General features: G+C 43.6%; 1 protein-coding gene across 1 annotated transcript; it reads right to left on the bottom strand.

Moving 5' to 3' along the window:
• Positions 1–38,149: 38,149 nt before the first annotated feature.
• SLC13A2 (solute carrier family 13 member 2) lies at positions 38,150–109,085 on the bottom strand. Its single transcript, XM_040338502.1, has 12 exons — positions 108,857–109,085; positions 81,501–81,629; positions 78,377–78,513; positions 73,524–73,849; positions 70,925–71,114; positions 68,210–68,332; positions 60,371–60,592; positions 55,638–55,738; positions 49,882–50,003; positions 49,087–49,248; positions 42,485–42,622; positions 38,150–38,798 (listed from the first exon to the last, which is right to left on the bottom strand). The coding sequence occupies exons 1-12, from the start codon at positions 108,956–108,958 to the stop codon at positions 38,670–38,672; spliced, it is 1,881 nt and encodes a 626-aa protein (XP_040194436.1). The 5' UTR covers positions 108,959–109,085; the 3' UTR covers positions 38,150–38,669.
• Between the last annotated feature and the right edge of the window lie 35,094 nt (positions 109,086–144,179).

Raw genomic sequence — 144,179 nt, 5'->3', positions numbered from 1 at the left:
CATGCGCCGCTGCAATCAGCGGCGCATTGCGAGGGGAATATCTCCTAAACCATACAGGTTTAGGAACTGACCCTAAAAGTAGATCTATACTGGGTGACACTTAAACCCTGCATTTAAAGTGATTGTAAAGTCTTGTTTTTTTTCTATAAAAATAACAAACATGTTATACTTACCTGCTTTGTTGCAGTGGATTTGCACAGAGCAACTCAGATCATCCTCTTCTCGGGTGCCTCTTCTGTGCTCCTGGCCCCTCCCTCCTCTTGAGTGCCCTGATAGCAAGCAGCTTGCTATGGGGGCACCCAAGGTGAGCTACAGCTCTGTATGTCCATTTAGACATGGAGCTGCGGTTCGCCCCCACCTCCTCTCTCCCCTGATTGGCTAACTGACTTTGACTAACAGCAGTGGGGGCCAATGGTGCCCCCTCTCTCAGCCAGTCAGCAGGTAGAGTCCCGGATGGCCAAGAGACTTGTGGACGTCGCTGGACAGAGAGGGAGCTCTGGCAAGTATTGGGGGGCCAAGGGGGGCTGCTGCATACAGAAGGCTTTTTATCTTATTGCAAAGAATGAATTCATATAACAAAAATGTTTTGACTTTACAACCTCTTTAAGCACAAGTTTGCGTAAAACTGGCTTTTTACTGTTAGGCCTCGTACACACGACAGAGATTCTCGGCAGAATTCGCCGAGAAACTCGGTCAAAACCCGGATTCTGCCGAGAATCTCTGTCGTCTGTACAGTTTTGGCTCGATGGAGCCGCCGAGGAACTCGACGAGAAAATAGAGAACATGTTCTCTATTTTCTCGTTGTCCTCGTTCTTCTATGGGAGAAGCCGGCCCGCCGAGCTCCTCGGCGGCTTCATCCCAAAACTCGACGAGGAACTCGACGTGCCAAGCACGTCGAGTTCCTCTGTCGTGTGTACGGGGCCTCAGAAGTGTTGCCCTTTGTGTAGGGTTCCCCATTGCACAGAAAGTACTGGTATATCAGTGCAGCAACTTAGCATATTGTGCTTGATGATGAGAATTGTATTTCACTGCTCATCCTCTAAAGCCATGTATACACGATCGGTTTGTCCGATGAAAACAGACCGATGGACGGTTTTAATCGGACAAACCGATCGTGTGTGGGCCCCATAGGTTTAAATAGAACATGTTTTAAATTCTTCCTATGGATAAAAACCCGATAGAAAAATCCGATCGTCTGTGTGGAACTCCATCGGACAAAAATCCACGCATGCTCAGAATCAAGTCGACGCATGCTCGGAAGCATTAAACTTTTTTTCGGCTCGTTGTAGTGTTGTACGTCACCCCGTTTTGGCACGATCGGATTTTTGACTGATGGTGTGTAGGCAAGACTGATGAAAGTCAGCTTCATCAGATATCTGATGAAAAAATCCATCGGATTAGATTCCATCAGATATCCGATCATGTGTACAGGGCTTAAGACTAAGTAATATATTGTAAGGAGCAGCAATTATGAGAAAAGGGGGTCTTTTTTTTTTACATTTTTTGACATCCTTCAAATTGGGAGCATCTGTTTCTTTTTCAAATTCATTTGAAAAAAATCTGTCTTGAGACCCGGTTCACACTGGGGCGACTCGTCAGGCGACACAGCTGCCTGACAAGTCGCGTCCCATTGTAGTCAATAGAACCGTTCTAATAGGAGTGACGCAAGTCGCTCCGACTTAGAAAAAGGTTCTTGTACTACTTCGGGGGCAACTCGGGGCGATTTGCATTGACTTCTAAACAGAAGTCATTTTGCAAGTCGCCTTAGAAGTCGTCTTCAGGTCGCCTGGCCGAGTCGCCCCCCGAAGTCGTGCCGCCCCAGTGTGAACCGGCTCTTATTGTACATGCATATATATACTTTGTATTTTGTATAATATTTTACCACACTGAAGAATGAGATATTTGTTTTACTTTAATTAATTTACTTGTATAAGATACACTTGTGAGTTTGTTAGAAACGATGGACAAAGTCCAGACTGAGGGCCAGATCCACAGACGAAGTACGCCGGCGTATCTACTGATACGCCGGCGTACTTTCAAATTTCCCGCTTCGTATCTTTAGTTTGAATCCTCAAACCAAGATACGACAGCATCTGGGTAAGATCCGACAGGCGTACGGCTACGTACGCCTTCGGATCTTAGATGCAATACTTTGGCGCCCACTGGGTGGAGTTTGCGTCGTTTTCCACATCGGGTATGCAAATTTGCGATTTACGACGAACCACGAACGTACGCGCGGCCGTCGCATTTTCTTTGTAGTCGGCTTTATCTGGCGTATAGTTAAAGCTGGTATTTTGCGGCGTATAGATAGACTTCCCATGTTAAGTATGGCCGTCGTTCCCGCGTCGAAATTTTAATTTTTTTTATTTTTTGCGTAAGTCGTCCGTGAATAGGGATGGACGTAACTCACGTCTAAGTTAAAAAAATGACGTCCTAACGGGAAATTTCGCGACGGGGACGCGCTTCATTTAAATGAAACCCGCCCCCAACCCGCCCAATTTGAAATCCGCCGCCAGAAATACACTACGCCGCCGTAACTTACGGCGCAAACTCGCTGAGGATTCGAATATACGCCAGGTAAGGTACGGCGGCGTAGTGTATCTCTGATACGCTCCGCCTAACTAAATGTATGTGGATCTGTCCCTGAGTGTTTTGCTATTTTACATTTCTATCTGCACACCATACCATTATTTTTCATGGAATATCAGTTTTGGAAGCAATACAGTGTGCTATTTGAAGGTATGATGATCATCTCTATTTAGTATTAGTATTAGTATGATACATATTACACCGGAAAGGGTGCTCATAGCTGAATCAGCAGATAAGTTTTGGAAGTAGGTGGATAATTCAGCAGCTGGAATCACAGGTGGGTTGCAATTTTCTCAGGAGTGTGCTGAGACGTCATCAATACATGTATACAGAATGTTTAATTGCTGAACTATTTTAAATTACTATTGTATTTAGCATAGGAATTAATATAGGATGTGCACGTCCTTAAAGAATTATGTGACACAGGATGCTGAGAACAAATGTGAGGAGTTGTTGGGTTGATCTGGTATAGAACAGTTCAATAGAATGGTGGCTTGATTACATGTATATAGTAGTAATCACAAGATTGCATTTTCTTCACAGGAATCTGTAATCACACAACCTTTGGTGCATTAATGAAAACCCCTATGACCTTTCTCCTTTACATAGGACAATTTCTTGTGTAAAGCTCAAACCTGGAGGGGCTACTGGAAATAACCCTGGTCTCCCTTACCTGTCCAGAGGCTGTCAGGCCCAGATACCAGTTCCAGATGACACCATGGCACCCAAACCAATAACTGTCCTTTCACACAGGCTTTCCTATCTGGTTTACCAGTCAGTTTGTTAGGCGGACCTGATTGAAAGCATTATGCAGCTCTATGGCCAGGCTGATGTAAACAGACTTATGTCTGTTTACACCCGTCTTCCTCCGACTCGGTCAAGGTCTGTGATGGATCAGAGGTAGCCTGATGTAAGCAGACACAAGTTGATTTACATCTGGCTGCCTATAGAGCTATCATATGCTTGCCTGTGCCTGCTGTGTAATTGCGGACACAAGCTAAATGGGCATGGATATAAAAAACTGACACCTGTCCTGTTCAGTTCACATTCAGCAGGAGAACTGTTCACAGGAGAGAAGTGATGGCACCATGGGAAAATTTTAGAACTTGCTTTAAAATCGAACCGATGGACCACTGTCCGATAGGTCCAAACCGATGGTTAGTACACAAAAGCATCGGTTCAAAACCCGCGCATGCTCAGAATCAAGTCGACGCATGCTTGGAAGCATTGAACATTTTTTCAGCATGTCGTGTGTTTTACGTCACCACGTTCTGACCCAATCGGTTTTTGAACTGATGGTGTGTACGCACATCAGACCATCAGACCACTTCAGCGGTGAACCCATGAAAACGGTCCGTCGGACCATTCTCATCGGTTTGGATCGACCGTGTGTACGCGGCCTGAGTTTGCACTTAGTAAAGCACTGTGTATATATAAAAAAAATACATACAGTATATATATATATTAGGGCTGTTACTGATCAAAATATTTCTGTTCGATTAATCGTTTTTTTTAAAATCGATTAATCGACTAATTTCGATTAATTATAACGCACATACAGATCCAACTACTTTTAGCTGATCTCTTTGCAGGCTGATTCCCAGTGCAGCTACCAACCACTTCAAAAATGGATAGCGGGATACACAAAACACACAAAGGCAGAGCTCGATGGGAATAGCATTAAAACTTGTATAGTCTTCAAGTAGGTAACCAAATAAATATTGCACTGGAGATAAAATCGATGTAGCTACATAAACTGTAAAAATGGTGTGAGTAATATCAAACGGTACCAAAAGCAGTCATAAAAACATGTAGCTAAGTATGATACTGGTATAAAAATGTGTACAACGATACCACTGCTGAATCCAGATGAGAAGAGGTTTACATCAGTCCGTTGGCATGTAGATGTCCCGTGAAGGGAACTATCACAACTCCCAGTGGATGGCTGTAGAATCCCTGGTTGATAGAGGGAAGTGATAGAGGGAAGTGTAACAGCCCTTGCGTGTGGCAGATAGTGAGGCCTGCCGGCATGCAGATATGAAGGCACAGCAAAGGAGCCCTTCAGATGGACACGGCAAGCCCCGCCAGTGTCCGTGACGTTACTGGATCTCCGACGGAACTCCCTGAAGGCCCAGAAGCCGGCAGAGAGGTGAGTACCAATCAAAAGGATTTTAATCGATCAAAAATATTTTGATCAATCAAAAAAATTAAAGATTAATCGATTAATTAAAAGTTAATTTGCACAGCCCTAATATATATATATATCGTTTTATTCCTTTTTATATTATTTTATGCATCCTATTGCTGTTTCTCTCCTCTCGCCTTTTTTAGCCAATTTCAGTCTACTTTTTAAAATACTGTTTCAAGTTACATTTGCACATGTTAAAGTTTACAATGCATTTTAGTGATTAGGTTTAGATCTTTTTTAAATTAAACATTTATTTTGCTCATGCATAGTTCACTTCAAAGCCCCCATCCTTAGCAGCACATAATCGCCTTTCCATTATATTGCAAAGGAAAGGCAAGTTGCACAAATCATAGCTTATGCAGGCATAATCCTAATGGGACAGTGAGGGTGCTTGGTAGTTACCTTAGTACAGTCACATGGCGTGAGTCACATGTCCCCCCCCCTTCTCAGATGTATTAGGTATTTTTAAACCCTGCACTTAAAGTGATTGTAAAGTCTTTTTTTTTCTATAAAAAATAACACACATGTTATACTTACCTGCTCTGTTGCAGTGGATTTGCACAGAGAAGCCCAGATCCCCCTCTTCTCGGGTGCCTCTTCTGGGCTCCTGGCCCCTCCCTCCTCTTGAGTGCCCCACAGCAAGCAGCTTTCTATGGGGGCACCCAAGGTGAGCTGCAGCTCCGTGTGTCCATTTAGACATGGAGCTGCAGTTCGCCCTGTCTCTCCCCTGATTGGCTGAGGCCCCGTACAGACGACCGAACATGTCTGCTGAAACTGGTCCGCGGACCAGTTTCAGCAGACATGTTCGGTCGTGTGTAGGCCCGAGCGGACAGGATTTCAGCAAACATTTGCCCGCCGGGCCTTTTCCCAGCAGGCAAATATTTCTGGACTTGTTTTAATACAGCCCGCTGGAATCCTGCCCGCTCGGACATGTTCGGTCGTCTGTACAGACCTACCGTACATGTCCGAGCGCCCGCCATCCCTCGCATGCGTCGAATGACTTTGACGCATGCGTGGAAGCATTTAACTGGCAGGGCCGCCCACGACGATGACGCGGTGACGACGCGGACACGCCCCGCGTATTGTTTACGCGTGGATTTCTGTACGATGGTTAGTACAGCCATCGTACAGAAATCCCCGGGCAGACATGTACGGTGAAAACGGTCCGGCGGACCGGTTTCATCGTACATGTTTGCCCGTGTGTACGCGGCATTACTGTCTTTGATTAACAGCAGTGGGGGCCAATGGTGCCCCCTCTCTCAGCCAATCAGGAGGTAGAGTCCCGGATGGCCAAGCGACTTGTGGACATCGCTGGACAGGGAGGGAGCTCTGGTAAGTATTGCGGGGCCGAGGGGGGCTGCTGCATACAGAAGGCTTTTTATCTTTTTGCAAAGAATTAATTCATATAAAAAACTTTTAACTTTACAACCCCTTTAAGCATAAGTTTGCTTAAAATTAAAAATGGCTTTCTACTGTTAGAAGTGTTGCCCTTTGTGTAGGGTTCCCCATTATACAGAAAGTACTGGTATATCAGTGTAGCAATTCTGCTTGATGATGAATGGGTACATTTAACATCCTCTAGTTTATTTTCTGTTTGGGTAATTACATTTATTCAATTTCTAGAATGTGATTCCTTAAATAAGTATTATATAGCTAATGTGCCAACCTTTGGATATTTGAATCGTTCCAAATTAGTATTTTTTTTATATTAGTAAAAATGAGGCTTAAAAAGGCGAGGTTCTTTTAAGTGAATAATTCCTATCCTGTGTCTCTTTAAGGACATGCACATCCTATATTAATTCCTATGCTAAATACAATAGTTATTTAAAATAGTTCAGCAATTAAACATTCTGTATACATGTATTGATGTCAAAAGCCCGCCGGGAAAACCGAGGGGAAAACTGAGAACCTACTCGGATGCTTTTCCCCGTGTACACATGGCCGGTTTTCCCGACATGAAAACTGCCACGACAGCTTTGGTCGGAAAAACCATCCGTGTGTATGCTCCCTTGCAGTGTTTCCCATAGGAAAACTGCCAAGCAAAAAAACGCAGGCGGGAAAAAAGAGAACAAGTTCTAATTTTTTTGCTCGCAGTTTTCCTGTCGGAAAAACTGCTATGTAGCATACACACGGTTACGGACGGTTTTCCCCACCAAATGCAAACATGGAAGACAGTTTTCCTTTCTGGAAAAAACGATTGTGTGTATGAGGCATGAGAAACGATGGACAAAGTCCAGACTGAGAGTTTTGCTATTTTTCATTTCTATCTGCACACCATACCATTATTTTTCATGGAATATCAGTTTTGGAAGCAATGCAGTGTGCTATTTGAAGGTATGATAATCATCTCTATTTAGTATTAGTATGATACATATTACACCGGAAAGGGTGCTCATAGCTGAATCAGCAGATACGTTTTGGAAGTAGGTGGATAATTCAGCAGCTGGAATCACAGGTGGGTTGCAATTTTCTCAGGAGTGTGCTGAGACGTCATTAATACATGTATACAGAATGTTTAATTGCTGAACTATTTTAAATTACTATTGTATTTAGCATAGGAATTAATATTGGACGTGCATGTCCTTAAAGAGATATGTGACACAGGATATGAATTATTCACTTAAAAGAACCTCACCTTTTTAAGCCTCATTTTTACTAATATAAAAAAATACTCATTTGGAACGATTCAAATATCCAAAGGTTGGCACACTAGCTATATAATACTTATTTAAGGTACCACATTCTAGAAATGGAATAAATGTAATTACCCAAACAGAAAATAAACTAGAGGATGTTAAATGTACACATTCAAAACACACTATATAAGCATTTTTATTTGTTCTATTAAAAATAGTCAGGATAAAATGTGCATTCCTATATATAGGACTTGGTAATGAGGTATTTACTAACAAATCTGTATATTACTTAAAGCAGGGGTTCACCCGGACATACAACTTTTTACCCTTAGATTCCTGCTCATTTTGTCTAGGGGAATCGGCTATTTTTTTTTAAATCAAAGCTGTACTTACCTTTTTAGAGAGCGATCTTCTCCGCCGCTTCCGGGTATGGGCTGCGGGACTGGGCGTTCCTATTTTGATTGACAGTCTTCCGACAGCCTTCCGACGGTCGCATCCATCGCGTCACGATTTTCCGAAAGTAGCCGAACGTCGGTGCGCAGGCGCAGTATAGCGCCGCACCGACGTTCGGCTTCTTTCAGCTACTCGTGACGCGATGGATGCGACCGTCGGAAGCCTGTCGGTAGACTGTCAATCAAAATAGGAACGCCCACTCCCGAAGACCCATACCCGGAAGCGGCGGAGAAGATCGCTCTCTAAAACGGTAAGTACAGCTTCGATTTTAAAAATACTAGCCGATTCCCCTAGACAAAATGAGCATTAATCTAAGGTTAAAAGTTATTTTTAGGGTGAACTCCCTCTTTAAGGTGGGAGTAAACTCCCTTGGTTGATTTTTACCCATACGTGACAAAAAGCGAGATCTGCAAAATACTCAACATGCCTCTCAGCAAATGGCTTGGGGTGTCTACTTTCCAAAATGTGGTCATTTGCGGAGGGGGTTTGTACTAACTTGTCATTTTATGACCTCCGAAACTGTGATAGGCAGAGAGGAGAGAAATCCAAAGTTTACGCCCTTAGAAATCCAATGGGCTCAACATGCCTCTCGGCAAATTCCTTGGGCTGTTTACTTTCCAAAAAGTGGTAATTTGAAAGGGTTTTGAACTTCCTGCCATTTTAGCATTTTTTTTTTATATACATACCTGAAGTGCCTGTTGCTAGGCAGATCGTTCTAATCTGCCACTTCCTGATCCGCGGTCCGTCTTCTTTCTTCTGTTCCTCGGCTGCCTCCTGTGGAATGGTGGAGCGGTGTCTTCTGGGACCTTGTGTGTGTCCCAGGAGACATCATCCATTCACGTTGCGCCGCGCGGCTCACGCATGCGCAGTAGGGAATCGGGCGGTGAAGCCACAAGGCTTCACTTCCTGATTCCCTCACCGAGGATGGCGTTTGGGTTTGCTCGGCTTCGGCTGCCGTCATCGAGGAAACCCTGGATAGGTAAGTCTCCTTATTAAAAGTCAGCTGCAGCTACAGTGTTAGTAGCTGCTGACTTTTTTTTTTTTTCTAACCGGACCTCCGCTTTTAGAAGTGAGATAGGCAGTTATAAACTAAAAACTGCGTAAATTCCAGTAAATGTACCCTAGTTTGTAGATGCTAAAACTTTTGCAGATAAAAGTGTGTATAGGGGCACTCTGAGTAACAGACCAAGCAGATATCAGTCTATGTAGATATAGAAAAGGGTCTTCATACACTTCCGGCAGCACTTGAAGAGAAAAGCAGACTCTAGAAGTAAAATAGAAAGAAAAAAAGGCTCCTCTAAGTGCAGATGTAAAACTTTATATTTCCCAAAAGGGTTAAAAACACTTACAAAAGGGTGGATGGGTAGGAGCACATCATATTATTAATATGGCAGGTGGTCCAGCAATCTGGAAGTCCCAAGGAGTCTCAGGGATGTCCGAAGGTGGAAATCTATGACAGCATGTTCTGAAGTGGCCAGCAGATGGAAGCCACAACTCTCTAGATACTGGGGAGACAGCTTAGCTTAGCTGAAGTGACGTCAGCGAAAAGGAACCAGCAACCAGCGTGGACTGCGAGCCGGAAGTGATGTCATTAACATGCGACACGTTTTAGAACAGCTAAATGGTTCTTTCTTCAAGCAATGACTAAGGGTTACTAGAAGCAAAGCTTCTTATGGTCTGTGGGGGGCTTTGGGGGCCGGGACTATGGGCGGACATGAGCAGGACAGAGGGAAGCACTAAGCTTGTAAAATGACATAATGAATGTAGCGCTCTGGGGTTTAGTCAGGGAGCTACTCACCAAATTCCTTGTCAGGAGAAGCTAGCATAATTAATTTGTTAGAGATCCATTGATTTCTCCCTAAGTTTGGCATTGTTGTACCTTTCTCTTCTACCACTAGCTGGCCGGGCACTTGGTGGTAATAGATATGAGAAGGGCAACCAAATGTCAGGTTTTGGGTATCTGGGTGTCCAGACCAATGGGCAGGGGTTTTCTTTAAAGGGGATATAAACCCTTGTGTTTTTTCACCTTAATGCATCCTATGCAATAAGGTGAAAAAACACCTTGCAATGTTCCGGCCTGCCCGAGCCCCCGTTTTACTGACCTTAACCCCCGAATTTCCGTGGGCGCGATGCCACGTCGCTCTCTCCACGGCTTCTCGGCTCTTCATTGGATAGATTAATAGCAGCGCAGCCATTGGCTCCCACTGCTTTAAATAAAATCCAATGATGCGGCCGCCGGGGTGCGGGGCCGAGTCATACACTTGGCGTCTATGGACTTCAAGGCCAAAGATGGGGCCTATCTTGGGGGCATTTGGCTGCCAGGCTGTGTGAGGGCCTATCCAGAAGTAAGAAAGCAGTGCAGGGTTGGGACTACGGCTTGCAATGCAACCAAAAATGGCGGTTCTGCCGGCCAGAGAACCTGTCAGTGGTAGGAGGTACAATGAAAGCTGTCACCACAAAGGGACCAATCACCTTTACCAGGGACCACATTGAGTAATTGAAGCAAGTACCAGAACCAAATTCTCACCGAAGGGCACAGTGGATAATCGGGAAACTTCAGGCGGTGATCAAGTCAGAGACCCAACCAAAAGAGGTGACGCTTGCAGAGCAGCCTTGTGTGCCAAGCTAGGGACCGAGCCGGTCAACAGGGGTGAAGCTTGAAGGTATCCGAAGTGCCAATCTAGGGACCCAGCGGGGAAGCGTGGGTGACGCTTGAGGGAGATACCACCGCAAAGGCCTTGAGTAGTTTACGGGATTCAGTGTCAGTGAATCAGAGGGTCCAGTTAGAGACCAGGAGCTCAAGGGGCTGAAGATCTACAAGTAGAAGTTGTAGTAAAGCTGAGAGAACTGTTACGTTTAAATAAGCAACTGTTAAAGGACCGTTACCATGGGAAACCGGAATCCTGCACATGCAGAAGTGGCGCCATGCTGGGGCCTTTCCCTGTACGGCTGTTCTCCTGCCGAAGTCTCTGAGTCTGAGCTTTCTTTTGATGGTATTTGATCACCTCTGTGCTTTCTTATTTTTTGCACTATAAACAAAAAAAGAAAAGAGAAAGCCCTAGGGCTAACACTGCGCTAACAAATTAATAAGTGAAATGAATAATGGTGAATATTGAATTAAATTTTTTTTTTAACATTAGATTGATGCTCATTTTGTCAAGGGGAATCGGGTGTTTTTTTTAAAAATCGAAGCAGTACTTACCGTTTTAGAGATAGATCTTCTCCGCCGCTTCCGGGTATGGTCTTCGGGACTGGGCGTTCCTATTTGATTGACAGGCTTCCGACGGTCGCATACATCGCGTCACGAGTAGCCGAAAGAAGCTGAACGTAGGTGCGGCTCTATACGGCGCCTGCGCACCGACGTTCGGCTACTTTCGGAAAATCGTGACGCGATGTATGCGACCGTCGGAAGCCTGACGGAAGCCTGTCAATCAAATAGGAACGCCCAGTCCCGCAGCCCAAGCGGTGGAGAAGATCTCTCTCTAAAACGGTAAGTACTGCTTCGATTTAAAAAAAAACACCCGATTCCCCTTGACATAACGAGCCTCAATCTAATGTTAAAAATTTACTTTTTGGGTGAACCTCCACTTTAATAAACAATGCAGCTTGCACTAAAGTTCAGCACAAAAAAATTAAAATACAATAAAAAATACAATGGGGTGCAGCCCTATATAGTGAACAAGTATTTACATATAAATATATGAAAAAAGAGATGTAAATAAAGTACTTAACTCAGATTAAAATGAATTAACACAACATCTTGTGAGTAGGTGGGTGAATGACAAATGAATAGATTGATAATAAAAATCCTAAAGAAACCAAAGAAAAAGAAAAAAGGTTTAACCTAAAAAGTAAAAAATGTTTTAAAGAACAAAGACTAATGCAGAGTCCCATCCAGATTAAAATAGAAAGTCCATAAAGGGTTATCTTCAAAAATAAATCGAGATAATTCCAGAAATACAGTATGTGCCACCAATCTTCCCAAAATAAGAAGTGTCTTGAAACACCCAATAGTGTGGTAGCCTGCTTACTGAACAGCCGTGACTGCAAATCACAGTCTCACCAAGCTCAGAGATTAATGTCTCCCCAGGACAAATCAAAGGCAGCAGCAAATGATCCAAGGGTGCTCAAAAATAAAGAACAAAAACGTCCATAGTGCAGTGTGTTCGTTCAATTAATTTAATAAAATAATTTTTTTATTTTGTATTTTTTATAAACAAAAAAAGGCAGACAATTTTGTCTATAAAACAAAATTAAAAAAAATCTAATTTCTTCATCAGTTTAGGCCAATATGTATTCAGCTACATATTTTTGATAAAAAATCCCAATAAGTGTATATTGATTGGTTTGCGCAAAACTTATAGCATCCACAAACTATAGATAGATTTAGGGACTTTTTATATATTTTTAGTAATGACATCGATTAGAGATTTTTAGTGACACTGCGACATTGCCGCAGACAAATTGGACACTAAGGGGTTAATTTTCTAAAGGCAAATGAACTGTTTACTTTGTAAAGTGCAATGGCACTCTGCAAGAGTAGTTGCTCCAGAGCTTTGTAAATGAGTGGGGGGGGCTCTATTGACTTCCATCATCCAATCATGTTTTTTTTATTTTCCTTGCAGGTGATTGGGTATTCTTTGCAAAGTAAAACTTTACCTCATTTACTAAGCTCTGGAGCAACTACACTTGCAGAGTGCAACTGCTCTTTGCAAAGTGCACTGTTTATTTGCCTATTGGGGACCAGTGACACCAATACAGTGATCAGTGCTCAAAAAAAGCACTGTCAAATTATAAATGACACTGGAAGGGAAGAGGTTAACACCAGGGGCGATCAAAGGGTTAAGTGTGTCCCTGGGAGGTGCTTACTAACTGTGTGGGGGATGGATACACTGGAGGAAAAGAGAGATCCATGTTTAAGCTTAGCTGAAACACAAGATCTCTCCTTTGCTCCTTGACAGATCAGTGGTCTGCCTTGTTTATATAGGCAGGCCACTGCTCCATTTCTCAACTGTACGATCTGCGGGTCGCAACAGCCACTGTGGCCGCTGGACCTGCTGATTCGTTCCTGTGTCCAATTACAGCTGAAGAGGTGCTTCGGCGGCACCCGTGTGCCTCCTACACAGCGTGCACAAAATCACGTACAGGTATGTGATTTTGTGCAGTCAGGCTTCCCTGCCGCAGTATATATACGGTGGGCGGTCGGGAATCGGTTAATTTCTAAGGCTATCTTATTTGGTGGTGGGTTAGTACAAAACACTGGCCTCTACAATTACAGACTCCAGACCTCGAATAGCTGCCATTTACAACTATGATGAATGAACAGACAAAAACTAAGAAGAAATAAATAATCCTTGGTAAACTTGACACGCATATCCACTTTTCCACAAAAATCGATGATGATTTTCATTTATTCACGTCAATGGAAGGGTTTTGTCAATATACAGTATTTGACAAAAATTTCAACTGCCCAATTGTGAGCAACCGAAATTAGGTTGATTGGATCATATAAGTGCACAGCCTGATTATCACAATTTTTTTGGTGTTATTCAAACATATCTAGACATATATATTGGTCTTCTGGTTGTTTAAAACAAGCTTTTTTACCTTATTGTGCAAGATAGGTGTAGGCTAACATTTATCCCAACTTGGGCCTTCACTGCCTTACATGGCGATATAGTCTGAAGGACACTTTTTGAAAAAGTTTGTAAAGATATGTGGGAGTTAAATTGCAGTCAGGTTTAAAACCCTAAGAACAATGGCTTGAATCAAGTAACCGTCATAATGACTTAGAACAGGTAACAACTAATCATTTCCCTGATTAACAGGAAATGTCAAACACTTTCATGTACTTTTAGGTAACCTAACCCATAGAAGTTGAAGATGATACAGCACTTTGGTTCTCACTTAATACTTTTATTTAGCCAACTCTTGACTCAAAACAGCTGTTGGTAGAGTGATAGGGATAGATTCGATTTATTCAGTAAGAAGTGTTAAATGTACTTTTCGGGTAAAACTCACAATTAAAGGGGTTGTAAAGGTAGAATTTAATAAGAATTCCAGCGAAAGGCACGAGACAAATATTAACAATGACAATATTCTATACACGCTTCCTTAAGAAATAATGTTACCTCCTAATGAGATGTTTCATCTAACTAATGATACTGACACTCTTTAGAATATGGAACCTGGCCAGCTTATACTGCTATCCTAAAGAGAGAGCAGATCTAGAAATGATAATATAGTGGCCTTTTTTATCAGTAATTACAATAAAGTCTATGTTGCAGATCTGATATTCTTCACCGGTACGTAGGAGCTTGTTAACTGTAATCTGATTAGGTGTAGTAGGAACCAATAGGTTTCTTGAGGTGAGGAAAGCTAAAGATGTCTAAGCACAGTGTTCAAAAAATTTAGCAGATACAAAGAAAGGACAGGTAAAGGTTGGACGATAGCCCTTTCATTAACGACCAGACCAATATGATGTCTTCCGGACAGTAACTCATGTAGCGACACTCGTGCTGTGGATCTGCCGTCTCAATCTCCTGATGTGAAGCTTGATACAATGACTGGCAGACGACTGGAGTGGTGCTGGAAGGATGTCCGATGGCAAACGGCAGAGCTAGGCCCCTCAGGTATAGGTTGGGAGGTGGTACTTCGCGTGGTAGACCGCGACCACTCTCTCCAGGCACAGAGAGGCCCCTCAGACCCGGGAGGAAGAGAGCTCCGGTTCTATTATAGCTACTCCCAACAATCTCCTTAATGGCAGCAAAGATCCCTGGGATATGTAGTCCTGGCACATAATAGTGCAAAGCAACTATCTGACTGGAGGACTATTCATCTCACAATCCTTTTGTTTGGCACACAAATATGATGTCACCTGATACACTGATCACTAGAGGGACAGGCGATGCTTTGAGATACTGGAAGGTACGGTGCTTTATGATTGTAGTCCGTATTGCTACACTTAAGTCTAATGACACTGAAATAATTTATGCTACAATTCAAGTTGATCACAGCTTACTACAGAGTCATAGGCTTGATTTCATTGTGAGACTCAATGTACGTGGTCAACACACAGCTTGTACATACTGGTGTACTGGTATAAGCTTCTTCTGATTTAAATCAATCAATTCAATACTATTCACTATTCAATGCTATTCAAGTCAATTCACATAGGGGGGGCTGGGATCTAGGGGTCCCCTTTGTTAAAGGGGCTTCCAGATTCCGATAGGCCCCCCACCCGCAGACCCCCACAACCACCGGGCAAGGGTTGCGGGGATGAGGCCCTTGTCCCCATCAACATGGGGACATCCTCCCCATGTTGAGGGCATGTGGCCTGGTACAGTTCAAGAGGGGGGGGGGCGCTCTCTCGTCTGCCAGGTTGCATGCTCGGATAAGGGTCTGGTATGGATTTTTGGGGGGGAACCCCACACCTTTTTTTTATTTTGGCTCTGTGTTCCCCTTCCCCTGGATTTTGAGGGGGACCCCTACGCCATTTTTTTTATTTGGTGCAGGGTTTCCCTTAATATCCATACCAGACCTGAAGTGCCTGATATGGAATTTTGAGGGACCACCACGCATTTTTTTTAAATTTTGGTTCGGGGGGTTCCCATTAATATTCATACCAGACCCAAAGGGCCTGGTAATGGACTGGGGGGGGGGACCCATGCCGTTTTTTTTTCAATTACTTTTATCTGTATTTCCGGGACCCGACAAATCATTATAGCCGCGAGTAGTTTTAAATTACTTTTTTTTCTTTAGAAATGTTTTTTTGTGCAGGGACTGTTATAAACACAGGAAACTTGCGCTACTTGGACACCCCCCAGGTATGAAATTTAAAGGAATATTTCACTTTTATTGTTTAACTTTAAGCATTATAAAAATCACTGTACCTGAAAAAACACTTTTCATGACAATAACTTGCATATTAACCTTTAAAATTAGCACTTTGATTTCTCCCATAGACTTTTAAAGGGTGTTGCGTAGCTTTTGAATTTGCAGCGAACACCCCAAATTGTTCGCTATTCAGTGAAAGGGCGAACAGCCAATGTTCGAGTCTAACTCATGTTCGACCCGAAAATAAAGCTCATCCCTACTCATCAACCACAGAGCTAAGTGCAGCATTAACCAAGGTGTGGGGACAGTGTAGTGTGTTAGTTTTCCTTTTCATTTTTCCTGACAAGATGAACTTACACTTTAGCACTATACGTGATTATTGGAGACCATAAGTCACACGTTTAGAAAAATACACTGCTAATAAGATCATCCACCTTTAATTTTACTCCTTTTATTCATAGGTTTACTTACCAACCTACCAACCAACCAAATATTGCTGGCAGAGGGAGATTTTATTGGACTTTGAGGGAAATCCTCTTTCATCCACGCTGAGCTCTCAGCCTTTATTCTTGACAGGGAGTAAATCTTTGATGGACTCATTCTCTCATGTTTATTTGTTAAAGAATGAAGTGTAATTGCAGTAATGACCCGTCTGTCTGAATTTACTAGACAGGCGTGGTTCTAAAATGGAAACTCTCTGAAAACCTAAATGAGACATTTCTCCTTGTCAGAATGCACCTATCAAGAGCATTCTATAAACTCCTATCTTTAAAGTCATAAAAATAAGTTTAAAAATAAAATACATTGGGTTTGTACCTCAATGGTACCAGAACACCAGTTGGTGGTTAGCATAATTTAACATTGGCCAACCCTGAACTGTAGCTCACCTAAACACAAGTTAAAAATGGCTTTCAGGAATGGAAATTTTTATGAAAAAATGTTTGCCATGTAAATAATTACCTTGTAGCCTTGTATTAAAAAATAGCATCCCACCATGCTCCATGCTATTGTTAGTAAAGTTCTGCTGTAAAATGAATGTCTGGGCAAAAAAAAAAATGTAATACCTGCACATTGTTCCATCTGTTGTCTCTTTACAAAACCATGCAAATACAGAAAAATACCTGCCAATCCTGCCAGAAAAAGGTCAAGCGCCTGAAGTAAGCAGAGGAGAATTCACGCAGACCTAAAAAATTCCACCTGGGGACTTAAACGCAACATATGCGATGCTGTCAGATCACTTCAAGGATTCATTGGATTTCTGAATGTATCTGCACATGTAGCATTTTTTAAATTAAAAAACATGGGAAATGTACATGGTAGTTATGGTAGTTAACTTCCCTGTGTTGTTTGTTTGCCTTACTTTGTAATGATGGGCACACGTGTTGTGGCTGCAGTTTGTAGCGCAGGGCTCAAGTCCTGCGGGAACGCGTGGGAACGGAGTTCCTGCACTTATTTCACAGCAGGAACTCAGTTCCCTTTGCAGGACTAGAGCAGCCGAGAGCAGCCAAGCCGGACGAGTCCATCCTTCACTAAGCGGCGATGCCCAGCTCGAGTCACTGTCAGGGGCAGGCGAACCTTAGTAATCCTTTATGTTACTGGCCGCTTATCGTATATGGATTCATCAGGTAGTGTGCGGGTATTCCGTCACTTCCTCGATGTCACAATGTCTCCTGGGAGCTTTTGTCATTGTTCCCAGGAGACATTGCGGAGGTCTGCCACGAGTTATCGCGGGATTTAGAAAGAACTTGCAGTTTATTTATTATGCATATGAGCGTATCATTTTTTTTTTTTTGGTGGCGGACTGGATCTTGGGTGGGAGTTCCCACACTTTTTTCCCCAGGATTTGACCCCTGTTGTAGCGTGATAACTAATCGATCACTCTACGTCCATGTATTCATTAAAAGAGAAGTAAGGGATTTTTTTTTATACAGTATCATACTTTCGTAGGTGGATGCAGTATCGGTCCGATTCTGCATCTGTCCTCCAGTGCCTCTGCACTGAGAACCAGGCGATCGAACATCGCCGATGGCTTGGTTCTCACAGCTCCCCGAGCAGAGAGCTGTAGACTGTCAATCAGCAGCTCTCCATTTTTCTCCCTCCTTGCTCACTGGAGTGCTGAGCTGTGGACGGGTGGGGAGCAGCAGGCTGAGGCTCTGAGCGGTTCACTGAGAGGCTGAGACGGGTGTCAGTCCAGGCACCTGGCGGATACAGAATTCCATTGTCGCAATGACACGGTGCCTGAACTGATTTCTGTGATGTCAGCAGAGAGCGGACGTCACAAAATGGGTCACAGGAGTGAAAAACAAATTGCACTCCTGTGATCCATAGGAGAAGCCCAGCCAAACAAGCTTTGGCAGGACTTCTCCTTTAACCTAGCTTATCCTTGTTCACTAAAGGGATAGACAACTTATTGTTTAAGGTCAAAACCCATGCCTTGCCATTTCTCTGTGCTGCATCGCTGTGGGAGTGCTAATGTGATGAATACATCTCTTTTATGTCATTGCTTTGCCTTCATGTGTCTGTGTCAGATTTAATTATTAGCTTTCACCTACACAGCACTAGAAAGAAAGAACCAGGGATTGTAGGATATATACGGTAGTTTATTCACAGGAAGTGCCAGTTCTTAGACTACAGAAGTCATGCATTATTATTTTTTTGCACAGAAATGCATTTTAGGTAAGAATGAGAGCATGCTTTACGTTCACCAGTTTGCTCCTACTGTAACTCCTTCATGACCAGTGGTCATTAATACTTTAATGCATAGGTGAAATTTAGCAGTCAGTCAGTTTTCATCCCTTAGGCCCCGTACACACACGACCGGATCTGTCCGCTGGGATTTATCCGTGGATCAGTTCCAGCAGATAGATCCGGTCGTGTGTACGGCCTAGCGGACATTTTCCAGTGGATAAAAATCCAGCCGACGGATTTTCAGCGGATAAAAATGTCTTAGGCCTAGTACACACGAGAGGATTTATCCGCGGATACGGTCCTCTCCCATAGTGGGCCTACGGTAGTGGCCCACTATGGGAGAGGCCCCCAGTGTGCCACCCTACGGCAGTGGCCCCCTATGGGAGAGGCTCCCAGTGTGCCACCCTACGGCAGAGCCTCCCAGTGTGCCACCCTACGGCAGAGCACCCCCAGTGTGCCACCTTCCATCATTGTCCCCTTACACACACATTTGCACCTTAGTGCTTGGTATGGAAGGCAGCTGTCAGGAAAAGGCTTTTAATGAGAAAAAATCCACTTGTTGCCGCCTCTGAACTGCACAAGTGAGTCATAGAGCCAGCGGAATAGTGAACTGCTGTGGTTGGCCTCAGATTGGGCAGTGGGGCATGTGAATAAAGGCCATGCTTGATGTGTGCCATGATATCACTGCACAGGTGTGCACCCAGCCCTGCCCTTCTGCCTGATCTGAGGTCGAGCTCTGCAGTGCACCAATCGGATGGCTCCAAATGGCAACAAGTGCATTTTTCACGGGCATGGGATTGTTAGATCGACTTCTGTTGAGCAGCAGTGGGCACACATGAAACATTCTGTATACATACACACACACACATGCACAATATACATACACATAGAGACACACAGTATACATACACACGCATACAGTATATACACACCCACACCATACACACTATATATACACACACAAACTATACATTATATACACACACACTATACATTATATACACACACACTATACATTATATACACACACACATATACATTATACACACACACACACACACACACACACACATTAGATACACACACACACACACTATACATTATACACACACACACACCCACACACTATACATTATATACACCCACACACTATACATTATATACACACCCACACACATTATATACACCCACACACTATACATTATATACACACACACACACACACACACACACACATTATATACATTATATATACACACACATTATATACACACACACACACAAAGTATATACACACACATTATATACACACACACACACAAAGTATATACACACACATTATATACACACACTAAACATTATACACACACACACACTAAACATTATATACACACACACTATACATTATATACACACACACACACACACACTATACATTATATACACACACTCTATACATTATATACACACACTATACATTATATACACACACACTATACATTATATATACACACACACACTATACATTATATACACACACTATACATTATATACACACACACTATACATTATATACACACACACACACTATACATTATATACACAAACACACACACTATATATATATATATATATATATATATATATATATATATATATATATATATATATATATATACATACATACATACATACATACATACTGTACATACATACATCAGCGTTTTTCATCCAAAAATCAGCCTGATTGAACACACTGCTGCCCCTATCTCCTGACATGCTGGGACTTGTAGTGCCCCAGCAGCTGACAGACACATGAGTTGGTAATACAGGAGAGGAGGGGGACTGTGCCTGTATAGTGGTGGGCAGGTAATGAGTAGGGAGATGTAGTTGTTAGAGATTGGGGGAGACATTCAGGACATGTCCTTTCTCCAGCAGTAGTGCACTTATCACACACAAAATCGATCTTATAGCCTCAGAGACAGGAGGAGGTAACACATCCTCTCCCTCTCTGCTCTCCAGGGGAATCCAAAAACAAGAATCCATTTTGAAAAGCCCAGCCAGCTTACCTTATCAGGCAGCAGTCCGTCCCACACTGCAGGCTGTGTCCCCGCCTCCCTCTTCTCTCCTCCAGCAGTCGGCATCTCCTGCTTCTGTGTCAAAAAAGCCGCGCTGGAGAAGGGGGCTTGTACAGCGTGTTTCTATTGGCTGAGGGGGCAGTGCAGAGGCGGGGCAACTATAAACTCTAGATTTTTACATCAAAATAATGTCGGTCTCAGGCCCCGTACACATGGCCGAGGAACTCGACGTGCCAAACACGTCGAGTTCCTCGTCGAGTTCTGGGATGAAGCCGCCGAGGAGCTCGGCGGGCCGCCTTCTCCCATAGAACAACGAGAAAATAGAGAACATGTTCTCTATTTTCTCGACGAGTTCCTCGGCGGCTCCATCGAGCCAAAAGTGTACAGACGACAGAGTTTCTCGGCAGAATCCGGGTTTTGACCGAGTTTCTCTGTGAATTCTGCCGAGAAACTCTGTCGTGTGTACGGGGCCTCAGACATTTCAAGAACAGATGTAAAAATATACCGATTCTGAATACCGTTCCTAGTTTTACTGAGGCTGGCCACCCAGATGGGGCCCCCTAGTGGCATGCCCGAATGACCGAATGGTCAGTCCGCCCCTGGCCGCCTGACGAGTCGCGTCCCATTCTATGCAATAGAACCGTTCTAATAGGAGCGACGCAATTCGCTCCGACTTAGAAAAAAGTTCTTGTACGAGTTCGGGGGCGGCTCGGGGCGATCTGCATTGACTTTTATACAGAGGTAATTTTGCAGGTCGTCTCTGAAGTCCTCTTCAGGACGCCTTGCGGAGTCGCCCCCGAAGTCGTGCCGCCTAAGTGTGAACTGGCTCTGACAGTTGCAGCCTACAGGTTTGTTTGTAAACAAAGCTAATGGGATCACCATGACTGGCTGTCATAGTAATCACGTGCTGGCAGCCTTGTTGATTTGTCATTGATCATTATAATTAACAGCGCTGTCAGGTCCTGGTTCTAAAATGAAGTGTTCCCCCAGCATGTGGAACCATGCCTATAAATACATTTATCAACAGATTGTGGTTAGTATAATGTTAATCTTGCACTGGAAAATCACAGTTGAAAAAAGAAAGTCTGAATCTGATTAATTGATGTGGGGAACATGGAACTAGTTAGGGGTCTCAAACTGGTATTCTTCCCATTATTCACCATTGCATAGAGCACTTTTTCAAATTACCACCAAAGTAAGGAGCATTTTTCCCATTGATCTCCATTGTATACAGTAGAGCACTTTTTCAAATTAACACCAATGTAAGGAGCATCTTTCCATTGGCTGCCAATGTAAGAAGTATACAGTACTTGCCACTGCCCCTCCAATGTAAGGGGTATTTTTCCCACTGGTCACTAATGTATACAGGATTCTTCCCACTGACCCTCAAGGTATACAGGATTTTTCCCACTGAGTACACCAACTTTCCAGTGTAATGAAGTCCTTCTTCCATTGACCAGCAATATAAGAGTGTTTTTCTTCCAATAATCACCCAAATTTTACCAAGTATGTGCCTAACTGTACCTTAAGGTCGGCTAATTCGGAAACTTTGGTGATCCCTAAATTTCGAAAGAAAAAATGCGGAGAGAGGACGAGTGCGGTCCAGGGAGCACAGTTTTGGAACTCCCTGCCTCTAAAATTAAGGCTTGAGAATGATCTTTTTAAGTTCAGGAAGCTTCTAAAAACTGAGCTTTTCAGTCAAGCCTATGGAATTACATAGGTTTTTATAGTTCTTTGATCTGCTAACCATTTTAAATTTTGATCTGTTCCGCTGCCTGTGTGTTTTTTGTTTGTTGCTGTATTGTTGTTCTCGGCGCATCGAGGCCTACGGGTAACTGACTGCGTTTTGTACCATTTTGTACTTTTAAGAATTGTAATAAATAAATAAAATAGGTGAAACTTATTGGACTGATAGCCAATCTAAGAGGGTCCTTCCTCACTGACCACCGATGTAAGGGACACTACAATTTTTCACTTTTTTCTTGCAGTTATTAGTTTGATTTCCAATTATCACTGAAAATAATTGTCATATAAAGTGGATGTAAAACACGTAAAGCAGTGGTCATCAACTTCTGTCCTCAGGGCCAACTAACAGGTCAGGTTTGCAAGATAACTGAAATACATCACAGGTGATATAATTTGCTGCTCAGTGATTGCAGTATTCTAGTCTGCATCTCCCCAAGGTAATACATGAAATCTGGCCTGTTAGGCCTTGTACACACAATAGGTTAACCAGAGGACAGCGGTCTGAACCGTCTGACCGTTGTCCTAGGTTAACCTATGAGGCTGACTGATGGTCCGTCGTGCGTACACACCATCAGTTAAAAAAACGATCATGTCAGAACGCGGTGACGTAAAACACAACGACGTGCTGAAAAAAACGAAGTTCAATGCTTCCAAGCATGCGTCGACTTGATTCTGAGCATGCGCGGGTTTTTAACCGATGGTTTTCCATACTAACCATCGGTTTTCACCTATCGGTTACTAATCCATAGGTTACATTTTAATACAAGTTGTCATTTTTTTAACCTAAGGTTAAATAACCTATGGGGCCTACACACGATCGGTTTGGAATGATGAAAACGGTCCTTCAGACCGCTGTTCTCTGGTTAACCTATAGTGTGTACAAGGCCTTAGTGGGTCCCGAGGACAGAGTTGATGACCACTGACATAAAGTATACCACATTCATTAGTCTTTAATTTATTGTGATATTTAAACTTTCTATACATGCAAAGGTAGAGAGCTGTAGCTGCAGTAAATAGGCCTCAAGCACACTGGACATTTTTACAGCTGCTGTTTTTTGGCTTCAGGTGTTATTTTTTTCTGCAGCCCGTAAACTCTCCAGCGTGATATCCTATGTGTCCAAGCAGCATTTTCTTTGGCAGGGGCGTTTGCTGGCTGGAAAAAAAATCCAGAACTGTGTTTGAAGAGGAGTTTTTCAGCTGTAAAAATGTGCCAGAATGTGGTTATCTGGTGTTTATGAGCGTTTTTGAGCCTCAAGCATTTGTGGGAGAATAGCTTTGCTAAAAAAAAAAAAAACACTGAAAAATTAGTTTTTAACACAGCATTCTACAGGTAACGCTACTGGTGTTTTTATAACGTTCAGTAAGCATGAGGCCTTATTAGCAGGAGATCTCTAAAACCTAAACGTTATTTCCAATGGTTCCTTCTTGGTAAAATGTCGAGAAAGGCTGCTGTAGAGGGTCCTGGGACAATAATCATTTTGAGACTAATGGTCTGTACACACGATCCGATTATCGTACGGTCGCTTCATACGTGGTATTTTTCATCCGATATATCCGGATCGTGTGTACGGGCCATAGGTAAAGCCTCGTACGCACGTTTCTGCTTTTTACCGCCGGGAAACCCGAGGGGAAAACCGAGAACCTTCTCTGTAACTTTTTCCCCCTACACACGACCGGGTTTTCCGACAGGAAAACTGCCATGAGAGCTTTGGTCGGGAATCCCAGCCGTGTGTATGTTCTATCACAGTGTTTCCCATAGGAAAACTGCTGGGTTAAAAAACGCTGGGAATCCCGGCGGGAAAAAAGAGAGCTGGTTCTCTTCCGCCAGTTTTTCTGTCAGGAAAACTGCGATGGAGCATACACGCGCCCGGTTTTCCCGGCCAAAAGCTCTCATGGCAGTTTTCCCGATGAGAAAACCGGTCGTGTGTACGAGGCTTAATATTTTATACTTAGCAGTTCACCTGCCACTGCTTAGAAGTCTCTTGGTAGGTCCCCTGTACTGTTCAGTGCCTACAATTTCTATTTAATTTGCAACACCCAAGTTTTTCAATATGTAGAGAAACTTTGGGCTGTGAGTTGATCTGCACTGTACAAGGAAATAAGACGTGTTTGCAGAAAGGTTAAACAAATCATCTTATGACAAACTAATAACTTCAGTATATAGGGTGATTTAGGCATTTAAAGCACAGGGGACAAGGATTACGAGTCAGACTGAAACTACGGTAAAGTCATAACATTTATTGTTGAAAGTGATTATTTCTATGGGATGTATGTGCTGGGACAATCGTAGTAATCACCGTGCTCTAAGCTTCAATTAAGCAACATCATAAGATATTATGAAATAATGTAAAGTGGTAATTAATTCAGCCTAATTTTTCATTTTTGCCATATCAATTTAAAACATATCAATCTGGAACTACCGGCTGCTTGGGCATGTATCTGCATTGTCACATCACCACCTAGTGGCGGTATCAAGACAGTATTTCAAACTGAGGATTTGTATGTTTGGCTGATGTATGCTCAATTATCATAGAAATTATCTACTAAAAATGACAGTTCAGTAAAGGCAGACAGTGAAAAAGAGCAGCTAAAAAAATGACAGGACAATACACTTAAACAATATACTCTAAAAATGCAAAAGCATAGGTAGACAATGGAGGCGGAAATAACAACTAAATCAAATATTAACCTATTCTGTTCAAGTTTTCTAAGTTATTCGTGTTACATTTTAGAGTTTGTTGTGTTAATTTATTCAGGATAATTAATTTAACACCATAACACCATAAACCATAACACCACAAGCCTATGTGATATACACTTCAACAACCAAATTTAGGTAAAACTCCCACTAAAGATATTTTTTGTTGGAGGTGAGAAGGGTTGCAAACCTTTTCAGGTCTTTATTGTGATTTGTGCCCCAACAGGGAGTTTCCCCTAATTTTTTGTCCCAGTGATGGTGGTAACTGAGACGGGAGATCTCTCCATTGGGGACATATTTATTGAGTATTACAAACATATGGGGTCTATTTATTAAGCAGTGAATGTGACTTTCACCAAACATTTACTGGTGGTAAATCAGTAACTGACAATTAAAGCGTATCTATGTGGAAGATTCATCTGCAGTGAATGACTGGCCAATGTCAGATTCACTGCTTTATAAATATACCCCTTAATTATTCAAGTGAGAAATAGTCATATCAATGTATATTCCCACCATAGGTGTGCACAGCCTATTGCATTAGGGTGTGCACTCCAAAAATCAAACACACATGTGTGTGTGTGTGTGTGTGTGTGTGTATGTGCATGTGTATCTATACTGACAGTGTCAGTAGAGCAATAGACGGTGTCAGTAGGTCAGAGATTGGTCAGTAGGGCAGTGGACAGTGTCAGTAGTTTTTTTTTTTTTTTTTTACTATTTTAATTATTATTATTTTTTACTATTTTTTTTAGAAGCCCCGTTAGGCGGCATGGAAAAATATCAAGGGGGGGGGGGAATCTGCACCACACACGCCTATGGTTCCCGCTGAAAAAAAAACTTCTGTTATTTAGGACTACATTGGCCCACAATTTTTTTGGGAATCTGGCAGAGTTAAATCACTCCCTTTTTTAGCCTAACTGGTAAGTGTGCTGGAAATTTGTGTCTGTCTATGATGTGCATTGCCCTTTTATGTGCACCTTACTGCAAAGGCTAGTTATAAATTGGGGTGGTTGCCCTATTTTTGTATAGTTTAAAGAGGTTGTAAAGGCAAACGTTTTTTTTTTTTTTAATCTTAATGCATTCTATGCATTAAGATAAAAAGCCTTCTGTTTGCAGCAGCCCCCTTAATATCCAAAAAGCTTAATGGGGAACTGGAGAAAGTGCAGAGAAGGGCAACCAAACTGATAAGAGGCATTGAGGAGCTCAGCTATGAGGAAAGATTACATCACTCTTGAGAAGAAGAGGGCTAAACTGCAGCTTTGTGTCTGAATGGCTTGGCTTGGGTGCCCCCATAGCAAGTTGCTTTCTGTGGGGGCTTTTAACAGGAGGGAGGGGCCAGGAGCACAGAAGAGGCACCTGATAAGAGGAGGATCTGGGCTGCTCTGTGGAAATCCACTGCAACAGAGCAGCGGGTAAGTATAACATGTTTGTTATTTTAATAGAAAAAAAAAGAGACTTTACAATCACTTTAAATCACTCTCTGACTTGTCAGATGACACCAGGATAGATATTCTCTACCCCACAAGACGTCAGGCCCACAGCAAGCACCCAGCTGTAGTGGACAATATTCTAAAGGAAATAGCAGGGAAATAGCAGGGAAAAAGCATTTCAGATGACATCCCCACTTAAAGCATACCTCCCAAATTTTTGGAATTCGGCGAGGCCATCCTGAGATTTTAACTAAAACCTGAATCCAGGCTGAATCCAGGAGCCCAGTGCCCGAGCAAGTTCCAGCACTTGGCTCCACTTATTAGCCTGGAAGGGGAGAAACGCAATTTTTTTCCCCTTTTCTGTGTTTCCCCTGCAGCTGTCCTTGTCACTGGCAGCTACAGAAGGAATGCTGAAAGAAAAATAAAGGGATCTACAAACCCCTTCCTGCGCACCCTGGAAATTACTAAACAATGTAATACAATACAATGTGAACGTGAAGCAGCGGGTAGTAAAGCTCAAAGGCTTCAAATATATAAAGAAAACAACTGTGATTCCATACCACGCTAAACAATAAAAATGTGTTACAAAAATGATGTGTTTCAAAAATAACACAAACAGGTAAGTAAATGGTTAAATAGTCCAATAATCCACCACCAAGTGCCAATATATTTGCTAGTTTATCAAACGTGATGATGAAAAACAGTGGTGTTTCCAAAGAAAAGTGTGTCTCCTTTTACCAGCTACTAGTTAAGTATCCTACTCACCAGACACAATTGAATTGACACCCATGACAGGTAGTCAAAAACAGCAAACGGCCAAGGATCCAAAGACAGCAGCTCAAGGCAAATATGTTGCCACAAATGGATATGGTATGTTAACAGTTATATAAAGGCCAGGCACTCCTGGCCTTTAGTTATACTTTAATACTGTACTCTGTGGCACTACTAACCCCTGAACTCTGTCTAACTTAGTACTGACCTCTGAACTCTGCAGTACATGATGCAGAGGTCAGAAGTGATTCAGAGGTCAATAGTAAGTTAATCAGGGGTCAGTAGTAAGCAATGGAGCGTTGAGGGGTCTATAGTAAATAATGGAGAAATCAGAGGTCAGTAGTTAGTATTGGAGAGTTCAAGGATCAGTAGTAAGTAATGGAGAGCTCAGAGGTCAGTAGAAAGTAACGGAGGGTTCAGAGGTCGGTAGTAAGTGAGGCAGAGTTTAGAGGTCAGTAGTAAATAATTGAGCGTTCAGCTGTAGGTCTCTAACTCCCTGAAGCGTGCTTTTTTCTCAAGTTCTAAAGTTGAAAGGTATGTTTAATTAAAGTGCTTCTAAAGTCTATCCTACCCTCCTGTCTCTATAGGTTTACCTGGCTCCATGTCACCGCTCTCTCGATGTTTTTGGTTCCGGCGCCGCTCCCTTCACTTCCTTATTTTTACAGGAGTACCTGTACACAGAAAAGCCAAAGGCTCCTGCTTCCATCAGTAAATACCTGTGAGGAGGGAGTGGAGGCAGGGCTTACCAGCACTGTGTGTTTCTATGGATGCACACAGCTCAGCTTGGGATAGCACACACACGGGTGCCTTCTTAGCACCTGACTGGCTGCAGGAGGCACCAGGAGGCAAAAATAATGCAGCTCTGTACTCACTAATACATGCATATTTTTTTTATTAAAAGCATTATTAGTACTTGTATTTAATTTGGTATCAGCCTCAGTCTGTTGTACAGCAGGGGCAACACAAGTTGGACAGTAGTACAAAGACATATATTCCTACTTTTTAAAATGGGAACAAAGAGCAAAAGTATGTTGCTCCTCGTTCCCACTACCCCCTACCACGCCCCTTAAAGGAAAATTATACCAAAAAATTATTAGTTAAACCCACAAGTGCTCCCCCCCCCTCACACTACTATTCCTTTATACTGTCTTTGGAAATGTATAAATGCAGCATTTTAGAAATTGGATGAAAGGTTTAGCACTGGGAAACACTTTTTGAAATATAAAAAGTGCATTTTTTACACAACTTTATAGATCAGATCGAAATGAGGAGGAAAGAGGGACAGAGGGACTTTGTTACAAATCAGGGACAGTTGGGAGGTATAACTAAGAGCATGTTGCTAGAAGGACTGTACTATGTGGACTGTACAATGTGAAATCTCAGGACTGGGTGGACAGATTTCCAAACTTTTCATGGGTAAAACAGCTCCTATATTTGTATTTAATCTGTGCATTTAGCTGTTTTCCCAGAGTTTGTATTTAACATAAAGCTGAACAAAGTCTATCATGGCAGCAATCAATTAAATGAGTAATGGCCACACACCAAATCCAGAATTAGTCTATTTGTAGGCAGAGCCTAAGGCCTATGGTACACAATTAGGGAGAGACCACACACACAGTCTTTGATGTTGTAATTTATCCATGGGCATTGGTATTAAACAACATAGCAATTGGTATAGGGCACTATGGCAATCAGCATTTTTACAGTATCACCAGGCTTGGGCCTGTATTCCCTGAACACAGCTTTCACTAGAGAGGTGCTGGCTTGTTGTGTTATGGGATAGGATATGCAGCTCAGGAAAGCCCCACTTTGCTGGCCAGGATACTGGAATGTTCTTTGTGCACAGGTATTGCCGTTGAGCTGGTCCTACTTGCCAGTGAACTGTTGCTGCGCTTTGCACCCTCCCCATCAAGCAAGGTTTCTGTCCCTGTTCTGCCACTCGCTTCAGGCATGCCCTAATTTACATTTACTACACCAAGATGGCTGCCAAAGGTCACCTGAAGTTGCAGTGCTCAATCATACCTTTCAGATGCCGATGGAGTCTCTGAGGGAACATTTCCCTCTAAAGTCTCCACTCCATCTGTATAGTGGCACAGTACCACCCACTGGACGAAGGAAAACCTGCCTATTTATTATACAAAATGGTGCAAACACATCTCTGCCTAAAGCTGACCATACATATGTAGCACCACCCCCGAAAGAAGCCGCCTGGTAATTTTGGGTTCTCTGATCTCCGCCTAATCTCCAAGAATGAAAGGGAAGGGGGTGCCTGTCATAGGCCCTCCTTTCTAGATGGGATCACTGCAGCAGCATTAGGTAGTAAGTAGTTTTTAATTTAGTGGAGCTGCAATATAGGAGATCAGCTGGCGGGGGTCAGGCAGCGGTCAGGGGTTATACAGGAGTCAGGAAAATAGGTCAGCTGTGGTAAGTTAGTAGTTAACTGAGGCAGGGCTGATAGTTTCAGGTGTGTCAGGTAATTTCAGGTGGGCTTGGGAGGTAGCCAGTTATTGGGCCAGAGAGGTCAGGTGATGTCAGGAAGATTCTGGAACCCAGCCAGAAGCCTATTTAAGGGTCCAGTCTGGCCTGGGTCAGTGCTAGCCTGATACCGGAACAACAGGAGAAGCTCCCCGCCCTACCCCCCCTTTTTTCTTTTCCCGTCGCGGCCGGTTCACGTGGTGGCTCACTCTGGGAATAGTTTCTCGAAGGGGAGATTTGAGTCAAGTTGGATGGTAATGATGGATCAGCCTGAGTCTCAAGTGGCTGGGCTGGGTATGGTTGGTATTAAAGTTGGTTTTTAAAAGTTAAAGTGCTAAATAAAGTTTAATCAACAGTTTTAATTAAACCAGTGGACCAGGCCGTGGCCAATATATTCAAAAAAAAAGAAAAAAAAGAAAGGAAAAGATATATAATGTTTGTACTATTCAGGATGGTCATATATGTTGTGTAATATATGGACTAATTAACGTATTAATAAACAATTTATATAATGGTTCTGGGTCATGTGGTCTTTATTCTCTCTATGCATGTTTGGGTTGTTCCTTGGTCGAGCTTGGTGCATGTGATCCCATTACCTCAGCCCCTCTGGCACACCTGGTTAACCACTTGCCGCCCGCCAATGACAGATTGACGTCGGCAAAGTGGTTGTAGAATCCTGACTGGACGTCATATGACGTCCTCAGGAATCTGAGCCGCTGCGCGCCCCCGGGGGCGCGCATCGCGGCGATCGTTGTTGCAGGGTGTCAGTCTGACACCCCGCAACACCGATCTCGGTAAAGAGTCTCTCACGGAGACTCATTACCACGTGATCAGCCGTGTCCAACCACGGCTGATCACGATGTAAACAGGAAGAGCCGTTGATGGCTCTTCCTCACTCGCGTCTGACAGACGCGAGTAGAGGAGAGCCGATCGGCGGCTCTCCTGACAGGGGGGGTTCGCGCTGATTGTTTATCAGCGCAGCCCCCCCTCGGATCGCCACACTGGACCACCAGGGAAGCCCAAACTGGACCAGGGAAGGGCAAAAAAAAAGGGGAAAAAAAAAGTCTTGGCAAAAAAAAAAAGCATTAAAAAAAAAAAAGATGCAAATGGGCACTGATTGGCACACATGGGTAAATCAGTGCCACCCCACAGTGTCCATAAGTGCCACCCCACAGTGTCCATCAGTGCCACCCCACAGTGTCCATCAGTGCCACCCCACAGTGCCCATCCATGCCCAGTGCCCATCTGTTCTTCCCATAAGTATCCATCAGTGCCGCCCATGAGTGCCCATCTGTGCCGCCTATGAGTGCCCAGTGCCGCCCATGAGTACCCATCAGTGCCGCCCATGAGTGCCCATCAGTGCCGCCTATGTGTGCCCATCAGTGCCGCCTATGTGTGCCCATCAGTGCCGCATACCAGCGCCGCCAATCAGTGCCACCTCATCTGTGCCCGTCAGTACTACCTCATCGATGTCCATCAGTGCCATCTCATCGGTGCCCATCAGTGCCGCCATATCAGTGCCCGTAATTGAAAGAGAAAACTTACTTATTTACAAAAAAATTAACAGAAAAAAATAAAAACTTAATTTTTTTTCAAAATTTTCAGTCTTTTTTTAGTTGTTGCGCAAAAAAATAAATCGCAGAGGTGATCAAATACCACCAAAAGAAAGCTCTATTTGTGGGCAAAAAAGGACGCCAATTTTGTTTGGGTACAGTGTAGCATGACCGCGCAATTGCCATTCAAAGTGCGACAGTGCTGAAAGCTGAAAATTGTCTTGGGCGGGAAGGTGCGTAAGTGCTCTGTATGGAAGTGGTTAAATAAGATTACTGCAAACACATTTAGGGACATAAGAGGAAAATACCGTTATCCTGGCTGTGGTTCATCACCAAAAAAAAAAAAAACGACACACACCTGGTAGTGATAAACAAGTTGAATATATTATCATGGTTTAAAACATGTGGAAACTCTCAGCACTATTAAACCTTGCCACATGGAATCAATACAATATAAACTACAACCTTCAATAGTAGCAATTGTAAGTATAGAAAAGACAGTAAACGATATGCACATAGCATAGTGCTGAGAGGGAGGGGAGAAGGTTTGTCAGCTTCTCAGCTCCTTCTGTGCCACAAACACCATTAACCACTTGACCACTGGGCACGTAAACCCCCTTAATAACCAGACCAATTTTCAGCTTTCGGTGCTCTCACAATTTGAATGACAATTACTCAGTCAAACAACACTGTACCCAAATGAAATTTTCGTCCTTTTTTTCACACAAATAGAGCTTTCTTTTGGTGGTATTTAATCACCGTTGGGTTTTTTATTTTTTGCGCTATAAGAGAAAAAAGACTGAAAATTCTGTAAAAAAAAAAAAAAATTCTTTGTTTCTGTTATAAAATTTGGCAAATTTAGTATTTTTTCTTCATTCTTTTGCTTAAATGTGAAAGATGAAGTTACGCCGAGTAAATAGATACCCAACATGTCACCCTTCAAAATTGCACACGCTTGTGGAATGGCGCCAAACTTTGCTACTTAAAAATCCCCATAGACGACGTTGCAGGGTATTGTGGAGTATTGTGGGGTATTGCAGAGTATTGTGGGGTATTGTAGAGTATTGTGGGGTATTGTAGAGTATTGTGTGGTATTGCAGGGTATTGCGGAGTATTGCGGGGTATTGTGGGGTATTGTGGGGTATTGCGGAGTATTGCGGGGTATTGTGGGGTATTGCAGAGTATTGCGGGGTATTGCGGAGTATTGCGGGGTATTGCGGGGCATTGCGGAGTATTGCGGGGCATTGCGGAGTATTGCGGGGCATTGCGGAGTATTGCGGGGCATTGCAGAGTATTTTGGGGCATTGCAGAGTATTTTGGGGCATTGCAGAGTATGGGGGCATAATTGCAGAGTATGGGGGCATAATTGCAGAGTATGGGGGCATAATTGCAGAGTATGGGGGCATAATTGCAGAGTATGGGGGCATTGCAGAGTATTGCACAGGGAGGGATGGCTGGATCTGTGACTGCATGTGTCACAGATCCAGCCCGCAGCAGCAGCAGCAGCTGCTGCTGCTTCCGCTCTCTCCCCTCTCCTCTCTCACACTGTACCGTTCGGTACAGAGAGGAGAGGGAGGAACCGGCGTCATCACATGACGCCGGTTTCTTTACTAGTGATCGCTCCGTCATTGGACGGAGCGATCACGTGGTAAATCGCCGCTATCAGCGGCGATTTACCGTGATCCGTGATCAGCCGGGTCCGGAGGACCCGGCGGTCACGGAGACTCCCATGTGCGCGCCCCACAGGGCGCGCGGGAGCGCGATTCTGGGAGGACGTACATTGACGCCCTCCCAGAGTTAAGCAACCGCCTTGTAGACGTATTTCGTCTATAGGGCGGTTGCTAACTGGTTAAGAGGTGAGCAACACAAAAAAGAAATGTGTTAAACAGGTACAGTAAGCACAGTTCTGTTACAGGTCCTGAGGTGAAGAGTACTAGTGTCCTATGCTAGCAAACATTGGGGCCCTTTGTTTTAAGAGTCGGTTTAATCAAGCAAAATTGAGACAGTAATCATCTAGGATATTCGGTTAGGTAGTGGTTTGTAAGAACAAACTGGTTAAAGGTGGCAGCTCCAAACAAGCATCCTCCGACGCTAGAAAAGGGAATAGATGTCTGCATGCAGTGTCTGTACTGGGTTAAGATGTTTGGGTTTAGACTCGCTTACCAATCCTCTGTGTGATGACACAACGGAGATTCAAAATGCTGGTTCAGGCTCCTGGCAATGTTGTAAGGCACCGGATCACCTCCTGACGGTCAATCGGGATGGCTGGTAGCTAAACTGGCAAGATGACCAGACAGCAGCTGACTGGAGACATGGATAGGTATTGCGATCACTGAAGTGGTGTGGGTCATCTCCGCTGGGCAGCACTGGGTTACTGAGCAGAGTCCCTGGGCTGAACAGTCGCGAACCGTGTGGTTGTCACTGTTCCTGGCTCCTCTCAGCCATCCTCTCTCCTCAGTCTCTTCTCAGCACTCTCTGAGACCTGTTCCACTACATGCTGCTGTCTTCCATGAATGTTCCTGGTTGGGCTTCCCTCCGCCGGGTTTGTTGTAAACTGTTTTACTTTGACTTCAAAACAAGTTCTTTCAATTGCATCTGGACCGAATGTTATTGCTGCCACACCATGCTGCACCCATCCACAGTGGCAGTCGGCAGGATATGTCACTTCTCGCAGCAGGTGCAGAAGTAGGAGTATCATTAGACTTGGCCTTGGCCTTGGAGGAGAGACTAGAGAATGTTGCGTGCTTGTACCAGGTTCCCGTCCGGCTGTTCGCATAGCTAGACTGATTTTACAGTTGTAGGTTTAGTAAAACTTTAGCACATTCGCCAAACTCTGCTCGAACCCAGGTGTTAGCAGCTCAATACTAGTCAGGAATGTATTTGTGCAGACATGTAAAGTAAAGCAGCCTTTACATACAGTACAGACCAAAAGTTTGGACACACCTTCTCATTCAAAGGCCCCATACACACGAGAGAATTTATCCGCGGATACGGTCCAGCGGACCGTTTCCACGGATAAATCCTCTCAAAGATTTCCGCAGATTTCTATGCGATGGAGTGTACACACCATCGCATTGAAATCCGCGCGGAAATCCTCTGGCGATGACGTGTCGCGCCGTCGCCGCGATTATGACGTGGCGACGGGCGCGACGCTGTCATATAAGGAATTCCACACATGCGTCAAATCATTACGACGCGTGCGGGGAATCCCTTTGGACGGATGGATCCGGTAAGTCTGTACAGACGAGCGGATCCATCCGTTGGGATGGATTCCAGCAGATGGATTTGTTGTGCATGTCAGCAAATATCCGATCTGCTGGAATCCATCCCAGAGGAGATTTCTCCGCGGAAACAGATCCGCTGGCGTGTACACACCATAGGATCTATCCGCAGAAACCCATTTGCTGGGATTTATCTGCGGATGGATTCTATCGTGTGTATGGGGCCAAAGAGTTTTCTTTATTTTCATGACTATGAAAATTGTAGATTCACACTGAAGGCATCAAAACTATAAATGAACACATGTGGAATTATACATAACAAAAAAGTGTGAAACAACTGAAAATATATTTCATATTCTAGGTTCTTCAAAGTAGCCACCTTTTGCTTTGATTACTGCTTGGCACACTCTTGGCATTCTCTTGATGAGCTTCAAGAGGTAGTCACCTGGCGCAGCACCCCATCACTCTCCTTCTTGGTCAAATAGCCCTTACACAGCCTGGAGGTGTGTTTGGGGTCATTGTCCTGTTGAAAAATAAATGATGGTCCAACTAAACGCAAACCGGATGGAATAGCATGCCGCTGCAAGATGCTGTGGTAGCCATGCTGGTTCAGTATGCCTTCAATTTTGAATAAATCCCCAACAGTGTCACCAGCAAAGCACCCCTACACCATCACACCTCCTTCTCCATGCTTCACGGTGGGAACCAGGTATGTAGAGTCCATCCGTTCACCTTTTCTGCGTCGCACAAAGACACGGGGGTTGGAACCAAAGATCTCAAGTTTGGACTCATCAGACCAAAGCACAGATTTCCACTGGTCTAATGTCCATTCCTTGTGTTCTTTAGCCCAAACAAGTCTCTTCTGCTTGTTGCCTTTCTTTAGCAGTGGTTTCCTAGCAGATATTCTACCATGAAGGCCTGATTCACACAGTCTCCTCTTACCAGTTCTAGAGATGTGTCTGCTGCAAAAGGTGGCTACTTTGAAGAACCTAGAATATGAAATATATTTTCAGTTGTTTCACACTTTTTTGTTATGTATAATTCCACATGTGTTACTTCATAGTTTTTATGCCTTCAGTGTGAATCTACAATTTTCATAGTCCTGAAAATAAAGAAAACTCTTTGAATGAGAAGGTGTGTCCAAACTTTTGGTCTGTACTGTACGTTCTTTTTTTTGTTTGTTTAACCGCTTGACGACCAGACGCCGTCATTATACTGTGGCAGGTTGGCACGGCTGCGCAAACCGCCATAAGTGTACGTCGGCCACTTTAAGAGCTCTAGAGGGTGCCGGAGCCAATGCGCGTGCCCGGCTGCCGCGATGTTTACTGGTGACCCACAATCGCTCCTCAGAGAGCCAGAACAGGGATCTGTCAAATAAACAGACAGATCCCCATTCTTTCAGGGAAGTAGAGAGAGAGCTGCTGTTCCTAGTGATCAGGAACAATGATCTCTCTACTCCCAGTCAGTCCACTTCCCCCACAGTTAGAAACACCTCCCTAGGGAACACTTAACCCCTTGATCACCCCCTCGTGTTAACCCCTTCCCTGCCAGTGACATTTATACAGTAATCAGTGACTATTTTTAGCTCTGATCGCTGTATAAATGTCAATGGTCCCAAAAAAGTGTCAAAAATGTCCGATCTGTCTGCCGCAAAGTCGCAGTCCCACTAAAAATGGATGATCATCACCATTACTTGTAAAAAAATATATATATAAAAAAAATGCCATAAATATATCCCCTATTTTGTAGACGCTATAACTTTTGTGCAAACCAATCAATATACGCTTATTGCATTTTTTTACCAAAAATATGTAGAAGAATACATATTGGCCTAAACTGATAAAGACATTTTTTTTTTTTGGATATTTATCGTAACAAAAAGTAAAAAAAAATGTTTTTTTTTTTTTTTAAATTGCCACTCTCTTTTTTTGTTAAAAATAAAAACCGCAGATGTGATCAAATACCACCAAAGAAAGCTCTATTTGTGGGGAAAAAGGAAATCAATTTATTTAGGTTACAACGTTGCACGACCGCGCAATTGTCAGTTAAAGTGACGCAGTGCAATATCGCAAAAAATAGCCTGGTCAGGAAGTGGGTAAACCTTTCCGCGGCTGAAGTGGTTAACCTGCAGGTTGAATGTAAAAAACTGACTTGATTACCCCATTGACACACTTGATGTGGATGGGGGGTATCCTCCCTATTGTATTCTGAAATCAGGGAGACTTGCCCGCCATCAGAATACACTGTTCAGCACTGCCAGCTATAGCCCACGGCACTGATCGAGTAGAGAAAAACCTGACAGGGTGGTTGTAATGAAGTCAATGTGATTGACTTCTGTACAACCTCAGTGCCCACACATGGATCGAAATTTGGCTGGTCCCTGCTGGACTGAATGAATTTTGATCCATGTACAGTATGGCCATCCGGCTTTAAAGCCACTAAAAGATAACTTATCCAATTGCAGTACTTACATAGAACATACTATACTCCACAGAATTTATTTCACATGCCTAAACGTGGCACCCCTATAGGTCATAAGTCCAAAAAACAGACAGGAGGGGACTTCCTACACATGATTTGGACCTATGATAGGGTTAGGCCTTTTTTGTCGGAAGTTACTGCATTTCTTTCTGGTAGTTTTGATCTCCCTAACGCGTGCAGTCATAAATGGTGTTTGCTGGGCATTTTTGAAAACGTATGCCATGTACACACGACCGTTTTTCATGACGAGAAAAATGCAATTTTTTTAATTGGTCGTGAAAAACGGCCGTGTGTATGCTCCACAGCATTTTTATCGATGAGAAAAATGCCCGTTACAAATTTAGAACCTGCTCTATTTTTTCTCTATTTTTTGCTCTATTTTTTCTCATCGTTTTTCACGTTGTTCTATTTTTCACGTTGTGAAAAATGATCGTGTGTACGTTTTAACAAGGGGAAAAAACACGCATGCTCAGAAGCGAGTTATGAGACGGGAGCGCTCATTCTGGTAAAACTAGCGTTTGTAATGGAGATAGCACATTCGTCACGCTGTAACAGACTGAAAAGCACGAAGACTGAAAAGCGCAAATCGTCTCTCACCAAACTTTTACTAACACGCGGTAACACAAAATCAGCAAAAGCAGCCCAAAGGGTGGCGCCATTCGAATAGAACTTCCCCTTTATAGTGCCGTTGTACGTGTTGTCGTACGTGTTGTACAGGTTTGTTATTTTCTTCTATTATGCTTCCTGATTTATGTATCTTGTATCCTTGGAATTTTGTGAAAGCTGACATTGCTTCTGTTCACATTGCTATCTCCATGTTAGAATTCATGATATGTGAATGTCCTTTTATGTTTAATAAAACCAAGCTGTCCCAAAATCGTGCCTCACATGCCCCACGGGCTGCGTTCCGGGGCGATCTGTCACCCACCGTGTCCCCCGGACATGACCGATGACAGATCACTGTACCAGCTCGCTGCCAGTACCATGTGATCTATGTGGCCAACCACAGCAGATCACATGACAGTTGTACTCAATAAAAGGCATCGTTACATGTCTTTCGTTGTGTACTATTGTGATGAGCTCTGTGATTGGTCTCGGTCATCACATGGTACAGACAGGGCCAATCACAGCTCTTCACAATAGTAAACACTGAATGGGTAGTTTTCATTTAGAAAAAATCTCCCCAGAGTAGTAAAAAAAGTGTACGGTATTGAAGTGGTTAAAAAAGCTACTGAAAGGGAACTTTATATGAGCAGGAGTACATGCTACATTCCTCTGATTTAATAATGCAAAGTGAATGCCCAAATAAGTTAAGAAATATATTAATTTATTGTTACCATGACTGTTGTTACAATATGTTGCTCTGAAGATAGTAACATTTTATACATGTGTACACAAACATGTTATACATAGATACCCTGTACTGTGTTTACTGATGCCTGAGATGTATTGCTCATGTTGTAAGTAAATCATTAACATTTATATAGTTCTGAATAAACAGAAAAATGTCTGCAGACCAATAAAGTAAACAGATAGTTAAGCGGTTTTAATCATGTGATATTTTAAGATGCATTCCCAGGCATCAAAGTTCTTAGTAAGTGGGCAAGCCCCTTCACCTTTTTTTTTTCTTTTTTTTTTAAATTGCAGGTTTTCTTATTGGGACATCCTGAAATCCTGGCATGCTGTACTTGATGATACGCAGACTGTTTCATCAGTGCATTATTTGGGGTTGTGCATGTAATATGTCCTTGTTCTTGTAAATAGCTGCCATTTTTAAGCTGCCAGATCACTATATACAGTACTTGTCCACATAATATCAAAGGCCGTCAGGGTTTTATGGTGGATTTTGCCCAGGAAGGGAAGGTTTGTAGGTTGAACATGTAATATCCCCAGGTGTTAATGGACAATGTGATAACAAGCACTCCTATAATATTCAGTAAAAATCCTGCTTTTGCCTATGACAAGAAAAAAAAAAAATCACATGTTACACAATGAACTTGCATGTTTTTGTTGTACAACTATTAGTTAAAAAATGTATATCTTACAGTAAGTGAAATCATTAACACTTGGTATAGTATTCATTCAAACAACTTAGTATTATGCTTGTCAGGCTTTTAGGGTTATTTTACATTAAAGCGGTTCTCCACCCTAAAGTGAAGTCACGCTGATCGGAACCCTCCCCCCCTCCGGTGTCACAATTGACACCTTTTAGGGGGAGGGGGGTGCAGATACCTGTCTAAAGACAGGTATTTGCACCCACTTCCGGCCCGGCATTCACAGGCAAAAGACGGGCATTGCGTCACATCCCGTCGCCCCCCCCCCCCCCGTTGTGTGCTGGGAACACTCGGCTCCCAGCACACAGTGGGAGCCAATCGGCGGGCGTGGCGCGACTCGCGCATGCGCCGTAGGGAACCGGGCAGTGAAGCCGCAGCGCTTCACTTCCTGGTTCCCTCAGCGTGGATGGAGGGGGGAGCAGCAGGGTGACGAGCGATCGCTCGTGCTCTGCTGCGGATGGCGCTGGACTCCAGGACAGGTAAGTGTCCTATTATTAAAAGTCAGCAGCTGCAGTATTTGTAGCTGCTGGCTTGTAATATGTTTTTTTGGTGGAACATCCGCTTTAATGACCAGTGGCTGAGCCTTTGTTTTATCATCCCACCCTGACCCCCACCCCCCTCCCACCGGAATTTCTGCGTGCTGTAATGATCACAGGCTGCAAACCATGGATGATCAAGGTGAAGAAATGTCATCGGCACACTAAGGATTCCTCTAAAGCAATGATGGCAAACTTTGGCATCCCAAATGTTTTGGAACTACATTTCCCATGATGCTCAGTTATACCGCAGAGTACATAAGCATCATGGGAACTGTAGTTCCAAAACATCTGGGGTGCCAAGTTTCGCCGTCACTGCTCTAAAGGGTCCAAAGCTTTATTATCATGGTCAACGTTTCGGAGCCACGCAGACAAGTTAGCTGTACACATGCCTCAGCCACAATGCTTTGCTTTTTGGCTGTGGCATTTTTAACTCAGGCTTCAGAGTTTGACAGGCAGCACCGTCTGGGATGAATAGGGCTGCACCACAGCCGCAAGCAAAATGCTTGGTTTGCTGTTTTGGCACAGTCTTGCATTGTAATGTTGCCATTCAGAAAAACAAAACCAAAAAAAAAAAAGGCATTAGTGCCACCTCTTAAATTCCTGACAGCAGTTGCTATACCATCCTCTGAAAAGCGATAGACTGTGGATCACTTTTTACAGAGGTAAGAATTGCTGCCAGTGTAAAAAGAAGCCCGTAACTCCTGGCTCCTCCTCTTCTTGAGTGCCCCGAAGGAGAGCCACTTTCTCTGGGGGCACTCGTGCGGGTGCGTTCCTGTGTCCAGCTACTGCGTCCATCGACACAGTCAGCAGGACTCGCCCCCGCCCCCCGGCTCACACATCGTTGGATTTGATTAACAGCAGCGGGAGCCAATGGCTCAATCTATCCAATGAGGCCTCAAGACACCGGGGAGAGCTGGTGTGCTTGTCCCCATCGTTGGAAAGACTGTGTTTAGATAAGTAAAAGGCATAGGCCCGGATTCACGTAGCACTTACGCCGACGTATCTCAAGATACGCCGCGTAAGTGCACATATGCGCCGTCGTATCTATGCGCCTTACTCTGAAAGCAAGATACGCCTGTAAATAGGCTTCATCCGACCGACGTAAGTTTCCTATGCCGTCGTATCGTGGGTGCATATTTACGCTGGCCGCAAGGGGCGCTCCCATTGATTTAGGATTTCAATATGCAAATGAGTGAGATACGCCGATTCATGAACGTACTTGCTTCGTTTTTTACGTCGTACATAGTACGTGAATAGGGCTAGTCGTAGGTTACGTTCAAGTCGTAGGCAGCGTTTCGACGTAACTTAGGCAGTTGTTTTGACGTGATTCTGAGCATGCGCACTGGGAAGCTTCCATGGGACGGCGCATGTGCCGTTCGTTATTCTATCTTGATGGCGCTCGGCCCATCATTTACATGGGGTCACGTCTCATTAGCATGGCTCACGCCCACTGCCACTTACGACGAGTTAGGCCGAGGGAACCAGCGTAGATTAGGGAGCAAGTGCTTTGTGAATACTGTGCTCGCCGCTCTGCGCTACGTCGGCGTAGCGTATATTCGATACGCTACGCCGGCATAACTATGTGCCAAGGTATGTGAATCCGGGCCATAGAATTCATTAAGGTGAAAAACCCTAAGGCCCCGTACAGACGACCGAACGTGTCTGCTGAAACAGGTCCGCGGACCAGTTTCAGCAGACATGTTCGGTCGTCTGTACAGCCGAGTGGACAGGATTCCAGCGTACATTTGCCCACCGGGCCTTTTTCCAGCGGGCAAATATTTCCAAACTTGTTTAGAAACAGCCCGCTGGAATCCTGTCCGTCGGACATGTTCGGTCGTCTGTACAGACCTACCATACATGTCCGAGCGGCCGCCATCGCTCGCATGCGTCGAATGACTTCGACGCATGCGTGGAAGCATTGAACTGGCAGGGCCGCGCACGTCGCCGCGTCATCGTCGCGGCGACGGCGCGGCCTCGTCGCCGCATATCGAGTACGCTGGGATTTCTGTATGATGGTGTGTACAGCCATCATACAGAAATCCCCGGGCAGACATGTATGCTGAAAACGGTCCGGCGGACCGTTTTCATCGTACATGTTTGCCCGTGTGTACAAGGCCTGAGAGTTTACAACCCCTTTAAAGTGTGCCTGTAGACACAGGTTTTTAAACTTGCCTCGCCGTGTCTTCCGGTATTGCGGCTCTAGCGCTATGAGTGGCTGGAGCCGCGATGTCGTCACTCCCGCGCATGCGCACGGGAGACTTCTTTCCGGCAAGGTCTGGCGGCTGCCAGGCCTTAAGCCGAAAATCACCTGTGCGCATGCGCCTCTGCATTCAGCGGCTCATTGCGAGGGGAATATCTCCTAAACCGTAAAGGTTTAGGAGATATGTTTTTTAGCTACAGGTAAGCCTTGTTATAGGCTTACCTGTAACTAAAAGTTAAAATAATCCCTATACAACCACTTTAAAGGATCTGACAGATAGTACAGTATACCTTCAGAGGTCTCGTGGTGTCCATGCCGCGACAGGTCAGGGCTGTTTTGGCTGCAAAAGTGTCTGTTTTGGTGGAAAGAGGGGGACCAAATCAATATTAGGTGATCACCATAATGATATGGCTGATTGTTGCATATCAGTGTATGGTAGTCCTGTACAGCCTGAGATTAAAAAGTTATATTTGTATCTCAGACATTTCTTCAACCTCCCTGTTTGCCTTTAACTTTTTGACATCTTTCTGGCTTGATAGACTATCCCCAAGTTCTAGATAAGGCTGGCAATAAAATGACAGTAATTGCTGGGGATTTCTTTCCTGTATAGAAAAATTTAATCATTTCACTATTCCCTCTGTTGTTTGCACCTCCATCATCAGTTCAGAGAAGTAGCAGAAGAGGTTCTGGAAGGTGGTGTGGGTTTTGGATACAGCCACAGGGAAGAAAGTTTTGCAGGTACGCATGCACAATTTTACTGAGCTATTCTACAGGAGTTGCATGAAAAAAAGAATTCTGCTCTAACTGTATAGCATTGTAGAACTGAAGGACATGTTGGTCATACGTACCATATCCACAACCTTGAGCTGCCCATATGCAAAGGCTATAGCATTTGGAGGTGTGGCCACTGGTAGCATAAAGGCTAAAGAGGCAGAGAGTGTGCATGGAAGCATTATGTATAATGGATTCAGTTCTATTGCTTTTGCCTAAAAAAAAAAACAGAAAAGAATAAAGAATATTAGAGCCCAGAATTCACTTTACACCAGTTTACAGTCATTCTCATGATTTCTGATTGGTTAGCTGATATATATGTAGCACTACCCCCAGAGGAGCTGCTGGTTGTTTCGGGTGGCGCGATTACCTCATGGCTCTCTGAATTGCTAGGGGTGGATCATGCGTATTGCATTTGGTAGAAGTAAAGGAATGTCCAGAACAGGTGCTCTTTGCTGTGCTTTTTATTACCCAGCCGGGTAAAAACAATAAAACTTGTGGTGAGGAAAGTAAAGTTGAAGGAAGAAAGGAGAATAGCAGATTCAGGCGTAATAATAGGGAAACGGTTCTGCTCCCAAGCGTAACACTTCTTTGCGCCACTCCTGCCTGAGTGGGTTTAGTGTACCCGGACAGGCCTCTCTCACTGACCTGGCAGCCGGAGTATCACTCGGACAATTGTAGGATAAAGTCTCTGCCACAGACCCTCCTTGGTGAACTTGAGCTTGAGGAAAAGTCTCTGCCACAGACCCTCCTTGGTGAACCTCAGAGAGACGCCTTTGCCGCAGACCCTCTCTGACTTGTAGTTATGTATGCAATCCTCCTTAGATAAATTACGCCTGGATTTCCTTCAACTTGTCGCCCAGGTACTGACTGACAGGTGATCAATCCTTCAGTGTCCGGCTACCTTGATCCCCGGCCGTTTGTCAAGGCCCTTTTTGATCGCCAGCTTCTCAATGGCGCTCCTCAGACGGACTCCCCACCGAACAGAAATACAGCTTGGGATCCTCAAAGGCACTCACTGGGTCCCCGTCGCTGCTCAGTTGCCCCGGGCCAACATGGTACCGGAACCAGGAACACTGCAAGGCATGCATGCCCCGGCCAGGTAGGCCATAATGCCAGGGCGCCGTGATGTGGTCACCCTAAAGGTGGGTGCCACACTCAAAGAAGAAGACCCAGAACCAATGGCGTCTGCCTCATAAATACCCTTCCCCAGCATGCACAGCGAGGCCAAACCCTCCTGATTGGCTGCTGGGAAAGAGCACCCAAACCTGGACTCCACTGCCGCCACCTGCAGCACCGGGGTTGGAAGAACACCCCAATACAACAGAATAGCCTACAGCACAGCACAGCTGAGACAGAGACCCTGTTTTACACTCAACAATTTGGATCAGAGTTTAACTACACTCAGATCTCCCTCTAAATTTAACTAGCACTGGTACTATAAAGTACGCAGGCGCTACACATATATATATATTTTTTACATATACACACTCTTATCAATAAATGTAAACAAACATTTTAAAATGTATTAAAACATGGACAATGTCAGTAGAGGAGTGGATGATGTCAGTCAGTAAAGCAGTGAACGTGTCAATAAGGGGCAGAAGTTGGTGTCAGTAGAGCAGTGGATGGTGTCAGTAGCAGGGGGAATCTGTTATCACTTTATTAGGTACACCTGTTCATTTGCTTGGTAACACAAATTGCTAATCAGCCAATAATATGGCAGCAACTCAATGCAGTTAGGCATCCAGATGTGGTGAAGACTTGCTGAAGTTCAAACCGAGCATTAGAATGGAGAAGAAAAGAGATTGAAGTGACTCTGAACGTGGCATGGTTGTTGGTGCCAAATGGACTGGTCTAATGCCGCGTACACACGGTCGTTTTTTGTGATGAAAAAAAAAAGACATTTTTAAAAACGTCATTTAAAATGACTGTGTGTGGGGAAAACGTTGTTTTATGTCTTTTGAAAAACGACCAAAAAAAAATTTGAGCGTGCTTCAATTTTTTATGTCGTTTTTCAAAACGTCGTTTTTTGTGTCATAAAAAATCACAGTGTGTAGCTAAAACGATGTTTAAAACGACGTTTTTAAACCCGCGCATGCTCAGAATCAAGTTATGACGCGAGCTTGAATGGAACAGAGTGCCGCCGTACGTGCTGAACGTAACCACGCTTTGCTAGAGCTCTTTGAAAAAACGATGTTGTGTATGCTACGTCGTTTTTTTAAATGAAGTTTGAAAAACTTCGTTTTTTTTCATGAGAAAAAAATGACGTTTTTTTTCATCACAAAAAACGAACGTGTGTCAGGGTTTAGTTCCTCTTTTAGAGAATCTATTTTCTGAACATGTTAAACTGCACTAAGGGCCCATTTACACTAGGAATTGTATGTGAATCTCACAGGAATGCTATGCCTATTGATTTTGAATGGACTGAAATCACACCGCAAAATAACTAGCGAATGCACTACTTTTTGAAACGTACGGCAACCACTTTGCATGGTACTATTGTACTATGTGATCAGGTGTGGGCAAACACACTCCGTTTTTGGGTGTCAATAACTTTTCACTGGTCTCTGCAGCAGATCGCAAGGCCAGTGCGATTGGAATATGGTGCAAGAAGCCGCACGGGTACATGGCTTTCCCGCACTGCATTCTAGTGTGAACAGGCCCTAAGGGTGAATAAAGAAGCATTCTCTTTCCTTGAAAAATTGCTGATGTAAGCCTGATTATATCAGGAAAGTAAAGATTTTAAATAATATAAAAGTTGTACTTTGGACATCTGGAAGCTGGAAAGGCTTTTACTGCTTTAGTTTATGATCAACTTTTAAGCTTCAAAAAAAATAAAAAATTATCTTTATGTTCTGTACCCATTATCTGCATAAGATGGGCAGTTGGATTTCTCACTATATTGTTGCTACATACCCAATTTTGTTGTCCCCTTTATCAGAAAGCTTGTTGAGAGGAGTCATAAGACTCTGTTCCTGAAACCAACACGCTCATCCATGTCTTTATGGACCTTGTTTGTGCACTGGTGCGCAGTCCTGTTGGAACAGGAAGGAGTCATCCCCAAACAGTTGCCACAAAGTTGAAAGCATGAAATTGGCTACATAGAAGCTATGGCCTATATCAGACAGGTTGGTCTGATCTGGGAGGAACTAGGGGCTGGAAATAGCTGTTCAGGTTCTTTACTGTAAGGCCCCGTACACATGTCCGAGGAACTCGACGGGCAAAACACATCGTTTTGCTCGTCGAGTTCCTTGTGAAGCCGCCGATGATCTCGGCGAGCCAGGTTTCCCCATTGACTAACGAGGAAATACATGTTCTCTATTTGGCTCGACGAGTTCCTCGTCGGCTTCCTCGGCCAAAAGTGTACACACGGCCGGGTTTCTCGGCAGAATACGGCTCCGATTGAGTTTCTGGCTGAATTCTGCCGAGAAACTCGGTCGTGTGTACGGGGCCTAAGAGCGGCAAGGATGTGAAATTGCCTTCCACAGGCGGCGTTTTCAAGGGGAGGCATCCATAGTTTAAAAAAAAAATTGGATAAGCACCTGAACGGCAACATACAGGTATATACAATGTAATTATGACATATAATCATACAATTTTTTTTATCATTCTGGTTTTTCATCCATCCTCTCCCCTAGAGCCTTGCATGCATCTCGTGGGTCTACCCCATCCCCGGCGGTATGCTGTGGCTTTCTGTCCACTGTGCGCCCCCCTGGCCCTTCTGGAGCTTCTGTGGGGGGAATGGGGTTATCCCCGCCTCAACCCTGGGCAAGACAACTTTTTACAGAGCCACTATCCCATTCCTTCATGGGCAATCGCTTGGCCTTTATATACATTCATATGGGATTCGTCATCATAGGTAATGTACTAGTCCCTAGTTCACTTTTACAGAGTTTACGGAACATCTTCTTAGTACTTATTTATTTATTTATCCATTCCTTTTCATTATGTTCTGTAGCCAATGTATATGCATCCCTCTCCTGATGAGTGGCTATAACTGCCACGAAACGTGTCGAGACACATGAGTCTTCTGATTCAAGGATGCCAAGCTTAGCTCTCTTTTATGCACTTTACTGTATGATTTCATTTTGTATGATGATTATACTTTATTGGATCTGTATATGTATCTAATTTACTTTTCAATTGTTCTTTTTCTGTATCAACTATGTTTATTAAGTATGTCAACTTGATCATGTTTATTTTTATTTTATTATTATGTTTCTTTTTGAAACCATGTGTCATGCATTGATACATGACACAATCTATGTTACAAAGGGTAGTATGTGTAATCATGGATCCTAAATTGATCAAATGTTAATAATCAGACTTCATTATCAAAGGGTCTTGTGCTGCCCCGCATAGGGAAACACAACACATGACCCCGAAAAATTTGGCATCATTTCATTCATTATGTTACATACACATGCTTCATCTAAAGTTTTATTTACCATTTTTTTTCCATTTTACCACTGACATATAATCACACACATAGGTTGGACTTGATGGACTTGTGTCTTTTTTTCAACCTTGCCTACTATGTAACTATGTATAAGTGATTCTGCGTGGGAGGGCTGCCCTGTAGCAGTAAATCTGCTATAGGATGGTCCTTAACTTGTTATCTACACTATGGAAGACACATTTTTGGAAAATACTACTGCATACATTATTTTGAGGTAAATAAAAGGAAACTGCACTTAGGCAGGTTGCAGTCTGTACTCCCCACTTCAGTTGCCACTCAACTGAAGCTGAAATGCAAAAGGGAAAGGACGTTCTGCAGAACTTTGTTTGCTCTTTGACTTCCTGCAGTCACAAGGAGACTGTCATGAAGATCCTGCCAGAAACAGGTGACTCAGACTTTGCGGTTCCCGATTGCGGCTGCGACCGTGCATGCGTGTGCGTGCACGGGTGCACACCTCTGTTGGAGCCAGGCGGGTTATTTAAGCCAGCCTCTCACACCATCCCCGCTGTCTGCTCTACAGCGTTGTGTATCTGAAACCTGATCTGAGACTTAACCTGTGAAAGACCCCGGCTTACCTGTGACTATTCCAGCCATCCGACTGCACCTGATCCTTGGCCTGTTCTGACTACCCTTCTGTCTGCACCTCTGTACCTCGCCGCCCACCCGATAACCGACCCGGCCTGTCTGACCATCCAGTCTGCTCCAGTCTGCTGAACGGTTCCAGCCTGTTCCTAGTTCCAGTCCAGCTGAATGGTTCCAGTCTGTTCCTAGTTCCGGTCCAGCTGAATGGTTCCAGTCTGTTCCTAGTTCCGGTCCAGCTGAATGGTTCCAGTCTGTTCCTAGTTCCGGTCCAGCTGAATGGTTCCAGTCTGTTCCTAGTTGCGGTCCAGCTGAATGGTTCCAGTCTGTTCCTAGTTCCAATCCAGTCTGCTAAGCTGATCCAGTCTGCTGAGCCTATCCAGTCTGCTAAGCTGATTCAGTCTGCTGAGGCTATCCAGTCTGCTGAGCCTATCCAGTCTGCTAAGCTGATTCAGCCTGCTGAGCCTGTCCAGTCTGCTAAGCTGATCCAGTCTGCTGAGCCTATCCAGTCTGCTAAGCTGATCCAATCTGCTGAGCCGATCCAGTCTGCTAAGCTGATCCAGTTCCGGTATACCAATTCCTGCAAGGAAGCTTCTGCTGGACTGATCCACTTCCTCTTTCTGTTGATCCTGCCAGGCACCCGTGCCACTCCTTACTCCTGTGCCTACTGTTACCCTATCAGGGGGCCACGAGTGGGAGCCGTAAGGGAGGCCATCCTCTGCAATTCGGGCTCACAACCATCAGGTACGTGACAGAGACAGTTGTCCACTTGAATGTTGTCCCCACAAGACTTCAGCAGACATCTTGGGTCATGTAGAGTTTATTTAAGGCTCCAGCTTCCAGATTTGGTGCGCTTTGTGGCTAGTGTAGAGACAGGTTCCCTGTCAGTCCTTGGAGATAGTGAGAGGTTCAGGAGAAGGAAAGACAGTGCAGGGTTTATTCTTACCTCGCTTCAGGAAGGCCTCCTCATTGTAGACACTGTCGATATCTTCCAAGTCTACAGACCCAGTTATAGTTCAGAAGTGGCTCCAGGCGTGCGTGCCTACCCGCCAGGCCTTGTTGGGTTTTGCTGGACCTTTACTCCTGTGCCTACTGTTACCCTATCAGGGGGCCACAAGTGGGAGCCGTAAGGGAGGCCATCCTCTGCAATTCAGGCTCACAACTATCAGGTACGTGACAGAGACAGTTGTCCGCTTTAATGTTGTCTCCACAAGACTTTGGCAGACATCTTGGGTCATGCAGAGTCTATTTAAAACTCCAGCTCCCAGATTTGGTGCGCTTTGTGGCTAGTGTAGAGACAGGTTCCCTGTCAGTCCTTGGAGATAGTGAGAGGTTCAGGAGGAGGAAAGACAATGCAGGGTTTATTCTTACCTCGCTTCAGGAAGGCCTCCTCATTGTAGACACTGTCGACATTTTCCAAGTCTTCAGACCCAGTTATAGTTCAGAAGTGGCTCCAGGCGGGCGTGCCTACCCGCCAGGCCTTGTTGGGTTTTGCTGGACCTTTCTATAATATAACACTATTGCCTATCTTGGACTCTGTGTGTTTATTTCCCACCACACCGCACCACACCTTGCTCACATGCATGTCCCAATGATGGAACATATGTTGGTCATTTAATATTTGACTTTGTTTCTTACCATGGATGCCAGGATCGGTAGGAACAGTGTAGTTGTCGCTACATTACTGGTACATTCTGTGAATGTAGCAATCAGCAGACACAAGACTAGAGCAATAGCAGCTGGGGGAATACTCTGCAGTGGCGTGAGCTTTTCTCCAAGCCAGGTCGACAACCCAGAATCCTAGATGAGAAAAAACAAATGGGCTAGTGACTCTTTATTACAACATATTAAAATTTAACAACAAGATAGTAGTATTAAGTTACGTTTTAGTTTACAATAAGAGTAGCCCATCTCTGTCTCATTATAAGCATGTTTGATATGAAGCTAGGTGAGTCTATTATCTGGAAGTATAGAATATTACCTATGTGGCATGAAATCATAGAGCTTTTACTAAAACTCCCCAAGAAAGGCATTTCATATTTTTTTTATACGTATTTTACTGCCAAGTTCATGACTGGGTAAGTGACAGAACAGACTCTCTATTCCAAAGTATTTTTTTCTATGATATATTAACAATTTTTGTGTGGTAATAGGTAAACTAACACTTTAAAACAACACTATGGGGTTGATTTACTAAAGGCAAACCCACTTTGCACTACGTGCACTTGGAAGTTCACTTGCATATGCAGCCGCTTTAGATCTGAGGGGAAGATCTGAAAAAAGGGCGGAAGCTCTGCTGATTTTATCATCCAATCATGTGCAAGCAAAAATGCTGTTTATTTTCTTTGCATGTCCCCCTCAGATCTACAGTGACTGCACTTCCAAGTAGTGCAAAGTGGATTTTCCTTTAGTAAATCAACCCGTATATCTTACCTCACTGCCCTTAGCTAAAGCAAAGCCTCCTCCCAGCAGGATGACGATGTTCCAGGGCATCTTCTCGTTTACAGTCTTCCAGTCCAAGAGAGGTGGTGGTACACGGATTCTTATTTTTTTGCCTAGATTTAAATGAAGCAGCAGAAAAAGATAAAAGGTGCTGTAAAGACATTTATTAAAATGTATCTTTAGTGTCCTTATTAACAACTAGAAATTAAATAAATATGATGGTCTGTGGTAGTCCAAGTAAAGTTCCAAACAAGTAGCTGAATATGCACTTTGCATATACACCACCTCAATACCAGGCACTTCCCAGTGTTGCGAACCGTCTGTATTTTTACGGACAGTCCGTAAAAACTGACACTTTTTTCCCCCGTTCGTAAATGTTCGTGGTTGCGGGAATGTGCCAGTAAAAATAGCCGAGATCGGTTCGGCTTGGAACTGCGCATGGAGATTGGAGGCAGGGGTGATGGTGGCTGCAGTGGCACCGTAGAGGGGGATAGAGGCAGGGTGCAATGGAGGCAGGGGGAGATTGGAGGCAGGGGGTGTTAGTGGCAGGGGGTGTTGGTGGCACCGCAGAGGGTGGGGGATTGAGACAGGGGTTGTTGGTGGCATCGCAGAGGGGGATGGAGGCAGGGGACGATGGAGGCAGGGGGTGATTGGAGGCAGGGGGCCTGGGGGAGATTGGAGGCAGGGGGTGATTGGAGGCAGGGGGTGTTGGTGGCACCGCAGAGGGGGAGGGTGGCATCGCAGAGGGTGGGAATGGAGACAGGGGTTGTTGGTGGCACCGCAGAGGGGGATGGAGGCAGAGGGAGATTGAAGGCAGAGGGAGATTGTGGCACCGCAGAGGGGGGTGAAGGCAGGGGGTGTTGGTGGCAGAGGGGGATGAAGGCAGGGGGTGATGTGACTAAATAATTTGCCCTTATTATATCGGGAAAAAAAAATCATTAAATCACATTGCTATTTGCCTAGCGTACTTGTTTGTAGCCTAAATATTGAAATGTGCACCTAAAAATGTAATTTAGTAACTTTTGTGAAATACCAGTAAAAACGTGGCTGCACCAGTAAATTTCGGGTGATGTGCCAGTAAATTTCAATCTGGTAGGTTGGCAACACTGGCACTTTCATCCGCTTCCTGCCCAGGCCATTTTTGAATGGTGTCACATTTTGAATGACAATTGTGCGGTCATGCAACACTGTACCCAAATACTTTTTTTGTATCTTTTTCTTCACACAAATAAAGCTTTCTTTTGGTGGTATTTAATTACTGCTGGGATTTAAAAAAAAAAAAAGAGACAGATAATTTTGAAAAAATATATATTTTTTTCTTATTTTCTGTCAGTAAATGTAGTAAATAATTAGTTTTGTCCTTCACTGATGTGCACTGATAGGCACTGATGAGGTGGCACTTATGGGCACTGATGGGACAGCACTTATGGGCACTGATTAGGTGGCACTGATGAGGAGGTACTAATATGCCACACTGATGGGCACTGATATGCGGCACTGGTGGGCACTGATAGGTGGCCCTGGTGGAAACTTATAGGCAGCAGTGGTGGGAACTGATGGGCAGCACTGGTGGACAGTGATAGGCGGCATGGATAGGCAGCACTGATGGGTGACGCTGATGGGCAGTGAGGGCAGCACTGATGAGCTGGCACTGATGGGAGGCACTGACTGGCATCACTTATGAGCACCGATTGATGGCACTGCTGGGGCTTTTCTGTAATCAGGGCACTGATGAGGTCTTTCCAGAACGAGAGCCGCACTGTCCCTCCATCATTTGACGGTGGGTGGGCGACAAGTGGTTAAGATTTAAGAACAACCTTGTCTGGTTAACAAAAAATACTGATGAAAAGCCCCTGCAAGATAGGTATTATACTCCCCTCTGTGGTGGACCTGGTTTCCTGCCTTCCCTTTATTCCAAGCCCTGCAGCCCCTACCAGCATCTTCAGCATTCAACACTTCCATGAGTGTTGATGGCTGTCTCACTCAACATAGTGTGGTTCCATTCTCCCACACCTACACTTCATACATGCTAAAGTCATCCATATTTGGACTAATAGGCGATTGCACATGGGTGCCTGAGCCTGTTTAATGTAAATTACAGCCTCTTTCCCCCACCCAGAAAGTCAAAGTGCTGTTTACAGCCTCCCATTGACACAAATGGCTATGTACCAACTGTACTTTGGGCTTACGCTAGTGCTATCTTAACACGTATAGCATAAGGGCATATGCAAAAAATAAAAAAATGTTGTTTGCATTTGATCCGTATGGTATAATTCATGTACTGCTGTATACCCAGAGTACCACCAAGCACAGCCACTCATGTATATGGGGAGCTGTACACAGCATCTGGCCAGCCAGGACAAGGTGGGGGAAAAGGCCATAAGTTATGTTAAATGGGCTCGGACACCCATGTGCAAGAACTCATACTATACAATGATGAAACCAGCCCAGATATTGCTAACAATAATCATATGTCATCTCTTATTTTTGTTGTTAAGTGACTATTTCCAACCCAAGATAAGATAAACAAACCAAAGTAGGGATTTTGATGGAAAATTAAGAGGTTACTAAAGTGCGAAAATTCTAAAACTACAGAAAAAACTTTGTAAGTGATGTCACGTGTTGTGTATTTGTATTGTGTTTTCAAACAAAAACTGTACTGAATAAACAAAAATTGTATGATCTGGTATCGTACAAGAAATGTTTTTGTGTTTGTAAGTTTCTGAAAATTTCAGACGAAAGCTGTACACTAACGATCAGATTATCATACGATCACTTTAAAAGCTGTATTTTTTGTACGATTTTCTGATGTGTGTACTGGCCTTAAAGCGGTTGTAAACCTTAATTTTTCACTTTTACCTACAGGTAAGCCTATAACAAGGCAATGCGGGCGGTGCATGCGCAGAGGGAATCCACGGCGAAAGATCCGGCAGCCGCCGGACCTTGCCGATTTTAAATCTCCCGCGCGCACGCGCGGGAGTGACGTCATCGCCGCTCCAGCCAATCACAGCGCTGGAGCGGCGATACCCGGAAAGACACGCCGGAGCAAGATGACATCTCGCTCGGCGTGAACCAGGTAAGTGTTGTTCACCTCGTTTTGAGGTAAGTATTTCATAATCAGCTATTATACTAGCTGATTATGCATTTTGCCTTGCAGGTAAAAAAAAAATTATATATGCGGTTTACAACCGCTTTAAAGGTGTCAGGTGTCATCAAATTAAGTCATTTAAAACTTCATCGGATCAATTCCTTTCTTTGGTAATACACCAATAACATGTAAATGAGCTTGTTAATCAAGAGCTAATATGTTTTTTGTAAAAAGAAAACTACCCTCCGTTAAGCCTCATACACACATATGATTGTTGGACAACCGAGCGTCAGATTTTTGTGCCAGGATCTTGTCTTGCATACTAACGGTACACAAATTGTCGTGCCACAAACACGAACATAGTGACGTACTATGAGGAATTTCAGCTTTTGAGCACCGCCGTTTGGAACCCTTCTGCTAGGTTTGTGTTTGGTGAGCATTGATTCTGAGCAAACGTGTTTGTACTTTCGACTTTTGTGTGATGGATTTGTGTACTGGTCATACAAAAATCAGACGTGGAGTCGTTGTCCGGCCGAAAATTTACTAGCCTGTTATCCAAAATGTTTTGGCCGAAAATTGGAAAACAATTGTCTAAAGCCTTGTACACACGATCAGTCCATCCGATGAGAACGGTCTGATGGACCATTGTCATAGGTTAACCCGATGAAGCTGACTGATGGTCCGTCGTGCCTATACACCATCGGTTAAAAAACCGATCGTGTCAGAACGCGGTGACGTAAAACACAACGACGTACTGAAAAAAACAAAGTTCAATGCTTCCAAGCATGCGTCGACTTGATTCTGAGCATGCGTGGATTTTTAACCGATGGTTGTGCCTACTAACGATCGGTTTTGACCTATCGGTTAAGAATCTATCGGTTAAATTTAAAGCAAGTTTGCTTTTTTTTAACCTATGGATAAATAACCTATGGGGCCCACACACGATCGGTTTTGACCGATGAAAATGGTCCATCAGACCGTTGTCCTCTGGTTAACCTATCGTGTGTACGAGGCCTAAAGGAGCATACTAATGGTAAGAATTTAGGACAACAGTCTGTCAACAGACAATCCCCTTCCAGCAATCGAACCAAGTGTACGAGGCTTTAGGGAGAAAAACTATCAGCAAAGGTCCTTGCTCTTAGGCCTCGTACACACGACAGAGTTTCTCGGCAGAATTCGGCGAGAAACTCGGTCAGAGCCTGATTCTGCCGAGAAACTCTGTCGTCTGTACACTTTCGGCCCAATGGAGCCGCCGAGGAACTCGTCGAGGAAATAGAGAACATGTTCTCTATTTCCTCGTTGTTCTATGGGAGCTCTCGTCCCGCCGAGCTCCTCGTCGGCTTCAGGGCTGAACTGGCCGAGGAACTCGATGTGTTTGGCACGTCGAGTTCCTCGGCCGTGTGTACGGGGCCTCAGAAAACCCTCCATTCTGCTCACACAAAGCCTCTACCCCAGGTTGAAACACTTGTCAGGTGGTTTCTGATAAAGACAAGAGAAAACTCATACACCTTCTGCCTTTAAAGCAATGGGGTTGGCTGCAGGCTTCCTCATTTGCACTCTCTTGTCATGCTTGTGTTTCATCAGATTTGGCGACCCGTCAGAATGTGTAATGAAAGTGACGTTCCAGCGCCGCCATCTTTCTACACCCTGTACTCCTCCATAGTAAGAAATATACTGAGAAGGGGGAAGTGGTCACCTTGTTACACCCACTGGAGTTTTGCACTTTACACTTATTTTTAACAGTAAAGTGAGTTTATATAGTGAAATACAGTACTTAAAACTCTGACTGACTGGTTAGATGTTGAATTTTAAAAGCAGCGGCAAATGTGGTCATCTTATAGGCTTGCTAATCTGACAGAAATTTTGCTGCTTTTAAAATTCAACTTCTAAACATTTAGTTGAAGTTCTAAGTACTGTATTTGACTATATAAATTGATAAGTGTAAAATGCAAAACTCCGGTGTCCGCTTTCCCCCTTCTCACTGTATCCTTACTATGGAGAAGTGCGGGGTGTAGCAAGATGGTGGCGCCGGAACGTCACTTGCATTACACATTCTGACGGGTGGCCTAATCTGATGAAACACCTGGAATTGCATGAAAACAAAACTTTAGCCTAGGTTCACATTGGAGCGATTTGTCATGCGATGTGAGAAATCAAATCGCATGACAAGTCGCAGCCTATTGGCGGCAATGGCACTGTTCCAATCGGTGCAACACCGATTTTGCGGCGCCGCACCGATTGGCAAAAGTAGTTCCTGCACTACTTTTGCCGATTTCAGGTGCGATTTCTATAGACATCTGTGTATAAAGATACACAAATGTCTATCAAGTAGCACCTGAAATCGCGCTGACCTTGCTACTTTGAAATCGCCCTACTTCAAGTAAAGTAGCACGATTTCAAAGTAGCATCAGTGTGAACCAGAGCAAAAACAACATGTAAGGCTTCTATTTACTAGGCTCAATTGCCCTATGTTCTATTAATTAAGGGAACCTAAGGCCCCTAAAATACCCTTTAGCAATATTCTTTACTTACTATTTAAACATAAAACCAAAAGAAAAAAAATACTAAAAATAAAACAAGGAAAGCAAAACCAATTAAACTTGCGGTCAATTGGAATCACTACCATTTTGAAAAAACTGCAAAATATTAAGAAATGTACCTGTCTGCTCTGGGTCTTGGGCTTTACATGATGGGAATTCAGATGGAAAAAGAAACAACATAAGTGCTATGAATACAGCAACGGTAGCATCTGTGACATACCTACAAAACAGTAATAAATTAAACGTAATAAATTTTTCTCAAGTATCCTTATTAGACATCACACCAATATAGTCGATTAACTTTTAACACAGAGCTGCTACTTTAGAAGTAAAATGTTGCATAGAATTAAAGCGGGAGTTCACCCGAAAAACAATTTTTAACATTAGACTGATGCTCAGTGCGCAGTACTTACCGTTTTAGAGAGCGATCTTCCGGGTATGGTCTTCGGGACTGGGCGTTCCTATTTGATTGACAGGCTTCCGACGGTCGCATACATCGCGTCACGAGTAGCCTGAAAGAAGAAGAACGTCGGTGCGGCTCTATACGGCGCCTGCGCACCGACGTTCGGCTACTTTCGGAAAATCGTGACGTGCTGTATGCGACCGTCGGAAGCCTGTCAGAAGCCTGTCAATCAAATAGGAAGCCCAGTCCCGCAGCCCATACCCGGAAGCGGCGGAGAAGATCTATCTCTAAAACGGTAAGTACTGCTTCGATTTTAAAAAAAAACACCCGATTCCCCTTCACAAAATGAGCCTCAATCTAATGTTAAAAATTTAGTTTTTGGGTGAACCTTCACTTTAAGACAGGTCAAAATCATAACCTGTCTTTTTTAACATCTGAAATGATCAGTGCATTTATGAAAGCCATTATTGTTTTCTAAAATAAATCAGACCTATACAGAGATGCCAGGAGCCAGCCTGTGTGAGTGGAGAGACTTTGGGGTTGATTTACCAAATTTTCTCCAGAGCTTAGTGAATGTGGTGAGGCTTCACTTTCTCAAGAATACCCAATCAGGCGCAAGGAAAATTGAAGAAACTGCATTTTTTGCTTTCACTTGATTGGATGATGGAAATCAGCATAGACCACATTCACTAAGCTATGGGGAAAATGAGTGCAACAGCACTTGCAAAGTGCACAGTCTATTCGCCTTTAGTAGATCAACCCCAATGTTGTGAGCCATGGCTGAATCATGGAGATTTCACAATTTTTTCAGCAAATTTAAGTGGTTTTATATCTTTTTTTTGTACTTTTACCTACAGGTAAGCCTATAATAAGGCTTACCTGTAGGTAAAAAAAATATCTCCTAAACCTTTACGGTTTAGGAGATATTCCCCTCGCAATGAGCCGCTGACTGCAGCAGCGCATGCTCACAGGGGATTCTCAGCTGAAGGCCCGGCAGACGCCGGACCTTGCCAGGAAGAAGTCTCCCACGTGAATGCGCAGGAGTGGCAACATCGCGGCTCCAGCCACTCACAGCGATGGAAAGGCGATACCCGGAAGACACACCGAGGCAACATGTCAGCTACCTTGGCGTGGACCAGATAAGGTACCGATGCCTTGTTCTAAGGTAAGTATTTCATAATGAACTAGTATGTGGTGCATACTAGTTCATTATGCCTTTTGCCTTACAGGTTACAAAAAAAAAATTGGGACTATATAACTGCTTTAAAAGCATTCTCCTGTCCCCCCATAAAAAGCTAATGGTACTAAAAAGAAAAGACTGCTCCTTCAAAAAAAAAAAAACTAGTTGCCTGCTTGTGTTCTATTGTACGTTTGTATGCTACTCATGCATTTCCTACTAAAAGTTCACTGAGGCCCCGTACTCACGACCAAACATGTCTGCTGAAACTGGTCCGCAGACCAGTTTCAGCAGACATGTTTGGCCGTGTGTTGGCCCGAGCGGACCATTTTGGGACGGATCGGACAGGTTTCCAGCGGACAACTGTTTCCCGGACTTGTTTTAAAACAGTCCGCTGGAAACCTGTCCGCCCGGACATGTACGGTCGTCTGTACAGACCTACCGTACATGTCCTGCCGCCCGCATCCCTCGCATGCGTCGAATGACTTCGACGCATGCGTGGAAGCATTTTTAAGGCGGCCCGCCCACGTCGCCGCGTCATTGTCGCGGCGACACCGCGTCATCGACGCGGCGACACCGCGGACACGCCCCGCGTAATGTTTACGCGCGGGCTTCTGTTCGATGGTGTGTATAGCCATCGAACAGAAGTCCCCGGGCAGTCCCCGGCCAGACATGTCCGATGGAAACGGTCTGCAGACCGTTTTCATCGGACATGTCCTGCCGTGAGTACTCAGCCTGACAAAAGTCAGTGAATAGTACATATAGTAATCATATCCTGTGGGTCACTCTACCTTTTCTTACTGAATACTTTCTTCAAGTCAATGACTCAGAAAGCAATGAAGCCACAGAACCAATAGAAAAATAAGGCAACATTTTCAGATGAGGGTTGGCTATGGCATCCTTCATATTCCTCTCTTCTCTGTAAACAAATGCTATCTCTTTTCAATCAATAGTGGAATAAAAACAAATATCTATAGCTATCTACTATAGATCGCCTAATATATTACCGCATTTACTGCTGTAAATTCCAACAGAATATTTGAGCAAGCACTATTACAAGGGTAACCAAGTGGTGTTTACTCTTTCCCTGTAGCTCTGGGTTTATGTCTTAAATAGGATATTCGTGGAGTTTAACCCCTTTGCCCCTAAGGGTAAAACAAATCTTAATGGCTGAGCATAATTTTGCAACTTTGACATGTGTTAGTTAAAAACTTACATATTATCACAACTACTTTGTGTATCCAGGTGGATCCAAGACAAGCAACATTTTTTAATACATTTGACTTGATATACAAGCGATGTCTTGATATACAAGTAGTGTCATGTCACAACTGAGTATAAAAGAGAAGAGAGGCTCCTCTAAGTGTAGCAATATGGTTACATTTAATGAAGGTACAACATTTAGCAACATATTGCTACACTTAGGCCCAGTACACACGGTCAGACAAAACCGATGAGAATGGACCGAGGTTCAGTTCCATCGGTCCAAACCGACCGTGTGTATAGCCCATCGGTCTGTTTTCCTTCGGTCCAAAATTTCAAAACATGCTTCAAAACCGAACCGATGGACCGCTGCCCGATCGGTCCAAACCGATGGTTAGTACAGAAAAGCATCGGTTCAAAACACGCGCATGCTCAGAATCAAGTCGACGCATGCTTGGAAGCATTGAACTTCGTTTTATTCAGCACGTCGTGTGTTTGACGTCACCACGTTCTGACCCGATCAGATTTTGGAACGATGGTGTGTACACACATCAGGCCACTTCAGCGGTGAACCGATGAAAACGGTCCGTCGGACCATTCTCATCGGTTTGGAACGACCGTGTGTACAAGGCCTTAGAGGCGCCTCTCTTCTCTTTTATACTCTGTAGCTCCTGCTGGAATTCGCTTCTAATCTCCTTGTTGATGCGGCCATTTGTGGATGGACATTTTTTGGTTACACAACACTATAACATTACTATAATATTTTTAAATGGACTGTAAACTGAAAGACTTATGAATAAATGGTTGTGGAACAAATCATCTGAGTTTCCATTTATTCTTATGGGGAAATTGGCTTTAATAAATGAGTGCTTTGTATTACAAGCATGTTTCTGGAACTAATTATGCTTGCAATTCAAGGTTTTACCTTACATTGATGTCTGTTTTTCATCCATCAACAGATGGATGAAAATAGCAAATGGTCCGTATGTGTGAAAGAGGCCTACTAAAATGTTCCTAAATGCTCCTAAAAGCTTCTAAACGCTACTAAAATGTTACTAGAAGCTGGCAAAAAATTATATTATCAGCATTTTTCATCCACCATTTTTTCTAACTTTTTGAGCTTATGAAATACGCTAGTGTGCATGGAGCCTTAAAGTGATTGTAAGCCCTCACATACACCCAGTGAAGTGAACAGCCTCAGATGATACACAGAGATTAAAAACAAATCCTCCTACATAAGTTTTACTTGTATATCTGCTGTCTTCAGCTTTCTACACTCTTTAGAAAGTGCAGATCATGTTAGCAATTGTGTTTCCTTTTCCAGCAGTGGGTGTGGAGACTGAGCTTACACTGTGTGAGAGGTGATTGGAGGAAAGGCACCCCCCCCCCCCCCCACAGCATAGGCAGAGAAACAAAGAAACATTCAGAGCTGCAGTCTGAATAGACCAGCTCTCTGCTAATCTATATCTAAACTCCCTCCCGACACAAATTGCCAGCTGCTATCTCATGTGTCAGGGAACTTGTTAAAAGTTATTGCGCTTATGACAGAGGAACGAAGCAGCAGAATGACACAGCACTTAGAGCTTTAGAGAGAGATAAGAAAACAATACAGATATATGTGCCTAGATCAGATTTCATGAATAGAGTTTACAACCACTTCAAATGTTCTCTGCATTTTTGAGCAGGAGTGATTAGGTTTCCCCTCACAATCCAAAATGTACTGATAGGTTAATTGGCTTTCTCTAAATTGCCCAAAGTGTTTATTAGTGGGGGATTGTTAAAAAATATCAATTGTAAGCTTCGTAGAGAGACAGGAATTAATGTGAATAGATACATGCACTTTACAAAGTGCTGATGGCGTTACAGAAATACCGTAAAAACTCTTGTGAAGACTGGAAGACAGATGAGCTTCCTTGTATATTACTACATGTCATATACAAGTACAAATTTTAGATGCTTTCAGAAAGTAGAAAATATAATTCCTGCTGGCATTTAAAAAGTATATTTGGTGTTTCACGGAAGTCTCTGGACACAAATTTACACCTTTTTTCAGTTTTCTAGAAACTCACTCTTTTCCACCTTTGTTAAAGCTGATAGTTGCCCATCCTGGCATGAAACCTGGATCTCTAGTGAACCATAAAATAACCAACAAGGTGAAAAGAACCAAGACACAGATTTCTGCGAATGTCATGGATCCCAGGCTCTTGTGCTCCTCAAAGATGACTTTGTATGCTCTCTTTTCTTTCTCCTTTTGTTCTGGTTTTCCGCCACAGCCAAAATTCTCCCTAAATCTGGGGAAGACATACAGACAACAGATGATCAGCCATGTTTTATAGAGGATAAGTGCTAAATATATCATTAATAATTAAAGTATATGTAGCACCCTCCTAGGTAGGTGATAGAAGAGAGTATAGTTTTTGGTCTCTCTTTTTTTTATTTTCTTACTTTCTATTGCCATTTCAAATACAAAAAGGAACAAAAAAATATATAGTCAGGCATTTTAGCTCTTACAGAAAGAAGAAGAAAAAAAATAAAATAAGGAACAATTCAAACAAACAGCAAGTATATTATTTAAATATTAACATCTCTGCTTATAGAGCATTTATTTTTTATTTTTACCAAAACAACAAAAGCAAAAACAAAAAAAGAAGGGGGAGGAATAGGGAAGAATGATGAAAAAAAAGAAGAAGGGATAAAAGCGCTGCGTTCTATTCCAGGCCTGGGATTATAAATAACAAGAGTATTGAACTTCTATTGCACCATGTCAATCCAAGTATTATATATTATATCATCTGACAACTTTATGTCATTATAATCCTAGAATATCAGGGATCTGATATCATATTATAATATAACAAAGGAGTTTTAAAATCAAACCAACATGCCCATATCTTTAAGTGTTTGTCAACCATGCCCTTGGTATTGTACCTACTGTAAATTCTTATTTATGATTTATATCATCTATTTTTCGTAACTATTGAGCTAGTTTAGACTTTTGCTTCCAGTTCATTGGTATTAAGGATTTTGCTGTGTTTAGCAAATGTGGGGTTATTGAGTTTTTATATATAGATATTGATTGTGAAGTAAGGTGAAATAGAATAACCCAAAGAATCAAACTGAATTATATATTTGTGTATTATAGACCCCATATTAACCACTTAATGACCGGACCAATATGCTGCTAAATGACCCAAGGGGTTTTTACAATTCGGCACTGCGTCGCTTTAACAGACAATTGCGCGGTCGTGCAACGTGGCTCCCAAACACAATTGGCGTCCCTTTTTCCCCACAAATAGAGCTTTCTTTTGGTGGTATTTGATCACCTCTGCGGTTTTTATTTTTTGCGCTATAAACAAAAATAGAGCGACAATTTTGAAAAAAAAATGCAATATTTTTAACTTTTTGCTATAATAAATATCCCCCAAAAACATATATAAAAAAAATAATTTTCCTCAGTTTAGGCCGATACGTATTCTTCTACCTATTTTTGGTAAAAAAAATCGCAATAAGCGTTTATTGATTGGTTTGCGCAAAATTGATAGCGTTTACAAAATAGGGGATAGTTGTATTGCATTTTTATTAATTTTTTTTTTTTTTACTACTAATGGCGGCGATCAACGTTTTTTGTGACTGCGACATTATGGCGGACACTTCGGACAATTTTGACACATTTTTGGGACTATTGTCATTTTCACAGCAAAAAATGCATTTAAATTGCATTGTTTATTGTGAAAATGACAGTTGCAGTTTGGGAGTTAACCACAGGGGGCGCTGTAGGAGTTAGGGTTCACCTAGTGTGTGTTTACAACTGTAGGGGGGTGTGGCTGTAGGACTGACATCATCGATCGAGTCTCCCTATAAAAGGGATCACTCGATCGATGCGCCGCCACAGTGAAGCACGGGGAAGCCGTGTTTACATACGGCTCTCCCCGTTCTTCAGCTCCGGGGAGCGATCGCGACGGAGCGGCTCTAAACGAATAGCCGTGCCGTCATCCCGGATCGCTCCCCGCGGGAATCCGACCGCCGCATGTCGCAGGGGGGTCCCGATCGGACCCCCGACCTGCGGAAAGTCAGGGACGTACAGGTACGCCAATGTGCCTGTACGTGCCATTCTGCCGATGTATATCTACATGCGGCGGTCTGGAAGCGGTTAATAACTGTCTGCCAATATTTTTGATTAAAATGGCATAACCACCAGATATGACCGTCAGTAGCACGGCCTCCACATTCTCTCCAGCATAGAGGAGAATTAAAAGAGAACATTGAATGCAACTTCATGCCGCGTACACATGACCGTTTTTTCCATCGGAATAAATGCCAACTGGGTTTTCCGACGGAATTCCGCTCAAACTGTCTTGCATACACACGGACAAATTTCAACCGTCAAAAACACAGTGACGTACAAAACTACGACAAGCCTAGAAAAATGAAGTTCAATGCTTCCGAGCATGCGTCATATCGTTTGAGCATGCATGTTTTTTTCTCCATCGGAATTCCATACAGACGACAGGAATTTCCATTTTTTTTTCCGTCGCAAAAAAAGAGAACATGTTCTCTTTCTAAGTCCGTCGGAATATCCGACAGAAAAAGTCCGATGGGGCATACACACGGTCAGAATATCCGATGAAAAAAATTCCGTCTGACTTTTTTCATCGGAAATTCTGACCGTGTGTATGTGGCATAACAGGTGTATAGTACCACCTAACAAGCAATTTAAAGTTAATTTCCTCGATTCTGGAAGAAAGTATCAGAATCTTGTCTGTTTGTGTATTATCAAGACTGGAATGTAGGTCTGTTTCCCAACGGATTAGATACACTGGATATCTAGTCTCTTTAAAATACAGCAAAGCTTTATAAAATTGTGATATATAATGCTGGGGAGAATCTGCCCGTCAAAATATTGCCTCTACTTTAGTTAATTTTTTAATGAACGAATAGGTTGTGGTAAACTGCCTACAGAATGAAATAACATATCCATGTACCTATATCTTGTTGGATCACATATTAATCGCATAGATTATACTTTACAGTTTGGGGTCACATGGTGAAGTTGGGGCTTGTCCTCTAAAAAACATGACCTAAACCCTTTATCTAAGGAGCCAGGCAAAAAATAGGAATGGTGTAACAAGTGTATCAAAGGGGAGTTATATTTCCATGAGTATCGGGAGTACAACGAGTCCCATATTGCGAAGATGGATATCGTCAGGGCCGATACTGAAGGTGCCAAGGTTCAATATTTACGCGGGAGCCATACAATAGTCGATAGATCAGTTTCTGCTATAGTATGTTCCATCTGTACCCACAACCTGGAATCCCCTACATGATTCCAATCTGATATTTGGGTTAGGACTATTGCCAGGAAATATAGTTTAAAATTAGGAAGACCTAGACCTCTGGCTCCTTTTTAGTGTGATACAGTACATCCCGGGAGATTCTAGAATGCTGTCTCTTCCATATAAAATGGGAATGAAGGGTAGAAAAAAACCTAGAAGTGACTCCAAAGGGAATCATTTGAAACATGAATAAGATATGTGTTAGGATATTCATTTTATCTATATTTATTTTTCCCAACCAAGTATGAAAAATATAAGTCCAGTTACGTAAATCAGATTTAATTTCATTCAGGAGAGGAACATGTCTGACAAACAGACTGCCAAGTAAATACGAATAATGGACATAACTTCCTGGCTTCGCTCGAAGGAATAGAGATATTAAGTACCTCGGATTTTAACATATTAATTTTAAAATTAGAAAAGGATTGAAATGTCCGTAGGGAAGCCATTATGTTTGGAAGAGTAATTCTAGGTTGCTGAATATAAAACAAAATATCTGCATACACGGCAAATTTATGTTTTGCCTCTTTAATTTTCACTTCATGAATATTATGATTATGCCTTATTGATAACCTCCCTGGCGGTATGATTCTGTCTGGAATTACGTACCAAAAGCGGTACAATTATTTGCAAGGAAATTTGGCGTTTTATACTGTAGGCCTGTGATTTTTAGGAATAACTCACTTAAATCTGACCAAACAAGAATCTAGTAGGCATCCCGGGTATGACATTTTTTTAAAAACAAAATTTTAAATTATAATATAATAAATAATTATAAATAATTATAGCAAGTAATAATATAATTAAAATAAAAATTATTCAATAATGTAATCAAATCAAAATCACTGAAATTTTTTCAGTTGCAGAATTGTTGCTGTCATTATTTTTTTTTTTTTTATGACGAATTTCCCCCGCAAATCGCTATCGCACAATTCTGAAAGTGATTATAATTTATTATCGCTGTTTTCTAGCTGATCTAAAACCATTTTTGACATAAAAAGAGACTTTTGGTTGCTATGGACAATCTACAGTTTTCAGGCAGAAAGAAAGGTTTTTATTATATAAAAGTACATGTAGGACACTGGGCAGACCACTAGGGACAAGGGGGGGGGGTGTTTTTTTTACATACAGTACTGTAATCTATAAGATTACAGTATACTGTATGTATAGTGTTTGTTTACTTTTTTGAATTTGGCGCCGATCTCCGCTCCCGTGCGTCGTAACGTCACAGGGAACGTAGATCGGCGGCACAGGAGGACGCTGTGTGAATCGAGCGATGTCCCGCTCGCTCACACAGCGTGGTGACATCGCTGGATCCAGGACAAGGTAAGCCAGCGCACGCTGCAGGCTCTGCATGTCTACCCCGAGCGTGACTCGGGGATACCGATCGCAGCAAGAAAAATCCACCCCGAGTCACGCCAGGGAGGTTAAAAGAAAAAAAGGTTTGCAATGAAATGGCAAACAGGGGTGAAAGAGGACATTCCTGTAGTGTGCCAATACTAAGTGTAAATGATTTGCTGAGTGAGCCATTTACCCTTATCCTAGCAGACAGAGAAGCATAAAGAGCAAATATGCGATAAAGCAACATTGGGCCAAAACCCATAAACTTTAGAGTTGTCCTTAAGTAGCCCTAGTCAACCCTGTCAAATGCTTTTTCAGCATCAGTAGAGAGTAACAGGGTAAGCTAGGAAAACCTCCTGACATGAGAAATAATGGACAAAGTCCGTGACTAATTATCTCTTGCTTCACGTCGGGGGATATCTGGGTTAATCCAGTGCAGGAGCAGCGGAAGTAATCTATTAGCCAATATCTTAGAATAAAGTTTTATATCCACATTGAGTAAAGAAATAGGTTGGTAACTCCCACAACATGTTACATCTTTTCCTGGTTTTGGGAGAACAGTAATATACACTGTTAATGTTTCTGGGTAAAATCCTGCTACTCACGTGATGGAATTAGCATATAAAGTCAAATGTGGTATTAATATACACTGGAACTTTTTATAACATGAAACAGTATATCTGTCTGGACCCGGTTCTATACCTAGGGGCATAGATTTTAAAACAGTATTAAATTCTTCTGAGAAATTATTTTCCAACTTTTTAATGATATTTACGGGGAGGTTAGGTAACCCTAAGTTTAGGCAAATCTTTCTAGCAAGGATATTCCAGCAGACAGGATGGCTTTTCTAGACAGTGGGCCAGATCTTCAAAAGGGATACACCGGCGTATCTACTGATACGCTGTCGTATCCCTGTTTCTATCTTTGGAACTGATCCACAGAATCAGTTTCCAAGAGATAGACAGAAGATCCGGTGATCTGCTGTGCTGGTTCCATGTATCATGGAAGTTCCAGCGCATGCGCGAACTGATGCGCAGAGATGGTTCCAGCTATCGGGAAAGTTCCTTCAAGCACTGCGCAGGTGCAAACTTGCTGACGGAAATCCCCGAACGGCGGCCGGCATCCAGGGCTATGTGGACTTAGAGGAAAGTGGCCAGTCGGCCTCACGTCCTCGCTGCGCTCGGACGGCTCGCTTCGCTCGCTCGGCCTCCTGGCTCTTTTTTTAACATCCTCCAATCCACGGGGATGTTAAAGAATGAGCCTGGATGCCGGGCGAGGTTCGGGAATTTCCGTCGGGAAGTTTGCGCCTGCGCAGTCAGTGAAGGAACTTTCCCCACAGTGGAACATTGAGGACAAGTCACCGGCATGTGTAAGAGACTTACACTGCCGGATCTTAGGATGCAGTACCGCATCCGCCGCTGGGGGCATTTTGCGTCGAAATGCCGCTTCGGGTATGCAAATTAGCACTTACGGAGATCCACGAAGCTTTTACGCTTCGTTTTTTCTCCGTAAGTATTAAGTTGCATGTGTAAAATTAGGGCTGCTTTTACAAAGTGTAAACTGTTTACACATTTTTTTTTTTGTTTTAAATTTTTTTTTTTTCGCCGTATCTTTTTCTTTTCCCGACGCAACTTTATTGACCCGACGCGATCCACAAAGCTCGGCGTAACGTAATTTCGCGCTATGCATGTCGGGAAAATGACGTCACGAGCATGCGCAGTAGGGCCGGCGCGGGAGCGCGCTTAATTTAAATGGGAATCGCCCCTATTTGAACAGGAACGCCTTGCGCCGGTGGAATTTAAGTTACACAGCCGAAAATTTCTAGGTAAGTGCTTTGTGGATCGGGCACTTAGGTAGAAATTTTAAGGCAGTGTAACTTAAATGGAAATTTTACGCTACGCCGGCTCTTTGTGGATCTGGCCCAGTGTCTTTTGTATAGGCACAGGCTAAGCCATGTTCCTGTTCATGCTAATAGAAATTGTGTACGTGCTCGTGCACGCGTGCATATTATGCACTCAAATCTGTTGCTCACGTGTTGCTGGCATTGGCGCCAAGTGGGCTATTTAAACCGAGCCTGTGTTATGCTTCAGTGCTGTCTTGTCTACAGCTTGACTACTGTACCAACCCGGCTTGTCTTGACTATTCCTGAACTCTGCCTGCATTGATCCTGGCTTGCATTTGACCACACTTCTACCTGTTCACCTTGCTGCTGCTCCACAGATCTGTTACCAACTTGGCCTGCATACTGACATTGCTCCTGCCTATGCATCTGCACCTGATCCGTCTGCCTGTGTATGAACCGGTTATTCTGACTTTGCTTTCATCTCCATCACTGCTGGACTGCCTGCTGCAAGCCTCTGCCTATATTCCACTTTTGCTACTCACTGCCTGTCTGCTATCTCCAGTACCAGCTTGCTCCTGTCTCCTGCTCACTGCTGTCCATACGGCATTCCTTCTCCGCTGTGGTCTACTGACAGTCTCAGTCCTGTCTCTGCTCCGCTGCAGTCTACTGATGGAATTCCCCTGCTTGATCCTGAGATTCCATCCAGCCCTGCTGCTAGCAAGACCTGTTGGCACTTGTACTACACTGTACGCCTGCGCTACCTGTCTGCTCTATCAGGGGCCCCGAGACAGATGTGTAAGGCCTCTTCCACACAGGCGGACTCTGTCAGCTCCCGCCGGCTCAACAAGAGATCTCTCCGCTGAGGCGACAGATGACAAGTCCCTCTCTGCTCACTGAGCGGGGAGGGGCTTGTGGAGCGCCGCTGTCTCCTATGGGGAGATCTGATGAAAACTGACAACATGTCCGTTTTCATCAGATCTCACCCGATCCAATCCGCCATGGACGGAGATGGGGACGTATCGCCATCTGTCCGATTTTGACGGATCGGGTCAGATGTCTCCACTGACATCCGACGCTTCATAGGACTGCATGGCGCGGCCGTTCAGGTCCGCCGTCAAAACTGACAGGCGGACCTGAACGGTCCGATTGTGTGAAAGGGGCCTAAGAGAGCCTTCCTCATCATATCAGGCTCTTCCACCAGGTACGTGACACAGGTGTTCTAACTCTTTCCCCCTTCTATCCAGTACCAATGTAAAATATTTTGGCTGGACATAAACTATGAGAAATAAATCCCTATGACAAGCAGTAAGCTGTAGCTATTTACACATGTGGTTGATTTCACAAAAAACTGACATATGACTCCATAAAAATAGATGCAGATATAGACTTACTTGGTTCCCAGAAACATAATCTGTAGCCAGATCCAGGCGAGAGCAAGTAACAATATCATTGTAGGGAAGGCAAATCCAAACCATGAAGCAAAATTTATTACATTATCGTTTCCAGGGAACAACCTGCAAGATAAGTTCCATTTATCACTAAAACAATGGCAATATATAAAACAGTGTATAATGTTTTATAAATATGGATTCAGACATTTTTGAATCCTTCAAAATAAATTATGTCATTAGGAACATTGCCATATGTATTCATTTTAAATATTAGAGCAGTGTTTAAAATGCTGATTGTAATCAAGAGTTTTTAATGCAAAAAGGAAAGGTGTGCAGGAATCCACTCAACCAATGATAGGTCAGTTTATTAACCAATGATTGTTATTTGAAGAACATAGTACCCATAGATTTCAGTGCCCTGGGGAATATGTAATATGTAATAGGGAGTATGCAAACAAAAGGTTACTTAGCATGATGCATTGATTTTTCAATGCTTAGAGTGAAACATAAAAATGCCTAATTCCTTTAAATAATAATCCTGCCTGTGAAGGAGCGCATCTACGTGATGTACAGAAAGTGCTGAAGCAGCACTGACATTTACATACACAAAAAGAGTTTCAATTGGCTAGCAAAGGAAACCCCTCGAAGAGTCTGCTATGTACTTTGGGGGACCTTAACCACTTAAGCCCCGGACCAAAATGCTGCCTAAAGACCCAAGGGGTTTTTACAGTTCGGGACTGTGTCGCTTTAACAGACAATTGCGCGGTCGTGCGACGTGGCTTCCAAACAAAATTGGCGTCTTTTTTTCCCCACAAATAGAGCTTTCTTTTGGTGGTATTTGATCACCTCTGCGGTTTTTATTTTTTGCGCTATAAACAAAAATAGAGCGACAATTTTGAAAAAAATTCAATATTTTTTACTTTTTGCTGTACTAAATATCCCCCAAAAACATATATAACATTTTTTTTTTCCTCAGTTTAGGCCGATACGTATTCTTCTACCTATTTTTGGTAAAAAAAATCGCAATAATCGTTTATCGGTTGGTTTGCGCAAAATTTATAGCGTTTACAAAATAGGGGATAGTTTTTTTGCATTTTTATTTATTATTATTTTTTTACTACTAATGGCGGCGATCAGCGATTTTTTTCGTGACTGTGACATTATGGCGGACACTTCGGACAATTTTGACACATTTTTGGGACAATTGTCATTTTCACAGCAAAAAATGCATTTAAATTGCATTGTTTATTGTGAAAATTACAGTTGCAGTTTGGGAGTTAAACACAGGGGGCGCTGTAGGAGTTAGGGATCACTGTGTATGTGTTTACTAGTGTAGGGGTGTGTGGCTGTAGGAATGACGTCATTGATCGTGTCTCCTCTATAAAGGGGATGACGTGATTGATGCGCCGACACAGTGAAGCACGGGGAAGCCGTGTTTACACACGGCTCTCCCCGTTCTTCAGCTCCGGGGAGCGATCGCGACGGAGCGGCTATAAACAAATAGCCACGCCGTCGTCCCGGATCGCTCCCCGAGCGGACCCGACCTCCGCATGTACCGGGGGGGGGTCCCGATCGGACCCCCCACTCACGTCTAGCAGAGGACGTACAGGTACGTGATTGTGCCTGTCCGTGCCATTCTGGTAAATGTACATGAGGAGGTCGGGAAGTGGTTAAGAGGGCTCTGCGTGCTGTTTTTTTTCCTTTGTAAATGCCCTTTTTTGCTGTAGCACATCCTACAGCAATAATAGGAAAAAAATGCATACCAGATCCTTTGGTATTAAGAGCCTACCTCATGCAATAAAAATCCATACCTGGCCCTTAATTCAAGCATGCAGCTTGGGGAGGTGCAACCCCTTCCTGAGCCATACCAGGCTACATGCCCTTAACTTGCACATGGTGATGAGGACAAGGGACTCTTCACCACAACCCTGACCAGTTGTTGCGGGGGTCTGCAGGTGGGGATTATCAGAATCTGGAATAAGGGAGGCCCCAGATACCACCCCCTATGTGAATAAGTAAGGGGTACATAGTACTCATACTTATTCATAAAAATAATAATCTAGAAATAAAGACCCAAACCCTAATGTTTGACAAGTCATTTATTTTAAAAAAAATCCACAAAAAAGTCAGTGTAAATTCATCATCACGATGGCCTTTGAAAAAAAAAACCACAACAACCCAACTCACATAGCCTATTTCGGCAGTACCACTAGCCGAATGACAGCTCTTTGAGTAAGGGGTGGAAACATGTACTGTACATGCAGTATAATCAAAACTATACACGCCAGACTGCGTAGGAGACTTACGCCGCTCGTATCTTAGCCTAATTTAAGCGTATCTGGTTTCCAGAATACGCTTAAATTTACGACGGCGCAGATTCAGAGTTACGACGGCGTATCTACTGATACGCCGGCGTAACTCTCTCTGAATCTGGCCATAAGACTGGGATGCCATTAAAGTTCATGTGTGTGTAAAGGCAGGTGTCCCAAAACTTTTGGTTATAGTGTGTAGTTAACCATAATGTGTAAAATGTTATAGTGACAAAAACGTTGTAATTTTTTCAGTCATTCTTGGATAAGCATATGGCCTCAATATATAAGTTAGTAATGTATTTTGATGCATTAGAGGGTATATATTTTTTCTTAGTCGGAATTGTATATGCCAAGAGGACTTTGTGAGCCTACATGACAAGTCTTTTAAAAGAATACAACCTACTGGTCCATCTGTCCTTTCATAACTAGATTTGGCGTAGTTCCTGTTAGTGTTGCGATGCCCCCGATGCTGGCAGCATAACATACACAAAGACTCATTCCTTTGCACAATTTCTGATGCTTCTGTTTTCTCAAAGATTGTCGCTCCTGCTTTGATTTTTCATCCTCTAAATCCATCTCAACTGATGTGACACCTATGGAATAAAACATACTTTATAGAAGATCGAATTTCCTTAAATTAATATAGAGTATAAATTTGCTACACAAGCCATTTTGAATTTGAAAAATAAAAATAAAAAATACCTTTCCATCTCAATCTGTAATTTTCTAAAACTGTTTAAATATTCAATACAACATAACAACCTGGAGGAGCTCTGTAAACGAATCGTGTATAGAGTGCTCCAAGGAATGGAATTGTCTGCTTTTATAATTGGCGCACTGATTTTTTTCATAGATACAAGTAATTTTTTTGGCATCTTCTGCAATATGAATTTCATTTTTTGTGAAGGTTAGCTAATTCTAAGGCCTTGTCCACACAAGGCGTACATAACTGTACCCCCTAAGAGTGTTTACCCACACTGGGATGCACAGGTGTTCTGTGGTGTACCGTGCAGGCAGGTCCATCGCTGTCAATTTGGATGCAGCTGCCGCTCCCAATGTGACATCTGTGTGGGTGCCTTCGCAGCTGTGCATCCACATCTGCATAGTTGTCACATTGGGAACAGTGGGTGTGTCCCAACTGACAACAATGGGACTGCCTGCACGGAGATGCATGGAACACCTGTGCATCCCTCTGTGGGTAAACATGACCCTCCTTGGGCGTTCGGTTTTTTACAACCCATGTGAATGAGGCCTAAAGAGATGAAGGCCTTGCAGCTTGCCTCATCAAAATACTGAGAGTGCAGCAGGTAGTTATAATGAACCAGATGCTTCCATTCAGGAATCCATCTGCAAAGTGTTTAATGAAATAAAAAGCTTTCTCTTAACCACTTCCATACCAGGCACTTACGCACCTTCCTGTCCAAGCCAATTTTCAGCTTTCAGCGCTGTCGCACTTTGAATGACAATTGCGCGGTCATGCTACACTGTACCCAAACAATATTTTTATAATTTTGTTCCCACAAATAGAGCTTTCTTTTGGTGGCATTTGATCACCTCTGCGATTTTTATGGGTACTGATAGGCAGCACTGATGGGCACTGATAGGCGGCACTGATGGGCGGCGCTGGTATACAGCACTGATGGGCACTCAAAGGGGGCACTTAGGCGGCACTGATGGGCACTCATGGGCGGCACTTATGGGTGGCACTGATGGGTACTTATGGGTGGCACAGATGGGCACTGATAGGTGGGCACTGGGCATGGATGGGCACTGAGAGGTGGCACTGATGTGCACTGAGGGGTGGCACTGATGGACACTGAGGGGAACCTGAACACTTTAGCGGCCTGGGACACCTTTGGGTCCCCCCAAGGAGAGTAGTAATGCAGTGCACATAGCGTGCCACAGCAAGTAATGGGTGTAGTCAAATTGCTCTTGCTGACATCATCATCCTGCCCCCCAGTGATGCCAAACCTGCCCCCAGACAGCCGCCCGCCGCTCCCAGATGGAAACAGATTTGTGTGTGACTATCTTGGTTACTTGGGGAGCCACAGCTTGGTCTGAATAATGTGTCCGGGTTTCAGTCTGAAACCCAGACACATGATTCAAAGCCCAGACTGTCCGTGTGAATCCCAGACAGTTGGCAACCCTAGACTCGGTGGGGTGTAGGGGCCGGTATGTTTATAACATGTTACACCCTGAATATGGAAAAGCGAAATTTATGCTTTAACAACCACTTCTCTAGAGGCAGAGAACTGCATCAATGTAGTATGCAGTCTAACTGTAATGATTGCTAGAAAATGATACACAAAAACACTGTTTCTGGATAATTACCAAAAACTCAGCTCTGAATTGTTAAAGGGATTGTAAAGGTACAATTTTTTTTTTCTCCTAAATAGCTTCCTTCACCTTAGTGCAGTCCTCCTTCACTTACCTCATCCTTACATTTTGCTTTTAAATGTCCTTATTTCTTCTGAGAAATCCTCAATTTCTGTTCTTCTGTTTGTAACTCCACACAGTAATGCAAGGCTTTCTCCATGGTATGGAGTGTCGTGCTCGCCCCTCCCTTGGACTACAGGAGAGTCAGGATGCCCACTAACACATAGCTCCTTTCTCTATCTGCAACGTAGAGAGCATCCTGACTCTCCTGAAGTCCAAGGGAGGGGGCGAGCACAACACTTCACACCAGGGAGAAAGCCTTGCATTACTGTGTGGAGTTACAGACAGAAGAACAGGAAGTGAGGATTTCTCAGAAGAAATAAGGACATTTAAAAGCAAAATCGAAGGATGAGGTAAAGGAAGCTATTTAGGAAAAAAAATTGTACCTTTACAACCCCTTTAATCAGCATGTCACACACTTAACATCACACACTTAACAAGCCAGTGATCTTTCAAATAAAATTAGAAGCACAAAGACCTGACTCTTTTTAGTGTTAAAGACCAGATGCTGGTCCAGACCCAATCTGCAAAAAAAACATTGTTTTTTAATTGTTAATTTAACTTACTTGGCTTCTCCTGTTTAATTAGATCAGAATCTATGTGTTTTTCATACATTTCAAATGCCTGGTTAATGTTTCCATTTCCCTGATTATCTTCTGCTTTGAATTCCTTGGTTACTTTATCCTCAAAAGTCAGTTTGGTGCCTCCGTTTGTTTTATTTTCGTTTTGATTGACATTATCGAAGGCTGTTGAACCCTCTTCTAGTTTTTCTTCTGAAGTGTAAAGCTGCTCCAGGACAGCCTGGGCTATTGGTATCATCATGGCAGTGGTGGCTGTATTACTGATCCACATGGACAAGAAGGCTGTAACCACCATGAACCCCAGAAGCAACCTGGAAACAAAATATGATTTTTTTTTATGTTTTATCATATTTTCAGTTTGTAGTAAGAGAACATTTCAGAATACAACATTATATAAATGTATTTAAAAAAATATTTTTTAAGCCTGTGTTGACTGCTGTTAAAAAAAAGATATATTTTTTTGTTGTAAAAGACTCTTTCTTGGAGTCCATTGAGTGACATAAAGTCTTCTACTGTCAGCTTGTACTGCTGTCTACAGGAGTAAAGAATCCATGTTTTTTTTTCTCATCCAACAGCAGTCCACTCATCTGAGGGGTGGGCAACAGCAAGCAAAACACTAACAGGCCCACAAAAAAACACAACAGAACAAGGGAACTTCCTGCTATCCCTGTAGGACCTTATACCCAAAGCTGGCATCATATGAGGTTGAACCACATAACCTTGCAAAACTTGGAGTACGTATAAACAAAAGACCAGGTGGCAATCGCAGATCTAGTGGAGTGTGCCTAATCAAAAGACTTGAAGGACGATCCGTCTGAGCTACTGAGAAATGGTGGAAAGAGAAGCTTGATCACCCTATGGGGACCATCAGGAATGACAAAGAGAGAGTCAGTCTTTCTAAATAAAGAAAAGGTTATGCAGTAAACTGTCACAGCACAAATTTTATCCAGGCAATGGAGGGAAATCCCTTCTAAAGCTAGAAAGAGAAACATTGGAGGGGAAAGGCCAAAACTACATTAGATAGGAAATTCCTTGGCTTAACACCACCTTGCCCTTACATAAGAACCAAGTTCTTTACATGATAGAGCTACCAGCTCAGACATCCACCCAACAGAATTAATGACAACAAGAAACACAACCTTGTGAGTAAGGCCTCGTACACACAACCAGTTTCCTCGGCAGAATCCATCAAGAAACTTGGTGGGAGAGCTTTTTTGCCGAGGAAACCGGTCGTGTGTACGTTTTTCATCGAGGAAACTGTCGAGGAACTCGACGAGCCAAAAAGAGAGCAAGTTCTCCTTTTCCTCGACGGGAGTCTCAAATTGGCTCGTCGAGTTCCTCGTCGGGCTGGTTTCCGACGAGAAACTCGAGCGTGTGTATGCTAAGAAACCTGCGCTTGCTCAGATTAAAGTATGAGACGGGAGTAAAAGTAGCATTTGTAATGGAGATAACACATTTTTCAAGCTGTAACAGACTGAAAAGTGCAAATCTTCACACATAAGATTAGCAAAAGCAGCCCCAAGAGTTGTGCAAGTGGAATCGAACTTCCCCTGCCGTTGTATGTGTTGTACATCACCGCGTTTGAGAACGAAGAGATTTTGTCTTGACAGTGTGTACGCAAAGCAAGCTTTTCGAGTTCCTCGACAAGCCTAACAAGGAACTCGACGAGGAAAATGATGTGTTTCGCCCGACGAGTTTCTCAGTCGTGTGTACAAGGCCTAAGAATGGAAAGGAAAATATCCCTGGTCGGTCCAAAGGGAGGTTTTGAAGTGCGGAAAGAACCAAATTCAGATCTGATGACGTCACAGGGGAGAGCACTGGGAGAGTATAATCAATAATGGAAAGCAAGTGATCTTTCAAATAAAATTAGAAGCAGACTCTTTTTAGTGTTAAAGACCAGATGCTGGTTCAGACCCAATCTGCATAAAAAAAAAACAGGATTCATCCAACATGAAATTTCCTAGGGAGAATGTCTGTTGCCTCGCATCATGAAAATTATGCCTTCCATGGGCAGTAATAGACTATGCAGAATGTAGGCTTTCTAGCTTTTGGCATTGTAGGTATAATTGATTCAGAAATGCCCCATCACTAAACATTTTCAGCTTTAACAGCCATGGCTTTAAAGCTAACGACTGTGAAGTAGGTGTTTTTGAGACAGAAAATTCAGATGATCTAAATCGTAGCATCTGTTAGGAGTCTTGTCAGGTCAGAGCACCATTTCTGACTGAGCCAGTTAGAGCTTTGAGAATCATTGGACTGCCAACCAACTTGATTCTACAATGCAAAAGGGGAAAGAGTTTCAAGGGAGGAAAGCCTAATGTATATCAGAATGTAGTAATCCCATGGAGCTACCAGTGTACCCACTGCTGCTGCTAGAGGATCCCTTTACCTGTAAACCAATCTGTTCACTTTGCTGTTGACCCTGGAGGCCAGGGATGTAAATGGCAGATGTGGCTGGAAAGCAAAGCTGCCTTGGCATTGTCCAATTAAATCTGGATCAGATGATCCTCCAGTCGGGAGGTCCAATGATAAAGGTCTGGTACCTTTTTTTGAGTGGGCTTCCCCTTAAAGGGGTTGTAAAGGTTCGTTTTTTACTTTCTAAATCGGTTCCTTTAAGCTAGTGCATTGTTGGTTCACTAACCTTTTCCTTCGATTTCCATTCTTAATGTTTTTTTTTCTTTATTTTCTTTGTCTAAATTTCTCACTTCCTGTTCCTCCTCAGTAAGCTGTTCTGGCTGACTAACCCTCATGGATAATGGGGACAAGCATACTGAGGAGAAACAGGAAATTCAGACAAAGAAAAAAAACATTTAGAAGGGAAATCGAAGGAAAAGGTAAGTGAACCCACAATGCACTAGCTTAAAGGAACCTATTTAGAAAATAAAAAACCTTTACAACCCCTAAAACACCTATACCAAATCCTCATGTAAGCTAAGGATATGTATAGATGAAGAGTATCCCCGGCCACTTTGCTTACAAACAGTACAAAAGCAGCTGGGAAATGTAATTTACTGACAATTTAACCCCTTTACGTATGTCATACGTCAGGACAGCGGGGGGTTTTACACACACTCCACAAGCAGACTGTCGACTTTGTGATGAAAGTGATCTAGTGGCTGTACAGCTGCCCAATTGATTTAATTGGTGACCCCTGGAAATCTGCCTCCCAGCATGATACCCCGTGCCATGCTTCCTGAGCTCTGCTGTCCCACCTGTGGGCCCTGGACCCATATGAAGAGTTCCCACGTACTGTATCTGTAAAGAACCCAGAAATGATGTGTATAATGTCACTTTCCATGGCTGCAACAGCTAGGGTAGAAGCTAGTGGACCATAATCTGTGCTCTATTTGCTTCAATGGAAAACAGGTGAGACATCAGAAATGTAAAAGGCCCCTGACATGACTCAAAGAGTCTGTCACAAAGAAATTATATCACATAGAGGATTTTTTTAACGTTTTAGTGAAAACATTTGTCAAAAAAAATTACACCCAAGCACTGAAAACCCCCCTAAAATGTTTTGGAGCTCTCCCCACCCCCACATATGTGCACAAACCTTCATGGCACATTTAGGGCAACCCCCAAGCATGTTATTTAAAGGAATTTTGATTTTTTTTAAAGTTTCACTTTAAGTTTTATTAAAAAAAGCTGATCCCTGCTGACACCCTTTTTTGAAGCCTATTAGAGCCTCTGGTTCTAATCACGTGCTTCAAAAAAACACTCCCCCCCATTGGAATCCATGGTCGGGCGCCCTGTATGTAGATCAGGGGGGCAGACAAATAGATAGGTGGTGTGGCGCTCGTGCACCCCTAATGGACAGGCCACCACAGTCTCCGCTATACAGATTTCTCTCCCACTTAACACTCCAGGTCCACAGGTCCATTCAATATTTCCCGCATTCAACCCTACTATTATAAATGGTTACTAAACTTTTTCTAATGCCCACCTAATCACATGCCTCCTGGGCCCTGTTCCCTTGCAAATACTACAGTGACACTCTGGCTCTATCCTACACTCTCTAACTCACATTAGAGTTATCTTCCTTCTCTTCTGGCATCTTCCCCAACTCCCTAAAAGATCCACTAGTCCCCCCCATACTTAAAAAGTCCTCATTGATCCCATCAATCTTTGCAACCTACGTCTCATCTCCTTGCTCCCCTTTTTCTCCAAACTCATTTAACGTCTGGTCTACAACCAACTTAGCTTCCACTTCACTGAGAATAACCTTCTCGATACCCTTCACTCTGGATTTTGCCCTCAACTGCTCTCTAAAAACGTACTAATGATTTATTAATAATATATAATTGTCACTACACAGTACTCATACTCTTGGACCTCTCTACTGCCTTTTAATATGATTGACTACCCCCTCCACCTCAAAAATCTCCACTGTCGGTGACTGTACTCTTTGTTGGTTCACATCCTACCTAGCACACCACACCTTCAGTGTCACCTACAATTCTACCTCTTCCTTTTTCTGTTGGGATCCCACAAGGTCCTTTTCTTGGAATCTCTCCTATTCTCAATTCACACCTCCTCCCTGGGCCAGCTGATAGCCTCCCATGGCTTTCAATACTATTTGTAGTGCTTTTATCTTCTGTATCAGCCCATCCCCCACAGTTATTGCCCTTTTGTATCATATATGACCCTCCCTTTTTGCATTGTAAGCTCTAAAGAGCAGAACCCTCTGGACCTGCTGTATTTAACTGTATCTGTACTATCTGCCCTTATGTTGTAAAGTGCTGCATAAGCTGTTGGTGCTATATAAATCCTGTATAATAATAAAAAACACCCACAATCTTGCTTCTGAACCTATACAGGCATTCATATATGTAACTCACAGGGCTGGCTTGACTCCAACAAGGAGCAAAACCCTTAGGGCAATCCGTTTATGCAAATTCCATTTCTCTACCGATATGGCCACCAGCAGCCCACCGATGAAAAGCATGTTGGTATCTTTTAGATACTGGCTGCAAGCCTGAAATAAAAAGAACCATAATGATATTAAAAACATGGTAAAAAAAACTGCAGAGGGAGAACAACCTACATAACAACAAGAAAAAAATCTATTTAAAAAAATCTAGACTTTTAATAACATTTTGAATCTCAGATAGTGATGGGAAAATAATCAAACATTTACAGCTGCCACCAGACACAGGAGGTGAGGATACATTTTCCAAAAGGGAGCTTCCAGTGACAGTTATCTCAAAAAAGATTTAGCATGCAGCTAGTGTGAGCTTTGTACTAGGGGGTAAGCTTTGTAGCCAGGTAGGGGAGAGTCGGGGTGTAAGAGAAACTTTATAGTGGTGTTTCTTTAAGTGACACCAACGATGAAGGGACATTATTTATTTTCGGTGGTACTACCAGTGACATTTTTTCCCTTATCACTGACATGACCAAAGCAGGTGAATTTTTTCTTTTCAGTGACACCACTGATGCAGGGAATTTTTACCTTTCAGTGATACTACCAGAGGCCTTTTTTCCTTTCACTGACATAATATAAAGCAGGTACATTTTTTCTTTTTCAGTGACACCACCAATGCCGGGACATTTTTTCCTTTCAGTGATACTGCCAGGGACATTTTTTATTTTTACTGACACGACCAAGGCAGGTGCATTTTTTACTTTCAGTGACACCACTGACTCAGGAACATTTATTCATTTCAATGATACCGCCAACCCAGGGCCATTTTTACTTGCCACTGTTAGACCCATATTTGCACACCGGTTTTAAGGTCCTTTTTTTGGGTTCTTTTTCCCAAAGCCTTAAAAGGGGCTATGTTCAATCCCAAAAGTAAGGGTACAACTGGCCCACATCTTACTTTAATATATAGATATGGCTACTATGGGCCTAGGTTTATAACTTTAAACTGTAGCTTTAGCAGATAGTAACGGCAATGTGCCTCAAGGCAGCCAGAGTGGAACCCAAAGTGATTAATATATTGTATATTAGACTGGGAATTAACTTTTTGTATGTGCTTTGTACTAATCCTTCTAGCTCCCTTTAAATTACTTAATGTTTATTTTAATTGTCCTCTCTAAATGGAAAAGTGAAGCTTGTGTATTTTGTATTTTGTAAAATGGAAATAGAAAACTTAATGGGAAAAACTAGTCACTTTAAAATTAAACTATGGTTTAAAAAACAAATTGTAATAAAATATGTATTGCTAACTCAAGAAAGTGCCTTATATTGATTTCTGCCTCCTCCAAATCCCTGGATTCCTTTTTTTTTTTTTGTTTCTTTTTCAGGCTTTAGTCCCCCGTATCCAAATATGTTTATGTAGTGATATGGAAATAACCTGGGTCTCCCTTACCTGTAGAGAGGATGCCAGCTTAGGTACCAGTTCGCGGGCACACTGACAAACTTCAGACTCAGTCTAGGGATGTCATTTTGATTTTTTTTTTGTAGTATTTCAACACAGGTGGGTAGGGAAATGAGGGTGCAGGATACTCCAAAAACACATTCAGGTATAGGATTACATACTCCTAGCAAAGTCTTGTTTCAGTGACAGTCCCAGGGCCTATCAGTAGCAGCCTTAAGTATTATTGTAAGTAGAGGGGACAGACAGCTAATCTGAGACTCTGTATGAGCAGTCACAGTCGTTGTAGAAAACTCTGGCATCTAACTCTTCAAGTACTGGTACACCTGGAGCTTTAGGAGAAAGGTCCTACTCAAAATGGCAAGAGACAGCTCCCAAACCAGTTTCTCTGTGACATTCTTTAGTGAAAGTGTTCCCTCTTCAGCCCATCTTCCAACAAGTCTCTCTAATGCCGCGTACACACGGTCGGAATTTCCGACGGACTTGGATAGAGAGCAGGTTCTCAATTTTTCCGACGGAAAAAATTCTTATCAGAAAATCCCTTTCTCTGTATGGAATTCCGACATGAAAAAAAACATGCATGCTCTGAAACAATTTAATGCATGCTGGGAAGCATTGAACTTCATTTTTATCGACTCTTCATAGTGTTGTACGTCACCGCGTTCTTGACGGTCGGAATTTGGTGTGACCGTGTGTATGCAAACCAAGCTTAAACGGAATTCCGTTGGAAAAACCATCTGATTTTTTTCCAATGAAAAATCAGTTTGTGTGTACACGGCATAAGTCCAGGTTCCCCAGATGCTGAGGCCTAACAACAACAGCTCGCCTGTAACACATAGGCTGCCTCCCGGGGTAGACCCCAGGAGAGAGAGCTCTGATCAGACCATGGCAGACATTTATCTTCTCCCCGGCCACACCTTCTAGGGCAACCCTCTCAGGGATTGTCTAGAATCAGATAAATACTCAAAACCCATAACCTACTATATTTTTAAAAGCTTCTTCTAGATGCAAGTAGGATTAGTTAACCACCAGGCTCAGGGACAATAATAACCAGACCTGAAAATAAATTGATGCTCATATGAGTACAAATGAACAGAGCCAAAAACAAAATTTAGCCAGTCTAGGTCAGGGTGCTACATTTGTATATACAGTACCTGGATACATTGGACCAAAGCTTAAATCTGTACATGTATTTATATTGGATACAGGGTTCAATGCATACAGTATGTGATATAATTTCAAAACTAGGTATGTTTTCCAACATTGATTGTTCAAATATTATGCAACATGGCGCAATATATATACTTACAATGGGATAAATATATGTTTTACATTTTTTTCAAAGGCATGTTTTAAGATGCATATCCATCCTTGATAAAGTGTACGCTGTTCCTGGAAACACATTGGATAGACAATCCAATGATCTATGTATTAGTAGTCCTTATTTTAAGATGAAGTAATGCATTTATAGTTTGATTGGACAGTTTCTCTATTTTATGATGACACTAGTGTGGTTAATACTTTCAGAGGTTTTTGTATGAATAAAGCTATACTTTTTTATACAGTTTTGTTTTTATGAGGTAGTTGGTTAGTTATCACACCCAAATATTGCTGCTAGACTATAAAGTAAAATAATGCTTTATACCGCTGTTGAGTCCATGATACCCATCATAGGGAATAGCACAACTGGAAATAGTGCAGTGACAGCAAGCGGGAGGGCCTCTGTGCACCAGAATAAAGCCATTAGAACAATCACATATCCACAGCTTGCTTCCTGTGAAGACACACAAAAGAATAATACTTAATTAAACAGTATTTCCTATAGCTTAGTTCTGTAATTAAAATATACAATTGCTAATGGGAAGCATCTTTCCAGTATTTCTTTATAAAATATGAATGCAGTGATCTGATAATTTCATAGATGGTGCTTTTATAGTTTTGTGATCTCTGGGAAATAGTTTGGCTGTAACCAACAGGTGTTTCTCAAATACTGCTTCTTCCTCCTGGTTTAGCAATCTGACAGAAGAGTTAACTTCTGAGTGTAATGCTTACAACTTGACAGGTTCTTTGTTCTTTGCCATGACTTTGAGAACTGCTTTGGCCCTATTAACATAACGGATTAAGAAATGAGATGCTGCAAACACCTATCAACTCAGTTAGTAGTACAACTTTATTAGCATATATATCAATATGTAGTAGTAAATAAAATAAGTATATTATCACCAAGCAAAATAAATGGCAGGCAAAGGTGTCTGAATGCAATAAACTAACTGATGTTAACACCAGGCTATAATATGAAAGTTAATCTGGATCACTGTGGTACTAAGCAATACTAACCTAATATCAGCAGAACTGGTAAAGAGCAGCATAAATAGTGAACCACTAAACAATGAATTGCAGAAGCAGTAAGGAAAAGTCTCACAGCAATAAATCACAGCTGTACCAGAGTACACTCTGTATGTATCCACCTGAGTGTTGGTATTTTTCCTGAAAGGGATACCCTTGGGAGGTGATTATACAGTATCTGGCACCTGACTTGCAAACCTTAGCTGGATAGTGGTGGGGCACAACTGTACAGTGGTGTAATGAACTGCTAAACAGTGGTATAGTAATATCAGTCGCAACCACTCACAAGTCCTGGCACCTAGTGAACCCTGTCTTATACACTCTTGACTTTGGTCCTCAGATACCTTATCCTAAGCATTAGTGTTGCTCACGAATATTCGCATTGCGAATATTCGACTCGAATATAGCATATTCGAGAAATCGCGCTATATTTCGAATTTCGCGGTGAATATTCGCAATTCCGAATATTCGCATTTTTTCAATTTGATTTTTAAAACAGATCACATCCTATCGATGTCTAAAAGCATTGCTGGTATGATTAGAGACCCTGGGCCGAGTAGCTAAGCTGAGGCGATCCTTTTATGTTGCCAAATTGAAAAAAAAAAAATTGCGATTTTTCGCTATTGCGAATGCGAAAATGATTGCGAATTTTCGATAACTGTGGTAGGAGAACTCTGATTGTCTCTGATGCAAAAGGGGGGGGCTTTGTGTATGTTTCTGTTATGAATATTTGTATGTTTGATATTATTATTTTTTGTAAGAAGGAAAAAATTGCGCATACCTTAAAAAAAGGGGAGAATACAGCAGCAACTCAAAAATGTTATACAACATAAATTAATACAAGACAGAAAATGGAGTCGCTCTACAAGAATAAAAAATATGTCTAGTGACAAGACATGTGGGCAAATTATAAAATAAGCAAGCGCAAATAACTTGTGAAATACACAGTGAAACAAATATATAAAGAAATATAGTCCCAATAATAGAAAAATAATCTTTCATAAAAATGTCTTTGATATGTGAAGTGAAAAAAAGTCCAAAGCATGCAGCATGAACGTGTTCAATCTTCAAGGTGTTTGATTGACAAACGGCTGTGACAGATGGATAGAGTAAAGAATCACCACCAATGCAAAACACTTTTTATTTTCTATTGTAAAATATCAAGAATATTCTGAGCCAATCAGAGTGCTCCTTCTGCATTTGCCGAATATTCGCAATTATTTTGTATTGTAAAATATCAAGAATATTCTGAGCCAATCAGAGTGCTCCTTCTGCATTTGCCGTATATTCGCAATTATTTTGTATTGTAAAATATCAAGAATATTCTGAGCCAATCAGAGTGCTCCTTCCGCATTTGCCGAATATTCGCAATTATTTTGTATTGTAAAATATCAAGAATATTCTGAGCCAATCAGAGTGCTCCTTCCGCATTTGCCGAATATTCGCAATTATTTTGTATTGTAAAATATCACGAATATTCTGAGCCAATCAGAGCGCTCCTACAGCATTTGTCGAAATTGCGCAGTAAATATCGCATTCGCATGTTGCGATATTTCGATAAAATATCACGAATATTCTGAGCCAATCAGAGCGCTCCTCCAGCATTTCTCGAAATTGCGCAATAAATATCGCATTCGCATGTTGCGATATTTCGATAAAATATCACGAATATTCTGAGCCAATCAGAGTGCTCCTACCGCAGTTATCAAAAAATCGCAATTATTTTCGCATTCGCAATAGCGAAAAATCGCAATCATTTAATTTCGATAAAATATCACGAATATTCGAATTTAGCGAATATATCTCGAATATTCGAATATATATTCGAGATATATCGCGAAATCGAATATGGCATATTCTGCTCAACACTACTAAGCATCCCAGTCCTCACAGTCTTGTCCTCAAAGCTCAGTCCAGTCCTTTCAAGTTTGATTCCCGGCACTAAGGTTCTCAGCAGCTGTCTCTGGTCTCTGCACCCACAGAAACATATCTGTACCACTCAGGTCTCTGCACTGCAATAATAATCGGCGTCTCAAAGTCTGGAAAACTTTTTGTGTCTCTTTGGCATTGGTCCAAAGGGGTTGTGTGATGGTGGTCTCCCAGGAAGAGTTCTAGAAGAGACTGGTCTACTAAAAGACAAGAAATACATTACCTTGAGGAAGCATTTACCTTCCAGGGTCGCGCACGTCGCCGCGTCATCATCGCGGCGACGGCGCGGCCACATCACCGCGTTCGCTATCCACGGGAAATTTGGTCTGATGGTGTGTACAGCCATCAGACCAAAATCCGCCAGCGGACATGTCCGATGAAAACGGTCCGCGGACCATTTTCATCGGACATGTCCCGTCGTGTGTACGAGGCCTCAAGCGTATTGACATGCCATAGTTTAGCCGGGAATTAAGACATTTTGAGTCCCCTTGATCTGAAAATGCTTTATCTTAAATGGATTACCGGTATGACAATATCTACACATGTTTCGTAAATTCTGATGCGATCAAACTGTGTTAATAAGAAGCATCTAATCGACTGTATCATTACATCATGATTAACCTAATACTAAACATGACCAGGCTATTATATACAGTAGGGTTGTTACTAAGGCTCCATTCACACCTCCGCGACAAGATACGCCGCGTACGCGGCGTATTTTGCCGCGAGTGTGTAACTTTTTTTTTTTTTTTTACAAAGCCTTGCCATTGCTTTGTATGGCCGAACGCCAATGCCGCCTGAAAAAAAGGGTCCGGGACTTTTTTTCAGGCGGCAGGCGTACGGCGTCTATGAGATGTGAACCATCTCCATAGACAGCAATGGGAATTCTCCCCTCTAGCGGCACAAGCGTCCGGCGTCGGGCGTTTTGTCGCCTAGATGTGAATGGGCTCTAACTGAAGCAAAAACACTCCTTTGGCCACATCCGTAAATAATGGATATAAAAACAAAGGGGAGGAAAACAGGCAAAATAGCCCTAGGTCGGACTTTAGAGGCAACACTGGGCAGGGAGATCAATGTTCCCGGGATCATATACATGTAGACACACACATGTGTTTGAGCTTTAGAGTGCACACCCTAATGCTATATGCTAATGTTAGGATGGGCTCCCTTTTCATAGTTTGTCTGGAGCAAATGCCTAGACCCTTGTTCTTTAGTTGTGATGGCTTGCTACAATCATCTGAACTTGTGTCTTGCATTGGATGATGTTCTTACAGATGCGCAGAGTGTTCTATTTGTATAGTTGGGATGCCATTGCTGCATCCAAGAAATATCTGACTCAATTATCCTTTGGTTAGGAACATCACTATGATTAGTTGGCCAGAGTGTGCTCCTGCCTCAAGGCAAGAGGTTTGCAGAGGGAGCAGAGTTCTCCTTCATCTACTCTGGCAATAAGTACTTAAGGGCCTAAAGAAGAGTTGTGAAAGTGATGTAGTAATGTTTCCCATCTCTGTAGGTGCCCTGTAAAACTAGCTGTGATGTTGTACATGGTACCTCACCTTGGAGCAAGGGTTCCTGTCACCTGGAACGCAAGGACCCAGAAATTACATTGGCTTATGTTCTACACTTGTGTGTAGAACTCGCTCATCCATGTTTTTATGGACCTTGCTTTGTGCACTGGTCCAAATCATTTGGTGGAAGGGGGGATTATAGTTTGGGGTTGTTTTTCAGGGGTTGGGCATGGCCCCTTAGTTCCAGTGAAGGGAACTCTTAAGGCATCAGCATACCAAGACATTTTGGACAATTTAATTCTCCCAACTTTGTGGAAGCAGTTTGAGAATTGCCCCTTCCTGTTCCAACAGTGCGCAAAGCGAGGTCCATAAAGACATGGGTGAGCGAGTTTGGGGTGGAGGAACTTGACTGGGCTGCACAGAGTCCTGACCACAAACGATAGAATACCTTTGGGATGCATTGGAGAGGAGACTGCGAGCCAGGCCTTCGTGTCCAACATCAGTGTCTGACCTCACAAATGCACTTCTGGATGAATGGTCAAACATTCCCATAGACATACTCCTAAACCTTGTGGACAGCCTTCCCAGAAGAGTTGAAGCTGTTATAGCTGCAAAGGGTGGGCTAACTCAATATTTAACCCTACGGACTAAGACTGGGATGCCATTAAAATTTATGTGTGTGTAAAGACAGGCGTCCCAATACTTTTGGTAATATAAAGTATGTTAAAGCCAAGCAAATTACTCATATCAAGAAGATGAAATAGCACAATTTGCATGAATGGAGGAAGTTTCAAGGTCCAGAGGATTTTATTCCGTCATATTCTTTCATGATAAGCCAAGGGGCAATATGAGTAAGTTATTATTTATTTGCTTAATTTAGATATACTTGAAGACATGTTAAATATTGAAGGTACACGTGCAAGGGTATAAAGCTTGTAGTTTTCCAGAAATCTATTTTATATCTGCTTCATCAAGGAAATTGGTAGTTTGTTTGCATGTCATGTAAGTCTAACTCCAGCAAATTTATTTTCCTTGAGGTTTGGGCAGAGTAGAGAAGAGTTCAAAGTTTATATTTCTTTCTTTCTCTGACTCCATTGGAGAGTGTTTTACTTACTCCATGTCCATAAGATCCTTGTAGAAATGGTGGTATTGATTGTCCCTGGAACGGCGAATGTGGATAGCAACAAAAAAAATCCCTTCCCACACTACTAAAAACGTGTTCTAACTAAAAAAAATGTTTTTCCCTGCTGGGGAAATTTTACATTATTTCCTTTTCTTGACAGGAAAGGAGAGGGGATCTGCCCAAGAAAACACATATGTTGATAAAAACCTGACAGGGGCTTGAACCCTTCCCTGCTCTATTCAAAACAAACTAAATGGTTTGATCAGTAATCAGGCTTTCAGCATACTTAAAATAAAAATAATGTAGAAATACAAAAATGTATATAAGATTGTTAAAGTATAACTAAAGGAAAATATTTTATTTTAAATGTAAATAGAGTAGTGAGGGTTTTGAACCACTGCCTGTATTTATTGCTGTCTGTGTTAGCATTAGAAAGAGTCACTATCTCTAATTGTTCTGATCACCAATGTCACCACATTAAAAATTTTGAGTTGCCACCTGTCAGGTTTTATTGCTGTCTGTGTTCCCATCAGGGCAGGTGCTACAACTAGGCAAACTAGGCAGCCGCCTAGGGCGTACTGCTCCCTAGGGTGCCCGGCCACTGATGTTTCTACTCTCTTCTCTCTGCAGAAAGCAACTAAGTCTCATCAGCAGCAGGCAGTCGCCAATCCATTCGCACATAGTGTTAGAGGCGCATGGGTGGGGAAGGACTGTGTCTGTTCCCCACTCCCAAATGAATAGAAGCAAGCAAACATTCATTAATGGACGCTGGTAAAGCTGCATTTGATGGGCGCTGGTGAGGCTTCATTGATGGGTGCTGCTGAGGCTGCATTTGATGGGCACTTCATTAAAAAGGTGGGGTATACAGAACAGGGCAAAGGGAGTGGAGTCAATAGGGGGGGGGGGGGGGGGCCGCCTAGGGTGTAAAAAAAACTTGCACCGGCCCTGGTTCCCATTAAGGAGATTCCACCATCTAATAGCTGGATTCAGAAAGATTTACGCCGGCGTATCAGTAAATACACCGACGTAACTCAGAATCTACGCCGTCCTAAATTTAAGCGTATTCTGGAAACCAGATACGCTTAAATTAGGCTAAGATACGAGCGGCGTAAGTCTCCTACGCCGTCGTATCTTAAAGTGTGTTTTTAGGCTGGCCGCTAGGTGGCGCTTCCGTTGAGTTCGGCGTAGAATATGTAAATAACTAGATACGCCGATTCATGAACGTACGTGCGCCCGTCGCAGTAAAGATACGCCGTTTCCATAAGAGATACGCCGCGTAAAGATAAAGCTGCCCCCTAGGTGGCGTAGCCAATGTTAAGTATGGCCGTAGTTCCCGTGTCGAAATTTGAAATTTTTATGTTGTTTGCGTAAGTCGTCCGTGAATGGGGCTGGACGTAATTTACGTTCACGTCAAAACCAATACGTCCTTGCGGCGTACTTTGGAGCAATGCACACTGGGATATGTACACGGACGGCGCATGTGCCATTTGTAAAAAACGTCAATCACGTAGGGTCACGAGTAATTTCCATAAAACACGCCCCCCCCCCCATCCTCATTTGAATTAGGCTCGCTTACGCCGGCCCCATTTACGCTACACCGCCGTACGTTAGGAGGCAAGTGCTTTGTGAATACAGTACTTGCCTCTCTGACTTAAGGCGGCGTAGCGTAAATACGATACGCTACGCCGCCTTAAAGATGCGGCGCTCTCTCCGAATCTGGCTATTAATTTGTCCGGTTTACCATTAGCATTGAATGTGACATCATCAGTTGAGAAGGAGGATGTCAGTTGTCTGCAGAGAATGCTTGATTGATTGTGCCTTGCCTCTCTCTGTTAGCGATGGGGTCAGATTAGCTAAATGATGGAGAAAAACTGAGGAAGAAGAGAAACACTGGAATGCTATTCAGTACCAATGTGCAGAAGTGTATTTGATTTGGAAGAATAAATCACCTCTAAGGCCGTGTACAGACGACCAAACATGTACGATGAAACCGGTCCGCCGGACCGTTTTCACCGTACATGTCTGGCCGGGGATTTCTGTATGGTGGCTGTACTCACCATCATACAGAAATCCGCGCGTAAACAATACGCGGGGCGTGTCCGCGCCGTCGCCGCGACGATGACTCGGCGACGTGGGCGGCCCTGCCAGTTCAATGCTTCCACGCATGCGTCAAAGTCATTTGACGCATGCGAGGGATGGCGGGCGCTCGGACATGTACAGACGACCGAACATGTCCGAGCGGACAGGATTTCAGCAGGCTGTTTTAAAACAAGTCCAGAAATATTTGCCCGCTGGGAAAAAACCCCGCCGGCCAAATGTATGCTGGAATCCTGTCCGCTCGGGCCTACACACGACCGAACATGTCTGCTGAAACTGGTCCGCGGACCAGTTTCAGCAGACATGTTCGGTCGTGTGTACGGGGCCTTACAGTGAGTGTCCTACGTGTGTAGATGTTGATGCATTATGTAAAATTATTAGAGTAGCTTTTTACATTTTAGAATGGGGTCTCAAGACTGTCCATAATTTTAAAGGGTGCCTTGACTGAAAAAAAGTGAGAAACACTGGTCTGGAGGACAGTAAACTGGCCCATAGTTTAGAAAGTTTGAAGACCCCTGCCCTAGAACGTGTTTTTGTTTGGCTGTGCAAGACCGTATTATCAATCAATTAATCCAAACATAAAGCTGTCTGTAGCTAAGCGTTACTAAACCCTTGTTTTTTTGTTTTGTTTTTAATACCAAACATGTAATACTAACCTAAGAGCTGGTTCACACAGGGGCGATCTGTCAGGCGACTCAGCTGCCTGACAAGTCGCAGTCGGCTTTATTCAATGGAACCGTTCTAATAGGAGTGACGCAAGTCGCTCTGACTTAGAAAAGGTTCCTGTACAACTTTGGGGGCGACTCGGGGCGACTTGCATTGACTTCAATACAGAAGTCATTTTGCAAGTTGCCTCTCAAGTCGTCTTGAGATCGCCTTGCTGCGCTGCCCCCATCGTGCCGCCTGCAGTTGGTTTTGCACAGAATGACCCCGATCCTCCTATTCTGGGGTCTCTCAGTGGCACTATTAGCTCCTCCTCTTCTTGAGTGCCCCATCAGAGAAGCGCTCTCCTTCGGGACACCCGTGCGCGTGCACTCCTGAGTCCTGCTTTTGAGTCTATTGACACAGAAAGCAGGACTCGGCCCCACCCCCCGGCGCCCACGTTATTGGATTTGATTGACAGCAGCGGGAGCCAATGGCTGCGCTGCTATCAATCTATTTAATCAGGAAATGAGACACCGGCTAGAGCTAGTGTGCTCATCCTCAGGGAGAAAAAGACCAGGTTCAGCTAAGTAAAATGGGGACACTGGGGGGGCTCCAGTATGACAGAAGGTTTTTCACCTTAATGCATAGAATGGTTTATAACCCCTTTAAATCAAAAGTTAGCATAACACAACAGCTTGTGATTACAAAACAAGCCTAAAGCATGCATTATTGACGACATACAGAACATTACGTCTTGAGGTGCGAAGAAATGAGTGTATAATAAATGCAAAGTCCACTAAGTTTATCTTCTACTTAAACACTTCGGATATGGGCCAATCTATTTATAAGGTGGAAAAACAACTGAAGGTCACTAACATTCCTGGTAGGTGGAAAAAAAACTTTATGACCACTTTATAACTGTTTGCATGAACAGATCCCGCATATTTCACGTGGCAATTGTTAAAATTTACACGGCAAATGCAGATACTTTGTTCGACTCAGCAACTGTTCATATGTGTAGGAAAACTCATCTTAGTAGCTAATTTACAAAAGGACCAAATGAGAATTTACCTCAGGCTCATTAGCTCACCGTATTCTTTGGTGGGTCATTGGGCATCCTTCATGATGATTGATGTGGATCTTCATTATAGGATGATGTAATTGACAGTAGGGTTACTTCAAGGGGACATTTTTTTAAGGCTACTTTCACACTGGGACCACCGAGCGTTAGCGCCAAAGCGCCACTCTTTTTGGCCGCTAGTGGAGTGCTTTTAAGTCCCGTTTTTTAAGTGCCGTTAGTGGCCGAAGAAAGGGTTAAAAGCACCCGTGTTGTGGCGCTTTCCGAAACGCTTTTCAGGCGCTTTGGAAGCGATGCCCATTGATTTCAAAACGGCCCCAAAGATGCTGCTTGCAGGACTTTTCAGGACATCCTGCAAGCGCACTGCCCCAGTCTGAAAAGTCACACTGAAATGAATGGCAGGCGGTTTTCAGGTGTTATTTAGAGGCAATTTCTAGCGCTAAAATGCCAGAAAATCACCTCAGTGTGAAGCCAGCCTTAAGGACTGGTCAAAAACAGTTTTTATTTTTACTTTTCACTTTTTTGTGAGTGAGTAGGGATACGGACCTCTGACTTTAACAATACGGGGGCACCCAGACACCTCGTTCCCTCTATATGAATTAGGGTGCTTCCCGATTCCAGTAAGCCCCCCCCACCCGCAGATCTCAACAACCAGTGGGTCCCCCCCCCTTTCCTTTTTACATATTACCCCCTTAAAATCCATACTAAACCCAAATGCTGTGTACACACGATCGGACATTCTGACATCAAAACCGTGTTTTTTTTCCAGACGGATTGTTTGCTCAAACTTGTCTTGCATACACACGGTCACACAAATATTGTCGGAAATTCCGAACATCAGGAGCGCGGTCACATACAACACTACGATAAGCCGATAACAGTGAAGTTCAATGATTCAAAACATGCGTCTCATTGATTCCAAGCATGCGTAGGATTTTTGTGCATCGAATTGGCTACAGACAATCGGAATTTCCGACAAGAACTTTTGTTGTTGGAAAAATTGAGAACCAGCTCTCAAACATTTGTTGTTGGAAAATCCGGCAACAAATGTCTGATGGAGCATACACATGGTCGGATTTTCCGACAAAAATCTCACATCGAACATTTGTTGTCGGAAATTCCGACTGTGTGTACGCGGCAAAAGAGTTTTGGTGGGACCACAATTTTTTTTGTACAATACATATCAGACCTAAAGGGCCTTCTATAAATTATGTGGGCATCCACACACTGTTTTGTTTTGTTTTTGGGGGACCCCATCTAACGTCTACACTAGAGTTCTTGAAGAAAGAAAGACCGCCGCTCCAGATGAGTGCAATGAGCAATCAATGTCTTCATCCGAGGAGACCGTGGGTGCTGGCAATGCACAAGGCAGAGATCAATGGAAAAAAATTCATGGACAGTCGTACACCAAAATCAACCTTAAAATGTAGCCTTTATTGGTGTAAAAAGGATAAAAGCACTACAAAACACAGCACAGCAAGCAGTGGGATAAAAAACTCTTTTTCATTGATGGTAAAATTTTATCTTACGATACCTTTTGTCTTACGTTTTCGGAATTCAATATTTTTAGGATGGACTATGAAATTATACTAAACTCTATTTTGAACTTGAATCCTCCTCATCTATGGATTAGACCCAAGACCCCCTTTGAAAAAATATGTGTTAATTATGCCCCCCAAAGACATATTATTTCAAAAACGTACTCGCTGTTGTTTTCTGATGTAGATCTTGAGAAGGATGAAAGGATCCTACATTGGGAGAGAGATCTTGATTTACATCTCTCTACCAGTGATTGACGTCATATTTTCTCTCACATTCATAAGGGTTCTATGAATGTTCTTACTCAAGAAAATAATTATAAACTTTTTTCCAAATGGTATAGGACGCCCTATGTCATCCATAAATTCAGCCCTACCACTTCACCTGCCTGCTGGCGCTGCAAATCATCTTTGGGTACTCTCTTACATATTTGGTGGGACTGCCCCATTATACAACCCTTTTGGAAAGAGGTTCACCGCATTATCCCTCTCATCACTTCTTATTCACCGAAATTCACAGCTGCCCAATTCCTACTGCACCATACCTCTCTACCTCACCACATTTACAAAAATACGATAACGATACAATTGATTAATGCAGCCAAACTTTGTATGCCGAGGCACTGGAAGGACACTTCCCCTCCTAGCGTTTCGGAATGGTTAAGAAGAATTGAACGGATTGCGGAAATAGAGGATTTGATTTGTCCACCTTTGGACTCCCCCACTAGATTTCATGATAAGTGGAGTTGTTGGACTCGCTTTACTGAATCTGCAGAGTTTCTGGATCTATCTCGCCATTCATCTCCTACTTGAAATCGTTCTTATTTCATACATGACCTTTGTTTGCAGTGTGACCCCCCCCCTTCCCTTTTTATGGTTTCTTTTTTTCCCCCCCTTTCTTTTACTGGTCTTCTTGAATTTCATGTAGAGAGATATAATACTCTTCTATCTGATCTTATTTTGAATATCTAACAGGTAGCATTTATTGTAAGTGATTTATACCATATATGTTTTAATATCTTATGCTGTTTCATGGACAGTGATGATTCACTTCATTTCCTCTGTTCCTTGTTTTGATATATTTACACATATGTCTTGCTTTGTAATATGATTTATTCTGAAATACCAATAAATTCTTTGAACTAAAAAAAAAAGCTGACGTGTTTCGCACAGAGATTCAGTGCTTAGTCATAGCTAAGACTAAGTACTGAATCTCTGTGCGAAACGCGTCAGTTTTTTTATCCCACTGCTCGCTGTGCTGTGTTTTGTAGTGCTTTTATCCTTTTTACACCAATAAAGGCTACCTTTTAAGGCTGATTTTGGTGTGCGGCTGTCCATGAATTTTTTTCCATTGATCTCTACACTAGAGTTCTTACCAGAGTTCTGGTATAGATCTAGCCACTTGAACGCCCATATAACATATGAATAGGGCGGCAAGGTGACACTTGTGCGCCAAATCTGTCAACAAGGCAGATCGCCATTCTGTCACTAAGGAAGGCATGGATCCTGTGTTCCTGCAAAGCAGGGACATGGTTCCATGCCTTCCCCTAGCACCTTCCACACTACACAAAATAGTGGGCCCATGGCCCCATGTGGCAAACCCCCTTTTTTTTTTATAAATGTTTATTTTTTTATTTTTTATTAAAGGGCCCAGAGGTCCCCAGGGCCCTGGATGGCTACTCCCCCCCTTTTTTTTTTATAAATGTTTATTTTTATTTATATATTTTTTCTATTTATTTTTACTAAAGGGCCCAGAGGTTTCTTTTTTTATGCAACCCCCCTTTTTTGTAATTTCTTTTTATAAAAAAAAAAAATTGTGTATATATATATATATTTTTTTTTATTAAAGGGCCCAGAGGTCCCCAGGGCCCCGGATGGCTACCCCCCCCTTTTTTATATATATTTTTCCTTATTTCTTCTTTTTTTTTGTAAAGGCCCCCCCCCCGCTTCTCAATTTGTGGCAGCCCCTCCCCCCGCTTCTCAATTTCAGGCGTCAGCACCCCCCCCCCCCGGTTCTCTGCTCCAGGGGGCCCATGACTGAAGCTGTGTAAGGGGCCCCATAATTCCTGATGGCTGCCCTGTCCAGGACCATGTTGGTCCGGAACATTTGAGCTGTGGCAGGGAGCCCAGTAGTCGACTGGGTTCCCAATCATGAAGATCCCAAGCGGGATAGCTGTTCGGTGGGGAGTCCATCTGAGGAGAGCTTTGAGAGGCTGGCGATCCAATAGGGTCTCGACAAACTACCAGGGATTAAGGTAGCCGGACACTGAGAGACTGGTCACCTCTCAGTCGGTACCTGAAAGTTATCTGAAGGAGTTCCAGACGCAATTCTATCAAGGAGGATCACCTCCGTAATCACAATCACAGAGAGGGCCTGTGGCGGAGTTCATTTCAGGAGGGTCTGTGGCAGAGACTTTTCCTTCAAGTCCGAGCGATACTCTGGCTGCCAGGTCAGTGAGAGTAGGCCTGTCCAGATACGCTATACCCACTCTGGCTGGAGTGGTGAAGAATACAAAGTATTGTTGGAAGCAGGACAGTTTCCCTATTGTTGCGCCTAAGTCTGCTATTTCTTCTTCTACTTCACCTCTACTCTTCATCAAAAATTTAATGTTTTTACCCGTAATAAAGAGCACAGAAAAAGACACCTGTCGTGGATATTCCGTTACTGCTATATGCACCATACACCCCTAGGCCAGTGGAAGAGCCACGAGGTAACATGCCACCCAAAACAAACCAGCAGCTCCTTTGGGGGTAGTGCTACACGTGTAATACAGTAAAACTTTGGATTGCAAGCATAATTCGTTCCAGATACATGCTTGTAATCCAAAGCACTTGTATATGAAAGCGAATTTCCCCATAAGTAATAATTAAAACTCAAATGATTCATTTCACAACCATTTATTCATAAATCCTTTAGTTTATAGTCCATATAAAAAGATTATAGCAATGTGATGGGATTGTGTAACCATAAATTATTCATCCACAAATGGAAGTCCACAAGGGGATTAGAAGCAAAAACCATCACGGGTTACAGAGTATAAAAGAGAAGCGAGGCGCCTCTAAGTGTAGCAATATGATTACATTTAATGAAGGTACAACATTTAGAAACTCACATGGTTGATGATTAAAACAGGCACATTTAAGTATGCAGGCATCCGGGGTAAAGCTGTTCACATAGACCATCCCCCACACCGCTGTCAGTCTGCAATCGTGACCGGAAAGACTACCCTGCAGTAGAGTGTTTGAACCGCTTGTGAATCGCACGGTAGAAGGGACGACGTTGATGGTGGTGTGGAGGACCGTCTATGTGGATAGCTTTACCCCTGGATGCCTGCATACTTAGATGTGCCTCTTTTTAATCATCAACCATGTGAGTTGCTAAATGTTGTACCTTCATTAAATGTAACCATATTGCTACACTTAGGCCATGTACACACGATAGAACATGTCCGATGAAAACGGACCGTTTTCATTGGACATGTCCGCTGGGAGATTTTGGTCTGATGGCTGTACACACCATCAAACCGAAATCCCCGTGGACAGACAGCGCGGTGACGTGGCGGTGACGCTGACGCCGCCACGTCACCAAACCAGGAAGTAAAATACTTCCACGCATGCGTCGAATCCATTCGACGCATGCAGGAGATTTCTGTCCGCTGGTTAGGTGTACTAACCAGCGGACATGTCGGACGGACGGGTTTCCAGCAGACAAGTTTTAAAGCATGCTTTAAAACTTTTGTCTGCTGGAAACCTGTCTGCTAGGCTGTTCACACGGTCGGATCTGTCCGCTGAAACTGGTCTGCGGACCAGTTTCAGCAGACATGTTCGGTCGTGTGTACAAGGCCTTAGAGACGCCTCTCTTCTCTTTTATACTCATTTGTGACATGACGCTACTTGTATATCAAGACATCGATTGTATATCAAGTCAACATTTACTAAAAGATTTTGCTTGTCTTGCAAAGTGCTTTTAAAACCAAGTTACTCTCAAACCAAGGTTTTACTGAAACCAGCGGCCTAACTTGTTTTGTGCATGCGCTCCGCAAACCCAGAAGAAAAGCCTACAGCTACCACCCTCCCGCAATACAACTACTGTGGGCGAGCTTGAAGTAGTTAAACAGAATTTTCCTTCACTTCCAATATAATAAACGTAAACAAAATAAAGGTCCAGGAATATGTGTCAGTTGCCACAAAGGCCCATTCAGGTCCGCCTGTCAGTTTTGTCAGCGGACCTGAACGGCCGCTCCATGCAGTCCTATGGAGCGTCGGATGTCAGGGGAGACATGTCCACTGACATCCGACTCGATCCGATCCGCTAAAATCAGACGTATGGCAATACGTCTTCTGTATGCACTGTTGTAATCCTCCACTAACACACCAGAGAACTCACCAACTTGATATGACCACCCACTACAGGAAAGTCATACAACGCATGCTTTTACAAGAGATTCCACCATCAGCATTCGACCAGGGGCAACCACCTTTCTACTCGTCGATATTAGAATGCATTCACACGTATATCATAGGGGGGACGGCAAAACTCTGCCATAGTGTAAAATCTTTTAACTTTATTCAAATCATTAAAAACCTCCTAGGTCATTCTTACTCACATATTAAAGTGCTATGCCTTGCACCAAGCATTAATCTTTTTTTTAAAACCACTCACTTGACTTCAGATGCATCAGGGTACCTGCTTCATATATTTTATTGCACGTACCCTGATGCATCTGGGGTCAGATGCTTTTGAAGGAACCACCAATGCTTTAGGGTTTCCTTAAACCCAGGTATTGATCCTACGTAAACTAACCCTAACCCTTGCTGCAACTCCAGCCCCCACATTTAGCCTACCCGTATCTGTGAAATCCAACAGATAACCCTAACACTAACACTGTAAGTACCAGTCCCTTGTATGTACACAGTGCCTTGAAAAAGGATTCATACCCCTTGAAATTTTCCACATTTTGTCATGATTCAACCATTAACGTACATGTTTTTTTTTTTTTTTTTGATAGACCAACACATAATTGTGAAGTGGAAGGAAAATGATAAATGGTTTTCAAAATATTTTACAAATAAATATGTGAAAAGTGTGGTGTGCATTTGTATTCAGCCCCCTTGAGTCAATACTTTGTAGAACCACCTTTCACTGCAATTACAGCTGCAAGTCTTTTTGGGGATGTCTCTACCAGCTTTGCACATCTAGAGAGTAACATTTTTGCCTATTATTATTTGCAAAATAGCTTAAAGTGGAGGTTCACCCTCAAAAAAATTTCTGACATCACATGGAGTCGAGCCATCCTACCGACAGAATGCCGGTGTTTTTTTTTTTTTTCTCAGCACATACCTCGTTATCACGATTTTCACCCCCCGGCAATCCCGCGGGACTGGGCGTTCCCAAGCACTGCCTGTGATTGACAGGCTTCCGAACGGCGCATACTGTGCGTCGCAGGTTGCTGAAAAAACCCGAACGTCGGTGCGGCTCTATACGGCGCCTGCGCACCGACGTTCAGGTTCTGTCGGCAACCTGTGACGCACAGTATGCGCCGTTCGGAAGCCTGTCAATCACAGGCAGTGCTTGGGAACGCCCAGTCCCACGGGATTGCCGGGGGGTAAAAATCGTGATAACGAGGTATGTGCTGAGAAAAAAAAAAAAACACCGGCATTCTGTCGGTAGGATGGCTCGACTCCATGTGATGTCAGAATTTTTTTTCGAGGGTGTACCTCCACTATAAGCTCTGTCAGATTGGATGGAAAGCGTCTGTAAACAGCAATTTTCAAGTCTTGCCACAGATTCTTAATGGGATTTATGTCCGGTCTTTGACTGGGTCGCTCTAACATATGAATATGCTTTGATCTAAACCATTTCATTGTAGCTCTGGCTGTACGTGTAGGGTCATTGTCCTGCTGGAAGGTGAACCTCCGCTCCAGTCTCAAGTCTTTTGCAGACTCTGAGGCCTCGTACACACGACAGAGTTTCTCGGCAGAATTCACCGAGAAACTCGGTCAAAACCCGGATTCTGCCGAGAAACTCTGTCGTCTGTACAGTTTTGGCTCGATGGAGCCGCCGAGGAACTCGACGAGAAAATAGAGAACATGTTCTCTATTTTCTCGTTGTCCTCGTTGTTCTATAGGAGAAGGCGGCCCGCCGAGCTCCTCGGCGGCTTCATCCCAAAACTCGACGAGGAACTCGACGTGCCAAGCACGTCGAGTTCCTCTGTCGTGTGTACGGGGCCTCACAGGTTTTCTTGTAAGATTGCCCTGTATTTGGCTCCTTTTATCTTCCCATCAACTGACCAGCTTCCCTGTCCCTTCTGAAAAAAAGCATCCCCACAACATGATTCTGCCACCACCATGTTTCACGATGGGGTTGGTGTGTTTGGGGTGATGTGCAGTGTTAGTTTTCCGCCACACATAGCATTTTGCTTTTAGGCCAAAAAGTTACATTTTGGTCTTATCTGAACAGAGCACCTTCTTCCACATGTTTGCTATGTCCCCCACATGGTTTCTCGCAAACTGCAAACAGGATTTCCTATGGCTTTCTTTCAACAATGGTTTCTTCTTGTCACTCTTCCATAAATTGCGGATTTGTGGCGTGTACGACTAATAGTTGTCCTGTGGACAGATTCTCCCACCTGAGCTGTGGATCTCTGCAGCTCCTCCAGTTACCATGGGCCTCTTGGCTGCTTCTCTGATTAATGTTCTCCTTGACCGGCCTGTCAGTTTAGGTGGACAGCCATGTCTTGGTAGGTTTGCAGTTGTGCCATACTCTTTCCATGTTCGGATGATGACTTGAACATTGCTTGGAAATGTTCAAAGCTTGGGATATTTTTTTTATAACCTAACCCTGCTTTAAACTTCTCCACAACTTTATCCCTGACCTGTCTGGTGTTTTTCTTGGCCTTCATGATGCTGTTTGTTCACTAATGCCTCGTACACATGATCGGAATTTCAGATGGAAAAGTCAGATGGAATTTTTTCATCGTATATTCCGACCGTGTGTATGCCCCATCTGACTTTTTCTGTCAGAAGAAAGAAAGAAAACATGTTCTCTTTTTTTCCGACGGAAATTACGTTCGTCTGTATGGAACTCAGACGGAGAAAAAAACATAAAAACAAAATAATTCACACAAATATAGGCATTGGTGACTCATCCAAGGCAGTCAGAGGTAGGTGACAAAAAGCAATCCTGCATTAGTCACACTAACCAAATCATCTTATCCGATTTGATGGTAGTCATAGATATAATATTAAATACTACTATCTGCATTCCTCTGAATTAATACTGCGTATCAAAAAATGGGAGAGAAAAAGAATTGGTCAGAAAGGAATACGGATAAATATGACTGCAATTTATTAATTATCCACATAAAAACACATTAATAACACAAGAAGTGCCAGTATCTCCACAGCACTAGTAAAATTAGATGTTAGTCTAAACAAGGACGAGTGGCCACCACAACCATACACACAGCTTACATCAGGGCTCAAAATTTCAAGTCCTGAGCTACTAGCCAGGCCTCAAGAGTTACTCGCCACCAGTTGCCCCACCTAATTCATACACTGCCCTGCGCCTAATTGCACCTGTAAACACGCCCTCGTAGATTATCTTATAGAATGACAGTGTTAAATGTTTTATGCAGAATCAAGTTACACAATTAAATATTACCAACAACAAATTTAACAAAATGGAACAGGGCACTGGGGGCAGACCAGAGGGTCAGGGCACTGGGGGCAGACCAGGGGGACAGGGCACTAGAACTGGGTATCTTCCCCATTCTCTTGCTGTCTCCTCTGCAACTCCCATCCATCCTCTCTCTCTCTCTCTCTCTCTCTCCCTCTCCTATTCATCTCATAATCAGAGCCTGTGTGTGCGGCTCCACACTTGCATGTCCCCACTTCCCCCTTTTATTCAGGCTGGCAGAGAGGAGAGGAGCTGCAGCACAGCGGTAGGGAGTACAATCCAGCGCTGAGATCCACACAACTGCACAGCCATTGACACCATAGCACAGCGCACACTGACCGCGCACAGCACACATTGAGACCAGTCTGTTCACAGTGCTCAGGCTGAACTGTTGGACACTTACATGGAGCACAAGGAGAAGAAAACTGCACAAACTGGGAGGCTGCCGCTCTCATGTCAGGGCAACTTTCAGTGAGCGCTGCACCGGAGTGGTAATTTTCGCAATCCTCCACCTCACTCATTACTTCCTGCTCCCTGCTCTCTGCTCTCCAGCTACATTGGTCAGGGCCCGGGGGAGGGGGGCAGGCTCAGAGAGGTCATACTGTTAGGTCCCATGGCTTAATGAGGATTGTAAGGAGGGCACCTGTGTACTGCTCTGCCTGTGCGGGACTCACCAGACTACTTTTCCCGAGCATGCACCTTTCCTCTTCGGCTGCCAATCTCATCGGGACTCTAAGTGTAGGCACAGATTGGAGGGAGATTGGTCATGAATCCCTGTCATCACTCGCCCCCAGCTTAAATCCACTCGCCAAATGCTAGTAGGCGAGTGGAAATTTTGAGGGCTGGCTTACATACACCTGCAGGAATCAAAGAACTGGGGCATGATAAAGAATATATAAATCACAGGGCTAGATTGAAGATAGTATAGCCGCAAAAAAAAAAAAGAAAAAAACATGCATGCTTGGAAACAATTTGAAGCTCGGAAGCATTGAACTTAATTTTTCTAGGCTTGTCATAGTGTTGTAAGTCACCGCGTTTTTGACGGTCGGAATTTGGTGTGTCCGTGTGTATGCAACACAGGTTGAACAGAATTCCTTTGGAAAAACCCATCAGAGTTTATTCCGACGGAAACTCTGATTGTGTGTACAGGGCATTCGGTTCTCTAACAAACCTCTGAGGGCTTCACAGAACAGCTGTATTTATACTTAGATTAAATTACACACAGGTGAGCTCTATTTAATAATTAGGTGACTTCTGAAGGCAATTGGTATTTATTTAGGGGTACCAGAGTGTGACAGACTCACCAGAGACATCACCGGACCCTCTTATGTTTAAAATCATCCTATGTCCACTAGGGGCATAGGATGACTGAGGAATAATATCTTGGACTACCTGAGATGGGATTATTATGTAATTAATATCCACAATATATTCCAGGATATCTGTAAAGAACTATTTACTGTTTGTTGATTCTGAACTCAACGGGTTAATTGTAAGAGTGACTCATTCATACTGTTGGGACACATACTGTTAGATGCTAATGCCATCACCTCCAGCCATCTGTCTGTTCTCTGTGCTAATTGACCCTGCTATTGTGTGAAGATGTCCTGTGTTTACACTTATGATAATGTGTATTGTATAGCAGATGAGCAGAGACGTGACGTCTACTCTGAAAGGTCATATCTGAGTCTCCTATTCTGGGTAAATGATTAGTTAATTAGCTCATGTTAATTTATGTTCTGGTTACCTCCTCTTTAAACTGTATATAAGGTTGCATTATTGGTTCTAATAAACACTCCATGTTTAGCACACAAACAAGTCTTGTCTCGTTGTGTGTTGAGAGCAGCTGGAATATCTGATATCTATATCCAGACTGATAGGAAGCGGTATATGACGGAAACACTCAAGCGGAGTGTGGGACATTCCATTACACAGAGTAAAGGGGGCTAAATACAAATGCATGCCACACTTTTCACATTTTTATTTGTAAAAAAATAAAATAAAAATCATTTATAATTTTCCTTCCACTTCACAATTGTGTGCCACTTTGTGTTGGTTTATCACATACAATCCCAATAAAATACATTTACGTTTTTGGTTGTCACATGACAAAATGTGGAAAATTTCAAGGTGTATGAATACTTTTTCAAGGCATTGTATACATACAGTATATAGCCTTTTTCTATTAATAAAGAGTAATAAGAATGTCCATTTCTTGAAAGAACTACAACAATTTCATAGTTTCCATCTGTTATATGTTAAATGTTATCCTATGAAAAAATGCATCCTTTCTATTTATAGCCACCTGTAAAACCTAAGAAGTTTAAAAGCTAAAGAAACATCAAAGCTACAAAAAATAAGATAACTATTTGAAATAGCTTTACAATGTTAAAGAAGCCATAAACAGAGCGTTAATTATTATGAGGTCTTTTTCACTTGGCAGAAAACAATACTGACTGGTGAAAGAATGTAACTCATTAGCTACATGTGAGATGATTGTAGCCGACTGACAGTAATCAAAGTTTCTAAATGCAAAATCATACTTTTCACCAGATACTTTTTTTTTTGCATCTTTCTTTATATATGTAGCGCTACCCTCATGAGGGCTGCTTATAGAATCCGTACCCCACTTGTTGTTCCGACTCTGCAAGTCCTTCGACACCTCTGACACCCTGGGTTCAGCCATTTTTACCAACTATCACCAAAATAATAAACTTACACAAAGTCAGTGAAACAATTTAAATTTGTTTACTGAGGAAAAAGTGACACACAGAAAAGCATAACATAAGACTGTAATTCATAAAGGTAACTTGTCAGAAATAATAAAGCACTAATATGCAGTGTGATTGGGTAATCTAAAGACCTCTACTTAGTAACACACAAGAAATGCAAAGAAACACATTACATATGCAATCCCTTTAAATCCTTGAAGCCTATGTGAACAGGCAGCAGAGAAGCAGGGGACTGACCTTAACAGGACTATGTCAGACCAGTCCCCTCTATCTCTTCAGCCCACAGGCATTTAACAGCAACTACTGGAAAACATTCAGCAAACTGTTGAATTGACTGGCTCCTATAACACATGTTTCAGAGAAATATGAGCAGACCCCTTATGCTAAATAATATGAGTCTCTTAAAAAGATGAGGAAAGAACAAAAATAGGTTAATGATCACTCCTTGGAATCCAGCAAATTCTTCAGCTAGCGCTCAAGTATGATGAAGGAAAATATTCTTTCTGTGGTGAAACAGAGCAAATTTAGCTGTTGTGTAATCAACTCCTTGCAATTGCAAAGTTCCCTGTTTAAAGGGGTTGTACAAAAATACTTACCTCTACTGTGCAGTTCGTTTTCCCCCGAACATCCTCTTCTGGGGTCTCATGGCGGCTCTCGCGGCTTTCTCCCCGCAAGAGCTAACCCCCTCTGGGAAGCGTTCTCCCGAGGGGGTTACCTTGCGGGCGCGCTCTTGTGTGATACACTCAGCGGCCATAGCCGACAAGTGTATGACTCGACCCCGCCCCTCGGCGCCGCGTCATTGATTTGATTGACAGCAGTGGGAGCCAATGGCTGAGCTGCTATCTTTCTAACCAATGAACAGCCTACGGGCTGTTTGGAAAGCGACATGGGAACAAGCCCACAGTGGTTCGGGGCTCAGGTAAGTAAAACAGGGGCACAGGGGGGACGGAGAGTACAAGGTGTTTTTTCACCTTAATGCATAGGATGCATTAAGGTAAAAAAAAACACAAAGCTTTACAACCCCTTTAACTTACAAGCACCTGGTCTCCATATATATAGCTTCAATACCAATGTATCCAATAGAGTCACAGAGGACAGGGATGTGAGCAAAGCACAGTTGTCTGCATATATTGTCTGTGGGTAATAAATAATATTCTTCCTGTGCGACTATAAGGCCCCATACACACGATAGAATCCATCCGCTGAAAAATCCCAGCGAATGGGTTTCAGCAGATAGATTCTATGGTGTGTACAATCCAGCGGATCTGTTTCCGCGGATTTTTCTCCCATGCGATGGATTTCCAGCAGATAAATATTTGAAGACATGTCTTCAAATCTATCCGCTGGAATCCATCCCAACGGATTGATCCGCTGGTCTGTACAGACTCACCGGATCAATCCGTCCAAAGGGATCCCCCGCATGCGTCGTAATGATTCGACGCATGCGTGGAATTCCTTATATGACTGCGTCGCGCCGTCGCCGCGATGATGACGCGGCGACGTGCGCGACACGTCATCGCCAGAGGATTTCGGCGCAGATTTCAATTCGATGGTGAGTACACTCCATCGCATCAAAATCCGCACAAATCCTCGAGAGGATTTATCCGTGGAAACGGTCCGCTGGACCGTATCCGCGGATAAATCCTCCCGTGTGTACGGGGCCTAAGTGTCAGAAATGCAGGCAAAGACAATGATGTCTATATGCAGCGTTTATGGGTTCACATGGGCAGGTGCCCGCTCACAGATCACCTCAGAAGTTGTTGGCAATGATGCAGATGATGAGGATGATGATGATGATTTCAGGCTCTCCTTCTGGGGCCTGGCTCAAGGAATGACGTCCGATCCCCCGACCACTCCGCGCCATGGCCTACTCGGATCTGAAGATTTCCTCCAGACCGCTGCAGCTAAGAAGCAATGCTGTCCACAGATGTCCCTCTGATTGCGGCTGTATGGCTCCCAACTGTGCAGGCCGCGATTCGGCCGCAACTCACACTGGCACAGAACTCCTGATGGCAGATCCAGTCCGACATCCCAAGAGAGCAATCCAGGCCTAAACCAGCCTTTTTATATCCTCTCCCAGCAGTCTGTTCTTTCCTTCTCGGCAATATGGTTGTTGTAGTTTAGGCCAGTCCTGCTGGAATTGAAACCCCAGGAATTGATCGCCACCATTATCAGTAAAAACAATAAAAAAAAGTCCATAAATCTATCCCATAGATTTCTACAATCTATGGGATAGATTTATGGACTTCTTTTTATTGTTTTTACTGATAATGGTGGCGATCAATTCCTAGCCAGATTATTAGCCAGATTCACGTAGGAGGGCGCATCTTTAGTTCGGCGTAGCGCATCCCATTTGCACTTTGCCGACGTAACATAGTGAGGCAAGGCCAGTTTTCACAAAGCACTTGCTCCGTAAGTTATGTCGGCGTAGCGCAAATGGGCCGTAGTAACCCCGCCTAATTCAAAATAGGCATGTAGTGGGCGGTCTACATTTAAATTAACTGTGACCCCATGTAAATGAAGGCCGTTCGTACGGCGCATGCGCGCGCATGCTCAGAATCACGTCGCAAATACTCAATGCTTTCGACGTGAACGTAACCTACGCCCAGCCCCATTCACGTACGCTTACGCAAATGACGTAAAATACGACGGCTGTTCCGTCGTCCATACCTTGCATGGGCTGCGCCATCTTTTTTGTGGTTTATCTTTACGCCGGAAAAACGCTTTACGTAAATGGCGTAGCTTACTGCGACGGGCGTACGTACGTTCGTGAATCGGCGTATCTTGCTTATTTACATATTCAACGCGTAAATCCACGTACAAGCCCCCAGGCGGCCAGCGTAAATATGCAGCCAAGATACGATGGCGTAGGAGACTTACGTCGGTCGTATCTTGGCAACAGTGAGGCGTATCTCAGTTTAAGAATGCGCGCAAAGATATGACAGCGCGCATTCAGACTTACGACGGCGTATCTACTGATACGCCGTCGTAAGTCTCTCTGAATCTGGTTATATAACTTTTGCGCAAACCAATCAATATACACTTATTGTGATTTTTTTTTTTACCAAAAAGTATAAGAATACATATTGGCCTAAACTGATGAATTTGTTTTTTTATATATTTATTTATTTTAGTATGTATTATAGCAGAAAGTAAAAAATATATATTTTTTGTTTAAAAATTGTCGCTCTTTTTTTGTTTATAGTGCAAAAAATTAAAACCACAGAGGTGATCAAATACCACCAAAAGAACGCTCTATTTGTGAAAAAAAAGGACATCAATTTTGTTCGGGTACAACGTTGCATAATTGTCAGTTAAAGCAAAGCAAAGTTATTGCAAAAAATGGCTTGGTCATCAAGGCCCAGATTCACAGAGAGCAGGGCGCACATTATGCCGCCGTAGAGCAAACACTGTACGCTACGCCAACGCAGCGCAGAGAGGCAAGCATTGCATTCAGCAAGCCAGTGCACCCAACGCTGCGCCAGCGTGGCGTGGGTTCCAAAGGCGCACGTCGGCGTAGGTGGAAGTGGGCGTGAACCCATGCAAATGAGGCGTGACCCCATGCAAATGATGGGCCGAGCGCCAGACAGGTACGTATCACGAACTGAGCATGCACCGTGACGTGGACGCACCCCCATGCGCCTGCTCACAACCACGCAGGCAAAACTGTCTAAGCTACGCCTGATCACTGCGTACGCCGTGAACATAACATACGCCCAGCCAGACACACGTCCAACGCACAATACGCCGGCTTGTGTTCCCTGGTGCAGACCTGTGCATGTCTGTTGCTGGGTTGCACCTCCTTTATGGGGAATAACTTTACACCGGACGTACAACTTACGCGCATCTCGCGTAGCATGCGCTGGGCACACGCACAATCGTGAATCGCCGTATTTCCCTCATTTGCATGTTTGAATGGCTAATCAATGGGAGCAGCACCATGCGTCCAGCCTAAATGTGCGCCCACCCTACGCCGGCGTGTGCAAGCTACGTCGGCGCGGTGTAGCCTGGTTTTAGGCGCATGTCTGTTTGTGGGTCTGGCGCACAGATACGACGGCGCACATTTGCCCTTACATAACCCTTGCCCTTGCGTAACTTGCTATATGTCGGCGTAAGTGCTTTGTGAATCTGGGCCTAAGACTTTACAATCACTTTAAGTCTATCATCAGCAGCTGACTGTCCTGTTAGAGAAATGCCTGCACGTGTCATTACTATCCTTCTATGGTCCTCCTGAGTCTTTAAAAATGCTCTTGAGTTTTTAAAAATGCAAGCCCGTGTAAGATGAGCTCACACATACTGGAACATAAGACGTATGTTCCAGTACGTACGCACAAGTACGTACTGGAACATAAAAAAGAGATGCAGCTCCTCAGTCTCTGTACCCAACAATGCAGCTCCTCAGTCTGTGCCCATCAATGCAGCCCCTAAGGCCTCTCATCAAATGTCTCTCATTGCCAGGCGAAACTGTAGGTACAGATGTTATTAATCATTATCTATTAATTTTAACAGAAATTCTTTTACATCTCCTTCCTTATAACAATATCTAGCAACTTATCTAAAAGGGGAAGGAGGAACATCCCGCCTTTGGTAATGCCTTGTACACACGAGCGGAATTTCCGACTGAAGCTTTTCATCGGATATTCTGTCCGTGTGTATGCCCCATTGGACTTTTTCCGTCGGAAATTCGGCGCAAGGGTAGATAGAGAAAATGTTCTAAATTTTTTCGATGGAAAATCTTTCATTCCGAATTTCCGTTTTTCTGGATGCAATTCTGACGGACTAAAAACCACGCATACTCGGAAGCATTGAACCTAATTTTTCTCAGCTCGTCATAGTGTTGTACGTTACTGAGTTCTTAACGGTCGGATTTTGGTGTGACCGTGTGTATGCAAGACAGCTTGAGCGGAATTTCGTCGGAAAAACAGTCAGAGTTTATTCCGACTGGAAAACCGGTCGTGTGTACAGGGCAGTACACAAACCTTGAATAATAGGAATATACATAATAAAATGCAGAAAAGAATTGTGTAAACCCACGAGTACCTTTTTTTCCACCACTAGTGTTACTTTATACTGGCTTTTCAAAATAACAAATGCAATAATTTTGAGGCTGGATGAAAATAAATGATACATTATTTGTAAAAGTTTGTACATCAGACCAAAATGACAAAGGGATTTGGTACCAAAAGGACAGTTCCTCTATATATAAGGCAGTCGGAAGCTATGATATACCGTATTTATCAGCATATAACACGCACCGGCGTATAACACGCACCCCAAGCTTAGAAGGGAAGTTTAAGGAAAAAAATGTTTAGGAGGTAAGTTTAGGGGAAAAAAACTTACATTTTAAATGCCCATCAATGCAGCCTTATCAGTGTCCATCTGCTGTCTTGTCCAGCGTCCATCAGCAGCCTTGTCCAGCATCCATCTGCAGCCTTGCACAGAGTCCATCCAGCCTTATAAGTGTCCATCTGCACCTTGCCCAAAATTGCAGAATTATGTATTTTTAAATTTAGCGCCTCAGCCGAGCTATACAGAGCCGGATTTCCTGTGTATTCGGCTTCTCTCGGCGGGACAGGGCGTGACTGCGAGCGGAGCCGAGCCCAGCCGAGTACAGAGTACGATCGGCTCAGCTCTATCTATGTCGGCGGCGCTCAGAAACAGCGGGGATCGGCGTATAACACGCACCCACGTTTTTCCCCTGATTTTAAGGGAAAAAAGTTGATAAATACGGTAACTACATTTCTCTAATTGGAACTTTTTTCGAAAGGAAAATGTATACATTTCCAATTGGAAAATCTTGATAATTTTAATAGCCTATACGGGTATAACAAATAATATAATTTCTGTTTCAAATATTTCATTGAATTTTATATCAACAAAATTCCATTAACAGAGCATATACAATAATACAATATAAATAGATATTCCATTAACAGAACATGTACAATAGTATATTAGAAAAAGGCGTAATCATTCAGGAAAGTAACTCTTATAAATGTAAATGAAAATAGATAACCTACAAATAATATCATTTACAATGTGGATTATTTCACTGTCCTGCCCTACAGTATAACATTTGCCAGATAAGTAGATTAACGTTATTTTTGCAATATTATAACATTATAGCACAGGCACTTCTGCAAAAGTCCAAGCCCGATATTGACAAACTTAGCATTTCTGTATCGAATATTCCCTGTGCAGATAATGTTGAGACCTGAAGATAAGTAAACATATAAAGCTGGGGTGCTCTGAAGACTGCGAGTCTTGCTTGCAGTGATTACTGAGCACCTGTCGTGTTGCACACCTACATCAATAACTAGTACTTACTTTTGCTGACAATACTAAAGGCAGGGGGATAAAAATGAGTGGAGTCAAAAAGATGATTAAATATTTTCTGTTCGCCAGCAGCCATCTCCAGACGGACACCATGTTATCAGTAGAGAATTGTACTTCAGAGGAGTCTTCACTCTAATCCATATCTATTTAAACTATGAGAAACTTGTGTCTTAATTGTGGGTGTTTATGCTTGCTTCCTGCGTGTATGTCTCTGCCAATGAGGAAGGAGGTGAGTGACAAAGGGAAGAATACACAACTACGATAGCAGGTAACAACACAAAAAGTTAACTATTTCCCAGTGACTCAAGTCATTAGTTCTTATATTAAACTCTGTCATAAAATCCAGTGTTTATTAAGAAAAAGAAAATTAAGGGACTTATGGACTTTTTAGGCACAGTTTGTAGAAAAATATACAAAATGTATTTATAAATACATAAATACAATTAATTTCTAGAAGTCCTTTACATTTCAGAAAATATACAGAAACATCCAATCAAAACTGTAGTCTTTATTAAGGCATGCACTGCTTTGGTCCATTGAAAGGCTAGACATTTAGGCCCAGATTCACGAACGACTTACGCCGACGTATCTTCTTATACGCCGCGTAAGTCCACGGATGCACCGTCGTATCTCTGCGCCGTATTCTTGAAACAAGATACGCCTGAATTCTGGCTCCATCCGACCGACGTAAGTCTCCTACCCAGCCAAGGGCTTGTGTGGCAGGATATCCGAGAGCCAAAATTTCTCCCACAGTAGACCGATGATCAGTGTAGTTTAAAACCAATATGGAGAAGGAAAAGAGCTGACATAGTGTGAACCCATATAGCAATTTATTGCTAGCACAACCCATTCACTCCAGGACACAGTATGCGGTTATAGACGTCAGCACGCCGCTACCCTGCGCCGTTTCGTCTTAGAAGACTTCGTCCTGGGGCACTTCTTCTAAGACGAAACCGCGTAGGGTAGCGGCGTGCTGACGTCTATAACCGCATACTGTGTCCCGGAGTGAACGCGTTGTGCTAGCCGGCCGGCTATATATATTCACAAGCAAATTTTTATCTACATTTCTGTAAGTGTGATTTACATTTTTTACAATAAATTGCTATATGGGTTCACACTATGTCAGCTCTTTTCCTTCTCTATATTGGTTTAAAACTACACTGATCATCGGTCCACTGTGGGAGAAATTTTGTCTCTTGGATATCCTGCCACACAAGCCCTTGGCTGGGGAGCAAGCCATCTGCCGTCAGAAGGTCTCTAGTGGTAAGGGGCAGTGTGATAGAAAGGTGGAGGTGTCTTGTCTATCCGTGCACTATTCTGAGGTTTTCTTGCATTGATGGAGAATTTGCCATTTGCTTGAAGGAGAATGATATTTAACTACTATCAATTATCATCAGATGCACTTTATTGTATCTTGCATAAGAGACTTATTTTTCACTTTTGGTTTACTTAATTATTGTTTTGCAATCATTTGGACATTTCATCTCACCTATGGGACAAACTATCAGGGCCGGCCTTAGGCCTTTAGGCGCCCTGTGCGAGAAAGATTTACAGCGCCCCCTAGTGACCACGCCCCTCAGTAACCACACCCCTCCATAACCACGCCCCTCCATAACCACGCCCTTTCAGTGTCCACACCTTTCTCCAATACCGGCTCCATTTAAAGCCTTCCATTCCCAAAAAACAGATTACAAGCTATGATAAAAATACAACTTTTATTCACATAATAACGCCACCTATACTGTATATCACACGCTATAATAACACTGCCTATACTGTATATCACACGCTATAATAACACTGCCTATACTGTATATCACACGCTATAATAACACTGCCTATACTATAAATCACACGCTATAATAACGCCACATATAAAATAAATCACATGGTATAATAACACTACCTGTAAATTTACTATCAAATATCAAACATAATTACAATAAAGTATTTTTTAACTTTTGTATTTACTGTTCCTTTAAGAAACACCCTATTTAAATAGGAAAATACAAAAACAGACAATAAACAGTACACTGCATTTATAAAAAAAGAATTTACTTACAGAAAAAAGTTTTTACATCTGCCACCTGCTTCTGTGGATTCTTGCCCTCCTTTGTCTTCTCAGTGCGCATGGCACATGAGCTCCTCATTCCTGCTCCTCATAGCAAGGCAAGGACAGCCGCCCACGCCTGTGGCCTGCCAGTACTTTGTCCAGTTTTAAAGATGGCCGCTGCACTGTTGCCGAGCGGCGGCAATCTTAATGAGTAACCCACAGACTGCCAGTGACAGTGATCTCCGACTCCTAACAAGGCAGGGACAGCCGCCCACGCTTTCATTCCTGCAGAATCCGCCTGTGGCCTGGCTGTACCTAGAGCATTTGGCACCCGGGACGGATCCTATATCTGCCCCCCCCCCCACGGTAAAATTTAAAATCCCACTGTGCCCCCTGCATCCTTCAATATCTCTGTCACTACTGTGTACCCCCTCTCCACAACTGCACCTCTGGACCCCTTTACATTATACAACACCCTGCATCACTTTACAATTCACAGCCCCCCACAGCTCTAGACACCTATATGTTACACAGACACCCCCTAACCGTTCTGGACCCCCTGCATGTCACGCAGACCTCCCTACAGTCCCCCCCTACAGTGCAGACCCATCCCCCTACAGTCCCCCCTACAGTGCAAACCCCCCTTACAATACAGACCCACCCACACACAATACAGATCCCCCCACAATGCAGAACCCCCTCCCCCCTACAATACATAACCCCCTCCCCCCTACAGTACAGAACCCCCTCCCCCCTACAATACATAACCCCCCCCACAATACAGACCCCCCCCACAATGCAGAACCACACACAATACAGACCCCCCCACAATGCAGAACCACACACAATACAGACCCCCCCCACAATGCAGAACCACACACAATACAGACCCCCCCACAATGCAGAACCCCCCCACACAATACAGACCCCCCCACAATGCAGAACCCCCCCCCACACACAATACAGACCCCCCACAAGGCAGAACCCCCCCCACACACACACACAATACAGACCCGCCCCCCAAAAAGCAGGACCACACACAATACAGACCCCCCCACAATGCAGAACCCCCCCCCACACACACACACACAATACAGACCCCCCCACAATGCAGAACCCCCCCACACAATACAGACCCCCCCACAATGCAGACCCCCCCCCCCCCCACACACACACACACAATACAGAACCCCCCCCCCACACAATACAGACCCCCCCACAATGCAGAACCCCCCCCCCCCCACACACACAATACAGACCCCCCCACACACACAATACAGACCCCCCCACATACAATACAGACCCCCCACACACAATACAGACCCCCCCACACACAATACAGACCCCCCCACAAGGCAGAACCCCCCCCCCACACACACACACACACACAATACAGACCCCCCACAATGCAGAACCACACACACAATACAGACCCCCCCACAATGCAGAACCCCCCCACACAATACAGACCCCCCCACAATGCAGAACCCCCCCCACACACAATACAGACCCCCCACAATGCAGAACCACACACAATACAGACCCCCCACAATGCAGAACCACACACACAATACAGACCCCCCCACAATGCAGAACCCCCCCACACAATACAGACCCCCCCCACAATGCAGAACCCCCCCCCACACACAATACAGACCCCCCACAATGCAGAACCACACACAATACAGACCCCCCCACAATGCAGAACCCCCCCACACAATACAGACCCCCCCACAATGGAGAACCCCCCCCACACACAATACAGACCCCCACAAGGCAGAACCACACACAATACAGCCCCCCCACAATGCAGAACCCCCCCCCACACACACACAATACAGACCCGCCCCCCACAATGCAGAACCACACACAATACAGACCCCCCCACAATGCAGAACCCCCCCCCCCCCACACACACACACACACACACACAATACAGACCCCCCAACAATGCAGAACCACACACAATACAGACCCCCCCACAATGCAGAACCCCCCCCCACACAATACAGACCCCCCCACAATCGCACACAATACAGCCCCCCCACACACAATACAGCCCCCCCCCACACAATACAGACCCCCCACAATCGCACACAATACAGATCATTTGAGCCACGTGCTGCACACACACAGCACAGGAAAAGGGGGAGACGGCTGCACTCAGTGCACTGTGCTGGGCTGCCTGTGACTGAGACAGACAGTCACAGGCAGCTGAGACTCGTCAGACCCGCGGCGCTGCAAAGGGGGGGATTATTGCTGCCGGGTCTCAGGTGTGCTGACGGCTCACTCGGGTGCGACTTGCACCCTCCATGCCTGCTGTGTGTCTGCCGCTGCCTCCCTTGTGTCACCAAGCATGCCACCCGGCGCCCGCTAACGGCGCTAAGTCTTATTCAGTCACGCAGGGGGGGGGGGCGCCGCGCCGCGCTGCGCCGCCGAATCTGACTGTGACCATCGGAATCTGTGCAGGTCGTCAGGCGCCCATGTTGCTATGGCGCCCTGAGCGACCGCACAACCCGCACACCGCAAAGGCCGGCCCTGCAAACTATTTGTTCCATGTGAATTCAATTTGTACCATATCACTATGTGTCAAAGATACTAGAGTGTTCACATTAGTTGCGCAGCTTGTTTTTCCATTGCACTAGTTTTTTGTGGGTATCTCACATTTTAAGCTGCTAGCATTTTATTTAGTTTGTTTATCTATCAGACAGCGCAGTATCACTATATATTTTTCACTTGTAAGTCTCCTACGCCTTCGTATCTTGGGTGCATATTTACACTGGCCGCTAGGGGCGCTTCCATTGATTTACGCGTCGAATATGTAAATGACCTAGATACGCCGATTCACGGACGTACTTGCGCCCATCGCAGTAAGCTACGCCGTTTACCTAAAGCAGGGGTAAGTCATGTTAAGGTATGGGCGTGGGAACAGCGTCGTATTTTACGTCGTTTACGTAAGTCGTACGTGAATGGGGCTGGGCGTAGGTTAGGTTCACGTCGTACGCATTGAGCCATCGTATCTTAGGGAGGATATGCGACGTGACTCTGAGCATGCGCGCGCATTCGCCATTCGATCGGCCCTTCATTTACATGGGGTCACGGTTAATTTTAATACAGCACGCCCACTACCTGCCTACTTTGAATTAGGCTGGCTTACGCCGGCCCATTTACGCTACGCCGCCATAACTTAGGGAGCAAGTGCTTTGTGAATACTGTACTTGCCTCTCTATGTTACTTCGGCGTAGCGCATATGAGATGCGCTAGGCCCGCTCAAAAATACGCTGCGGTACGTGAATCTAGCCCATACAGCTTACAAATATTGCTATATGGTAAGTGTAACCAACGGACTAATTTATATGTCCCGTTTATCTGTCTTTTAATGCTGCCTAATCTGCCCTGCACTAATACTAAATAGAGCTCCCCTTCTGAAGTTTTTTACAGACACAGAAATTTATGAACTTTCTTCCATTTTTTCAATATAACACTTATGTTGGCTGTGCTGACAATTCAAATGTTCGATGGTAAAAAAACTTTTTGTATTTATTTTATTTAATTGCACTTAGTCACACCAACACCGTCTTGAGCATGTTTTTTTCTATTGCCTCTCATTTTATTAGTTGCACCCTTTGATAGATAATTTTCTTCAAATTGTTTTTAAATTATTTTGTCACATTATTTTATTCAATTGAATATACATTTTTCACTCACACACATCATTTAATAACAACAAAAATAATTATAAAAATAAAACAAAATATAAAATAATAAAAACACCACAAAAACAAGATAGGAACATTGGTTAAGTTGCTGGACCTGTGTACATGCACTGCTTCCAAGACAATGAGATTGAAAATACTATTAAGTATTATATACATACAACAAATCAATGTCGTTCGACCATGTAGCCCTGTATCAGCTACAAGATCGTAAAATAAAATAACAACAACTATATTAACCAGAGACTGCACTGTCATTGACAGACAGATATTGCAAAGCCATTATTGATCTGTTTTTAGCATCCCCTGAGCTATAGTAGAATAACAGTAATTTTTTAATCTTGTAATATAGAAAACTGTGGGTGTCCTTCCATCTCCCTTGGTCCATTCCTCAGTCCAACTAAGGGGTGACTTCTTGGAAAAAAGAAATGTTCCTGGACTGCCGCACTCTGATAGGCGATTTATTGAAACAAAATGATCAAATGATAAAATCCAAAGCTGTGTAACATCCAAAAATTCATGCAACACTGCAATCAATGGTAAAAAGTGGACATAGGGGGGAAAAAAAGCTAACATGTTTCACATCATGGATGGATGCTTAGTCATAGCTATGTGCCGTGACAGACGTTTTACTGCATGTGGTCTGTCACAGGGACACACAGGAAACAAATGTTTCCTATGTATCCCATTCATACTACAATGCTGCCTATCACTGAGCTAAAATGCAGACATGTTGCATAATATTGTGGTGCACCGGCCCAGATTGCAATGTCAGGCAGCGCAGCTAGGGTTGCCACATCATCCCTAAACCCAAACACATATCAATTACACAGGTTCTGAGGCTAATTTAATGCAGATAAGCCACCAAAGAAGTTTAATTAGCGCCTGAATATGCCACAGAACCTGTGTAATTAATATGTGTTTGGTTTTAAAGGAATGAGGTGGCAACCCTAAGCCCAGCGCATGTTGCCACCTGACATTGCAGCGAATGCAGTGCTTTGTACAAGAATGGTGCGGTGCGCTAATCAAGATGCACCATTGTCTCCAGTGCTAGCTGCATCTTTGGAGCGGTGAAGGAGCGGTGTTTTTACCACTCCTTAATCGCTGCTGCCCATTGAAATCAATGAAACAGCAATACCGCGTTTTCAGCTGCTAATGGGGGTAAAACCGCACGCCCATAGCATCGGCGGTAAAAATAGTAGAGTTTTACGGCCGACGCTATGAACGGCTCAGTGTGAAATGGGTCTAAGGACTGGTTCACGCCAGATGCAGACCAGTGCATTTTTATTCTGCATCAAAAATGCATGGACAGTGTTTAAGACGGATTCCAATGGTCCTAGTTCACACTAGCGCAGTGCGTTCCAGTGTAATCAACAAAAGTAGAAAATGTTTTCATCAAAAACACACCAGAAGGCACATGTCCTCAATTGAGAAGAAGGAAAAAAAGATGGGAGAAACTGCACAGGAATGCATTTACAATGCATCAGGAAAATACCTGCGGAAACACATCTGGAATGCAGAAATTGTGGTATGAACATACAGTTTGCTTAAAGCGGATGTGCCACTAAACAAATATATTAAAAGCCAGCAGCTACAAATACTGCAGCTGCTGACTTTTAATATAAGGACACTTACCTGTCCTGGAGTCCAGCGGTGATCGCAGCAGATGACGAGCCGATCGCTCGTCACCCTGCTGCTCCCCCCTCCATCCACGGTGAGGGAACCAGGAAGTGAAGCGCTCCGGCTTCACTGCCCGGTTCCCTACGGCGCATGCGCGAGTCGCGCTGCGCCCGCCGATTGGCTCCCGCTGTGTGCTGGGAGCCGAGTGTTCCCAGCATACAACGGGGGACGGACGGGAAGCGGAGGAAAAACCCGTCCTTTGCCCGTATCGTAGGGCCGGAAGTGGGTGCAGATACCTGTCTGTAGACAGGTATCTGCACCCCCCTCCCCCCTGAAAGGTGTCAAATGTGACACCGGAGGGGGGGAGGGTGCCGATCAGCGGGACTCCACTTTAGAGTGGAGATCCGCTTTAAAGTGATCTTAAAGCTTTGTTTAAAAAAATAAAAAGACAAACATGTTATACTTATGTGCTCAGTGCAGTGGTTTTGAACAGAGCAGCTTCAAAACTCGTATTTGTGTGCCCGGCGCTCTTGGCTCCTCCCCTTTCGAGCAGTACCTCCAGAGAAAGCTGCTTGCTTTGGGGGCAGCGCTGCATGCTCGCTTCCGAGCCGCTGCTCTATTCATCTATAAGACACATAGAGCCCCCAGCTCTCTCCTTATTGGCTCACTGGCAGTTATTGACAGCAGTGGGAGCCAATGGGCTCCCACTGTTGCCTCAGCCAATGAGAAGGGAGAGTCCTCATTCAGCCGAGCCTATCGTGAACATCGCTGGATTTGAGGGGGCTCAGGTAAGGATTGGGGGGCTGGGGGGAGCTGCTGCACTCAGGTTTTTTACCTTCATGCATAGAATACATAAAGGTATAAAATCTTCAGCCTTTAGTTGAACTGAGCCGTAAGTACAGTCCCCCCTTGTTCCCCCACAGCCTTCTGGGACACTTCACGGGCCCCAGAGGACTGTGGCCCATTCACAAAGCAAAAAGCACTTTGCGCATGCGCAGTAGGAAACCGCCTGTAAAGCCTCAATGCTTCGTCGGATTCTCTTAGTCAAGATGGCAGCGCCAGCACTGTAGAATCAGCTTGGGTGAGGACATCGCTGGATGCCTGGACAGGTAAGTGCCCTAATTTGTATTTGTAGCTGCTGACTTTTAAAAAAAAAATTTGGGCAGGGGGGGCCTGAAGCTTCTCTTTGATGACATTGGCTGCATGTTTGGCTGCATATTTGGGATCGTTGTTCAGCTGCATAATACATTTGGGGCCAATCACACACCTCCCTACTATTATAAAAAAAGATACAAATCAAAATCCTTAAGTAAACCACAAGGATATAAAGTGGCACGTTTATCTATCCAAAACTGTTCCACTTCCTGAGAAATAGTTCCCCAATCACCACCTCTTTTCAATTTAGGGATTAAATCTATTATTCTACCAGTATATTTCAAATGGCACACAGTATGGTATGACCCACAAAATATATTGCTAATGGTTGTTAAATATTACTAATGGTTGTTAAATATGTTTATCTCTCATGGCATATTTATGTTGCGCAATCCTTTCTTTAACCTGCTGAGTCGTTTTTCCTACGTAACAGAGTCCACAAGGACATTTTATTATGTAGATCAAAAAGCAGGTAAAGTTTTTATCTATATTGATCCAATAACCTTTAATTATTTCTCAAAATATGCCAGTGCTGCTTGAGATAAGTAAAATTCTATGTGCAAGGCCATGGTATTAAAACACAAAGGAGATCCTGTCTGCCAATTATGTGTATTCGTCTGAATCTTGTCACACTGCCATACCAATTAACGAGGATAAAAGTGCAATCAGTTGATTAGACATCTTTGTTAGGCCGGCCATATGCGGTTTGAATCTCGGCCGTTAATGGGCAGGCTGAATGTACCAAGTTGACTGATCGATCAACTTGGGTATAGCCAGCCTACCAGATTCTCTTGCGTTTATCGCTAGCGGCTCCTATAGCCATCACTGTCTTTAACAATTGGTTATGACCAGTTGTATTAATATACAGTTGTGCTCATAAGTTTACATACCCTGGCAGAATTTATGATTTCTTGGCCATTTTTCAGAGAATATGAATGATAACGCAAAAACTTTTCTTTCACTCATGGTTAGTGTTTGGCTGAAGCCATTTATTATCAATCAACTGTGTTTACTCTTTTTAAATCATAATGGCAACAGAAACTACCCAAATGACCCTGATCAAAAGTTTACATACCCTGGTGATTTTGGCCTGATAACGTGCACACAAGTTGATACAAATGGGTTTGAATATCTATTAAAGGTAACCATCCTCACCTGTGATCTGTTTGCTTGTAATTAGTGTGTGTGTGTGTGTGTGTGTGTGTGTGTGTGTATAAAAGGTCAATGAGTTTCTGGACTCCTGACATACACTTGCATCTTTCATCCAGTGCTGCACTGACGTTTCTGGCTTCTGAGTCATGGGGAAAGCAAAAGAATTGTCAAAGGATCTGCGGGAAAAGGTAGTTGAACAGGAAAGGGATATAAAAAGATATCCAAGGAATTGAGAATGCCAATCAGTGGTCAAATGCTAAGAAGTGGAAAATGAGGGATTCGGTTGAAACCAAACCACGGTCAGGTAGACCAACTAAAATTTCAGCCTCAACTGCCAGGAAAATTGTTCGGGAATGCAAAGAAAAACCCACAAATACTGTATATACGCGAGTATAAGCCGACCCGAATATAAGCCGAGGTACCTAATTTTACCACAAAAAAATGGGAAAACTTATTGACTCGAGTATAAGCCTAGGGTGGGAAATGCAGCAGCTACTGTAAGTGTAAAAGAGGGTCAATAATGCCCATCTGCAGCCTCACTGTGCCCATTTGCAGCCTCACTGTGCCCATTTGCAGCCTCACTGTGCCCACCTGATTCATCAGTGCCCACCTGTCTCATCATTACCCATCTGCAGCCTCACTGTGCCCACCTGTCTCATCAGTGCCCATCTATCTTATCAGTGCCCATCTGCAGCCTCATGTACCTTTGATCTCCTGCTGTGTCATGCAACTGCAGTCGGCGGTGTTCTGTCAAAAGTTCCAACTTATCAAATTCTCCAACTGGGTTACTGCGCAAGCGCGTCCACAAGAACATCTTTCTGCTGCATGTCATCAACCCATCAAATACACCAACTCCACTAGCCGCCGCACCGTGCCTGCGCAGCCTTCGTTTAACACACGATAATTCCCTATCACACACCAAGAAGGACGTTCTTGTCGACGCGCTCGTGCATGTGCAGTACACCCGGCAACAGCCGCAGACAGCATGACACAGCGGGAGACCCGTGTATAAGCCAAGAGGGGCTTTTTCAGCATATAAAACGTGCTGAAAAAGTCGGCTTCTACTCGAGTATATACAGTAACTTCAGGGGAAATACAGGACTCTCTGAAAACATTTGGTGTGACTGTTTCAAGATGCACAATAAGGAGGCACTTGAATAATGATGGGCTGCATGATCGCGTCGCCAGAAGAAAGCCATTACTTACCAAATGCCACAAATTATTCCACTTGCAATATGCCAAACAGCACAGAGACAAGCCTCAAGCCTTCTAGCACAAAGTCATTTGGAGTGGAGTCAAACATAAACGCTACATTTGGAGAGGAGTCAACAAGGCCTATGGTGAAAGGTACGGAGGTGAATCGCTGATGTTTTGGTGATGTGTTAGCTACAAAGGCATAGGAAATTTGGTCAAAATTGATGGCAAGATGAATGCAGTATGTTATCAATAAATACTGGAGGAACATTTGCATTCATCAGCCAGGAAGCTGTGCATGGGGCGTACTTGGACATTCCAACATGACAATGATCCAAAACACAAGGTCAAGTCGACCTGTCATTGGCTACAGAAGAATAAAGTGAAGGTTCTGGAGTGACCATCTCAGTCTCCTGACCTCAATATCATTGAGCCACTCTGAGGAGATCTCAAACGTGCATTTCGTGCAAGAAAGCCCAAGAATTTACAGAAACTGGAGGCTTTTTGCCAAGAGGAATGGGCAGCTTTACCATCTGAGAAGATAAAGAGCCTCACCCACAAATACCACAAAAGACTTCAAGCTGTCAATGATGTTAAAGGGGGCAATACACGGAATTAAGAACTGGGGTATGTAGACTTTTGGTCAGGGTCATTTGGGTAGTTTCTGTTGTCATTATGATTTAAAAAGAGTAAACACAGTTGATTGATAATTAATGGCTTCAGCCAAACACTAATCATGAGTGAAAGAAAAGTTTTTGTGTTATTCATATTCTCTAAAAAATGGCCAAGAAATCATAAACTCTGCCAGGGTATGTAAACTTATGAGCACAACTTATGTCAAAAATACATAAACATCTTATGCCCGAGCAGGTGGCAAGGGCTGAGAGGAGATCTACATTTTTTGACTATGCCATCTACTTCACAGGCATACTAAAGACACCCCCCAGGTACGAAATTTAAAGGAATATTTCACTTTTATTGTTTCACTTTAAGCATTATTAAAATCACTGCTCCCGAAAAAAACGACGCTTTTAAAACTTTTTTTTGCATTGATACATGTCCACTTGGGCAGGACCCAGGTCCCCAAAAACTTTTTATGACAATAACTTGCATATTACCATTTAAAAGGGTGTTCCGCGGCTTTTCGAATTTGCCACGAACACCCCAAATTGTTCGCTGTTCTGTGAACGGGCGAACAGCCAATGTTCGTGTCAAACTCATGTTCGACTCGAACATAAAGCTCATCCCTACACATGAGAATAGTCCCAGTCAAGCCTGCAGGCAGCAGTGAGGCTAGTAGCTGGCTGTATGGTTAGTTTCTAATGGCCACTTTCACACAATCAGTCCAAACAGGTACGCTTGTCTGTTTTTCAGGCGGACCCAATCAGACCCTCCATTCTCCTCTATTACATGCGGTAAAAACAATGTAGCATTCAAGAGGCATACTGTACTTTAAAAAAATTCTCCTTAGTTTACCCTTAAACTAATTGTTACTTTTGTTTTTCCTTTGATAAACAATGCTCCATTCTTGGAGGGACAATGTTCTCTTTCACACAATTCTCAGAACATCTGACTGTACTGTGTTTAATATACATCCAGACCATGTTCTGTTTAATTAACCTGTCGCTTTTAATAAAGCTGAACTACACGCAAGAAACTTAGGGTCCATGAACATAGACTACTATGTGCATTTTTTATGTCTATGTTCAGGAAATAGTCAGCCTCTCTATTTTACAGAAAAAACTACAGGACATTTAAGGTACCATTCTACCCGTTAATTAGATAAAAATCATCGTTTTTTTGTCGATTTACAACCTCAAAATAAGACATTGTATGCTGTTCATTATATAAACATATTAGGAATCCATGGTTTTTACACCTCAAATATCCCTATACGTTAAAATTAGGGCTGTTACTGATTAAAATTTTCGTGTTCGATTATTCAATTATTTTTTATCGATTAATCGACTAATTTCGATTAATTATAACGCACATACATTTTTCTGATCACCACCATATATAGTCCCGACTGTAATATTCACAGACATCTCCCCACTGTAATATCCACAGACATCTCCCCACTGTAATATCCACAGACATCTCCCCCACTGTAATATCCACAGACATTTCCCCCACTGTAATCCACAGACATCTCCCCCACTGTAATATCCACAGACATCTCCCCCACTGTAATATCCACAGACATCTTCCCCACTGTAATATCCACAGACATCTCCCCCGCTGTAATATCTACAATCTCCGACACTGTAAAATCCACCGACATCTCCCCCACTGTAAAATCCACAGACATCTCCCCCACTGTAATATTCACAGACATCTCTCCCCCTGTAATATCTACAATCTCCCCCACTGTAATATTCACAGACATCTCCCCCACTGTAATATCCACAGAAATCTCCCCACTGTAATATCCACAGAAATCTCCCCACTGTAATATCAACAGACATCTCCCCCACTGTAATGTCCACAGACATCTCCCCCACTGTAATGTCCACAGACATCTCCCCCACTGTAATGTCCACAGACATCTCCCCCACTGTATAGGAAGATTAGTGTTTGCTTAGTCTTACCAGAGAAGCCGGCCGAACACGAGCAGTTGAGGCCGGGTGACGACATCAGTGCACCGCTCTAGGCTCTAGGCCGCCGCCGGGTGAACCAAGATGACCGCCACTCCGGGAGCTAGGCCTAAGCAGTGGCCTTTCCTATGGCCGAGGCAGCAGCGGATCACGTGGTGTGCCGATCCGCATATGGTGACCCGCTCGTATCACGGATCATTTACGATCGGTTGCACCACTAGTACCAATAAAAAGAATTTTGATCGATCAAAAAAATTAAAGATTAATCAAGGAATTAATCTTTAATTTCCACAGCCCTAGTTAAAATACAGATCACTAGTAAAATACATATTTCATAATATGCATAATAGATGCATATCAGGATATCAAGCTTCAATGTGTTTCTCGGGTCAATGAAGGAATGACATGAGCTTTGTACAAAATTAAAAAAAAATAACAAATTGTAATTTTTTTTTACAAAAATTGTAGAAAAATATTAAAAAAATTAAGGGCTCATTCACATGGGTTTGTTTGTGCGGCTGGAGCCATCTGTTACTTCATGAGGATGCAACACTGTATGAACACAACCGCAGGTCCTAATTTGATAAGTGTGCAGGTGTGGACAAGTGGCCTCAAATACATACTGTGAGTGTTTTTAGGCCATACACCTGCATCCACACACCTGTCAAATTAGGACCTGCGACTGTGTCTGTACAGCTGTTGTGTCCCCATAGCATAAAATAGGCTGCCTACACACAGCAGCCTAGTCACTTTAAAAAAAAACTCTGATTCACAGTGAACCGATCTATATGAATGAGCCCCAAGACATCATTCACACACAACACTTTATTATCTCAATACAGTTTATCTTTTGGATTTGGTGGGAATGGTGCAAGTTATTTTAGGTTTGTGCCTGCTAATAATGATTTTAGTGTATTTTTAATAAAAATAAAATATTTTTATTTTCGGGGGGAGCCCTGTCAGGTAGGCTGTATGGGGCTCTGTGATTTCGACTAGCAGCTCTGGTTACCTGACTAAGAGCCCTTTCACACTGACAGCGCTGGGCGTCAGCGGTAAAATGCTACTATTTTTAGCAGGGCTTAAGAATCCTTTCACATTGGAGGCATTTTTCAGGCGCTTTAGTGCTAAAAATAGCACCTGTAAAGTGCCTGAAAAAAGCCTCAGCTGCAAGTGCTTTCACACTAGGGTGTTACACTGGCAGGGTTTCCAAAAAAGTCCTGCAAGCAGCTTCTTAACCACTTAAGGACCGCCTCCTGCACATTTACGTCGCCAGAATGGCACGGCTGGGCACAGGCACGTACCTGTACGTCCCCTTTAAGTGCCCAGCCATGGGTCGCTTGCCACGACCGAGGCCGTGAGACCCGCTGACCTCATTGCCGCTGGTGTCCCGCGATCGGTCACAGGAGCTGAAGAACGGGGAGAGGTGTGTGTAAACACACCTTCCCCGTTCTTCACAGTGGCAATGTCACTAATCCTCTGTTCCCTGATATAGGGAAAGGCAATCAGTGACGTCACACGTCCAGCCCCGCCCCCCTACAGTTAGAAACACATATGAGGTCACACATAACCACTACAGCGCCCCCTAGTGGTTAACTCCTAAACTGCAATTGTCATTTAAACAGTAACCAATGCATTTTTATAGCACTTTTTGCTTTGAAAATGGTACCAAAAATTTGTCAAAATTGTCCGAAGTGTCCCCCATAATGCCGCAAAATCGCTGATCGCCGCCATTAGTAGAATTTTTTTTTTTTAATAAAAATTCCATAAAACTATCCCCTATTTTGTAAACGCAATAAATTTTGCGCAAACCAATCGTTAAACACTTAATGCGATTTTTTTTACCAAAAATATGTAGAAGAATGTGTATCGGCCTAAACTGAGAAAAAAGATTGTTTTTTTATATATTTTTGTTTATCGCGCAAAAAAAAAAAACGCAGAGGTGATCAAATACCACCAAAAGAAAGCTCTATTTGTGGGAAAAAAAGGACGCCAATTTTGTTTGGAGCCACATCGCACGACCGCGCAATTGTCAGTTAAAGCGACGCAGTGCCGAATCGCAAAAACTGGCCAGGGCCTTTACCTGCGTAATGGTCCGGGTCTTAAGTGGTTAAGCTACCACATTTTAGGGATTCGTAAACTGCAATATGTTACATTTTGTTTTTTGTGATTTATACTGATTTAAATACTGTATATGTGTAGCACCCTCTAGTGTGTTACTAGAGTGATAACAGAGTCAGAGTCTGACTCAGAGCTCTTGGTCAAGGTTTACTTGAGTTCAGAGCAGTATGACTCATACAGACAACTCTCTGTCGCCCCCCAGGAAGTGGGCCTGGCAGGGGACTAAGTGAGCACTTAAATAGACATGAGTCATGCTAGCAGGGGAGTTAGGTGGAAGACAGAGATGCAGTCGGTGGCCCTCAAGGGAGGGAGACTGACGGTGGCCCTCGAGTGACCCCCCGCCAAAAAGGGGCTTTACCTCGTACCAGCGCTCAAGTGGCTAGCCTGGAAGGATCCAACCGGTTAAGAAGTTGGAGGAGGCTTTCCTGAGAGGCAGCAGGAGCAAGGAAGGACAGTGTGAGTACATCAGTATGGTGTGGGGACAGATCAGGGAAGAGACAGCCACAGGTCTTTCTAGAGGACAGCGGTGCTTAAAGCGGGGGTTCACCCTTAGAGGGCACTTTTCCCCCTTAGATTCTTGCTCGTTTTTACTAGGGGAATCGGCTATTTATTTTAAAATATGTGCAGTACTTACCCGTTTACGAGATGCATCCTCTCCGTCGCTTCCGGGTATGGGCTTCGGGAATGGGCGTTCCTTCTTGATTGACAGGCTTCCGAGAGGCTTCCGACGGTCGCATCCATCGCGTCACGATTTTCCGAAAGAAGCCGAACGTCGGTGCGTAGGCGCAGTATAGAGCCGCACCGACGTTCGGCTTCTTTCGGCTACGAGTGACGCGATGGATGCGACCGTCGGAAGCCTCTCGGAAGGCTGTCAATCAAGAAGGAACGCCCGCTCCCGAAGACCCATACCCGGAAGCGACGGAAGAAGATGCAGCTCGAAAACGGGTAAGTACGGATCATATTTTAATACAAATAGCCGATTCCCCTAGACCGAACGAGCAGGAAGCTAAGGGGAGAAGAAATTTTTTTTTACAAATGGGTGAACTCCCGCTTTAAGTCTTCAACCTTACCCTGGGAGATCTCCAATGTGTCAGTCGGGTAGACTGGGAAGAGGAAGCAGCCAGGAGGGCTGGTAAAGAGGCAGCCTGGTGGGCTAGAATGTCCTGCAGATATAGAGCTTGGACCAGTGGGGTAGATTCAGAGAAGAATTACGCCGGCGTATCCATAGATACGCCGCGTAATTGCTAAGCTGCGCCGGCGTATCTACTTTCTGTATTCAGAAAGCTAGATACGCCGACATTAGCCTAAGATACGACTGGCATAAGTCTCTTACGCCGTCGTATCTTAGGGTGCATTCTCACGCTGGCAGCTAGGTGACGCTCCCGTAGTTTTCAGCGTAGAGTATGCAAATTACCTACTTACGCCGATTCACAAACGTACGTGCGCCCGGCGGTAGTTTTTTTACGTCGTTTGCGTAAGTCGTTTTCGTCGTAACGGTGCTCCTGCTATTAGGAGGCGCAGCCAATGTTAACCACTTCCATACCAGGCACTTACGCAGCTTCCCGCCCAAGCCAATTTTCAGCTTTCAGCACTGTTGCTCTTTGAATGGCAATTGCGCGGTCATGCTACACTGTACCCAAACAAAATTGGCGTCCTTTTTTCCCCACAAATAGAGCTTTCTTTTGGTGGTATTTGATCACCTCTGCGATTTTTTTTTTTTGCGCAACAACTAAAAAAAGGCTGAAAATTTGGAAAAAAAATTACGTTTTTATTTTTTTCTGTTAATTTTTTTGTAAATAAGTTTTCTCTTTCAATTACGGGCACTGATATGGCGGCACTAATGGGCACCGATGAGATGGCACTGATGGACATCGATGAGGTAGTACTGATGGGCACAGATGAGGTGGCACTGATTGGCGGCGCTGGTATGCGACACTGATGGGCACTCATAGGCGGCACTGATGGGCACACATAGGCGGCACTGATGGGCGCACATAGGCGGCACTGATGGGCACACATAGGCGGCACTGATGGGCACACATAGGCGGCACTGATGGGCACTCATGGGCGGCACTGGGCACTCATAGGCGGCACAGATGGGCACTCATGGGTGGCACTGATGGATACTTATGGGTGGCACAGATGGGCACTGATAGGTGGGCACTGGGCATGGATGGGCACTGTGGGGTGGCACTGATGGACACTGTGGGGTGGCACTGATGGACACTGGGGTGGCACTGATGGACACTGTGGGGTGGCACTGATGGACACTGTGGGGTGGCACTGATGGACACTGGGGTGGCACTGATTGACACTGTGGGGCAGCACTGATTTTGCCAGGTTGCCAGTCAGTGCCCATTTTTTTTTGCAGGCTTTTTTTTTTTTTTTTTTGCCCACCCTGGTGGTCCAGGGTGGGCATCCCTGGTGGTCCAGTGTGGCGATCCGAGGGGGGGCTGCGCTGATAAACAATCAGCGCGAACCCCCCCTGTCAGGAGAGCCGCAGATCGGCTCTCCTCTAATCACGTCTGTCAGACGCGAGTGAGGAAGAGCCATCAACGGCTCTTCCTGTTTACATCGTGATCAGCCGTCATTGGACACGGCTGATCACGTGGTAAATAGTCTCCGCCGGAGGCTCTTTACCGAGATCGGAGATGCAGGGTGTCAGACTGACACCCCGCATCACAGATCGCCGCGATGCGCGCCCGCACGGGCGCGCGCGGCATGAAATCCTGCAGGACGTTGTGGAACGTCCTGTCAGGATTTCATAACCACTTCCGGGACGTAAATCGGCTATAGGCCGGGCGGGAAGTGGTTAAGTATGGACGTCGTTCCCGCGTCGAAATTTGAAAATTTTACATCGTTTGTGTAACTCGTCCGTGAATGGGGCTGGACGCCATTTACGTTCACATCGAAACCAATGACGTCCTTTTAGGGAAATTTTAGGGACGGCGCATGCGCAGTACGTTCGGCGCGGGAACGCGCCTAATTTAAATGATCCACGCCCCCTACCCGGATAATTTGAATTAGGCGGGCTTGGGTCGGGGGATTTACGCTACGCCGCCGCAACTTTACAGGCAAGTGCTTTGTGAATCAAGCCCTTGCCCGTAAAACTTGCGGCGGCGTAACGTAAATGTCATACGTTACGCCGCCGCAGATTTGCCTGATTCTACGTGAATCTGGGCCAGTGTCTACAAGGGAGTGGCGGTGCTCCAGGATTGCAGTTCATAACACATGTGCTACTTTCCTAAGGGACTGAGAGTTCCTAGCCTGTAAGGGGCTGTTGCCAAGTTAATAAAAGACTGAGTAAATAAAGCAGAGCTGTACAGAAGATCAAGTGAAGCTGTGCAGGAGAATTAAGTGAAATCTTTAAGCCCTGGTTCACGCTGTTGCGCTTTGTCAAATCGCATGCCAAATTAGCGGCATTTGCCAGCAATTGCCGGGAATGACACCGTCCTAATCGGGGTGACGCTGCATCGATTTCAAAAAGTCGTTTCTGTAATCGGGACTGACATGCGGGAGTGTAATCTTGCGAGTTCAGCTGAACTCGCATTGTAATAGACTTTCCCTGGCTCAATTCCAGGATACATGTTCTATTCTGCCGCTGAGCCAAATCTATGATGATGTGAACATGCAGACAGGAGGAAATAATTCATGCTAAAGTCTCCATCATCATCTCCAACAGAAAAATAAAGACTTTATTCAAATCACAGCTTTTAAAGCCAAAGTGACATAAGCAAACATCATCACATATGGGTGCATCTGATTGGCTCATTCATATGGTCCTCTCTTATTACATCTCTTCCTGGCCACGAGGCAAACACAGCTGAGCGCCATATTCTTTTGCTCGGTGGAAAGAGGGAAGGAGGGGGTTGAAAGACGTCTGTTTCTCCTCTTCACCCCGGGAGGATTAACTCTATCATGACTTTCATTCAAGGAAAATAATACTAATGTAATACTGAAATACACACACATACATGTATACACGTATACACATACACACATCACAACAGGAAATAAAAGAAAATAATAAAAAAAAGGAAAGCAATATTTGAGTGGTTAGGAGAAAGATAACATAGACATTTTATTTCACTCCATCACAGTCCCCCCATTAAATTACTATTTTATCAGTACTGTCCCTATGCTATTTGGCCTATACCTGGCCCCCCTGACATCAGGATCTTTTTTGCATTTTGCATAGAGGTCAGACATGGCTTGCCCAGTGTCTTCACTCAACAAAATGGTCAGGAGAACAGTCAAGCAGTGGCGGCTGGTGCTCCATTTTTTTAGGGGGGCGCAAACAAAAACACAAACCCCCCCCCCCCCCCCAACGTCACTCACCCGTGATTGAGCTTACAGACAGACGGACAGAGATATAGAATAGATAGATAGATAGATAGATAGATAGATAGATAGATAGATAGATAGATAGATAGATAGATAGATATAGAGATAGATAGATAGATATAGAGATAGATAGATAGATAGATAGATAGATAGATAGATAGATAGATAGATAGATAGATAGATAGATATAGAATAGATGATATAGAATAGATAGCTAGCTATAGATATAGAATAGATAGATAGATAGATAGATAGATAGATAGATAGATAGATAGATAGATAGATAGATAGATAGATAGATAGATAGATATAGAATAGATAGATAGATAATAAATAGATAGAATAGATAGAGATATAGATATAGAATAGATAGATAATAGATAGATAGAGATATAATAGATAGATATATAGACAGATAGATAGATAGATATATAGATAGATAGATAGATAGATAGATAGATAGATAGATAGATAGATAGATAGAGGGATATAATAGATAGATATATAGAGAGATAGATAGATAGAATAGATAGATAGATAGAGGGATATAATAGATAGATAGAGAGATAGATAGATAGAATAGATAGATAGCTATAGATATAGAATCGATAGATAGAATCGACAGATAGATAGATAGATAGATGGATAGATATAGAATAGATAGATTAAGATAATAGATAGATAGAGATATAATAGATAGATATATAGATAGATAGATAGATAGATAGATAGATAGATAGCTATAGATATATAATCAATAGATAGATAGATAGATAGATAGATAGATAGATACATAGATAGATAGATAGATAGATAGATAGATAGATAGATAGATAGATAGATAGATAGATAGATAGATAGATAGATAGATATAGAATAGATAGATTAAGATAATAGATAGATAGAGATATAATAGATAGATATATAGAGAGATAGATAGATAGATAGATAGAGATATAATAGATAGATAGAGATAGATATAATAGATAGATAGAGATAGATATAGAGAGATAGATAGATAGATAGATAGATAGATAGATAGATAATAGATAGATAGATAGATAGATAGATAGATAGCTATAGATATATAATCAATAGATAGATAGATAGATAGATAGATAGATAGATAGATAGATATAGAATAGATAGATAGAGATATAATAGATAGATATATAGAGATAGATAGATAGATAGATAGATAGATAGATAGATAGATAGATAGATAGATAGATAGATAGATAGATAGATAGATAGATAATAGATAGATAGATAGATAGATAGATAGATAGATAGATAGAGATATAATAGATAGATAGATAGATAGATAGATAGATAGATAGATAGATAGATAGAGATATAATAGATAGATATAGATAGATAGATAGATAGATAGATAGATAGATAGATAGATAGATAGATAGATAGATAGATAGATAGATAGATAGACATATAATAGATAGATAGAGATATAATAGATAGATAGAGATATAATAGATAGATAGAGATAGATAGATAGATAGATAGATAGATAGATAGATAGATAGATAGATAGATAGATAGATTTAGAATAGAAAGAGAGAGATATAGAAGAGAGATGAGAGAATACAGACCTATACACACAGGATGAGCTGCATGACTCTAGGAGGTTGCAGAGCTGGGGGCCCTCGTGTTACACATACTGGAGATGTGTAATAACACTAGCAGCCCCATCCAGATTACTGTCCCCAGGAAATGTGCTAAAAGCTTCTCAGCCCTTCACTGTACTCTCCCCTCCTTCTACCTCCCAGATCCACTACACACAGGACACTGCTGCTGCACGTTCTGAGAGCACAACACAAGAGTTCTCTGCCTAATTACCTGCTAGCAGCTCAGTGAGATGTCCCGATGTTCACACTAGCGAGGATGAGTCACTGAGAAAACCGGAAGTGATTGGCTGGTCCGATAAAAGCACCGCCCTAAGTCCTATGGACCAGCCAATCACTAACCACCAACAGGACACATCCAGCACAGAGTGGTTGTGCGAGCGCGGAGCTTTGCGCTCCGTGGGCAGTATAAAAGCCAGCCGATAGATTTGCTTGCGGCTTGCCCAATCTCACGATTTCGATGACATCATGCTTCCCACAGCACCTCGGTGGCCGGCGCTCCGCCCCCCCACACACACACACTTAAAGGGACATGTTATAAAAAAAAAAAATGTCATTTTTTTTTTTTTTTTCATTTTTTTTTTCATTTTTTTTTTTTTGTTGATGAGTAGCTTTGGGGGGGCGGCGCCCCTGCGCCCACTATGGACGGGCCGCCACTGCAGTCAAGTACAATTCTTTCCCTTATCATTTGAGAATGTTGTATGTATTTTTACCAGGTAAGGACTGCAGTGGAGGATACGGTCTCTCTTCTTCATCCTTCATTGGATCTCTAATATCACCCAAATTCAAGAAAGTAGGGGTTACCTCTTCAGCTGCCTTTCCTAACAGATTCTTTATGCAGGGAAGAATACAGCAAACCACTATCGCAACTAATACAAGCAGCAACAAAATTGCTATACCAATCTGAGTACAAATGCGTTGTCACCCACTCATCCATGAATCCTCTTCCAGGTTTCTGAAAGGTTTTAACACAAAAATGTTGTTCTCAGGTTCACAGAAGTGAAGATTGTCATGGCGTGTCTCCGGCTGTGTAACTTGATCTGCATTTCTCCGTTAACAGTACATTTCTTTACATGTCACACTTTTCAGAGAAAGATCTGTTACTGTAAGACTTAGCTACCATGCTTTGCTTCCCCATTCATTGTACAATTCAGTAACAATCTACCGGTAATTTATCGTTTTTATAATTTTTAACCTTTTTAACCATTTTTTAAACATATTTGGTTTGTACATCTGCCAAAAATCATGTACATTGCCTTATAATATGAAGTTTCTTGATTATAGTAATGACAAAAAATTGTTTAGAGGAAACTCACAGATTGGTTCCTGCCCAATGCACTATGATTGGCCATTTCCCTGAGAAAATTCCTCCCCCAAGCCAAGTCTTTACTTTTATCAGAAATACTCAATTACAAAAACTTTTAACAATTGTTTTTTCCTACAATTTTTGATAGTTTTTAGATTGAACAAAACTTTCATATTTTAATATTTTTCCTGGGTAACCTTAAGTAAATTAGAACAATCTACTACTTTTAATTTAATAACCAAATCCAAGTTTGGAATCTTTTGTAAAAATTGCTCAATCCTTAACTTATTATTTCCTGCAACCAAACCTGTAGGATTTTGTTAAACACTAAATACCATGTTGTTTTCCATTATCTGAATTTTAAACAGTTCTTTATACAATCTTAATCAATAGTTTTTCTTAAAACTTTGTTCTGCCCCTTGTTTGTGCTTTGAATGACCACATGTAATAACACATTTTCTGTTTAGGGCTAAAATATTTATATACATTTATATGCAGCATTAAACTTAGTTTCCTTATTAAAGAACTTCTTTACACTCTGGCATTAATTAATTACCCTATGGAATATATCACAGTGAATATGGGAATCAGGGACTCAAAACCTGCAGCTACTTGGTCTCTTGTTTTAAACTCATCCGGGACCCCCCTTGGAACCCCAATGACATCTTTATATACATGGGGGTCAAAACTACCAGCTGGGGCACTTCTACGGTTCCTGCTGGATTCAGATGCTAAGTAATGACTCTCCATATTCATCTTTCTTGTTCAGGGCACTCTGTGGCCTATATCCCCAGTCATCACCTGTATTCCAACCCACAGATTCCCAGTGGTCACAATTGTCACCTATGTCACATATATATATGGTTCCGGGTGCAATTTGTGGCCGGAACACATTACACTGCCATTCGAATGGAGGGAAGGAGACTATAGTACAGTAATCAAACATAAAGGTTGCTACATCTGCTTGTTTGATAGCCACCTCCTGTGTGTGTACAGTTGCTATAAGAAAAAATATATATAATTTCATTCTGATGCAGGTGGTGTACCGTCCTCAGGAACTGGAGCCTGGACCATAATATCTCATCTCCAGAGAATGTTTTCAGAGGAACTTCTTAACCATCACCCAGTCACCAGGAAGTATGCGGTGAATACCTGTACCTAATTCAGGATCTGGAATGGAAGAAAATACTCGTACATGGATATTAGTTAAATATTTTGCAAGAGCGGTCACATAATTTCTCAAAGTATCAGACTGTAATTGCAACTGTTGTGGGTAATAACAACCTAATCTAGGGGCTGTTCCAAACAAGATTTCAAAAGGGGATGAAGAATGCTTTCCCCCTTGGGGAATACCATACACTAAATAAGGCTATTGACAAGCTTTCTGGCCAGGACATACCTTTGTCCTTGGCTATTTTCAGCATTCGGGTTTTAAGTGTCTGGTTCATTCTTTCCACTTTCCCACTACTCTGATGGTGGTAAGGTGTGTGAAACACTACTGTGGTACCTAGGGCCTTGATCACTCTCTATCACCTCAGATACCCCATATCTGAATCTGGAGCCATCAACATACAAGGTGAGTTGAGGAATTGGAATCTGGGCATCCAGGACAGAGGGTAGATGAGTGGTTTCCACCTTCATGAGTTCAAAGCAATCATGTTCATCTAGGGTAGGAGCATGTACGTCTGCGCCATTCTCTTCTTCCTGTTTTGTCCAGAGACATGTCATGATACCTCCCTTGGACAAAAGGAAGGAGAGTAGTAGGGTTAGTTGGGTTACAGAATCCAGAATGGGCAATGGCCGGTGGACAGTAAAGGATGCCATCTGCGTTGAATAAATGGCCACGGGGGTAGTTCAATACTGGGCAGGGGTTTGGATGGGTTAGGCTGGATTAAGGCCTGTTTGCAAGGGGAAGGACTTCCAACATAAAACTGCATTCGGGCAGAACCCATGCCTCTGCAATAGCAGTGGAGTTGCTCAGCATACACATAGCATTTTAAACCTTGGCCAGATCACCATCCGGTACAACAGTAGGTGCGTGATAGGTAATACCAACTTTGAAAGCAGCAGGGCACCAGTCCATAAATGTTAGGCTTGGTATTGATGGTGGCAATAGCCGCATTAACATCCTTGGGCACCACATCACCACAGTATCAAGTCATATATTTATCATGTCGTGGGTCACATTTCACTATCTGGTTAGCTAGCTCAAAGTAAGCATTAGTAATGTCAGCCACAGTGAACTGCTCATGTGAGGCTTTCTCAGCTGAGATGGCTGGGGCATAAGGAGCAAGTGGAAGTGGCATAAGTGGCATGAGGGAAGTGGATACAAAGGTAGGGTTGGTCTGGAACTCAGTGAGAACTACAGTCAGGGCTCCATCAAATCGGAGAGGACACAAGCTGACTGATAAGACGATACAAATCAGTGTAGGTTGGTCATTCAATATCTAAATTAAGCTCAGCTTAAAAATAAGCTTCAAATATAAGTATTATAGGAGGAGGAAATAATTCACGCTGCAGTCTCCATCATCATCTCCAACAGAAAAAGAAAGACTTTATTAAAATCACAGCTTTTATAGCCAAAGTGACATAAGCAAACATCATCACATATGGGTGCATCTGATTGGCTCATTCATATGGTCTTCTCTTATTACATCTCTTCCTGGCCACTAGGCAAACACAGCTCAGCGCCATATTCTTTTGCTCGTAGAAAGGGGAAGGAGGGGGTTGAAAGACGTCTGTTTCTCCTCTTCACCCCAGGAGGATTAACTCCATCATGACTTTCATTCAAGGAAAATAATACTAATGTAATACTGAAATACACACACATATATATAGACACACACACACACACACACACACACATGTATACACATATATACACACACATCGCAACAGGAAAGAAAATTAAATAATAAAAAAAAGGAAAGCAATATTTGAGTGGTTAGGAGAAAGATAACAGACATTTTATTTCACTCCATCACAACATGGCTTCATTTCCGCAGCTCAGTGTGAACCTGGGCTAAATAGGGAGGACATTGTCCCTGATTCTTTTTGGTACTGTCAAGTTGGGCATGTCATAATTCCTATCCCCATCTAAGTTATTATCCCCTAGTAAAGAAACAAAAACATAGCTCAAGGTCAAGGGCTGTTTTCTGTGTCTGGATGCAAGTTGGAAATGCTATGTGACTGACTGTGCAGCAGTGGGGAACCTTGACATTTGCAAATTCTACTGGGGTAGTGCTACATAAGTACACTAAAAATACAAAACTACCCACCCTGCCTAACACCCTAAGCTAAGCTGGAACCATTCCATCCAGGTTCCAAGAATATAAGACACCAGACGAGTCCACCATCATCATGGAGAAGTAAATAAGCAACTAGGTGGAGCAACTGGGTGGAGGAATTCTATCTTAGATTAGGTTAGGGGGCAGGGAACTGGGCTTTTTTTTTTTTTTGGGTGTACTTAACTTTAGGAACTCATCTTTATTGAAAATATTGAGAAATGTCTACAATACGTTTGCAGCTATCCAGGAACTATATGTTATTATAGTTGGAACCCTTTTGTACCAGCACTTTGTTTGTGTAGCGCTACCCCTTTAGGGGCCTGTTGGATTTTGGGTCCCCCTTTGTCTGCACAGCCAGGCAACATGCATTTTCAGCAAGCACATCTAGCCAGAAAACCAGTCCATGAGCTTTGTTTTTGTTATTTTTTGGGGTAAATAACTTGGATGGGTTTAGGGTGGTTATGGGATGCCCAGAACTTGGTCAATGTATAACTTTAACCACTTAAGACCCAGACCAATATGCAGGTAAAGGACCAGGCCCCTTTTTGCGATCCGCCACTGCGTTGCTTTAACTGACAATTGCGCGGTCGTGCGATGTGGCTCCCAAATAAAATTGTCGTCCTTTTTTCCCCACAAATAGAGCTTTCTTTTAGTGGTATTTGATCACCTCTGCGGTTTTTATTTTTTGTGCTATAAACAAAAATAGAGCAACTTTTTTTTATACTTTTTGCTATAATAAATATCCCCAAAAAAGATATTAAAAAAACTTGTTTTTCCTCAGTTTAGGCCGATACGTATTCTTCTACCTATTTTTGGTAAAAAAAATCGCAATAAGCGTTTAACGATTGGTTTGTGCAAAATGTATAGCGTTTACAAAATAGGGGATAGTTTTATGGCATTTTTATTAATAGTTTTTTTTACTACAAATGGCGGTGATCTGCGTTTTTTCCGTGACTGCGACATTATGGCGGACACCTCGTGTGTGTTTCTAACTGTAGGAGGGGGGCTGGACTTGTAACGTCACTGATCATCTTTCCCTATATCAGGGAACAGACGATCAGTGACACTGCCACTGAAGAATGGTGAAGGTGTGTTTACACACACCTATCTCCGTTCTTCAGCTCCTGTGACCGATCGCAGGACACCAGCTGCGATAGGGTCCGCGTGGTCTCGTGGTCACGGAGCTTCGGACCGGGTCGCAGGCGCGCCCGCGACCCACGGCTGGGCACTTAAAGAGGACGTACAGGTATGTGATTGTGCCCAGCCGTGCCATTCTGCCAACGTATATCGGCGTTAGGTCCTTAAGTGGTTAAGGACAACTTGAGTGATCACAAACTTCTAGCAAAGATCCCAGATTGTACTCTCTTTGTAATAACTGTACAAATTTGCTAGCCACATGTCCCAACTTGATTTCAGGTACTTTAATCTTCCCTGCATAATGCCAGTACACCTAGCTTCAACGGAGAATTCTCCAAGCAAGGGTGGAGGATAATAGTATACTGTCCCTCTGAAAGCTAACTGAATATTGCACTCGGCTGCCATCTCCTTTGTAGGCTTTGTGGGGTGATAAGTGTATAGGAACTTTGAAGACCACTGTGGCTACACTGTCTTTTTAGCACAAACACTGGTCTGGGTTCCCAGGGGAAATTACTTTCAACAGACTGACAAAGCACTTCCAATAATAATCCCAGCACTGGCACATTAGCACAAAATGGGCCAGATTCACGTAGCCCGGGCGCAGCGTAACGTAACCGATTTACGTTACACCGCCACAAATTTTCTGTCTAAGTGCCCGATCCACAAAGCACTTACCTGGAAATTTGCGGCGGTGTATCGTAAATCCGTCCGGCGCAAGGCTGGCCAATTCAAATGGGGCGGGTACCATTTAAATTAGGCGCGCTCCCGCGCCGGACGTACTGCGCATGCTCCCAATGCAAATTTCCCGACGTGCTTTGCGCGAAATTACGACGCGCCGACGTTTTGTGAATCGCGACGTGAAAAAAAAACTTGCGCCGGGAAAAAAATGTTTTTAAAAAAAAATTCAAAAGCGACGCGGGAAAGACGGGTATACTTTTACATGGTGGAGTAATTTTCCACTTTGTAAAAGGTGCCCTATCTTTGCGACGGAAAACTAACACTTGCGGCAACGTAACGACTAGTGTTGCTCACGAATATTCGCATTGCGAATATTCGACTCGAATATAGCATATTCGAGAAATCGCGCTATATTTCGAAATTCGCGGTGAATATTCGCAATTCCGAATATTCGATTTTTTACAATTTTTTTTTTGAATCAGATCACATCCTAGATATCTCCATCGACGTCTAAAAGCATTGCTGGTATAATTAGAGACCCTGGGCCGAGTAGCTGAAGCGTTCATTGAATTTTCCAGAAAGATCGCAATGCGATTATTCGGCAAACGCAATATCGCGCGATTATTTTCCTCGCCCCGATCTTCCGCATCAGAGCGATTTTTACAGTTTCATTTTTAAAACAGATCACATCCTAGTGATCTCCATAGACGTCTGAAAGCATTGCTGGTATGATTAGAGCCATTGGGCCGAGTAGCTGAAGCGATCATTTTATATTGCCGAATAATCGCAATGCGAATATTCGGCAATAGGAATATTGCGCGATTATTTGCTCCGCCCTTTTGCATCAGAGCCAATCAGAGTTCTCCTTCCACACTCGTCACAGGTTAGCAACCAATAGGAACCTGCCTGCATGGACATTATATAAGCTCACTCCCAGCACCATTTCATTGCAGATTCAGAAGCTTGCTATAGAGTGTGGAGGCTGTTTCTGTGTTCCTGGTTTCCTGGTTTCCTGTGTCTTTGTTCTTGATTGATTTAGATCATCACCAGCATTGCTATTTAGTGATTCCAGTGGATCTTTTCCAGTATATCAACTGCTTTTTTCAAAGCAATAGACCCAAGAGCTTTTTTCAAAGCTACGTTTTGTGCTGTTTTGTGCTGTTTTTTTCATTTGTGTTACTGTTTGATCCTGCAATCCTCCCTGTTCAGTTATATTTGCAAGAGATTTCAGAACACATATTGATCTGAGCTTTATAAAAGAGCTTTTCTAAAAGCTAAGTTTTGTTCATCTTGTGTTACTGTCAGATCTTGCAGGTTCACTGTTCAGTGATATTTGATAGGCATCTCAGTTCAAATTTTGTTTAGTTTTCCCTAAAGAGCTTTTATAAAAGCTAAGTTTTGTGTTCAGTTTAGTTAAATTTTGTGTAGTAAGTGTACACACTGTTAGTGTACATTTATTTCATCTAGCTTAGCTTAGTGTGTGTTTAGTGTCTGTGTTTTGTGTTTAAAAAAAAAAAAAAAAAAAAGTTAGTGTTTGTTTAGTGCTTTTTTTTTTTTTCTTTAATTTTGTAGTCCTTGTCTGGTGTACTACTTTTCTTATAGTTTAGTAGCTGTCTGTGTACGTCTTTGTCTGCGTGCCTGTCTTGTAAAAAAAACACAAAAACACATTTTGTTCACATTTTCCCCCCCAATAAAGTTTAACCCCCCCACACACATATCAGCAATTATGAGCGGCATCCGTGGCCGTGGCAGTAGGGGTAGGGGAGTTACTCCCAGTGCTGGATCGCTGCCAGCACGGGGTACCTCTCGTGCCCCTACTAGTGGTAGAGGATCGGGTGCAAGGGGAGTACGCCTGATCCGGGAGTTCTTCCCATCGGGCAGCCGCCCGATATTGCCATCTCAGGCTCAAGTAGTGGTGGACTACATGGGGCACAGCAGTGCCACTGAGTCGTCGGTCCCGACTCACAGTAGTACCACCATTACACCGTTGCCTGTACTACCCCCCCCCCAGCCCCCAAGAGTCCAGCATCTTACTGTTCGACAGCGACAGTGATAGGGATCTCTTGGGGGAGGCCATGCATCAGGCAGACCTCCAGCTCTGTCCTGATGGTCAGGACCTTTTTGAAGGGATGGATGAGGAGGATGGGATACCTGCTGGCAGTATCCCAGAGACATCCCTTCAAACTGGTGCTGCTGTTTTGGTGCAGGAAACAGCAGCACCTAGTCAGACCCAGGCGTGGGTGAGGGGACAGCGGAGCCAGGCTAGAGGCTCCATGTCACGTGGTTCCCTCAGACCAACACATCTCAGCCCTTGGTCTGACATCTCTGGGGGCGAAGAGGGTGACCCATCATGGTTGCCATCTGACGCGTCGGCTCACTACGTCAGTGACGACGGGGAAGGTAGGCACCCTGGTGAAACGGTGCGCCAGGTCACCACCAGGGAGACCATCGTCAGGGTCTCCACTGGTGATGGCAGCAGGAGGTGTCAGGAGGAGGAGCAGCAGCAGCAGCAGCAGCAGCAGGCAGCTCCACCTGTGCGCACCGAATCCCAGCAGGTGCAAGTAAGCGTCACCCCATCTGACAGGAGGGCGGTGCTGAAGTCACCTGTCTGGAATTTCTTTACCCTGGTGGCAGACAACCCTACCGTGGCCATCTGCCGGATTTGTAAAGTGAGGGTGAAGAGAGGGAAGTGTTTGGCTCGGGTGGGTACCACAGCCCTGAACCAGCACCTCAGGATAAACCACTGGGCGTTGTATGAGGAGATGAAGCGTGGTGGTGGTAGCAGCGCCACCACCACAAGTGAGCAGGGTACAGCAGCCCCTGCCACATCTTCATCTGTTTCCAGCAGGTCATGCCCCCCCGCTCCCTCTAGTAGAGGTACTGGTACCGGCAGCCAGACCTCTACTTCCACAGCACCCTCCACGTCTGTGTCCCGCACTGCCGTCCGGCGCCAGGCGTCGATTTCAGACGCCTTTGACCGCACCACTCCCTTCCCCCCTGGAGACCGACGTGTGCGTTCCCTCAATGGGCTCCTGGCAAGGGTTATTGCCCAACATCTGCTGCCCTTCAACATAGTTGACAGCAACCCCTTCAGGCAGATGTTGGAGCAGGCCCAACCCCAATGGCGTGTCCCCAGCCGCCATTTCTTTGCCAGGACTGGTGTCCCTGCCCTACACCAGCACATTGTGCAGAATGTAACCCTGTCGCTGGATCACGCTGTCAGCGACAGGGTTCATCTGACAATGGATGGCTGGACCAGCAGGCATGGGCAGGGACGCTACATCAGCTTCACGGCCCATTGGGTTTCCCTCCGAGGCGTCGGTGAGGGATCGTCGGCAACCGATCTTGTGGTGCCGCCCCGGGGTGTCCAGGGGAGAACTGCTGGTCTCCCTCAAGCCACTGTCTCCGCAGCTGCTGAGCCTCCCAGCAAGCGCCCCCGTAGCTACTCAAGTGTGGGGCACGTGCGCTGTCAGGCCGTGCTCCAGCTTGTTAGTTTAGGGGACCGGAGACACACTGCAGAAGAAGTGCTGAAAGCACTTCAAGCTCAGGTCCAGAAGTGGCTGACACCCCGAAGGCTCCAGCCAGGTATGGTTGTCTGCGATAACGGCAGCAACCTACTCGCCGCCCTCCATGCTGGCAGTCTGACGCACGTGCCCTGTCTGGCACATGTCCTCAACCTGGTGGTGCAGAAGTTCCTGCGCACTTATCCAGGGTTGAGTGACATTGTGGCAAAGGCGCGTAGGATTGCCAGCCACTTCAGGCGCTCCCCAACCGCTACCGCGTCCCTGTCCAAATTGCAGCGGAAGTACAATCTGCCCCTTCACAGGCTGATTGTGGACAGTGTGACGCGGTGGAACTCCACCCTCCACATGCTGAAGAGGTTGTGGGAGCAGCAAAGGGCGGTGAGGGAGTACCTGATGGAACTAGGCACTCAGAGGGCTTCACCACAACTCCCTTTCATCGCCTGTGCGCAGTGGGGGCAGATAAACCAGGTCTGCCAAGTGTTGTCCTCCTTCGAGCAGGCGACCAAGATGGTCAGCAGTGAGCAAATTGGCCTCAATAGCGTGCTGCCAATACTGTTCATGCTGGAGAGGACACTAGATCGCCTGCTCGAGGCTGGGGAGAGTGCCTTGGTGGAGCAGGAGGAGTCAGCAATGCTCCACCGAGACCAGGGCCAGGACCAGGAGGAGGAGGAGGAGGATGATGATGAAGAGGAGGAGGAGGTGGTTGCTGGTGTCGTCCCGGAGTCAGGGCCTGGTCAGGAGGGAGAGCCGGTGTTGGGGGCACCGATAGTCCGGGGGTTGGGCATGTCTGAGTTTGACCAGCAGCGCCTCAGGGAAGAAGAGTCGCACCTCATTCACCTGGCCAGCATTGAGGAGTCACAGCGGGCTGTGCTCTTCCCCATGGCTGCCCACATGCTCAGATGCCTCAGGAGGGACCCCCGGGTTAAGACCATCAAGACGAGGGATGATTTCTGGATGGCCACCCTTTTGGATCCCAGGTGCAAGGGGAAACTGGAGCAGTTCATCCCAGCCAGCCGGAGGCAGCACCGGATGGAGGAACTGCAGGCAGCCATTGTCAGACGGTTGGAGCAGGCAACTCCCCGGCCTCCAGTTGTCCCCCCTCATCTCACCCAGCAGGTGGCTGCACCCAGCTGCAGCCGAGCAGGGGACCTAATGGAAGAGATGAGGATGTTCTTCCAAACCGAGCGACCCAGTACCACCACCAGCAGCAGCAGCAGCAGTCACCACCAGCGGCTGGCCCACATGGTGGCAGACTACATGGCGTCCGTCGGTGCTTCTGACAGTATGAGCACCGACGACCCCATGGAGTACTGGGTTGCCAGATTGGACACCTGCCGCGAGCTCGCTCAGTATGCGCTGGAGTTATTGTCTTGCCCCCCCTCCAGCGTACTATCTGAGCGGACATTCAGCGCGGCAGGTGGGGTGGTCACGGACAAGAGGACCCGTCTGTCCACAGAGTCCGTGGACAGACTCACATTCATAAAGATGAATGAGTCCTGGATCGGCGGTGACTTTCTGGCACCCGTCGTCGGTTCAGGGCGCTGAAGGGTCCCTTGCCATGCATTCCCTGATGAAGCCCCGGACCTGATGTATTTACAGTGCTGAATATAACTATTTCAACATCAGAGAAAATCAATGTTAATATTTGGTACAGTAGGCTTTCTTTGCAATTACAGCGGTCAAAAATTTCTTTTATTTTTACACCAGCTTTGCACACACTGGAGGAGGGATTTTGGCCCACTCCTCCACACAGATCTTCTCTACATCAGTCATGTTTCTGGGCTATCGCTGAGAAACACGGAGTTTGAGCTCCCTCCAAAGATTCTCTATTGGGTTTAGGTCTGGAGACTGGCTAGGCCACGCCAGAACCTTGATATGCTCCTTACAGAGCCAATCCTTGGTTATCCTGGCTGTGTGCTTTGGGTCATTCTCATGTTGGAAGACCCAGCCTCGACCCATCTTCAAAGCTCTAACTCAGGGAAGGAGGTTGTTGCCCAAAATCTTGCAATACATGGCCCCGGTCATCCTCTCCTTAATACAGTGCAGTCACCCTGTCCCATGTGCAGAAAAACACCACCAAAGCATGATGCTACCACCCCCATGCTTCACATTAGGGATGGCGTTCTTGGCATGGTACTCATCATTATTCTTCCTCCGAACACGGTTAGTGAAATTATGATCAAAAAATTATATTATAGTCTCATCTGACCACATGATTTTCTCCCATGACTCCTTTGGATCAGTCAAGACAATTATGTCAGCAGTTATTTCACACCCTATATACTCTTATTAAGACTGCTGTACATCATGGCAACTCCTGCCCATGTGATATGACTCTGTATCAACTACTACTGTTAATACTACTACTGCTGCTTCTGCTGCTGCTGCTGCCCAGTCAAGACACCTATGTCAGCAGTTATTTGACACTCTATATACTCCTATTCCTACTGCTGTTCATGATGGCACCTCCTGCCCATGTGATATGACTCTGTATCAACTACTACTGTTAATACTACTGCTGCTGCTTCTGCTGCTGCTGCTGCCCAGTCAAGACACCTATGTCAGCAGTTATTTGACACTCTATATACTCCTATTCCTACTGCTGTTCATGATGGCACCTCCTGCCCATGTGATATGACTCTGTATCAACTACTACTGCTAATACTACTACTGCTGCTGCTGCTGCTGCTGCTGCTCAGTCAAGACAACTATGTCAAAAGTAATTTCCCACTCTATATACTCCTATTACCACTGCTGTTCATCATGGCACCTCCTGCCCAAGTGATATGACTCTGTATCTACTACTACTACTACTACTGCTGCTGCTGCTGCTCTGTCAAGACACCTATGTAAAAAGTTAATTCCCACTCTATATATACTCCTATTACCACTGCTGTTCACTGATACCACTGATAGTTAATTTATCCCTTAACTACCCCCATTTGTGAGGGTCGGGGTTTTCCTTTAAAGTCCCATGCAAATCAATGGAAAATGTATGTTCCCACATAACTTCTGTACGCCTGGAGATATTTCAATAATACCCGCTATACATATTACTTATATGCCAAATAAAAATATATAACAGTTAAATTAACCCTTACCAACACCCTTATATAAAAGATGGGTATATTTATATTACTATGATTTTCCTCCCCAAAAGGTTAAGATAGGAAGACCGGGCAACGCCGGGTATTCAGCTAGTAATAGTATAAAATGTTTTCGGTTATTATTAAGCTAGATGTGTTGATGTTGATGTTGATGTGTTAGATGTGAAGTTAGATGTGAAGTTAGATGTGTTTAAAAAACTAACAATTTCAATAAGAAATGAAACCTTTGCAAAATATAACATTTTTTATTAAAAAAAAAAAAAAAAAATTAGGACATTAACTTCTGAAGCTCTGTCACCTCATCCATGTTTTTCGCCAGTTGTTGCACCAGTTGTTGATTTTGGCGCATCAAAAACAGTATCTGCTGCTCATTTGCCATTACTCTCTTCGTGAGGTTTTTCATGGCAGCTTGCTTCACCTCTAGCTTTTTTAGAACTGTTAGGATATAAGAAAAAAACATTTGGATTTCAAAGACCGTTACGAAAGATTATTTTCAGCCATAAAAATAATAAAGTCTGACTTAAGAGACTCTATGAAAGAGGATCTGGCAGAGGCAATTCTCTTCCTTAGAACTCTACATTGCATTTATTTGCATTTGCTAAGCCTAGAACTACATTTCAAGATTAATATAAACCATTTCTAGGTTTTTCATATTTTTTTTTTTGGGTTCATTATAGATAAGC

The sequence above is a fragment of the Rana temporaria genome, chromosome 2, assembly GCF_905171775.1.
Source record: "Rana temporaria chromosome 2, aRanTem1.1, whole genome shotgun sequence".
Lineage (NCBI taxonomy): Eukaryota > Metazoa > Chordata > Amphibia > Anura > Ranidae > Rana > Rana temporaria.
This window is presented reverse-complemented; position numbering and strand designations above follow the sequence as displayed.

Coding starts and splice junctions, on each gene's coding strand:
- SLC13A2 (XM_040338502.1), bottom strand. CDS start 108,958: ATGGTGTCCGTCTGGAGATGGCTGCTGGCGAACAGAAAATATTTAATC. Junction 71,115..73,523: donor AATTAAACAGGAGAAGCCAA/GTAAGTTAAATT, acceptor TTTATTCCATAG/GTGTCACATCAGTTGAGATG. Junction 38,799..42,484: donor AGCTCAAGGTTGTGGATATG/GTACGTATGACC, acceptor TTCTTGTCATAG/GCAAAAGCAGGATTTTTACT.